The 144,179-nt window shown below is 40.0% G+C and overlaps 1 long non-coding RNA gene across 1 annotated transcript; it reads left to right on the top strand.

Annotated features, from left to right (window-relative positions):
• The first annotated feature begins 36,357 nt into the window (after positions 1 to 36,357).
• Positions 36,358 to 101,919, top strand: LOC134170821 (uncharacterized). The gene is made up of 3 exons (XR_009967389.1): positions 36,358 to 36,592; positions 44,790 to 44,874; positions 101,270 to 101,919. It is a non-coding gene; the product is annotated as an uncharacterized LOC134170821 (long non-coding RNA).
• Positions 101,920 to 144,179: the final 42,260 nt, after the last annotated feature.

Raw genomic sequence — 144,179 nt, 5'->3', positions numbered from 1 at the left:
AGTTTAGGAGACACCAGTGTCTTTCAGCTGGCAGAAAGTGTTTTGCTATGACAGCAGCCAGCCACGATGGAGCCAACAGACAGAGCAGTGTGCATGCATGTTGAAAATTGGCTGATTTAGTTGCCTTCCCACACGTACAAATGAATCCTGGTAGCTCCCTAATTGCCAAGCTGTTAGCTATGCAGTCAGGCAGCTTCAGATTAAGCCAGTCCCTTCAGTTTTGGATGCTTGCTTTCACAGCTGTGAGGAAATCCATGTTGCTTTGTCCACTTTTATTAAGCTATCGGAGATCTGAATGTGGACAGGCATTGTGTAAAACTCCAAATAGATCAGTGCTGCGAGGCAACTGCCTTAGGTACACATGCTATGTGGATGCTCAGAGGCAGCTGTTTATTCTTTGGTGTCTTAGGCAGACTTTATCTGAAACAGGAAAAGCCGTCTGCATTTAACAAGAATCAGAAGCTTTACTTGATGGCTTTTTCTGAGTAGCAGAAAGTTATTAACTTCAGCCAGGATGATCACAAACATGGCAAGTTTTAAAGGCACATCTGCTGCATGTTGCTGAAGGCTGTGTTGGTGGGAAAACTGTCACTGTGACATAGAATCTCTGACATTTGAAGATCAAATGGACTGTTTAGTTACCTTTGGAAATTCTTACTTGGATTTCTCTAAGCTTTGCACTAAGCCGAGATGATTCTTCCAGCTAAGCTGAGAATACCTTTTTGAGAAACTGCTCTTCATAATTAAGGTGAAGGATATAACAAGACTTAGTTTCTGAGCTAAAGCGTTTAACAACCCTAATAAACAGGGCAACCATGGGGGTCTATATCTTCAAGCTACCTGTCTGGCTGGGATAACAGCTTTATACCTTCTGATAAATGTAGATGGATGCCATGTGGGCTCAGCTTCAGTGCTCCCCTTCTGTTCCCACAGAGCTTGTCGCTATGTGCTGTTTGAATGGAACAATCCAATCAAGCTCCCATCTGCAGTGTAGATGCAGTCAGGAACAGCTTACTCACCTATACAGAGGCAAGGAAATAAACCAGTCACTTTACCAGACATTTGATTTTACACAGGGAGGTACACTCAGAATTTTCATGATTGATACTGGTTTTAAAAGTAATGCTAGTGGATGTATCCCAGTCATTCTAACTCAGAGTCTGTTATATCATTCCAGCACATATACTGTGTCTCCATAACATCATCCATTACTCTGGTAATTGATGAAAAGTCCAAATGAGACTTTTGAAGCCAGTGTCATTCTGATTATTCCTACCAAAATCGCAAGATACAAAGCACTTTATATACTTTTGCTTACCAGTAATCTAATGGTAAAAAATACACCCTGGCAAAATTCCTGTTACAGAGACTACAGTAATCCCACTAACACTTTGACACTATTCCTATTGTGGTTTCCAAGAAAGCCAACCCCTTTCTTTAGTGACTACCGCTAGTTTCCATAGCTGAGAAATTACTGCTAGCTGCCAGAAAGTTTTCCTCACTTCCCATTTAGGATTTATTCTTACTTGCAGCTGCAAAAGCTGTCTTTAAGCTCCTATTTTCTATTCTCTGATTTCATTAGTTGATGGGCACACGTAGAGTTTTAGATTTCTTTCTGTTGTGACAATCTTTCATGATATTCTTTCCCTAGCTTCAGACCTTACTGGGGGTGGCAATCACTTGAATCAGACAAGACAATAGTGTCTTAAATTTTATTTGTGTGATGGGAAAATGGCTGCTGCAGTGACTGCATTTGTTGTACCCATAGCAGCCAACATCACACTTGACTGCTTTGGAAACAGTCCCTGATGAACACTGGATTTGCATGAAAGGCTCAATTGTTCATACATACCATCAAATTAAAAAAAAAGAAATTTCCCTTTTTAGTTGCATCTGAAGAAAGACAAAAATAATTGCTGTGGGCCTCATACTGTGAGTCCTCAGTGCTTTGCTGAGCCATAGCAGGGTTTTCCTGTGTATCATTTCAAGGTATCTAAAAATCTTTTGTTTGCCAGATTCCAGGGCTGACATACTCCAGCCTGACTCCTCTCTCAGAGCAGATGAGTTCAACATTGTTCAGCATACCAGTTGTCCTTTCCTTTCTCATTCTTTTGCCTCCTGGTGATGCCAGTGGTACCTGCCCTCTCACCTCCTCAATTATCAGCATTTGGCTGCTTTGACCTGAGGATATTTTTCTGTGTTAAGATGTTCCCTTAGCTGTCTGATGCAGCAAAACCAGAAAGTTTACATATTTTAATGTTTTAAGCTCACAGAGTTAACATTGCCGTTATCTGGTATGAGCTGTCCAATTTTCTAGCCTAGATTTTTAGTCTGGGTATTTTAGTCTAGGTTTAGCATTTTTGGACTTATGGGTTAGCACTGGAAGCTCAGCTCTGGGACCTCTTAATTGCTGCCCACCTGTTGTTGGTTGATGGTGAATTTAGGCAATCCTGGGTTTGGTTGTGGGAGCCTGCAGTTACTGCTCTAGGCAGCAGAATAAAAGCAAGCAGACTCAAACGAACAAGCTTTTAAAGTTTCATTGCAAATTTTCCAAGTGGTTTTAATGGTGCCATCAGGAATAGAAAATGGTGTCATGAAACTTAAAAAGAATCTTTCCGTAGGCTTCTTTAGAATGATGTATAGATCTGTACCTTTTTTGTAGAATTATATGGGATAGTAAAAGTCCCCCAAACTTAAAAAGAGAGGGAAATTGCTCTGGCAGATCTTTTAATGAGTAATTTCTGGACAAACCTACTACATATTTACATAGGCCTATTGACAATTTCATGCTGTTTTACTCCAGCAGTGCTGTCCAAAACCATGAATGTAATAAGGAGGAAACATTGAACATAGTCATCAAATGTGACTTTAGTCAGACTCTTACTGAACTACTCTCATTCCTCTATCTAACTGCCTTTAAGCCTTATTTTCTAACTCCCTGACAATTTATGCTGATCTAAGTCCATATGCTAGCACTGCATTTTCCTCATCCTGTGGTGAGCCAGTTCAGGGAGCAGAAGAGGAAGAAAACTTACAGAGCAAAGCAAGTTTTTTTCAGTTGGTTTGGCTCCCTGAACTCAACTGCCAAAAGGTCAGCAAGCACCAGTGCTAGTGCAAATTTAATGAATACTCTAGGAACAGAGTTATACTTCAAGAGCTGGGTATCCTAAATCTTATCTGATCCTTGGCTTCTGAATGGAGCTTGATAACACAAATCAGGATCCGTTAACTTCCCTACTTTTCTATTTCCCAAACACAGAGTTTGTTGTGACTCATTAGCACTCATCTCGATAAAATAAAATGCCAAACAAATAAATTAAATGACTTAATGAATCTAGGAGTTAATCACATGCCAATAAGAAAATCTAAGTAGAATATTTCAAAATACAAGAAGAGTGTAATTTGTTAACCAGGTCATTTTTGTCATTTTATAGTTCTGCCAAATGAGCAGACAAGGTGAAGTCTCTTAACCCCTCTGGAATCCAAAGGTGTTTTTCATGTCATTGAACTAGGATTTAATTGCAAAGATTCTTCTTTTAAACAGAAAGCAGAAAATCAGTTTACTGTCTCTGCATCTACACTGGCCACTTATTTGAATATGTGAAGATATTTCTTTGTATAAAAGGTAGGTCACAGCTGCAGAAGCACAACATGGATTTAAAACAGAAAAGAGGTGATAAACCCCTAGAATCAAATCAGAAACTTTTGAACTGTCTACATATATTTATAATTGCTATATAAATTCCAAGAAAACAATTGATGTTTAGGAGAAAAAGAGTGTTCTAGTAAGCATTTAATTAATCTAAATGAATTTAAATAAATTTAATTTAATGAATATTAATTTTTCAGTGCAGTGCCTTGATACCTTATGCTGTAATGCAATATCTACAGTTGTGACACCTTAAACCAAGCAGTGTTGTTCTTTACCTGCTATATCAACCATCTGTTTCAGTAGAAGACTTTATCAGGTGATTTGCTGGGATACAGTACAGTACAGGTGAGAAGGTCCAGAAGCTGCATTCCTGTATTCTTACATTTATTTGTTCATAAAGATCACTGAAAGTTTCAAAGATGTGTAAGGAGGTTACAAGACAACAGCACAGATATTGTGGCTGAACGCTTTCTCAGATGGGATGTTGCTAAGGTCAGGCTATTATTCTGACATAGCATTGATTGTTTGGGCAGAGGATAAGCAACCTTTTCAATATAAATGTGTTGATTTGAATACAAGTAATAGTTCTCAACACCTAATCTGGAAAAAGCTCTCAAAGGTCAAACCTATAACCTGAAATAAAATGGCAAGATTCACTGCTACAAGATGGTTTTCAGTTAAGACTGAAAGCCTGAGCACAACTGAGCCTCAGCATACATGTGATTCTACCAAGAAAAAAAAAGGAAATAAAAAAGAAAGATGGAGTGGTGTCCAATGCTGCCTGTACTTAGCAGAGTGTATTGTTGGTCTCCACCCTGTATTAATCAACTACAAAAACTGTACCTGTACACAACACTGCAGTTTTAAAAGGCTCAGTGGTTGGCATATGTTTTTCTTGTACAGTAGTTTCTATGTATAGAATAATGGAGAACATGGATTACATCTTTTTCCCCGTCCACCTGAATGTGTTCCCTTCCTTTCAACATCATTGCAACTTATTTCTCCCAGAAAAGCAAGGGGGTAAAAGGAGAAAGAGAAAGAAAAGGAAAAAGTCAACACATAAAAATGCTATGGACTTAGTTTGTCCTAGAAAGAGACGTCACATGTCTGGCAGCACAATGGCTCTTTCAAGGCCCAAATTATCCCCATATGATGACCCTTGAAACATTCTCCAAAGTTTTCAAGAGACATCACGTCATGGCTTGGAATCTGGACAATGAAGCAGTGATAGCTTCTTTGTAAGGACTCTTTCACCTGCTCTTCTTCAGTCCCTGATGAATTCAGATAAAGTAGATCTGGCAAAAACTGGAACTGACCACCTTTTAGAGACATTGTCCTCCTTGACAGCCATCGTTAGATGTATATGGGATGCAGGGATATGGGAAGATGGGCTGCACTGCAGTCAGCGGAGCTGCCATCCTTTATACCAGTAACGAGAGACAGTGACATCTTTTCCACATCTTTCAGGCAGAAGTGATTCGTGCACTCCCTAGACATGGGAAATACAGATATGACTCCTCCCAGGCCACCATCCTTCTGCGTATTTCTGAATTCCTTCCCCACTGATTAGTGGAAGGAAACACGTTGGCCCATTCACAGAGACAAAAGAACCACAGCATCATCTTTGGAAAAAAACTCTCTTGAGTTCACAAATGAGCTCTATATCAAGTGCTCTCCCTTTGTATCTTTGGCTAAGGTCTTTTTCCTGCCTGGCTATAAAATGTTTGGAGGGTGAATCGCCCTCTTAACCAGCACACTACCATCTCTGTAACACTTTCACAATTGGAGAAATACACGTGGATGAACTCTAATCATCTGTGCTTTCCCTTGTTCACTCAAAGGTATTATCATATTAAATATATGCCTCTCTTTTGTAAGGTCTGAGTTGGTTCTTCAGTTCTCTTTTCTGTGTTGGCAGAGAGCACCTTACTTGTTACTCAGTTGCTGGCTGTTTAGACTCCAGGGATTACATGCACAAAGACTCCATTAACTTTGCACAAAAAGGAGACTGCAACACTGAGATATCAGCCCTTTCTGCTCCTGGAGAAAGGGCTGCCTGCCACTGCAAAGAGCCATGAAAGGGGTGGGCAGAGGTCAGACCCAAACAGGCAAAGGGTACATTCCTCTTGTGGATATGATGTGCTCCTAGTCAAAGGACAAATGCTTCTCAATGAACTGAAAGCTGCCACTTTGTGGTTCCTCTTATGTTTCAGCTACCAGGATATTTATAATAATATGAAAGGATTGCACTGGCCTCGCAGCAGAAGGTAGCTGCTGTGAGGTCCCCAAGGTGCCTACGCCCACATAATGTGTTTGTGCTGTGAAGGCCATTCTCTAGTGCAACAGCCGTGGTGACTGCCTAGCTAAGGATTCTGCTGCACCACTGTGCAGCTGGCTGTGTAGCTGCTGCATCTGAAACACCAAGCAGCATCCTGAAGCAATGGGGTTGATTCTGAACTGGTGACATTATTGTCATAACTGGGCAACATTCCTGGTCTGCACGTAGAATTCAAGACTTACAGAGAAAAAAAGCTCTAAGACATACTAGCTAACTTGCTCGTTTTTCATACTTTTCCCCTTTAGTTTGCTAGAAAGTCCAGAAAGGGCTGTCAAGGGACTTACTATATTAATATCCTATTGAAGAAAGTGAGTGCTTCATGCACTGTGGTGAAATGGATATCAGGAAGCATCTCATTTCAACTCAAAAGTTTTCAGTGATTGGTTAGTATTGATAATTCAAGTTGCACAGAAGTTAGAAGCTATAAAAAGAGATTGACTTGAGACAAGGAAACGAGAAATGTGAATAGGATCTGCATTAAGCTATGAGCATTACAAGCTGCAGTTTCTGTTCACCTTCTCCAGGTTTGGAGGCAGACATGAGATAAGATTTTTAGTTCTATTTTTTCTGGAGAAAAATTTCAAAGAATGTCAAGGGGAAAAGAAGAAAAAAACTCATCCCCTTGACCTTTCTGTCAGCATATGCAACTGTTTCTCCCGAGGAACAAAACAAGTCACAAAGCGCAATAGGAGAAACTTTGTGGAAAGGGGGTAAAATTATTTGGGAGGAAGTTTGAATCAGCAGTTAGCGCATCGGTTTGCACTGCGTTTAGCACATCTAGTGCACATGGTAGCAGCAAGTCCAGCAGCACCCCACATTGGAAATGGAAGTTTACAGTATGAGGATTTTCCTGCATATTCCCAAGCTTGCACATTGTAAGTCCTTCAATATGAGGGTGTTTGAGCACTGGGAGATGTTGCTGGGATAGGTTGCGGAATCTCTGTCCTTGGAGGTACCACAAACTCAACTAGGCATGGCCTTTAGCTGTCTCATCTAACTTTGTAGGTAACCCAGCAATGAGCAAATGTTGGATCAGATGGCCTCCAGAGGTTCCTTCAGGACCTGATTATTCTGTGATTATGTGATTACAGTATTGTCATGAAAGTACGCACCTGAACACATGTACACACAAGGACACACACACACATGGAAAAAGTGTATGGGGAGAGTCCTTGCAATGATGAGATTCAGGGCCTGGCCTTTATTTTAGGAAGCTTAAACAGTAACATGACTGTTAAGTACACAGCAGGGCAGTGACTGTGACAGGTACAGAATGGCAAGAAAGAGTTGCAGACATTGAAATAAATGTTTCCTTCCACTGTTTCTCTTGAAGAGAGGCAGCTGGGCAACAGCTAGTCCTCTTCTGAACAGCAAGGCACTCTTATTTCAGAACATTGCCCACTCAGAGATAATGAATGGGTTTTTTTCATCTGCTGCATTACATGCATGCATTTTGCAATAAGCAGAAGTCTCTGTCACTGATGTGTTACAACACTAAGAAGAGGGACAAAGCCATAGAGATCAGGTTTTAAATTTAAGATTTTATATCCTGGTCATGCTCCTTTTGGTGCAGCCCAGGATACGGTTGGCTTTCTGGGCTGCAAGTTCACACTGAAGCTGGCTCATGTTCATTTTCTCCTCGACCAACACCCCCAAGTCCTTCTCCTCAGGGCTGCTCTGAATCTCTTCTCTGCCCAACCTGTAGCTGTGCCTGGGATTGCTCCGACCCAGGTGTAGGACCTTGCACTTGGCATGGTTAAACTTCATGAGGTTGGCATCAGCCCACCTCACAAGTGTGTCAAGGTCCCTCTGGATGGCATTCCTTCCCTCCAGGGTATCAACCGAACCACACAGCTTGGTGTCATCGGCAAACTTGCTGAGGGCGCACTCAATCCCACTGTCCATGTCAGCCACAAAGATGTTGAACAAGATTGGTCCCAACACGGATCCCTGAGGCACACCACTCATTACTGGTCTCCAGCTGGACACTGAGCCATTGACCACAACTCTTTGCATGTGGCCATCCAGCCAGTTCTTTATCCACCGAGTGGTCCATCCATCAAATTGATGTCTCTCCAATTTAGAGACAAGGATGTCGTGTGGGACATTTCATTATATGAAAGATACTAGGCTGTGTTACGATTAATTTCAAAACCTGACCTGAAATGAGTGTTTGTAGCCACACATCAGTACTCCAGGGAAGAAAAAGAGGTTTGTCTATGTATAAACCTTCATGGAGCTGCCATGTCCTGCTGGACCCCAGGAGGAAAGGCAAAATTTGGCAGAAGGGAAGCCAGCAGAAGAGGGGATGCTTCTCTCATTTTGCAGGACCTCCTGTGGCTTTTGAACACTTGCCATTCAAAGGAAAAATTAAACAGAAACAGTTCAGAGGCTTTCAAGAGTTAAAAGAAACAAACTCTTCCCAAACCTCTTTCCACAAAACCTCTCTCCCTTACTCAAATCAAACAAGCAACAAGTTGCTGATCAGAGCACTCATCTGGGACACCTAGATTTAGGCTCTTTTCCTAGATTTCCCCTTTATTTATCAGGAACTGGAACTTGCTATGGGTTCTCCAAACTGGAAGCAGCAAACTGTGAAGTCTTTCTTCCTCCTCAGCCCCATGCTTATTTAGTGCTTTCTACAGTATGGATCTGCTGCAAGGAGAGAAGGCTCCATAGACAGTAATCACATCCAAGGTCTTACCCAGAATAAGGGACCCGTACTGCTCTTACCCCTTACTGTCTTTAATGTCTCTTTGCTGTTCTTTCCTTGCTCCCAGGAGAGTATTATTCTGTAATGGAGACTTTTCAGAGCTAAAATCCCCTTTTGAATCTTATAAATATTTTCTAACTTATTTTTGTCAAAGCCAGCAAGTCCTTCTATTGCCTAGCTTTTGACAGTGATGTTTTCCCAGCAATGATGGAAACAGCATCATGTCATTAAGAAACTAATTTCAAGTCAGACTTTTATTGAATTGTACTTGCAAATCTGCAGAATATAGCTATTTGTGGAAAAGTTTCCTGATGTCTTTGTTTTTCAAAGACTATAAGGATGAGGAAGTTGTGGCTGTTCATCCTGGAGAAGAGAAGGCTGCGTGGAGACCTCATAGCAGCCTTCCAGTATCTGAAGGGGGCCTATAGGGATGCTGGAGAGGGACTCTTCATTAGAGACTGTAGTGATAGGACAAGGGGTAACAGGTTAAAACTTAAACAGGGGAAGTTTAGGTTGGATATAAGAAGGAAATTCTTTCCTGTTAGGGTGGTGAGGCACAGGAATGGGTTGCCCAGGGAGATTGTGAATGCTCCATCCCTGGCAGTGCTCAGGACCAGGTTGGACGAGGCCTTGGGTGATATGATTTAGCGTAAGGTGTCCGTGCCCACGGCAGGGGGGCTGGAACTAGATGATCTTAAGGTCCTTTCCAACCCTAACTATTCTATGATTCTATGATTCTATGTATGACAAAGAAATGTACAGATGCTTGTCCTAAATATATATGTGGACTAAGAGATTTAGCATCAAAATTATCTCCCCCTAAGCACAAAGTATCCCACTGACATGCAAAGAGAATGGCAACACATTCTACCAATATATGGAGATTCAGTTCATAGAATCATAGAATCATGGAATGGTTTGGGTTGGAAAGGACCTTAAAGATCATCTAATTCCAACCCCCCTTGCATAGGGGTTCCTTGTGTGAGTCATGCTGATAGCTAGATGTCAAGACTTTGCTGCATACAACTAAAGAAATAAAAATGAATATTAATTAAAAAATCCAATGGCTTCTGACAGGAAAAATCTGAAATAAGGATGACCTGCCTAAAAGAAACTACATATGTTATATCCATTAATTTATTTTCTTATGAGTATTGAATGGTGTGTCAGGTAGCATGAAGAATTGATGACATTTTCATGTATGCTTTTTTTTTTTGGTTTCACTTTCCAGTTATGTGATTGAAAGCAACTGCATTTTTATGGGATTTTGCAGGAAGCTGATGGCTAATATTTTGAAAAGCAGAGGTGTCACTGAGGAAACTGAGCAACTCTGAAAGTCAAAGTCTGATAATCACCTACATTGTTTAGGCCAAGACCTTAACCACCAGAATAATTTGGCTGTCTCTTCAAATTCCAGTGACATCTTAAAATACACCATCACCTTCTGCCAAACATACTGCTACTGGGTAGGCTAAAAACCTCCTAAAGGTTAGTACTGCTCTTTGGAGCCGTGCAGAACTCTAGCTAAGCCAGGTTGCATTGAACAGCAGAGCTAAGAATGGCTGTGCCAGACAAGAACCAGTAATTCATCTCCCCCTGTATCCTGTCTCTGACAGTGGCCAAAACCAGGCAAGTTGGAAAGCATACAGGAACAAGGCTCTCACGTAGTAATCCTTTGTGATATTTTCCCAGTCTCCAAAAACTAGTGTTCAACAACCTTCTGAGAGTGTGTTGTCATCTTTGTATCAAATGGGCTTCAATGGATTTTTCTTTCTTGCGTTTTTCTGGTCAAATTTTGAAGTCATCTTAGAATTTTGTTTCCATGGTGCGCTGTGCCAAAGGGCTGCTGCCATCAGCCAGTGACATTTGATGCCTCCTGACTCTGAGAGTATTTCTTCATTAAAAATTTACTTATGCAACTACCTTCCAATCACAAGTGCTGCAAAATCAGCGGGTAATTTTCCGGAGGATATACTCTCTGTTTTAGCTTTCTCTTTGTAAATACAGCCACGTTCCCATAGTATGTAAGGATGCCGCTTATGAATCACCGAAATGCTGGACTAAGCCCATGTAAAAACCCGTTGGGAAAATGAGCAGCTGAACAGCATGCTGTACATAAAACTGAGGCCCAGACACTGAATACTGAGGAGAAAACAAATTATCAATGGGATGCTCATTAAGTGAACACCATCCTCTAGTGTACTGGACAAGAATAGACAAGCTTGTTATCCACTTCTGTAATCAGAAGCAATGTTTTAATAGATATGCAGAAATATGCCAGATTCAGGTGACATACGTTTGACTTCGCAGTCGTAAAAGGTTGTTTCAGTGTAGGTTTTGCATGTGCATGTTCCATGTCAGAAATGACAACCTTCACTTGACGGGAGACAGCTGCTTATTAAAAATGGATATTGTATTTTTCATTTTAAGTTCTAAAACACACAAGTGATTTGGTTTTGAGAACAGCTGAGTTGGCTTTTCTGAGAATTTAATTTCACATCTTATCCATTGCATTATGGATAGGCCAGTGCAAATGTTATTTCTGTAAATGAAAAAGACCACTGATAACTACTGTGACCCATATAGATCCTATGTGTTAGGGTTAACTAAAGTGTTTATGAGACTTATGCTGGTAATGAAAATCAGCTGCTCTTCAGTCATGATGAGTTGTTCATAGCTAGTTCCAATATACAATTAAATTGTGTTTCATATAGGGAAAGGTGTTTGCAAGATGTCCCAGGCTGGTAAATACAGAAGAGATGAATTTAGAAACATCCATGAAAGTAGTATCCTATGACATTTATAATCAAGAAATATTTTTGCAGCTACTGAGGAAAGGGTCAAATACCCATGCCAGATGTCCAGATGTCTTAGCAAAGAGCTGAGAGTGAACAGATCCAGAAGAGGTCTAAATGGGTTTCTAAAGTAAACTCTCCATGTTCTGCCAGCTGTTTTACCTCTGGGCTGGAGCTGACACAAGCTTCCTGATGATGTTTGAGAGATTTCTTTTTTTTTCTCCCCAGATCTTGTTTTCCTATGGGTAAAGCAAAGAATTGCTTTTCCACAGGTCAGTATTCCACAGGACATATCAAAAGAGAAGTAGCTGTGGGAGTTAGTATTGGTGAAGGTGAAAGCCGAATGCATAGATAGATGAAAATTTGGTAGTCCTATGTTCTATAATACATATCTTGTGGCAGCTAACTGAGGCAATATTCCACCATCTTCTGGTGTGATCATACTGAAAATGGATGGGAAATAAAAACTTTTGAGTTTCAAATTAAAAACCAAAACTAAAACCAAAACCAAAACCAAACAAGAGAATACAAAGATGAAAAGTAAATGAATGAATCAAACTCAAGTAAATATAAACTGAGAAAAATTAAGTTGTTCCAAGTTTTCTGCATGTTGGACATAGTTCACAGCACAGGCATAGACAGAGGTGACAGCCATATGTCTAGAATGGCAGAACTGAAGAATAGGAGGTATTGGAATGGTGGTGCTTCTTTGACATTAAATTTACATCAAAGTCAAAGTAGTTACTGTAGTTACTTTTAGACTACAACAAGGAGCTGAAGATGTGGTATAGTTAATTTCTTATTAGTGACAGAAGCTGACCTTCTCTAACAAGGGAAAACATTGAGGAAGACCTTATGTGAACTAAACCAAATTCTCGCAGCTTTGTATTTTTTAGCTGTTGATACAAGTAGCCATTACTCCACATCTCTCTTGCAGGAGGTGTAATCCTCTGCACATGCTGAGGGAGACAGAAGCAAGGTGCAGCATAAAGAGTAAGGCTGTATGTCCATGCTGTGACATTACCAATGCACAGTATTGCAGATCTATGCTGTACATCCAAATGTGCTGTATGATTATACAGAAGGCAAGGGAGGATACATGAAGCTAAAAGGAGAAAACACTACCTGTGTGACTGGGGCACAGTGTGAAAGGGATTCTGCTGTGTGGTTGCTTTGTGGTCCATAGCCTCTGCTTCCCCTTGCCTCTTTGCTCAATTTACCCTGAGACAGCTGAGTGCAAACCACATGTACAGCCCCCAAGTAGGCATCCTCTATAGGGAGGGGCACAGAGGTTTTTAATGTTGATTTCTGAGATGCCTAGATTTCTGTGAGATGTCAGAAAATGGAGACTGTTCCCAATCCCAGATATTAAGTGAGCAAATTTTGGCACCAAAGCATTTAAAACGTTGCCTCCCTCAGCAGTTTCCACTGCTTGGCTCTGACAGCAGCAGTCTGCGAGGCTCTGGTTTTGGCAGCTCATTAGGGCTGATTTTGCTGTGGGTATCTGGAAGTGAAGAAAGGCTGAGGGCTGATGGCAACTGCAGGACTTTGGAATCACCAGTGACTGGTGGCTTCTCCAAATGAGGCTGTAAACCCCCTCCTGGGCTGCCCTAGGGGGTGCACAGACATGATTCGCAACGACAGTCTGGCTTTCTGCAGCAAGTGTTTGAGAGTGAAGCCATGGAGCCAATGCTGGCTGTTGAACATCTGACAGGGACAGATCCTTTGCCTGCTACCCCACAGACAGGAAATGCCTCCCTCTTCACCTGCAATCAGCTTCAGAATAAAATGGTAACTGAGGCAGGGTGTGTGTACTTGTAATTAGAGACCGTGCTTGGCATTGAGACAGAAAATGTCAAAGATGGGTAGTAAGAATAATATCAAAAGAAATTGTGGATGATGCTATTGTCCTTCCAGCAGCTTTGTTATATGATGCTATAGGAGCAGCCTTTGGAAGCTGATTTTTGGGTGTACCTGAGTTGCTAAAAATTGCTCAGGAGTGAACATTCGTGGGCACAAGGTCTATGTGGTGCACTGTGGCAGTCACTGGCAGCATCGTCATCCCCATACAGGGGAATCAAACTCTAGCAAACAGGCGACTAGCTCCCAACATTTGGTAGTTACCAAAGGTTTCACCTGCTCTTCCATCATCAGAGTAATCCTGTCTACCACGTGCTGTGCAAAAAGCTATTTGATATCTCAGTTCTTTTTCATTCATTTTTGGTTATGCATTTATATTAAATGTGAGATCCATGAGAAAACAACAAGAAATGAAAAGCAAGTTCTAGAGGTGCTTTACCAGTGTATTATTTTGTACTGCAACCCACCTGGGTATATGTGATTAACATTTAGATTTAAACAGCATGAAAATCATTTCACATTTCCCCATCTTTCATTTGTTTCTCCTCCTCTCCCTTCCCCAAATACTGAGCACTTAGAAGAGTTATCTAATTAAAAATGAAAGCATATTTACTGACTTTAAAATGCCCGAGTCACTTTTGAATATCAAGGGAGAAGCTGTTGCATGATAAAAAATTTAAATTCAGCATTATTTTATTCACATAGTGAAAAGAAAGGAAGAAATATGAGCTTATTTATTTCCAGGAAACATTACAAATTCCCTGCCCTGCAGTGTGTTTTCTTTTGTTTTATTTTGTTAATGGCTTGTATTCTGATTGCTGTTTGGTAAAGAATAAAAGAGGATTCTTTAGTCATGGGAATGCGGAGATGTTTATTTTCACTTTGGGAGTATAACATACTTTTTCAAAAATGCAGCCGTTTCCAGAGTCAGTTACTGGAGCACCTGGTATCCCACGCTCCACCCAGCATTAGAAAAATGTTTGAAACTGCAGGAAGGCAATACAGCAGTGCAGGCTTATATGGGGACGCGTTGATTTAATTACGTTCAGAAAAAGCAGCCGTACCAACAAATGTGCAGTTGCTCGACAGAGAGATGCCGTTTGCTAAAATGGAGTTTTCCCCCTTAATTGTCTGGTGTCTAGTTAACATTATGGCCTCCCATCATTTCTCTGGCAGTGTGACATAATCGGATTCTGTTCCCTTTAAAATCACATGTTAGATGATTATTTTTCCGAGGTGAAGAAATGACACAGAAAGGAGAAATTCAGATCTGGCTCTTGCTGTTGATATTTGTGGCAGCACAACCTGGTTAAAACAGCCCCAGACAACCAACAAACCCACCAAATTAAATTTTCTACCTTTGTGAGTGACTCTCCTTAGCAATAAATGCAGTCTGTTGTATGAAGACTTTTCTTGCCTTGGTTTACAAGACAGATACATAGTTGCAGGAAAAAGCCCTGGCTGGAGGATACCATACATATAGGGCAAAGAGCAGCGTGTCTTTCAGTGCGTGAGATTCAATTCCTGGCAGGGCTAGATGCATCATCTCCTGTTGGTCCAGCTGGGGAAACTCCAGCAGTCATCCTGGAAACAGGAAAAGTGATACCGTGCATCCTTATCTGTGATACCTCCCCTTAAATGAGGGAGGTCCCTCAGCATTGAGGGATGGTATGGAAAATGGTATCACATGTAAAAATGGGTCTGCCTCTGAAAGACAAAACTGAAATCCAAAAGCAAAGGTATTTGTTACAAGTGACGTATTTCTGCAAAATTTTAGTGTGGGGGATAAATAGGGAATTTTCAGCTTTTCCCAAACTCAAGAATCCCAAACTATTTGGAAAAATAGCCAAAAATATACATGGGAAGCTGTTTGTAATTTTCTAGGTTACGTACTGTATGTGCCAAGTTTCTGACATTTAAGTGTAACAACCATGATCATCTTCATGGCCCTTCTCTGGACTTGCTCCAGCAAGTCTGTGTCCCTCTTGTGTTGGGGACCCTAGAGCTGAATGCAGTACTGCAGGTGGGGTCTCACTAGAGCAGAGTAGAGGGGGAGAATCACCTTTCAAGATCATCAGTTCACTCACTGGTCTTCAGTTTCTCACTTGAAAATCAGCTGATCATTTAGTTGCCTAAAGCATTAGTAGACGGGAAGTTGTTTTCACATTTTTGCTCTGCATCCTGTTTGATTTTGAAATGTTTTTGGCTAAACTCTCTGTGTTTTCACGTGGTAATACTGTATTTGCATATTGTCAAGGGAGGACTCTGAAACTTGAGGAATTTTCTAATTGACATTTTAATGGGCTCCCATTAAAACAGGCAGGTGGGAACCCAAGCTGCAGGCTCAGAGGAGTGAATACCCTGTCCAGTTCCATCCTGGGCTGTGCCAGGACAGCCTCAGCCCCCATGACCAGGTGCGATGCCCATCAGGGTGAGTCAATGCCAGGGCACTTTCAGGACTGAAAGGGCTTAGTGCTTTGCAGCATGTTGGGGAAAAGCATTTCAGGATTGCACAGAGCTTGTTATGGGACTCTTGGGGTAGGAACCAGGGAGGGATTTAGGTGACCTGGAGAGGAACAAGTGTGGGAAAATCAGAAGGATAGGATGATTAACAAAGCTGGTCCACGTTAATAAGTTGCTGGTCCATATGCTTATCTGACCATGCCCTTGCTTTATCATCACAGCCTGTCCTGCCTGCTTCCTAAATTTCTTTCTGACCTTCACCTGAACAAAGGGCTGTCCGTTTGCATGCGTGTGTGCACCTGTGTGTGCATATACATATATGTGCGTGTATATATATTCTTACTTGCAGATCCCCATCCTGCTTATCCAGAGTGGGGAGCAGAGTGAGGCCATTGCTTTTGTCTGTTCTCTGTGTAAGCATGCCTATTGGCAGTACATTTTCAGCCTCACTGCTGTTGGAACTGCGGCATTGATGTGCATCAGCCTGGCATTTCTCAGGCTGTCAGATGTGGCCTAATATTTTATATTTAACATGAAGAACAGAAGAAGAAATGACACTCTGTTAAAAATACCTAGAATTATCTGTAAGGCTAAACTTCTCCTGAAACACATTTGAATCTGAAAGGAGATGTGGCCTTGTAAGTGAAGGCATTAGCATGCAGAAGAGCTCTGCTCAAAATTTCCAACATGACCTTTGCTTGACTCTTAACATGTGGTTTATGGTGATAAAAAGTATCTAATGACAAACTCATAAAGATTAATTGGGTTTTGAAGCATGTAGCATGTAGTCTGATTGATGCAGCTCTAGTCCCAAAATCAGACTTGGTAGGAAAGGCTGAGAGACCTGTATCTTCTTGCAACGTGCCATTACCATCAGCCAAGGTAGCTGCCTTTCCAGGCCATGGGAGGGCCACTGCCTTTCTTCAGCATACAGTGGGTGTATCTAGTTCCCAACAGCCCATAGCTACATATGAACTGTTTATCCAGGTTCTTAGTGAGGTCCAGCCACATGTGTTTAATTGCTAGTTAACACCTCTCATTGCAAGCTGTACCTTCCAGGATAGTGCGAATCTGCCTTATGCATTTCTGAATGCACACTCCTATTGCAGTTGCAATAGTAATAGAAGGACATATGTTACCCGTTTCTCACTTTTAAAGATAGTCACGATAGTTGGGTATTTTTTGGTATTCTCTAGAGAAACACGAAGGGGGGGGGGGGTCATTACTTCATCTAACATGAGTGCTCACAAAGTTGATCCTGAAGTTTTAACCTGGTGTCTCAGGCAGGAGGTAGCAGTTCCTGAGTGACTCTTGACTGCAATGGGGAAAAGCTGATTAGCTTGTCTGGTACCTCAATTTGACAGGTGGTTATGTGAGGTGACAAAACATACAAACCAGACTTGTCAGAGTGTTTCTCCGGAGCTGGATTAGGCTCACCTGTGTTAGGTGTTGAAGAAATGGTTGTCTGATTTAAGCTAGGTCCCTGAGGCTGTTTTTTGTAGGCAGCAGAGTGAGTCAGGCACCTACCTTCAGAGGATGGGTGATTCCCCCTGTCTGAGGCACAGCAGATGAATCATCTTCTGGAAGTGCCTGTTTCTTTCCATTGCCTCTAGAGAGAATCCAGCCTAGTTTTGGGTGGGTGTCTGAGGCATGGATAACTCCAGCTAAGAGCTGGAATCCCACCCATGGCGCACAGCACAATGTGGCTCTGCTCCTAGTTAGCCCTTCTGAGCACCACTGTAATAGAAATCTCTGCACACAAAACCATGACACTGAAATGTGTGCTGTATATTTATTAAGCATTTGATTTCTCTAGAGCTTTCTTTAGCACTCATCACTCAAGAAGCTGGGTTTTTCAGAGTTAATGACTTTATTTTTATAACAAGCTGGGTAGATGGATTAAATCATCTGTAGATGGGAAACAGCTACAGAGGCTGAGATGGAAATATCTGTGATTTTGAGTAGCCAGTCAGAGGTGAATGGTATAAATCTCTCTACCTGATTTTCAGGTGTCCTTACTGGTGGTATTTGCTCTCTAATCCTTCTACAGCAAACATTTTCCTCAGGACACCTTTGCATCATGGTGTTAAGCATTTTCTCCTGCTCTACTTAGACCCAGCAAGGGGACCAATGAAAATATATAAAAATCTGGCTCTCAGGTGGAGTGCCTGGGTGAAACCAAGAGCAATTCAAAAGTACAGTTTCGTGTCTCATTGAGCGGAGTCCAGATATTTTAGTTGCAAAAGTCAGCATGGCTTCTATTGAAGATGCATGAACTCTACTTTTGAAGGGTCTGTAACTTGGCTGAATTTGTTCAGATTTTCACTGTGTGGGAAAAGCACTTATGGACAGACACACTGTGATGTCAGTGCCAGCTATGGAGTGTGTGCTCTAAAGTCTGGGATTTTGAAGAAAAGGTTGGCACCATTTATGAGGACCAGGCGTTACTTGTTTCTGTCTTCGGTCCAGCAAAGACTGAGAGGGATAAAGCCTAAGTCCATACCACCCAGCATGTAAAACTTGTACCTCAGATGGTGATGGTTTGTCAAAGCCATGAAGTGAAATGCAGACTGCAGAACATGAAGTTCTGTAGTCTGGTGACAGACTGGGCTTCTGGCTTGCTGACATAATTTCATTACACACTTCTATTAAGTTATTTTCTTGTATTTTCTGTACTTTACTACATTTATATGCGTTTATGCAAGGAATGTATTTACCTATATACACCTTTCCATGCAAAAGTGATCAGTTTGCATGTACATGCAATGAAGACAGAATTAATAATAATAGATAATTTAGTCTATGTAGTACCACCAAATATATGCTCTTTTTTAACCTTTACAGTTAACTTAAAGTACATTTTGGATGCCACCATCTGCACAGCAGTATGCCTCAGCAAAGCCCACTGTCCCTAAATGGTATTAACTGAAAAACTCTGCCGAATTTGAAGCAAAAACATTCTATGTACTCCCCTTTTTTTCAAATGCTTAAGGAAAAGAAGAAACTAATAGGTGCCATTAAGGTGTTTTTGTTTTATTTTACATAACCATAGCTGTTAATTCTAAAGCTGTGAATTCCTTACACCCCCACAGTTAATGAATAATATAGCTAAAATATAAGTTAGGCATCCATGTAACTCTTTTCTTAATAAGTTTAAGGATGGGCCCAAGAGCATGGCTTTAGGGCAGTCCTTCCACACATGCTTCACAAGCTCCAGCACAGACTCACTGCCTGACCTTTGCTGCAGAGATGTGTAGGCTGGGGCCAGCTTTACAGTGCCCGTGCTCTCTTCAGTTCAAAGGAGATAGATTTAATTACAAGTGCTGTAATTTGAAAAGATTTTGTAATTCAGAAAAAGCTCTTAAAAATCCTTTCTGGCAAACTAAATAAATGATCCTTTATTGCTTTTCTTCGTATTTGCGTGGCTGCAGGGCGTTTAACAAGGACCTCTGCTGTTCGTTTAATTTATTACACCACCTTATGCTTGACATTCCTCTCCTTTTACGAGTTCTTGTTCTGTCGGTCTTTCACAACATTTTTTCATGCCCTTTGTGTGCTTACATGCACCAATTATATGTCACATAAAAAATCGTAAATCCCCCAATACCAGCTGTTGCACTTAATAAATTTATAACTTTACCCTTGTTGAGCTATACCAAATCCCAGTAACATCTGGCATGTTTTAATTTCTGTGCTATTGAGGGTTGAATTTTCTTTTAAGAGCTCCCAGATATAGACCTGTCAAGAATTTCTTTGACCTGTAGCTTCTTTAAGCTGCTTAAACTACATCTGTAAGTGTGAAGATTTTCAACTGATTTTCAATGGACTTTTTTATTTTTTTCATTTATGTTAAGGATTTTTTCCCTCTTTTTCATTTTCTCTCTGTTTTCTTATCTGATGAGTAGCCCAACCAAATGAATAATGGATTGCCATTTCTCTCTGCTGAGCTGATCTTTCTACCTGTGCAACTAACTCTGTACCTACCCCTTCTCCTTGAAAGACAAGGTGGGCAGCTTTGGACAGAGGAAACATGTAAGTGGTGGCAGTTAGATTAAAAATACAGTTTTGTCTCTCCTGCATTGTCATATGAGATTTTTGTAGCAGGCCTTCTTAATATTTTATAATAAGGCTGAATTTATGCCCCATTGCTACTCAACAGTTCTCTCTTTAATACATCTGGATTTCAGTATTTCTTTCCCACCCTTTATACTGAGCTGGACGCACGGGTCAGAATAAAACAGAGGTCTTCCTTGTATCACATTTAGTCTCAAACTTGTGCCCTCCCACCTACTCTCACCCTGCCACCAGCTTCCTTATTTTTTTTAAACAAAAGTCTCATTGATGAAGGCTTGGTGGAGTGTGTCAAAGGGTTTATACATTCCTCTCTCACTGCAGTTTAATGAATCGCCTGTGTCTTCCATATCAGGTCATCTGAGATTACACCAAATGATATATGATCTGTGCAGGCACTTTCAGGCAAATCATACCATTAGCAATGGTTCCACTTCATCCCCTCAGCTGTGTGAAAAAACACATTGAAAACACAGACTAAAGCATGTTGCCGGTTTCACAGAAGGGATGAATGAGGGGAGAGAGAAACAAAACAGAGTGATGCTCAGCTGGAGCCTCACTGTCACCATCTCTTCTTGGTTTAAGGTTATGTGTCTGCACACCAGCTCACATTTAGTTTGTCATGTTTCCTTCTCTTTTGGCTAGATAGATATAACAATTTTAATATGGAAAGAAATCACTTTGCTCGGGGGAGTCAGTGGAAACCCTTTGCTAGGAATGGGTATGACTCTAAATAGGCTTGTAAGAAAACAATAGGTCCAGCAGCAAAGAGCCATTAAAGCAGTTGTTAGTTTGTGCAGACTGGAAGACCTGCTGAAAATAAGCTAGTGAAAATAAACTTTGTGAAAGACTGAGACTGCAGCCTGAGGGCTATATGGCAGCTCTAGAGATGCTTGGCTTCTTGGGTACATCTCTTCTCAATAGGGAAAGGGAGGGTTTTCAGCATGTGTGCGATTTACCATCTGCAGTGTAACTCATACCAAAGCACAGCTTTACTGAGAGAGAGGGACATGACTACGGTAAACTCTGCCTGGGTGTTCCTAGCAGAAGGTGTTGTGGCATATATACAGTCAACATGAAACTTGGAGAGAGTGTATGAGTTACAGGTTGCGCAACACAAGCACATAAATCTTCTTTGTGGGAGCAACTGCGCAACACCATCCAGACAATTAGGTATTTCGTAACTACTATACACATACCATGAACCACCCAATATATCTCGATGACCAGCTGCCCAGTCTAAGCTGTGTATTCCTAGAGCTGCAGGTTGTCAAGAAATCTGAGGCTCATGTATGTCATCTCCTCTGACCTTGCTGAAGGAAATCTGGACATATGGTAATCTCTATGGAGGCCTGGTGTGCTCACTCCCACAGTGCAATAACTCTCTCTCACTGTGTCTGCATGACCCTACGAGTTGAATTAGATTATTTCCCTGTCCACAAACTCTGAAGAAGGACACTGTGGTCTACAAATATAGTTGCTTACTAAAATACCTACAAGTAGGTACTATAAATTAACAGCATCTTTCATTTGTTTGATATTGTGCAGTGAAACACTACCTTTTTCCTGACCATCAAGCTTATTATCAGATGTGGCAGTATTTGGGAATGGCAGTGAACCTGGAGAGGGTTATTTATGAGGCTGAACTCCCCCTGCTGACCTATGCACGCATGTCCCAGCTGTACGAAGGACCAAGAAATGAGACTGAAAAAGGAGAGGAAGGGTATAAAACCACCCACTGTTTGTAACTAGAATTTGAATTTAGAAAATGAATCCCTTTCACCATGCTTAAGTGCTAGCTCACCAGGGTAAGTGCTCATGTACCTAATAGAGGTGACCAGCAACAATGATGCAAAACAATTGATCTTCCACACGGAAACATTTTGGTTGGTTATTCGACTTTGTATCTTACATCAGTCAGAACTTCTCAGACTTTAAAATATTCATTACATAATTCCTAAAGCAAGGGAAATGGTTTCACTCTAATGTCTTTAATTAGGTTATTAACACTAATTACAACTGTGGAAATCACTATTCTGTGATTCAGAATTTGCTACTCTATTGCTCCGTGTTTTTCTTTTTGTCTGCACACAGTGAAGTCTGAATTAGGAACAAACCATGGACCTCTTAAACTTGCAAGCTCCATACAGTTGTGTTTGGACCCTCAGATCATGCATCACTCTTAGGGGCAATGAACACTTAAGAGACTGGTAATGAGCTATGAAGCCTTGTACATTCAGCTTATGAATCTAAAGCCAACTCAGGCTGACAATGGCAGAACAGTCTGTATATGGCTTGCAGAGGGATTTATGTGTGTGACTGTGCAGGCTTGACTACATTTTCCACCTGCTTTGATAGTTCCTCAGTTTCCTGCTGAGGCAGGGAGGCATAGCAGTGGGATGAGCATTGCCCTTTCTGTGTTTGTCCTGTGGACAAAGCATGCACATTAATACCCTAATTGCTGTCAGGGTCCCTCCTATACATGTCGTTTCACATTACCATCTATTGCTTTAAAACCCTTCAGCACTAGTATGATGTGGGTTTGTAGGTGGGAGGAGCACCTCTTCTCTACTAGCATAAGCACGTTGGTGTGGTGCATGCTTCTGTATTGCTAGTGCCAATGGGATGGGAAGAATGCCCTCTGTTTTGGAATGTGCACATTTCACATTCAGCCACCACCCCAGTTCCCTTATGTAAAGGCAGCTTATTGTCATTGAAAGGGTTATTCTTTCCTGTGTTTGCTTCTGTAAAATTCATGTACAACTGAATAGTGTACTACACCTCTATTGTCTTTTGTCAGCGGAGGTCAAATGTTACCATGCCATCATCACTTACAATTCATCAGCTCTGCAGGAGCATCATTTTAGTTCACTAGTAAATTTATATTACATTTTTATATTTTGATGTGTACTCAGGTACACTTAAGTAGTAGCAGAATTCCAGTGTGGTGCTGACTGTGCAATACTGTCCTTCCCTGAACCTTCAGCTGGCACCAGTGTATTACAAATCAAGTACAGAACTATCTGAATCAAGTGGATAACTATATCAGTTTATTCCTATAATCTCTCAGGAATCTTGTATGACACTCTCTGGTTTTGAGGCATAAGAGACTATTATTTGGTACAACATTTGGGGAACAGGAGAAAGCTGTAATGAGGCATTATATTTACAAGCAAATGATGCTTGTGCTTTAGCAACTGCATGGTTTTGTTTCATTTTCAAATTGATGAATTTTCTGTCTCCAAGTAGATGTTAAGTGCTTGTTAAATTACTTAAACTTTTATTTGCATATATGAATGAAATTCCTATCTAAATAGTTTGATCGTATTTGGAGACTCTGTCAAAGGGAAGAGAAAATTACATGGTGAATATAGTTTCCCCATGTACCAGTCACTGAGCCTCAGCATCCCCTTTCATTTTTTCAAATTGTCGCAGTTCCAGAGGGTAGCCAGTCTTGAGCTGAAGACATGAAAGGATGGAAAGCTTTTCCTTAAAGTGTTTTGCGTCTAACAGAAATTTTTATCATCTAACTTCTAGTCATTAATTCTTGCCATTCCTTCCTTTCTGTTGGTTCATAGGGCCCTTCAATATGCTATTTGTCATCATGTAAGTGCTTGCCCCGACCAAGCCACCTCAGTCTTCAGGGGCAATTTTGTTAGCTCCATAGATTCAACTTCTTAGGTTTCTTACTAGAAATAATTTCTTAGTTCTCAGATAATTCTATTAGTTTTTCTTTTTTAGCACCCTCCCTTCTTTTCCAATCCTTTGTAAAATACAGTTACCAGCATTATGTGCAATATTCCTGTACATGCTGTGTGCAAACATAAAGTCACTTAGTATGTTATTCACTGCTGTCTTTACCTAAAGTGATCACAAGAATCACATGCATTCTTCTTGCCAGTTTCACACTGAGAATTCATGTTCTGTTGCTTTTCACAGTCTGGCCTTGAAAAATTTGTATCAGCTTGATAGTTATCCTCCTATTGCCTCCAAAGAGTTTTTTTCCATTTTTCAGGACTTACCCTTTAAGTCAGTCATCTACAATTACACATTTTTTTGGGGGGGTGTTCCCTCATTCTGAAAGATACTCACTATAGGTGGCCTGTTGCATTGTCCTGGAGCCTCTCTTTTTATCCATGAATTTTGAAAGGTGTAAAGATTACTTCATTCAGGTCCCTAAGTATGCCAGAGATGGTGGGAGTGGGACCAGGTGTTTGTGTAACATAGGTAAGTAATCTCTGACTCTTCTTTGTTCTAGCCTGTGCCATTACTACTTTATCACTGATGTTAATTGCATCAGCCATCTGAGCCCAGTTTACTTTCTTAATGAAGATGAAGCAGAAAGACTGAAGAAAAAAAGAAAAAAATTGGACTAAATGAATTGCCCATCCCAAAGCCATCTGCTACCAGATTTCTCTTTCATTTAGTGGGGGACCAGGTCATCCAGGTTGTTCTGACTTATCATATTTAATCCACTGTAACCCTTCCTTTCTCTGCCTCAAATCAGCAAGTATTTTCTGAAAGTGTTGTTTTAATAATTATTGTTCCCTCCACGCTGGGCCATCCTTTTGTCATTGTGAGTAGCCTCTCAAATGATTGACATCTCTGGGTGAAAACTCTTATTTTTGCAGCATAGAGCTTATTTCAGTGAATTATGGTTTATGGTCACTCAGGTGAACTGCCCGCAACAGTGCTTTAGGAATGCAGCCAAACGTCACTCACACAGTGCAAAATGGTCTCATTTGATTTGAATCTGATATTGAATCTTCCTTCTTTATTTTCATCTGATGAAATGCCCTCAAACTCGTGCAATCAAATTACTTCCTCACTAATCAAAATTCCTAATGACCTTTTATAAATGTCTCAATACACCAGTATCTCATTTTTCCTGCAAATCTCACACAAATTCACAAATGCGATTGTTGCCCTTCAGAGAGATTTTAGAGTCTTAATAAAATTTGTTAGAAAGTGACCTCTTAATTTAAAGTCAGCGTTGCCGACTCAGTGAATATCTCAATGCTGCAGCTATCAGCAAATCTGGACAGCCAATGTCAGTGTTAACCCAGCAGGTAAGTGACTAGCTGGCAGTGAGAGTTGGGATGAACCTCTGAGCTATCCCAGTCCAAGCTAACATGGTTGTAATCTTACAAAATAGAATGAGTGGGAACAGTAGCAACATCATATAAACTAAGACCAGTCTCCTTTGAATTATTTTGCAAGAGGTCTAACTCGTCTCTCCTGATTTAATGTCTGGCTGATCTCAGATCAGCCCTAGGTCTCAGTACTCATACTGAAGATCTGCAGTCCTGAATGTAATGCTCCAGAATCATGACTAGTGTTACAGGTACAAACCTCCCAAGCCTCAACAATGAAATTTCCAATGTAATTTTTAAAGTCATCCCCAATTCTATTACTCCTTGAGTTTTGCTCCTGGTTTCAAAGGATATGTGACATGGATTTTACTCTTCAAATCACTGAAGCATAGCTTTGCATGTCTTCTTGGTGTGCTCTCATAGTTTCCTACAGAACTATTTAGATGGGAAGAATAACATAGGAAACAGAGTTTTTGATTAAAAACCCTACAGAAAAGAGGCATTAGAGTGTCAGTACTTGATTGACAGGACTGCCTTGTGGAAGGAAAGATCAACAGTGCCTGCTGTATGTTGTGGTCATGCCCAAACAGTTGGTCATACTGTGAAAATGCCTTGCAGATTGGACCTTGGGGAATAGAAGAACATTGAAAACCCTTCTGAGGTGCAGGTACAAAATATACCTGCAGCATCTAGGTTCAAGTGTATATCCCCCATGAACAAAACTTCAGGGAAATTGTTGATCAGGGAAGGTATTGAGAAGGCAGTTTCAATATCATAGAATCACAGAATGATAGAATAGCTAGGATTGGAAAGACCTAAAGATCATCTAGTTCCAAACCCCATGCCATGGGCAGGGACACTTCACACCATGTCACCCAAGGCTGCGTCCAACCTGGCCTTGAATACTGCCAGGGATGGAGCACTGACAGCTTCTTTGGGCAACCCATTCCAGTGCCTCACCACCCTCACAGTAAAGAATTTCTTCCTTATATATAACCTAAATCTCCCCTATTTAAGTTTTAACCTGTTACCCCTTGTCCTATCACTGAAGTTCCTAATGAAGAATCCCACTTGATTCTTACATTCACTTCACATCTACAATTCACTTAGGCCATAGCTAAGCGTATCTATGAGTTCTTGGATATGGACAACTAAAACACCATTGGGATTTTAATCTGGTTTGTGGATCCTGCCTAAGATCAGGAGAAATAATGTGCATACTTTGCAGAGAGCACAGATCTCCAAACATGGCAAATACTCTTGTGTTTCCACCAGTCTGAAATGCCTGTTAGAAAGTTTGTTATTCTGTTCTTTTCCCCAGAGCTCAGAATTCTTTTAGCAAGGATTTAGTCCCCCTTGAAAAGAGTCTGCAGCGACTTAGCCTTTTTTCCCCAGAAAAAAAAAAAGTGTAAATAAATTAATAAAAATAAATTTCGCAAAATTTGTTTGATTCATTAGCCTCAGTACGGTGCCAGATCTGACATCTACATGAAAACAGCCTTCCAGGGCTCTGACCTGCGCTGCAAATTGTCTGTAATTTAATAGTGAGTGAAGCTTAATGGGAGCAATTTCTTTCAAATGTTTGCTGCCATTAGCTTAGCGGAGAGGAAATTAGAGGAATCCAGAAGTTTTCATTTCCAAGTGAAGAAGTCACACAGCACAGCACAAGACCTTTTTAAATTGCAATATGGCATCATATTAAACAGAAGCCATCTGTGCTTCCTTCGGCTTTCTATCAGCTTGCATTTTTTCTTAGATGTAGTAGTAGCAAATGTCAGAGCTTTTTCACCCTCTCCCATAATGCTAAATTAGAGTATGACTGTCTGTAGGTCTGTATCTCTCAGCTGACCCACTGCTGCAGACTGGAGTTTTGTGAGATGCTCATTTACACAGAAGTACCATCAGTGAACTTAAATGATGCCTCACAATGAATTGTGCTCTAGATCCTGAAAAGTATTAAAAACTTGTTTAATTAGCTTGCTAGAGGGGAGTCGTGAGCTAGAGGGGAGTTTTGAATTAGTTGTGTTTTTTTCAGAAGGAGGACTAAAAGAAGTTGCAGCAGCATGTGTGGTGTCTGAGTATCTTCTAAACTGACATTGCAGTTTTCTACATTGTTGGCTTCCAGGGCAGCTGTGCTAAATCTGGCTGTGACGGTTAAAAATGCTATGGTCCTCAACTGTTTCCCTGCTTCTGCTGGAAGCTGCTGACTCCCTAATAGGATAGGTAGCTATCCTGCTACATGCCAGCTGCTCACCTTTTACTGCAACTGGAGAAAGGCTGGTCTTTGAAAAGCATTGCCTTGAGGCGTAATACCATACTAGTCTGCTGTAACAGCAACAGACACTAGAGAAAGGGAAGGGCAGTCACTGGGAGGTGAGGAATTATTATTTTGCCCTTACATGAGTTGCTGATGCTTGTGAACATTTAAGATCTTTTGTTGCTTCAGGATTTTGCCAGACACTGTGTGTAGTGACTTTATCAAAGGGTTTTACTGCTCTTAATGAAATAAGGGAATAGTAAGGGTGAAATGATGTCTGAAATGATATTAATGTGAAATGATGCCTGAAAATGGATGGAAAGCACTAGCAGATAGTCATATGGTATAGCAAGGTATAAAGCAAGATATACGAATAGACCTTGGTACTGGAGGGGTGTATGTGCCTTGAGAGTGTCATTGTTCCATCTGCACAAGGGAGGAGGCTGGGGCTGTGCTGCCAAGCAGAGATGGGTGCTGCCAGGGACTAAGCTCGTCTGATCCTGCCTTTTTGAAAGAGAAGGGGCAGGTGGTGTCTGCTGAGCTGGCGGCAGGAAGGGAAGTGGTTTTGCTGGGGACAGCATTAACCACCAGTTAGGAAGCAGTCTGCAACTTTAACTTCTGATTCCAAGCACTGGGGATTTCTTATTCTTGGGGGTGAAGGTGTGAGCATTTTGAGAAAAATTACAGGGGAATTCTGACAATGGGCATGTGCTGATGCAAGGGCACCAGTGCTTGAGGACATGTGTGTCTGGAAGCAAGCTCTTCCCATGCAGCCTGTGCCCATCAGCACTGCTATCCTTCATTTCCCTGAGGGCTTATGGCTTCAGGAGCTGGCAGGGAAGCTGCACTTACATGGGCTGTCAAAGCTGCCTGCAGGGGTGACAACAGAATGGGCCTTTGAAACGGACCCTGCGGGGAGCTAGCATGGAGAAATGAGCTCTGGAAATATGAGATTTTGATGATTCCTGCTACTTAATGGACTGCCTATTGGGTTTGCTGTGAGTTGGCCTTTGTTTTGAGGGATTTCACTGCCAGGGAGAGGGGAGGTGAATGACTTTCATAGCCAGGGGTGATATGAATGAAGATGATTTCACTCCTAGCATTACTTTGTGAAGCTTAGCTTGAGTCTGGCAATAAGAAAACCAGGGGAGGGTGTCTGTGGTGTGCAAAATACTGTTTGTGTGTCAGACAGTGATGTCCTGACTGGAGTGGTTCAAGGATTGCTGGCATCCTCTACCAACTCACAGGGTATAGCAAGAAAAAGAGTGCAAGTTTCCAGGTGCCTGGAGTGTCATGGAGTTTACTGAACTGCAGCGACTCATCTCATCCTAAAGCCAGCATGTACATTTGTTCAGGTGAGCTCCTCTCTGGAGCTTTCTTTCAGCTGTCTTTCAGGGTATGCGTCTTAATGACCATCTTGGATGAAGATCTTGGTGTTCTGTGTTTCCAGAGCTAGGGGAGCAAATGACTTTTTGAATCTGTCTGCATCTTGCTGCTGTAGCTGTGTCAAATATGCTGGTGAAATACATCACTGTCTTTTAACAGATTTTTCTCCTCTGTTGAACCCAAGGCTATAGCTTATCATGCACAGGCAAAAAAGTGGTATTTTCGGTATCTTAAAGAGTAACATGGAGGCTGTTGCAGTTGACCCAGTCTGCTAGTGCACTATGTAAACAAACACAGAGACAGATGGGATCACTGGGTTTGTATGGCACTTTCTTCAAGACAAAAGTAGGAGTGGCATTCAGTAAAGGCTCAGCAGTGACTCTGACAAAACCAATCTAAAAACATGGGGAGCCATTTGTGTATTTTCAAAAGTCATTCGGAGCAGTACTTACATACATGTAAGTTTCCATTTTACCTTCATGGAAACTGTGGAACATCAAAAGGCAGAAGAGTTACACTGTTGGCTTTTTTTTTCATGAACTTTCAGCAGTTTTGCTTTTCATAATCTTTTCAGTCACCTTCTGGTCTTTCTAGTTCTGTATTACACATACTTGTGACAATCAGGAGAGCTTTGCACTGATTACAATAAGCCTGTTCAATTAGATTAGATTCTTTTTTAGGGTATACATGTGCAAAAATTGAAATGGATGGAAGGCCAGCTGAAAAATTGCACCTAATCTTTTAACTAAGAGTTTGAACTTATCTAATATTGTATCTTTTCTTTCGAAGCAGCTAAGATTGCTTATAAGGGCTTCTTTCCTGCCCTGTTGAGGCTCCCATAAGCCAAGTAGATGCATGAACTGAACAGCCATGAGAATAAGGCAATCCTTCTGTTTTGTTTTTTTTTTTTAAAACTTATTTTGGAAAGCTTTTCCATTTTCTTGCTCTGCTCCTGGGTCTTAAGGTTTTCTAAAAGTGTAAAGTCCTGTGCATCCTAAAGACATGCAATGAAAGGTTAAGAAAAAATACAAGTGGTGCTTTCCAATATCTACTTAATGATGTAATGTAATGGATATTAATGCCTCTCTTCCAGCTGGTTAACTCTAGTGGAACTCATTCACACTCTCACATGTACATACACAAACTCATGCTTTTTTCTTTTTTTGTGGCCTTAAAAAACCCCAAACCAAAACAAAAAAAAACCAACAAAATCCCTTTCTGTTCACAGAACTAGAAGATCCTGGTCTGTTCTGCTGAAACCACGATTAGTGAAGTACAAAATGGATAGTTTACTTATTGAAAGGCTACTGACGGATTAAAGGCTGATTGAAGTTAACTGTTGTTTACCTGTGAAAGGAGGCACCTGCTTGATTCCTGGTGGGCAGCAATCATTATGAAAGTCTGTGTACTTTTGATGGAGCTGAAGGGCTGGGAGAAGGATTAATGGAGGAGTGCAAATTTTTCCCTGGGATGAAGCAGCCAAATATTTCCTATGCATTATGTCCCAGCTTTTCTATATTAAAAGGTATATAAATGCATTGAGGGTAAGAAGGAGTGGAGAACCCTTGTGGAAGCACTCAATAAATCCTGCATCAGGTAATAAACTGACTGATATCATAGGGCATGTCTGCTCCTTAGAGATAAGCTCTTATGTGGTCTGATACTTATCAAAGACCCATGAGTTTGCAAAATTTAGGTGGAAAATCTTCTGAGTGAAGGCCATGACAAGTCATTTGTGAAAAAAGTGTGATATAGTTCACAACTGTCAAAGCATTAGAGCAGTCTTCCTTGTAGTATCTTAGAATACTTAAATTTCTTGCTGAAGCACAAGAAACTAGGGAAAAGAAGTAATGTTAGCTCAGACATATCCAAAATAAATTTGTGCTGAGAAGATCTGGGAAGCCTTTATGTTGTAATTCAAGATACTGCTTCAACCCCTACAATGTGCTGTGCTCATTCGTACAATCTGTCCCTGTGTACCATGATAGCAGAGGTGTCAGCAGTCACAGCGGGCTTGCACAGTGTGTATCCTGCCTGGCAGCTGCAGGAGATGTGGTCCAGCTTCACCCAAGACAAATCTTGTTGGCAGATTCCCCACCTTGCCTTGGGAGCTGTGTTTAAGGTGGTCCTTTCCTGAACTTCATTACGGCTGTGCCTATATCTGGCCTTGTCTCTTGTTGGCCCAGACCCACAGGCTTGGTGTCTTGACTTGAGCAAGAGTGATGTCTGTCCAGCTGTGTGCTTTATCTCTGGCTTAACTTTGTTTTCTTCTGTTGTAGATACAGCTACATCAAAGAACTGTTTCCCAAGAGCTAAGACCATGTACAAGGAAAATCAATTGCAAGTTAATGCCCTCCCTCTTTGAAACTGTTCTCTAAAAACAGGATCAGCCTGTTCTGATCTATTTTGCAGTCACATTTTACTTTTCCTTCTAGAAACTGCCTTATTTATCCTGATTTTGCTCATGATAAACATATGCTGGCTAATAATAATCAACAATCATGATACCACCAATGTTATAGATTTGAAAGTCTATTTGTAAATATGTCAAGTTGATTCTTTTAAACACATGCTTTGATATTTACCATCCATTTTCTCTGACCATGTCTCTGTAATTCCAGTTGCTTTGTGGTATACATCACTAATATTACAGCATAAAGAGACATGAACATAAACAGGCTAGTCAGTTTGTTTTGTTAGTTTAAAATAACCGAATGAGTATTTTGTGAATTGGTAGCAACTCTTCTGTGAGGTAAAAAGCAGGCTACTCTGTCCATGCTGAGGATGTTTAAAATGAGGCCAGTGACAAAACTTTGAGATGTAGTTCTTGCATACGGCCACAGTTCAGCACCACATCCCCACACAGTAGCATTCCCTGGCATGGTAAGGCTGCAGGAGAGCAGCTGGCTCTGATGTGTGGAAAAAAGACCAGTACTGCTGGGAACTGCCCTGTAGGGTATCATTCCTCACTAACAGGCTTAAGCAGACCCAGTTAGAATGCGAAAGCAATAGGAGGAGAGTTATTTTGTAGAAAAGGTGGTTTTCTTCCTCAGATATGAAACAATTGGATAGCTGGAGAAGGATGATGAGGGTCCAAAGAGAAACAGTTATTTTGTTCTGCACTTTCTTTTGAATGCATAGCAGTGTAACAATGCCCAGCGTCTTGTTTTCTCTGTTGATAGTTTACACTGTCTTAAAGATTTAAATTGTTTCCCTCTGGTTGAATTAAAACCTGGTTGTGAGCTTGCCTCATGCAAGAGGCTGCCTTTACTGAGACATGAACTTCCTCCCTCTTTAAAGGCTGTTCCATATACTGTAGGTAGGCCTGTTAGCTGCATTTATTCTCACCACCTGTAGGCATCTAACTCAACAGTTAGAGCAGGAGCTTTGTGTCTCTCAGATCTTTCTGCATGTGATCTGAGACAATGTGCATCTTCACCCCACTTGAAGTAAGTCGCCCGGTGCGGTTGCCTTTCTCTTTCAATTCATACAAATCAAGTCTGTGGTGACTATGTACAATAGGTCTCTCAGCTAAGAGAGATGAATCTGGACACAAACAAGTGCGTGCAAGGGTGGTATTTGGTGTTGACTTGTAACAGCTATGAGGGAAGCTTATACAGAGGAATTTCCCTCTGTATAATTTACTCCCCCCCCCCTTTTCTTTTTTTTAGCTGACTTCTGGTACAGTATTTGGTATTTCCTACTCTTCTTGGAATTCTTTACCAGATTATTATATTTTTTTTTAAACATACACAATACATTAAACCACTGAAATACAATCTCTGTGGAATCCCTTTGGATTCCTTGTAAATGCTCTAGCTTCCACTCCAGCTTTCTAACTCTCTTATTGTTTCTGTCCTATAACAAGGTCCTTTAATATAGCTCCCAGATCTGTAGTATAGAACCTTACACCTTATAAAAAGGGATTTTGCAATGGATGTAAGGAAATGAAATCAGAAATATCCCTGCAAACAGCTTGCCAATGAGTTAGAGATAGTGTCAAGGCTGGCATGATGCCAGCACTGGATAACCATGGCTTTTGGATATTTTTCTAAAGTTCAGTTAATTCTTCACATGTGTTCTTTTCCCAGCCCCTAAGAAATATTTTTGCAATGCTCTTAAAAAAAAATAAAATAAATGAATGCCAGCTGTTGCGTCCTTAGAAAAAACTTTTAACAACAAGGAATGCAGTGCACACAATGGAGTTAAATACCCTGCATACAAGAAACAGATTTCTTTAAAGATAAAGGTCGTGATCAGCAGTAAATAAGACAAAAGTTTTTCCCACGGAAAAAAAAAAAAGCTTGAAGGGAATGAAAAATCTGGTGTGGATGTATTCTTTTTAGTGCTGAGTCCTACAGATCAAGGCAGAGGTGCCATTACTGCTAGGTTTGGTTACTACTTGGGGTAGAAATAAAGGAGTATTTCATGCGCATTGCAGTCTAGTTTCAGTAAAGCCCCTGGCTGGGGTGTGGTTGCAGTAATGTTTGCATAGATTTCACTGTGTGTAATTTGCTATAAATCTCTGTTGCAAGCACTGCTGTATTACAAGGGAGTTGCTCTTGCCACCAGAGCTCTTTCTCTAGCAAACAAAAACCAAACAGCAAAATATTATTGCAAAAAAAGCCCCAAAGTCAAACATTCTCAACCCGAAAACTCAAAGAAGCAGCCATTCTTCCTCGCAATCTGCATGATTTTAAAGTTGCTTGGACTGCTTGCTGACTCATTGTCTCATCAGGTCAAGTGTTGAAAATCTTCAGGGCTGGAGATTTCTCAGTTTCCCTGAGCACCTGTCTCAGTGCTTAACCACTACCACCGAAAGCTTTCCCTTTTTGCAGCTTGTGTTCTTTGCTTTTGCTGAGCACCTCTAAATCATCTGGCTCCATCTTCTCTACAACCCCGTTTAAGCTGTGGAAAGACTGCAGTTACATCAATTGACAGCTCTCCTTCTCTCTGGGCTTAAGCAGTTCTCTCAGCCACTCCTTGTACATCATATACTCTAATCATCAGAGGCAGCTTGCCTCTTCCTGAATTAAAACCAAACCAACCAAACAAAAAATCCCCAACAGAAAACCACAGAAAAATGCCCCACAAAACCCCCATACCCAGAAAACAACCCTAACAAAAAAATCCCCACTCCATTTTGCTCGCTGTTCTTTAAATTTTCTAAAACCAGTAGTGTTTGCTCCTCCATTACATGTGGAAGAATGGGGCTCTGATGGGAGTGATTATTTACTTTTTCTCATTTTCTGCTTTCTGCTACTGGATAGTCAGGAATACAGTGCTACCTTTAACTGCTTCTCAACCATCTTTTTGAAATTATCTTTCTTGGGCTTCCACTGCACAGAAGGGGACAAAGGAGCTTCAAAGAGTTGTGTCATCCATCCTGCTGACCTAATAAAACATCATCCACTATACCATTGCCATCTCTCTAACCAAGATTTGCATAATGTTTTTGAAGATCTCCAAGGATGGAGGCTCCAGAATTCTCCAGCATTTCAATTTTTTTACTGTCATGAATAATTTTATAGTGTACAATATGAATTTTTCTCATTGAAATTTTATCCCCTTACCTCCTGTTTCCTCCAACATGGGTACAAATTTGTCCCTTCTGAACAGCAATCTTCTAAGTGTGCAGACTGTTCTCATGTTCCTTCTCAGACTTTTTTGCTAGAGGCTGAACAGAACCCCATTTCCTCCCCTCCAGATTGTTTTCCAGATCTCAATAACCAATCTCCTTGGGAATTTTACCACAAATGTAGTATTTGTTTTTTGAAGAGCAGCACCCAGTGCAGTACTCTGGCTGAAGTTTGAGCAGTGCGGTGTAGGATGGAGAGATGATCCTGCCAGTGCTGCAGACTACATTTCTATTTATTCACCTCCGTATGATGCTCCTCTGTTTTGCAGTAGCATGATGTTGTTGACTCATGTTAGGCTTGTGATCTGTAGTGACTGCCAGCTCTCTTTTTTCAGAATTGCTGATTAGTCATCTGCCATCCAGCACCTGTGCAGCTGACTGTCCTTTCCTAACTACAGTGAATTGTGCTTTGAATAATAGCGTATTTCTGTTGGACTGATCCTCTGATTTTTCATGATAATTTTGAATTCTGTATCTATCTTTCAATGTTTTAACATGTCTGCAAAGTGATAAGCCCACTCCGTTCCATCACTCAGAGCAATCATGACAATGCTGTGTTGCAATGGACTCATCTTATGAGACTGTGTATGATACATAGCTCCATTTTGACAATAGCTGCATATAACTCCTCTGGTATGGCTTGCTAGCTAATTTTGCACCTTTGGACAGCAGTTTCATGTAGTTCATATTTCTGTCGGTTAAGTATGAGAATGTCATGTTCCACAATCTAAAAAAAGGAGACATCATAGGATTGCCCACATATGGATATAGGATTTGCACGGAAGAAAAAACCCCACCCCTACTAAGCTATATGCTGGTAAGAATAGCAAATAATTTTAGACTGAAGAAGACTACAGGCAGTGAGGTGCCAAGACATAATGAAAAACTATTAGAAGGAAGCATGAAAGTAAAATAGCCTTAAAATTATCATTTTTTCTGACTTCATATGTTACTGAACATCTGGTTATTCATCCCTAATTGGACGGGTGCTGAAACAACTTTCATCACTTAACCTTTGCTGCCCTAAAGTAAAAATAAGATTGAGGAGTGGTAGAATCAGGCAGAGTGGATAGTGCGAGTATGGAAATTCTGGTTTTCCAGTAGGAATTCTTTTTCTTTGTATATTATTACAATGTTCAGGTAGAGAAAAATACCACAAAGAATTTAAAAAAAAACAAGGGCAGCTACAAATCATGTTATGGAACAGATCCATGATAGTACGCATGGAGAGGATGCAGCACCTGGATGGAAAACAAGCCTGTGTCTTAAATGAACAATCTTACGGCTTTTTCCAAAGGAGATTTACAATCTAATGCAACAAGGTAGCACTGGATTATGCCTTTTCTACCGAAAAAAGAATGTGATGCCATAACTTGTCCTTCTGAAGCTGGCAGGAGTGTTAGCATCTCCTAGGTTTCCTGGAAAAATCTCATGTGTCCTTCACAAAGTCCAGCACCGCACTGAGTCTATGTATTTTCTCACTCTGCAATTGCCATGTAACACTCTGTGGTCTGCCTTTAGCACTGCAAAAGGCCAGTGGCTCCCTTAGATTATCAGTTTGCTGGTTATCTATAAATAGAGTATAGCTATAGCTCTGGGAGATTCTGAGCTGGAATATAAGCAAATGTATTTGATGTGTTTTCTGAGACTCACTCTTGGGGCTTAGCATTAATTTTCATATGAGTAAAGGTGAGCAAGACACTCACATATTCTCCCCAGCATCTTACAACACTGAAGATTGTTCTAGTTTATTTATATATGCTATCACTCATTAATGTGATAATAGAAATCAAATCCTTATTCTCAAAATGAAAAACTAGGGGCAGCCTCCTTCATGTTGCAAAACTTGGGACATTTAGTAGTCATCCATGCCATTTGTATTTGGACATTAGTTTGGATTTGTTCTCCATACGTTTATGTGATGCCTTCTTGAAGCACAAATGAGAGTGACATGCAGTGAGAATTTTGTTTGAAGTTCCATTTTTTTCTGGGTTTGAACATCATGTCGTAGTTTGAGTAGAGACACAGTAGATGGCAGTGCATAACATAGATTACCTCTGCTGCACGCTCCTCTTCCCAGCGGTAATTGTCCAGAATCGGTAAGATTACAGGGCAGGGCACCCCACTGCTCCCTGGCTCCGTGTACAGGAAAGGAGGAGGCTTCTGCAAAGCAGCATACTCTGAAGCATCACTTTTTCTCTGTGGATCAAGACTGCTGAATCAGCAAAGGAAAATGCCCCCTTTTTAAGCAGTTTAATCCCTGGCAGGAGACTGAAGGCCGCCTACCTCCTGACAGACCACGGCTTTTGGCAGAAGCCAGCCCCAGGTTATTTTTGTTTTTGTCTCATGTTTTGACTTATATTTTTGTCTTCCACACCTTGATTCATGTTCTTAATAGCTTTGCTGCTTCAAAATATAGGAAATTTGCATGTCAAATCAATTTTTTGCTATTTATCTTCATAGCTCTGTTTGGGGTAAATGTTAGAGTCCTCATTCTTGGTGCTTTGTGACATTTGAAATAATATCTGGCATGGAAATAAATGAAATTTCCCTTACCAGGTCCTGATGTGTTTCATCAATTTGTTCTGGTGCAAGAGGTCATCTGAAATAAGAGAAAAAAGGAGAATGGAGGGGAAAGAGAGGAAACAGGACTTTAGTAAATCAGTAGGAAACTATTGCATGACTGCTTTGATAACAAAGACTGGTAAAACAGGGAAGGAAGCCTTCAAATTAGAGAGTTTTGAGTGGAAAGCATTGTTTCTGATTGAAACATTTAATTGTGGAGCTACTAGGGAGAGCCCAGTGGAGTGCCAGTAAAGAAGATGAAAGGGCTGGATTGTCTCTCCTATGAGAAGAGGCTGAGACAACTGGGACTGTTCAGCCTGGAGAAGACTCAAAGGGTCAGATTCATCACTGAAAACTGTTAGGAGCATTATTAGATAAAATCAATATCTGAAGTTGCCCTTGGAAAACTGGTGTTAGCCAATGTCCAACATGGTCTCAGTATTCAAACTCCAGAGGATGTGCTGAACCTCTGAAGTTTCTACCTTAGTGTTACTTTCCAAAAGACTTCAAACAAATATGCCAAGTGTTACGTTTTTCAGTATCAAGTTTTTTGAATGGATCATAAAGTGGCAGAAACACAAGGGTAGTACAGAGGTTATTTCTTCTGTTTATTAACAATTTTGCACCTTAGCAAGTGGCAGTCAAGTAACATCATGCTTGTATCACCTGGAATTCAAAGGAAGGAAAGATATTGTTCCCTTTGTTTTGACTGGATTTTCTTTTTCTTCATCCAAGGGAGACAGACTTTTCCTTCTCTTAATGTGGTGAATGTTCTAACTACCCCCAAAAAAGAGAAAATTCTAAAATGTCGAAAAAAATCTCATTACCAAAAGTGTTACTGAGCATAAAAATCTGGGAAAAAATAATAATTTTCACTAAACTGAGATGCTGACAGAATCTTTTAATGAAAATGATTCAAGTGTCTTATTAATCCTTTTGAAAGAGTCACTATAGTTTTAAGTGAAGACATGACTGACATGTAGGAACTTTTGTGTGGAATCATATGGGAATAGCAATTATTTTTGTCAGTGGTCTAATTCAGCATGGACTGTTTACCTTCTAGCCTGGATCATTTTGGACCGGAAGGTGTAGAAAAAGATTTGGATTCTTTCTATTACAAGAGTATTGCTTTGGGAACTTTCTATTAAAGGACAAGAAGATTCATTTAGGATCTGCTTCTTACAGTGTATGATCTCTTTCAGGAATGACTAAATAGGAGGAAAAGCATGTTTTCAAACATGTCTCTACAGCGAGTGCTGATTGGGAAGTAGGTCAAGAATCCTTCCAGGAAGCGATGTGTGCAGCAAAAGCTTACCCTGTGCTCCTTAAAGTGTTGTTGAGACAATGTTCCTGGGGGACAGATGCCCATGTCATGACCATCCACTTAGAAAGTGGCTCTGACTTTCACCTCAGAGAGGCCAGAAGATTGACAAGCAAAAAGACTGTATTTTTCCCTTTCTCTGAATGCCATTCCTCCAGGAGAGGCTTGATTGGCTGGGAATGTCAAAAGCACTGTGGGGACACTTGCACATCTGTGAACTGGTGAAAAAATTTATCACTGAGAGTAGTTGATTTGGGAAACAAGAATACTGCAGCTAATGCTGGTTTCAAATTCTCTTTATAGAGTTAGCTTAGGATTTTATAATGTATAACATTAGCACCTCAGAGACCTTCATCTTTTTTTAGAAACTAAGAGCAAATTTTGACTGTAATCTTTCTACTGCCTGTCTCAGAAGAAAAGCAGCTATTAAATAGCACAACTAAGTTTCAGCAGTTTTCATATCACAAATACTCGCCACCCTTGTGAATTTTCCAGAACATACAATCGTAAGTTCTCATGCTTAAGAAACAAAATGTCATTGAGAAAACTCTGTAAACTCACACGAGCATCCTACATAGAGTTCTTAATTTTCACTGACTTTGTCTGACACAGTTTAATGCCCCTGACACCACTTCTGCAATCTTTGAAACAGCATGCAATTTCTTTTCCGGTAGGATAGGCTGCTTCCTTAAGCTTGTTTGGTAATAGTGTAACCAGAAAAAAAGACCTGGACTGATTGTGCCACAAAACAACATATCGTTTAGTGAGAGAAACTGAACTCTTGAAAGCCTGAAACCTTGCAGTGCAGCTGAGGAACAGTAGGAAATCCAAAATTTTCTCCCACTTAGCTGAGCTGCTACCTTTTCTTTCCTGCCCTGCATCTCTTCGCTTCTGATACAGTCTGCTTTGAGTTTACTGCTCTGTGACCTTCAGGCCAGATAAATTCCTTCAGAGCCCTGGTTTTCCAATGCAGCCTTTGCAGAAAGCTGTGATTTTCCTTCTAGACTGAGCCAAGGAACATATGAAATTCACCTGGTTTTCCTGGAATATGCTGCTATTAGTTGCTATTTGTCTACTAATGGTTTGCTCCTGGACTCTGGGCACTGGTTAATTATTATGACAAATAGTCACTTTGGAGACAAGCAAAACAAAAAGGAAAAAGTGAAGCTCCTATCTCTACTGATTAACTGTAAAGCTGTAAGAGTAGATCTGCTAGCCTGTGTAGGTTACCTTTCCAAGAAAGTCTTGCTTGGTCCTACTGCCTAGTACATGAATAGGTTTAATAAAAGGAAGGGAGGGGGTAATTCTGCACCAAAAGGGACCTGGAGTGGCAGGTTTGACTGACTATTCTTTGCAATTCCTTCTTACACTGACTTATTTACAAACACTGCACCTTTTCTAATTCATGATTTAACACTGCTTTTGTCCTTGGTTTTGTTCTAAGTTTTGAGGGTCCACTCAGGGGAGGAGTGTCACCTAATAACCCACTTACAGATCAGATTTTACTTTCTGGTTTTCATTTAGACTAAGTAATTGCAACTTAAATCACTGGTTTAGTTGTGTGTCTCTGGAGTTTTTCAATCTTTACTATATCTTTTCTGAGCAAGGGCATCCAAAACTGAACAGATGTTTCTCCCACAATCACCTTCGTTCATAATAGGCATTCAGAGAATATTGCTGAAATATTCATAAGCCCTGAAAGATAACAATGCATGAATACTAATGAATAGTAAGTTGTACGGTGCTTTAAAAAATGACTCAGTAAGGCATGTCCAAACTAAAACATCATGTAATTAAACATTTCCTTTCCTTATGTGAAGATTTCACATGCATTGTTTCCTTTAATACTCACAATAAATAGAGAAAACGGCACTTCAGAAAAGTGCATTTCAGTTTGCTTTGCCAATATATTTAATATATCCAATATATTTAGAATCTTTGCCAATATATTTAATATATCTTAAATCAAGGAGTTAATGAGAGATTGTTTAATAACCCCATCACTATGATTATTCTAAATGGACATCTGTAGAATACACTTAGGGCTAATTAGATTTTTTTCTATTTATCTGTTTATTTCAGCTGGATATGATTCAACAACTTATGCTGCATGCATACAATCACTACCAGTTAGAGCTGGAAACTGTGGTTTTGTCATAGACATTTTCAATATCCATTAACTGCCATTTTCCTGTTTTGACATTTTTATCAGAAACACAACTCTTTTGATGACATTTCCGCCCTCGCTAATTTGAATGATGACTATTTTGACCACCTCGATTGGCAAGCTGTTGAACATGAAGGCTGACAGCAAATACTTTCACAATTTAGAAACGGTAGGTTTATGCTGGGCTCAGATTTTACTATTTTGAAGCTGGCCAGTGGGATGTAGCTAAAATTACTTTGGCTTTGCAGCCCATCCTCAACACCTCCAGAGATGGAGCGCAGCAAGATGAGCCTGGAGAAGAGGAAACTGACACCCCAGCCCACCAGCCACTGTCGCTTGCTCTTTGAGGTCTCCGTAGACCTGTGCCTTTGCCCTGCTGGCAGCACATGCTGGCACTACTGTAACATGTAGTGCCACAAGCAATGAAGTCAGTGTCTTCTGCTTTCAAGTCTTTCTGGTGCCCTTTGGCTTTCAGCTGAGAATGTCTGCATTATTCAAATGCTGCATTTTCAGCCCAGTGCATTCTGTGTTCCCCTGAGCTAACAGAAGAACTGCTCTAGCCTAGTGCACTGAGATGAGAATATTCCCTTGAATACTCTACAACTTGTCCCATTTTACATAGTTTTTAAATTACAGAATACATCATTCCACCTCCCTGCTGCCACTGTTTAAAGACTCGTTACCATGGAATTTCACATGAAATAGAAATAATGATGCTGGGAGATGTTAGCTGACACCCTCAGTGACTGATGAGTTCCAGCGCTTATCAAGACAACCCCTCTCACAATGTGATCAAATGCTGGAAATGATGACATTTCACAAGCATGTGTCACCAGGAGATGAGAAGTCTTAAATGTTTTTTAGGGAGGGCTTAGGTAGTCAAAATATCACAAATGATAAAATTTGTGATTTATAGCACAATGGCTAATTCAGAACAATGACTTGTCATGTTTTTATCAGGGAAATCATGTAAGATTGTGTAACGGAAGACATAATGCAAAAAGCAAATGGAAGGTAATTATAAAAGCAAAGGTTAGCTGTCATACTTGTAATAGTGCCTGGTATTAATCTGTTTAGTTGCTACATGAGATTGTTAGTGGGGGAGCACATAGACATGATAGCAAAAGTGGTGGGACCCCCCCACTGGCTTTTTTAGCCCCTGGACTTTCCCTGTGCTTTGCTGCCAGGAAAGGATGAGTCTTGCAAGGACGGTTCCCATGAAACCAGCCTTAGTGGCAACTCGGAGAGAGGTAATTGTGATGACAGAATTGCCTGAACAAAAGCTGTACAAATATAAACTATTTGTTTTTTGCCCTTCGTGGTAAAGTCTTAGAATTTCAATAAAATAACAAGTATTTCCATCATTATGTGCATTTTATGAAGCATTGACTTACCAGTTATATATGTATTATTCACTACCATAGTAAAAGGAAGACGTATTCTGCATTAATCAAAATAATAGTAGTTACTTTCAAATATGTGTTGACTTCCATATATCCAGCCACAGGATATGATCATGTGACTAGTATTACCTTTAGACCTATGCTAGGGTTTGACTAAATATTTGTAAAATCATATTTATTATTGTGCAAGCCATTTTGCATAATAGCTGAAAATCTTATTTACCAGGACAGTCTCCAAGAGCTTCACAGAAATAAGTTTGGAGTTACACATTTTGCAAATCAGACTTTGTAATGTACATCAACCATGATAAAGGTATTAAAAAGGTTTGAACTTTGTTCTTACTATGTATTTCCAAGACTTTTATGTCTCTCGATTTATGATAACTTCCACATTTCATTGCCTTTTCCTCAGTAAGTCATGGCCTCAATTCTACGTTTTAATAGAGGTGTCTTCTAGGAGGGAAATTTATGGAATGAGCTTGATTTCATTTTTCTGCAGCTCTGAAGTGTCTAGGTGTGGTTTTCATTTCTGTCACCTCTCCTGATGAAATGTATCATCTGCTATAACTATATATAGCTCTCTGGGATACCTCAGTAGGTGGAAAAGATAGGAAACAGCAGTTAAAAAAATCAACACCTTGAAAATGTATTTTATCTTAAAAAATCTGCAGTCTCCTTCTTCTCAGGATGAACATTAGCCCTGAGAACTATGTATTAGTTTATAAATGTAGGACAAGGCAGGACCAACTTTTTGCAGTGTGTGATTCATAGATTCCCACTCAAAATGTTACCCAGGAGCAGGTTGTGAAACAAGAACTAGAGTTGCCTCTTCAAGAAGACACATGTACCTGAGCTAAGGAATTGAAGGGCTGGAAAATTTATCGCATTTTCTTTAAGGTATCTAGGACAGATGGTTGGCTTTACTGTTAGTGTTCCCAGAGTGAAAGCTGCTACCTTATCCACTTGTATTTTGAGGACACAGCACATCTGAGAGATTAATAGTCATATTCTGGTACTCTAGAAGTGACCAGATTACATCTGGACTGCGTAGCAACAGCATGCTTCAGCTCACCCTGCTGTCCTGGTGCTCCAAACTGGGTGTATTGCTGAGATATCCATAGCACCTTTCTGATCCAGGTATCCAGGTTCCTGCTACAGAAGCAATTTAGCAGGGATAGCACAAGAGGGAAGAGGATTGATCTCTGCTTGGGTCATTCCCATGCATATGGTCAGTGTGTGGCTGAGGTGTGCACCTCAGCCGGGATCCGCTCTCCAGTCTGCAGGTTTTGATACAGCATCAGAGAGGACATCTTTCCAGATAACTGGCTGGGTACCAGCCAGCTTCCTTGAATATATGCTGGTGATTAACACACAGTGAAGAGCTGCTTGCTTATTGTCTGTATTTGAAGATTGGGCTACTTACACACATATATTTTGAAGTCAGGATGGGAGCTGGTTAACAGCTCCTGAGATGTCAGTAGAATAGGAGAGGCTCCACAGCGGATTCTCCCTCAGCATCCTGGTTTTGGCAGAGCAAGAAGCTTCAGTTAGATGAGAGACCTGCAGGGTAGCCACACATGGTGATCTAACAGGGCTGACATTACTAGATGTGTCAGAATGTTATTATTTTTGCCAGTGGTGTAGTGATCCATTTCAAAATCATAAAATAACAAGACATTGCCCTATCTCATTTCAATCACACTCGTTTGGAGAGCAGCAAATAAACCCACCAGACGCTACACTACTGTACACAGAATTAGGTTAACACTGTTCACCAGTACATAACCTGGCTACCCCACTGACCGTGTCAGGTTGGAACTGACAGCTGAGAGAAAGAGCAAGGAGCAGCCGCATCAGATTCTACTGGCAGCTTCAACAGTGCAAGACAAGTCTTTCCACCCTTGTGGGTTGTCAGGGTGTGAGTGTTGCTCAGCCAGCCTAAACCATCTTCTTGACATCGTTATTTGCCCCCTCATGTCCTTATCTCATGCTTTTGATGACAGACAGAGCCCAGATTGTGCATTTGGGCTACATATATACTGAAAGCACCGAAGTTATGGAAAACTAATCAAAGTCATGTAATGCTGCAGCTGAGTGTTGTGGTGGTTTCAGAGCAGAGCTGGGCAAGGTCTCCAGCTCCAACTCTGCTCTGGCCCATGCAGGGGACCTTACCTCCAGCTACTGCCACCCCAGTATGCAGACTCACAAAGTCTTCTCCACACCATTTCCTCTGCTATGTTTTTGGGTTTGGTGTTACTCCTTCAGTATTTGCTGGAGGAAGTGGGATAAGACAGGAGGGCAGGTTTAAAACTTTTACTAAACTATCTCCAAATGCTGCCCAGAAATGTTGTGTTAATGCGTAGTACTCTATACAATTGCCTTAACAGCTTTTGTTTTAAAAAGACTCCAGTATAAATGTGTAAAAAAGGCAAGTACTTTTTCTCTCAAAATAGCACTAGAGGAACAACAGAATAACTTAATGCTAATAGGTTCTATGAAAACAGTGAATAGAGCTAATGATGCTTGCAATATATGTGCTTTCCCAGACAATAGATGCATGTCAGGTAAATCCAGAAATGTTTTAAAGTGATTATCACGTCTGTTTTGGGGAATAATGAAAGGAATATTTCCTTTTTCTTTTTCATCATCTGTCCTCTTATGTGGGCATAAATGTTTATTCAATAGTGTTAAACTGAACTTCATTACTTTCTTCTCTAGCTGAAAAGAACAGTTTTATGTGAACCATATATTTGTTGCTTCTTAAATCCATAATCAAATTGCATATATCAGAAAGAATTAGGTTGTTTACTCGGTTAGCCTCATTGCAGCCTTGAAATGTGCTCCAGATGCTGGGGACACTAACTTTATTTTAGTTTAAAATTAACATTCTTATAATTTAAGTTTGTTGAATATCATCTTAGTGAGTTAATTAAAATGAAAAATCTTCCGTTCCATTAAACCAGTAGTGCAATTATTTCTTTTAGACATGATACAAATATTTCTTATGAGATTCTATAAAGTATTACTTTTAACTTTTAATAAAACTTTAATACATTTTTCATTACAGGCAGTGGAACATGGCTTTTTAATCCATGTCATAATGTGAACTGCACTCAGTTGGCAGGATTGAGAAGGAAAGCAACTAGCAGTTAGTAAGTAGCAAGAGCTGTGTATAGCCTGTAGTCAAAGCAGTTTACCTATAAATTTGAGTTTCAGACAAAAATTTTGAAAAGACATAAATTCTCCATTTCACTCTTGAAATCTGTGTATGGGTTCTCATACTACTTAAGTGCTTTAAAATTTTTATATTATATAAACCCCAAAATGTTTTTCAGTATTAGGGATCTAAGTAAACAGAATATGATTTAATTATTATTTTTAAAGAAGCAGAATATGTAGAACTCTTAAAGCTCCCAGAGATGTTCTCTCCTACTCATACTATTTCAGCCTTAAAAGAATTGGTTAAATGTTTATAAGTGTTTATAATGTTGACAAAATATATTTGTTGATTTCCATGCCCAAAGGAATTATGGTTTGCAAAGATATTAAACAACCTTTAGGTAGCCCTGTGATTCTAATGCTCAAGATCACACAATATGTTTACTCAAAGCATTTCTAAAATTTTGAGGACTAAAATGCTTGTAGGTTTTGTTTTAGTTTTTGTTTTCATTGTTTTTTTGGTTTTCCTTTTTTTCCTTGTCAAAAGAAGTCTGGAATTTAGTTTAGCTGAATTAGAAATACAGTGTAAACAGTCTCTCCCTTCCCATAATAAACATGTATATGAGCATTAATAAGGCAATTTTATGCACATATTGATAGGAAAAATACAAACACTCCATGTAGAAGCTAACAATCACATGAATGATTAATAATGTTCAAGTTCAGTAGAAACTTTGTGCAAAGGCAGGGGTTGAGAGCTGAGTTAGCTGCTATGCTTGCCCTTGCTTTTTGGCAAACTTTTAAAATAGTGTTTTTTCTTTCAAAACTTGTTGCTAGAAAGTTTATCTGATTAAGTGCTGGCAGCAAAAAAAAATGTTTATGCCTCTATTTCCTTTGTTGAAGATAAACCCCTTTCACTCTATGAGGACCTCTCCCTGTGTTGCATGTGAGCAATATGAAATTCTTTGTTATTGTGATGATCTTATTTATAAGGAATGGGTGTTGGCAAAACATGGCCTTGCATGAAACTTGCTCCTGAAAGAGCAGTCTTTCTTATTAGGTTGTAAAGACAACATACATGGAAAAGAAGAAATGTTACCAGCATTGGGGTGAATATTTCCTTTATCCATTTATAACATGTTTGTTTGTTTGTTTTCCCAAGGGGTGCCAAATCCAGAGCATAAGCAGTTTGTAACTGTTTTGTTGCTATTCAACCAAAAAACAATCAAGCATCCTGATGGCATATTGATATGTTGATGCTGTAGAAATTTGGACCTTTATGCCACTGGACTTTAGTTATCAACAGACTACCACAAACCTCTGGGAAGGACTTAGAAGCAAAAAAATGTTTGGGCTAAATTAGGAGTCGATCGTTCCCTTGGCTGGACATCAGGTGCCCACCAAGGCACTGTATCACTCCCACTCCTCAGCCAGGCAGGGGAGAGAAAGTATAATAAAATGCTCATGGGTCAAGATAAGGATGGGGAGATCACTCACCAATTACCTCATTCCTCCCTTCCAGCTGTGCAGCACTGATTTCCCTTTCTTAAATACATTACCCTAGAGGTGCTACTACCATCTCTGTTGGGCTAGGCCTTGGCCTGCAGTGGGTCCATGTTGGAGCCAGCTGGCATTGGCCTTTGTTGGACACGGGGGAAGCTTCCAGCAGCTTCTTACAGAAGCCAACCCTGTAGCCCCCCCCGTTTACCAAAACCTTGCCACACTAACCCACTACAATCGTTACCAAGGAGAAAGTGCTGTTCGCTTTACTGGCAAATATAGAAGCAACTGAGTCCATAGCAAAATCCGGATGCTTCAGTGTTGCCAAGAAATGGGAGATGTTTTCCTTGACATGCAGCTCCTACTGTGGCTTCTTTTTTCACTTCAGAGAAATAATTAGGGATACATGATGGCAAATATCTGAAAAACAAGGAAGGTTTGACAGGCTACAGGGTCTTATTGAATGTTACCATGCAAAAAATAAAAAATGAACCAAACAAATTACAGGGTTTTGTTCATATTGCATTTGCCCTAATTTTTGCTCTCTGACCCAAGTGCTGGTCAGGTCAATTATAGAGTATTAAGGGACCAACTAAAAGCTGAGATTCCTTTTCTGGGTAGAATACTGCAAAGAAAGATGTATTGTTAAAAGTAGCCATGCTTATTCAGTCAGATACCATGGAGGCACTGCTCAAAATAATTGTGATCCCTTTCTGACCCATTTCAGTTGCCTTTCATCATTCAACAATGTCAAATGTATGTTAAATTATATGCCTCTATCGGTGTGCAAGAAACAAGGAGAGTGAGCTTTTTATGTGTACAAAGTTAAAAGGAATTTTAAATAATGGAAACTTGTTTTTTTGTGTGTGTGTGTAAGGATGAAATAAAACATAAATCACTCTTCAAGGCAATTTCAGTGCACAGTGAAAATACCCATTTTAACAATATTTTTGTCTTCTGATCGACATTCCACTGTGTGTGTGTGGGTGGGGCAGCAGAATTTACACATTTTAATCTTACCCGAGAAAAAAACTTCACGCACTATAATTTTTGAACCTGCAGCTGAAGGTATTAAATGACTCATTTTGCTTGCATGTTATAAACTACAGCCCCTCAGAGACAAGGACTGCAGTCAGGCTGGGATCTCAAATTGGTGCACCTTTACCAGGCTGCAGTGTCTCATCAGCCCAAGCTTTGGACCTGCAGTTCTGCTCAACATCCATCCTAAAAAAACCTTTACATAGGTTCTGATCACTATCCTCTGATAAAGCACGAGCCTTCATGGGAGGACAGAAGGTACCTGTCAAGCTTAAAAATAGGATGCTCAGCCAACAGGAGGACTGGTAGGACAGGAGTAACCGCAGCTTTTTCCTCCTGTGCTTCACCTCCATGTAATGGAAATGACCCTTCCCAGATTTTGGAGCAGCTTAGGGCTGCTTAATGTCTTCATGGATATGGTCCTAAAAGGAAAAAAAAAGGGCTTGCTGTACACCTGTCTGTTCACCTGGATTATGAAGAAATGGGCACCTTCCTCTTACTCTTTTAAATCTGGGCTATGGGTACCCAGAATGGGGGGCTTGATGCTGATCTTTTTTGACTTAACTGAGGGAGATACTGATTGCTTAAAGAGCAGGTCATAACAGCCCTCTGGAGTGGCACATTGGTTCAGGGAGTGTGATTTCATCAGCTTTTTGGGGGATTGATGCACTTTAGCAACTAAATCTCTTTTTATTAACTAACTTCTTAGTACAAGGGTCTTTAATATTTAGAAGACATAGAATCATAGAATAGCGAGGGTTGGAAAGGACCTTAACATGTGGAAATGTTTTTATTTTGGACTGGAATCGTAGAAATGTTTAGCTTGGAAAAGACCTTTAAGATCACCGAGTGCAACTGTTAACCGAGCACTGCCAAGTCTACCCCTAGACCATGTAACAATCCCTTCTAAATCCCTCCAAGGATGGTGACTCAACCACTTCCTGGGGCAACTTGTTCCAGTGCTTGACAACCCTTTTGCTGTAGATTTTTTTCCTAATACCCAATCTAAACCTCCACTGGTGCAACCTGATGCCATTTCTTCTTGTCCAATTGGTTGTTACTTAAGACTAACAATCACCTCATTACAACCACTTTCAGGTAGTTGTAGAGAGCAAGAAGGCCTCCCCCTGAGCCTCCTTTTCTCCAGGCTAAACAGCCCCAGTTCCCTCAGCTTCTCCTCCTAAGACTTGCTCTCTAGACCTGTCACCAGCTTCACTGGTATTCTTGGGACATGCTGCAGCACCTCAATGTCTTTCTTACAGTGAGGAGCCCAAAACTGAACACAAGATTTGAGGTGCATCCTTACCAGTGCTCTTGTTGAACCTCATTCAATTGGCCTTGGCCCACCAGTCCAGCCTGCACAGATCCCTCTGTAGAGCCTTCCTACTCTCCAGTAGATCAACACTCCCACCCATCTTGGTGTTGTCTGCAAATTTACTGAGGGTGCACTCAATCCCCTCATCCAGATCTTTCATAAAAATATTAAACAGAACTGGCCCCAGCACCGAGTCCTAGGGAACTCCTCCCATGACCAGCTGCCAATGGATTTAACTCCATTCACCACCACTCCTTGGGCCTGCCCATTCAGCCAGTCTTTTACCCAGAGAACAGTACGCCTGTCCAAGCCATAAGCAGCCAGTTTCTCTAGAGGAATGCTGTGGTGAATGGTGTCAAAGGCTTTACTAAAGTCTAGGTAGCCAATATCCACAGCCTTCCCTCATCCACTAAGCAAGCCACCTTGTAGAAAATCAGGTTAGTCAAGCAGGACCTGGCTTTCATAAACCCATGCTGACTTGGCCTAATTATGTGGTTGTCCTGTTAATTCTGAGTGATGGCACTCAAGATGATCTGCTTCATAACCTTCCCTGGACCAGAGGTCAGACTCTTGCAGAATCGCTACTGTTGTCATCCTATATGTCCTGTAATGTGATTACTGCCTTCCTAGTTGTGCTGTCATAACTGCTAACCTACTGTCATAGCTTACTGTCATGCTGTCACAGCTATTATGATAGTGCCATCTGTAATTAACAGCTGTCAGCAGCGTACCTTAGCAATTCTTACGTAGAAAATTGCTATTATTTTGGCCAGATGATTTTTTCTTCAAATACATTGACCAAGTCAAATATCTTCTAAGAAGATTTGCTGAAACTGTGAAATCACTAAAACTGATGACAACATCCTATTTCTATAGTATGTCTTACAAAACCTTTCTTTCATTTACATTATGATACTCTGCTATAGCCAATGATATCCTACATGTGCAGAACGAAACAGGTGCTTCAGCTTCTTCATTAAAAACAACTTACTCTTTGCATCCTTTCTGTCTCCTTGAGTTTTCCCCACAACAACCCATCAGACACTCCAGTCCGGTGGGACATTTTCTACAGTGCCAGGAGCAGTGAAAGAAACCTGGATGAATCAGTGTTTTGATTCTCTTTATCATCCAAACTTCAGAAATTTCTCGAGGGTCCACTTTGCGGAGGTAGTTAGGTGCCTAGAAATGCAAAAAGGTCTATGTAGGATTTGCTAAATCCTAAACGGATTATATACTTAACTCCTATTGACCTCCTTTCAAATGATTTTGATTCTTTTGTCTGCAAAACAAGCTGAAAATCTGAAACAATCTGCTTCTGAAAACCCTGTACACTTGCTGATTTTTTTCAAGACAGAACTGACACATGGCAAACCCACCCATGAAATGCAAACACTTCTGTTTGTGATGGTATAGAAGCCAGGAGATGAAGAAAGAAGTGAAGAGGAAGGGGCCCTTCATTCCATTTCTTCCTGCTGCTTTCCCCTCTTTCACCCATGTCATTACCAGTTAAAAAGCCAGTATGTCAGCTAGGAAACATTGGGTTTCTTTCCAGAGACCTAATTCTTGCCTGTACTGGGTTAGAAAGCCAGACCTGATCTTTTTCATTATCCTTCTCAACCACTGGCATGGAACTGATGCTAAACAGGCTGGGACACAGAACAATTACAATTAAAAGAATTACTGAAAACCAGACAAAGTAGCTACACTTGTTACCAATTTCCTCTTGTTTGCATATATTTATTTTAAATTTGAGGTGGCTCAGACAAGGAGAAATGAAGTTCAGCTTGTGGGGTGCCTTCCCACTCCATCTTACTCAAAGGCAGTAGTGTCTATGTTAAAAAATTCCAGGAAGTGGAAATTTAACTGTTAAGGAGATGAAAGTGTGAATCACAAAGATGTCAGGGGATGGTGGCAAGTACTTGTTGTGTTTCTATAGTTGAAACCTTCCCTGATGAAGGTGGTGTGAGAGGAGGAAAACAAATCTCCTGGGACAGCTGGAGTCTTTATCCAGTACCTTGCCATAGCTGCCTTTATCTGCTTACCTCCTGTGGTGCAAAGGTTGTTCTGGGTAGGATAGAAACAAAGCACACAGGAAAAAGGCATGAAAGAAGGGATTTTAAAAATGGCTTAATTTACTCGATTCTTTCAGGCTGAGGGCAGCACATGCCAGTGAGAAATGTGAATCACACTGAGAAAGTGCCAGAAGCCTGTGAGGAAGAAACCTGAGGTTTCTTCCTGCCTAATTGGTATGTTAAGCTGTTAAAAATGAAAGAATCAAAACCTTGGGTATTTCTTGCCTGTGTTTTTTTTGCATACACAGACGTGAAAAGACACATGTGCATGGCTAACATCTGATATAAAACTGCCTTTGCTATGTTTTGCCTTCTGTGTGAGAATGACTTAATTCATTTTATTCTGTGCTTCTGCAGCACCCAGCACAGGAGGATCCTGAGTTGTGCCTACGGTTTCTGGTAAGGAGCATCATTGCTACCACTGCTTGTGAAACATCTAAAACATTATGAGATGTGTCTGCTTAGCTTTTCTCATTGGGAAGTAATGCTGTTGTAGTTATCACATCATTTCTGTGTCCTATATCAGTTAGCTATTATTTTTTAGATTTTAACAGTACTAACTATGATCCATGATTAAAAAGCTCTGAGCAATTAACAGTAAAGAGATAATCCATTAGCAGTAAGTACCTACACAATGTACTGACATAATACCTCATTCATTCTTGGTCTCTTATCTGATATTGCATAAAAATTTGGAATCACAAAACACCTCCCGCCTGCAAAAATGCCAAACCAGCCAAGAAATAAGCCTTTGTCAGAGTTTTAAACATTCCACAGCTCCAAATAAATCTCCTTGGGTTCCCTGTGTATTTGCAGAAATGCCTCTTTCTGAACTATGAACCAAAATGGTACCATTTTTCTGATTTAGTTTAGTTAAGCTTCATGACTGCTGTAAGTCATGTGCTAAGGACACTGTGATTCTAACTGTCCCAGCTCAGAGGATGAAACTGGTTAATACCAGCAGGATTTTATGTGAAAGTTAGAATCCAGTTTCTCATAGTCAAGTAAGTTTCTTTCTCTGTTTTCCAGATTGATACTCTTTTAATACGAGTATGCCTATTTCTGTACTCAAAACTCTCACTTTTGAAAACTGCATCGTGTACTACTTATGATGTCTTGAATCAAAACAGCTATGTGTCTTTCTTCTGTGTACTGTTGTACACAATCTTTATTTTCTCATGGATTTTGTGCGTTAACAACTGTCATTCCTGGTAGTGTGAATGAAAGAAGATAAGTTAAGAGAAGGGGTGTAAAATGCCTAATCCTGTAGTGAAAAATGTGACATTCCGTGTGTTCTTGTGCACAGGATGGGGTCTCTGAGAATGTTCAAAGAGCCAAAAATGACAGAAAAAGCTGCAGCTTGAAAATATTTTAAAGAATTATCTTCTTTTATTTCAGAAAGACTTACATCTTATGGCCTTGTCAAATGATTTATCATCCCCTTTCTAGGGCTGTCCCTGATGTTGTTCTTCAGCATCTGATTTTTATGAGCCTTATTCTTGGTTTCTAGGTCACTGAGCCCAGAGGCAGCTCACAATTGGTTGTTGCCTGGCATGCAGGATGAGGGATATCTTGCTCTTCAACTATTAATGTGCAGTTAATGCAATCAAATGGTAAGACAAATCTGTAGCCTCCTTTTTTTACAAGTATATTTAATGTCTGAAGGCAGTTAGACCTGAATACAGAATAGTAAATAAGATAACCCAACTCAGAGAGGAATCAATAAGTGATACTCTTTTATAAGCTAAGTATTTGATTTTTTTCTTGCAGTGATTTGCTGGAAAAGTGTATTTATTTTTTTTCTCAGTAGGAACTGAATTAACAAGTGCAGAACATCAGTAGATTTCTGACACACGCATTTAAGAATTAACAGTGTATCTTACAGCTCAATGTTGTATTGTTTCAACCTCTAAATGAAGGTTCTGGAGCCCACAGATTTCCAAGTCAATGAGTGACAGTTTGGCTACAGAATAATGTCTTAGAGAGGTTGGTATCTCTATGGGGGCTCCATAGTCAAAAAAGGTCAGTAAAAATAAGACCTGAAAATTTCTTTTTGTGGCCATTACCACTTATATTGATGTTTTCTTTCAGCTTCTGCAATGCATGCAGAAGAATTTTGTGCCCATAGGGCCTATATGTGTTCACACAAACTCTCATTTTACAAGTTGAGGGAAACATAATAAACAAAGAACAGTCATTGTAAAAAGCAAATTCAATTAAAATGTGCTCAGTTCTAGTAATTTATATTCATGCAACGATGGAAGTTGTAGCACAAAGCATTTCTGACAATATTTTTCTGAAAGTAAATGAGAGTTTGTAGGGACTTTGTCTCCACTTGTTTGGTATTTGCTATGTTCAAGCATTTTGTGACTGAATTTTGTGAGCATGAATGATCATACAAAGCAAGTTTTATGCTCCTGTGATCATAGGGAAAATGTGACTTATGTGACTTAGGGAAAATGAGCTTACTTATTAAATGCAGTGTTTCCCGAAACCGATGACTAAATGTGTTTATCTTTGAAATAGGGCTAGACAATTATAGCAAGGCAATGAAGGAGAGATTTCTTCTATATAGGATCAGATATAAGGCGCAAAAGAAATCATTCAATATAACAGATACACTGGAGAAAATGGGGATCTGTGTGGAGAAGCTATGTGAAAAGAGAGATAAAATCGTTAGATATGCTGTACTGTGGGCTTCGTTGTGCTGCAGAGCTGAGTTCCTAAATGCTTTACCATTACAGAATTCAAAGTTAATGATGATGCCTCATTAAAGATTTTTCTTAATGCTCATTTGCCTAAGCCAGCTGTTTACACGTCCTCACTCCTTGGATATTTGTTCAAGAATCTGTCCAAAGGTCCAGGAGATCAATTTCCCCAGACAGGTAGTGACTCAGGGTGCTTTGGGTTGAGACAGTAAAAAGGGAGAGAATTTTCAAGTAACTCAAGCACCTCTCATGTATGTTTTTGCTTGAAAAATGAGGTTGCTGCTGTGGAGATGGGGCCCTCAGTGCCATGTGTTAGTGGTGGACGTGGCAGCGCTGGGGTAACGGTTGGACTTGATCATTTTAAAGGTCTTTTCCAGCCTGGTTGATCCTATGATTTCTATGATCCTATGATATAGAGCTTTGTGTTTCAGGCCATATAGAACACATATATAGTGAGGACCCCTGCATAAGTGCAGTCCCAGAATCTGAGGCAGTTGCAGGTGGGACTGCATCTGGGAGTCAGAGAATCTAAGTCATGAAGTCTCACTAAGATATCACAAGACCAGTTCCTTAACCTTACGCTGCTGCTTATGACTACACTGAGTCTGCTTAAGTGCAAACAGGGTGCCACTCTGTATTTACAGAACTGTATTCCAAATAACCTCTTCTACCCTTGAAGAAATACCGCAGCTCTTTTAAGAGTCAGCTGCTGGATAGTCTCTCCAAATCCCTTTAATTAACCGAGCTATTCTGATTGTTGTCACCCTGCTGCTAATAATCATTTACAACCTTAATGCCTGATGGGATATGAAACCTCAAAGTCATCTCACTTTTCCTGAGACAGAGGCTGGCTGCATGCTGTTGAGAACTGCTACAGCTTATTTATTCCCAGCAGAAAGCTGGACTGACTTGACATGGATGTCACATGAGGAGTGACTACAGATCTGTATTATTTGTGGCATTACGGCTTTCTCAGCCCTACCTAGATGGATCTGAAAGACCAGACACTGTGATGGACGTTGTCACTTCACAAATGTGACTCCAGGTTTCTTCAAAGCATAGGTGAGAGGCATGGGGTGGAGGCAGAGATATTGCTACCCCCCTGGGGCTACCTCCCATCCTGCTTGCTTCATGTTGCCTTATTTGACTTTAGCAAAATCACACGTATATTGAGAAATCTATGCTTGTGATCCTGTTGCAGCGATAGACCAGTAACCATACTTTCTCTCAACATGCCAGAAAGCACTTCTGTATATGATTTTCAAGGCACTCATATCTATAACTTATGAGTAAGAATTAAGTAAATGGAAAGAAACAAAAAGAGTATGTTGGTCAAACTCAAAATCTGCTATGCAGTAGCTTTTGACCTTAGTGCAAGTTTGTAGCTGACCGCTTTGATTGCACATGACTTTACAAGGCAACAAAGAAGAAACCTGCACAGTGAAATCACCATCAAGTCTTGCTTCCCAGATCTCTCAGATTCTGTCTAGATGGGACAGGGCCACAATGGCCTCACATGTAAAGAAAACTTTCCAGGTTTTTGTTTTCAGTAGGCACCTCTCTGCATTCATTCACTGCTCATGAATGCATGGAATATACTGGCTTTTTTTCAGTGGCTATGAGGCAGTGGCCAAGGTCTTTAGCTCCTCAATAAATTTATCTTAAGGAGATATGTTCAGCATATTGATTTTTTTATTTATTTTTTTCCCATGGAGCTAGACTGTGGAGACAGACAGAATATAGATTTACTCATGGAAGCATTTCAAATCTTAGCACACACATTTGTGAGCTTGATTTACCAGCATACATCATGACAGTTATGAATATATTTTAACCAGAGATACACTCTGTCTCTGAAATGTATGCTTTGTCAATTGTGGCTGCAATTTGTATGCAATTTTAGAGTGCTTTCTCTTTTTTTTTTAATTGATTTTGAAGTGATATCACTGGTACAGAAATAGGTACAGATTTCTTTGAAATAGTTGTTAACTCCAGATACGCCATATTTGTCCTGTGATATCTGTAAAAATGATATTTGTAACTTTATATTCCATTCAGGTGCAAGCACAATGATTAGCTGGGATATGCCAGAGCAAATGCAATCGAAGTAAAGTACACAGACAGAAAGAAGGCAAAAAAGGTTTGTTATTTTTGAAGAAGACCCACATTTTGTTATCTGCACATCGATATTTTGTGCACCTATGGGTAGTAAAGAGCATGTGATTATTTTATTAATGATGTTCGTAGCACAGTATCTTAAATATAAGCAGGTTGATCATTGTGCAGTATCTCTGCAAACAGTGAATGCATAAGCAAATTTGAGATGCTTTCATTTCTTACAGTGTGATTCTCAGTGGGCGCAGCACTACTAACCACTGCCCATCCCTGACCAAACTGTAGCTATACTTAGCTGTGACCAGAAAAAAAGGTTCCTGCCATTCAGCCTGCATAAATATCAAATGCTAACTCAGCTTATTAAAAACCTGTTTAAGTGAAAATAGTGCTATAGACTTAGAAGGATATGGTTTCTCCTGGATTAGGTATTCAGTGGAGAGCTGAAGACAGTTAGATGAGTGTTGTCTAGTTTTGGCCTCATCTACTGATAGACACTCACAGCAACTGGATTTTTCTCCTGTTTCAGAGGGAATATGCTTGAATACTCCATGGAAATGTTACTACTTTTACTTCTGGTTTTGTGTCCTACCACCTCTAGGGTATAGTACAGAGTAGAGTGTCTCTTTTCGGCTGAAAATAGAGTTGGAACAATATGGTCTTTTTAGAGGAATGGCAGGAACCCCCATGTTTTGGTAGACACTTTGGTTTACAGTTCGTTATTATTTGCTTTCACAGTGAAAGCAAATACGATGAGGAGACATATGGAGAAGAATGAATGTGCATATTCTCCTTTGAGCTGGCTGGGAGTGCCACATGAATTTGTATAGGACTGTGCTTCTGCTCTGGCAAGGAATATGCAGGATGTACTGAAATGAATGACAGAGGATTAGGAACCAGTGCTAGAAGATGTGAAAGAAGTGGGAGATAAAGATGACACAGGAACCTGCTCTTCACCTTCTGAGCAGCTAATTTCTGCCACTTAGTGGGAAGAGACCCAAGCCATGGGCAAACGAAGCAGAGGTCATGAGAAGACCTGCTTTTTGAATTAGTTCAAGGGCTTGGAGTGTAATAGCAGGTATTTCTTATGAGCCCCATTAGAAGTAATGGAAGGAGTAACTGTTCCCCTCAACAGTTTCATTGGGTTATGTAGGCAAAACTAAGACATCTGCTGAAAAGTATGTGGAAGGATACTGTAGTCAAACCACATATCCAGAGCTCTCAGACATTTTTGGAAGTAAAAATATGAAGAGGTTACATAAAGTATACCTTTAGCTTTGTAAGTTTCATGAACATATTTAGGGGTTGATTAATGTGATTTCTGCCAATTCTGGAAAGCAAATGCATTCAAGTAGATTGTGTGACAGCAGCCCTGTTTGCCACAAACTTCCAATATGCAAGGGCATGTTGGTTCTTAAGAGTGGTTCTTTGTGGGATTTCCTGCCCAGGATCACGCTGTATTAGCTGTATTAGCACAAAATAATGTGTCTCCATCATTATTGGAAGAGAGAGGAGTACAGGACAATACTGTAGTGTTTTTTTCATTACCACAAAGAGGGGAATGCCTCAGACTAGAGGGATGCTGGCATTGATATTTGGCTTGGGAAGTGGCCACTTTTGTGGGTTAAAATGAAAGAGAAAAAGTAAACAACTATTTTGGGATGGGTTTTACCAAAGGCTCAGTTCCATGATCCTACCCAGAAATGTTTGGTCTTGACCCCTTTTAGCCCAAGGGCAGACAGAGGTTGGGCCGAAGCATGTGAGGCAGCAAATTCAAGCTGAGAGATGCCACAGAACCCAAGTCACTGCTTAAAACCCATCAGAATGGTATCTCGAATTCAGTTATGGGAAGACGGCTTTTGGTGTGACCAGTGATGCTTCTTTTTTCCTCCGTTTACTCAAAGCTGACCCTGAATCTGAAAAAAGAGCAATTCATGCTCAAATGAAGAGAATAAATAAAATGAAGATTCTGAATTTATAGAAAGCAGGCTTTACTTTGTAGATTAGCCAAAGGTAAATTAAACACACTGTAGCTCTATGTGCTTACTTGAGTGCTGGCCAGTACACAGAGCAATGCTGAGACAGAACAGCCCATCAATCTAGTTGCTGGAGCTCAGGCTGGATTCATATTTTCTGATTAATTATTAGCCTTTTTGTTTGTTTGTTTGTTTGTCATTGTTTTCCCCACAGAAGATGGGGTAATTCAACTGTGGGTTTTGGGTACTGGGACAGAGGGACTGTGAGGAGCAAAGATACAGCAGCCTAGCTTCTCCAAAACAACTTCTCAGAAAGTCTCAGTTTCAACAATGTGGTTGGTAAGCTGTGTACTGAAACAGAGACATAAATTGAAGCCCCGGTGGATGCAGTGGTCTGCAGATGTCTCTACTCATTGCCAGAGTCCGGCATTTCCTGAGCCCCATCAGGAAAGCCCCATCTCTGCAAAGCTTGGGAAGATTGTTCTTTGAACTTCTGCCCTCTATGTGTAAGAAAAGTACAAACTTGAAAGGCTACTCAGCAGGGAAAATTGCATTATTATTTCAATGTGGTAAGAGTAGGAAAGAGAAGGAGCGAAATATGAGGCAAGGTTCACCATTTAGTCTGTGCTTGCTTCAAGTGGCATGGGATTTGGATCAAAACAATCTTTGCAAAGACAGAGGTGTTTGGTGGGATCGTGTGTAAAATTTTTAGTGCAAAAAATGCCAGCTTAACCTATCATCTGCTGAAATGTAACCAACTGTGTATTTTATTTTTGATTGTTGAAGATTGTTCAAACACACAGAAAAAGCACAACCTCTGCTATAAGGAGCTTTGGTGCTTCCAGGTGCAAGAGCAAAATACACAGGTGAGTAGAAAGGTCTGTGCAGTCACGTGGCTTCTCCCACTGACAGCTGTGAGGAGCTGAACATCACTTGCAGGTGCAAATATGGGGGTTGTTACTCCATTGTTTGTCATAGCAAATCTAAACAGAGGTGGGGATGGCTGTGTGTTGGCAATACCAGATGCTTTTTCTTTCTTAAAAAAAGATATGGCCTCTTATCAAGTCTGAAACTCCATACAATGGAAGGTTTCTGGTCTTGGACCATCCAAGGTAGCTTCAGAAAATTTGCTTCTTTTGGCTGAGGATACACTAATTTGAAAAACCTATAAGATAGGTGTTTTTCCTTCACTTTATCTCTCTTTTTTTTTAACTCTTTTTTTTTCACACAGAAAATAGGAAATATATTTTTCTACTGACCTGCAACAGTTTTTAAATTGGTATTTTTTACTTCAATTTTTTTCTTTGAATAATGAAATATATTTGCTAAAATATGAAAGAAATTTCTGCTTTAGACTGGAAGGGCTGAAAAAAGACTCAATAGGAAAAGTATTTTCATAGCTACAAATAAGAGTATTTCATACAGCTGTGGCAGAAAGCATCTACCAATAAGAAACACATGGAGGCAAATTACAGGTTTGAAGCCAGTAGCATAGTGAAAAGGAAGAGGTAGCTGTTGAGAAAATGAGACGGCAGAGAAAGAGCCTTCTTTGTGATGTATTGAAAGTAACCAGTAATGGAGAAATTGATATTTTGAAGGGAGAAAGCATTTTCAGGAGGATCTGAGCATTGTGCCTCATATGGAATGGAAGATCTAAAGAAAATATCCAGATGAAAAGGCAGAGGAAATTAAGGCTCTGAGATAGACATCAGACTGAACTGAAGAGGTTTCCATTTCTCAAGGTGGGTGACTGTATACAAAGTTTGCCGTTTCACATAGAGCTTGTGAGAGGTTGCACTGGCATGGCTTGATAGAAGAAGAAGAGTCTATAGAGGAAAGAGGCTTTGGTTAACCTCCAAACCAGCATGGTGTGTCAACCCTTGACTTTGAATCTAGTTAGTTATTGATCTTTTAGACCCGATTCACAGGCTGTATCTTGTCACTTCACTTGTACAAGTGAGAAAATGAACCCTGAAAGCACATGTCAGGGCAGAAGTGGAACATAGGTGGGGTTTGCTTTCCTGACGCATTTCAGGCTGGTATCATCTTGTCAGGGAAGATGCAAAGCTGAGATAGCAAATCTGCTTTTCCACAGCAGGACCTGAGTAACAGCACATAGTGATGACAAGCTCAGTAAGAAGCAGTTAATTTACAGTAGTGCAGCTTTTTACACTGCATCATCACTGCCACTGAGGCAGATGTCTTCCAAATGCCTTATTTCTGAGACTGTATGATTTTCAGGTGTGTTATCTGTTAGGAGATACTGCAAAAGAGATTCTTATCAAACTGCACCATGTGAGTGCATGATGAGTACAGAAGCTACCTGCATTTTAGTTTCCATGTGCCAGCCCAAGTTTTCACAGTCTGCCCTGACCTCAGGCAGGCCTCTGCTTGCTTCATGTTTCACTGAAAATAACCCTCCATGCTTAGGTTTGTTTATTGCATTATGCCCTGGCCCCAGAAAATAATAATCTCAGGTCAGGATATTACACTAGCTTTTTACAACAAGGTGGGCATAAGATGCAAAGTTGTTGTTGGAAGTTATGTTTTCCTTCTTGAATTTTGAAAATTGAGTATATGGAAATGCATGTGCCGTGATTCAATGCTGTTTGCATACTGTATGGTGGATACTTAGATATCTGAAGGCAGGTAACCTTATGAATAAACTGTGCTGACTGTCTCCATGCTGGTCCCCCTGGACCTGCCCTGTTGTGGTCTCATTAAAGTATTATTTAGCTTTCATTAGGCAGAAAGCAAATACAAAAGTGACTGTCAATCTAAGTCTATTTTACAATTCCAGGACCAAGTCCTTTTCACCTTACTGAAGCAAGTTATCCCACTGAAACCAGTGAAGTATTTCTGTAAGATTTGCTTGTGATCAAAGCAAAGTGACCTGCTACTGCTACTAATTAAGCTTCTCTCTACTGAACCTCAGCAAAGTTTGACAGATGTGAAGCTGTCTTCTTCCTGAATGGTAAATACACCCTGCTCATTGGAGAACTGCTCAAGTCTCAGATGGGCAAGCCTGTGATGAGGGCTGAACCTATTGATTTGGTTTGCTTTAAAATGAACAGAGGATAATTTCTGAAATCAGACTTGATGATCTCTTACTCTCCCACATGCTCCCATGGGAATACATTCTGGTACACAGTCCTGCACCCAAGCCTTGCTGGAAGCCAGCTGAAGTGTCGTGGAGATCATGATTGAACGGGAAAGCGATTTTACACTGAAGTTCAATACTGCGGAGGAAAACAAATCTATTAAGTAGGCTCCTAGTGAGAAACCAGAGCTGACAGTTACAAAGTATTTCAAGGAGAAGCAAGTAAACCAATACCAAGATGTCTAAGCATTAGCTGATCTAGAACTGTTCTCTCCTTTTGTTTTGTTTGATTTGACAATTAAAGTGGTTAATTATATCACAGAACAGTTTTAACAGAGGAAAATTCTAGTGACAATAGAAACATCATTGAAAAGCATTCAGACCACTTGTGGTAACAAGTTGTATACTGTACTGCAAGGAATAGGGTATTTGGATAAAATGAAACACAATGTGTCACGCATTACACATCATGTGTTTGTGATGGGCATTGCTACTATTCCCCATGAATGAGGAATTCCCAGTAAGTGTAGGGCATAAACTTGCTTTTAATTGCTGTTCCTTGTGCACACCACCCATCACTACTACCCACGGGAGAGTTTAGTTAGGTGCTATATGCATTATGTGTTGCACTGTTCTGTTCAGAGTAGTTATTGTAAATGATTTCTTGTGTGGGTAACCAAGTCCTGATAAGGTCTGGAAACCTTAACACTGAGTGCTGTACAGTAACAGATGAAGAGAGTTCCTTATTCTGAATTGCTTTCAAGCTGAAGATTCATTCTGCAAATGCACCTGTCCAAGGGTGTTTGGGATTCAAACAGAACTCTAAAAATGCTATCAGCACACAACCCATCTCTAAGCAAAAATCAGAAAAAATAAGTGCAGTGAATGACTAAAATACAAAGCAGATGAAAAGGGAGCCAATGATAAAAACATATACTGGTGCATCAGAAATGAGAAATATCATGGGTGAAATTCTAAGTCTGTTGAAGATAATGAAAGCATTGGCACTGACTTAATTAGGACAGAATTTTATCAGCCTCTGCTTTGCTTACCAGAGAATCTTGTTATTCCTGACTGTCATTTTCTGAAATGCATCAGTATAAAAGTGGATATTGATGAGGCCAGATTATATAGATACTTTTAAAGAATATGCTTCATCTATAAAGGGTAACACAGAAAAAAAAAAGATGATTATTATGAATGAAAAAATAGGTGATGGAACTCAGAAGACTCCTCAAAAGGTATATATCTCTTGAAATGTTTATTCTTTCCATTTGTTAAGTGGGCCATTGCACTGAAAAAAAAAATATTTTTTTAATACACTTCAGAAATCACTGGTTTATTGGGGGAAAGGGGACACAACAGCATACTGGTGTGCGCAAAAGCATGTGAGCAGGTGTAAAATACTAGAGAGTGTGAGATATTGTTCTAATTTTAATACCCAGTAACAGCAGTCTGATTTACAATGCAGTGATTTGATTGCTTCATCAAAAGCGTAGCAAGTGGAGCTGAGAAGTAAAATTTGGTTTCAGTGCTACAACATACATATGTGTGTATGTGTATATATATATATATATATACATACACATTCAGAAAATATTGGAAGTTATATACTTTGTTTTATTACTACTATAATCACATGCTCATAGGCCTGAGGCATAGGGCTCAGGGCATTACAAAAGTTGCTCATATCATAACATCACTTCTGGAGGGAGGATGCCAGGATGTTTGGGGCAGATAAGAGGGAATACAGCTCCTGGCTCTGCCCTAACTTATTCTCTCACCTTACAAGCTGTGTTATGCAGGAGGGGTTTGTCTGCCCTTGGAACAGAGTTTCAGGTATGAAACATTTAAAGGTTTTGGACTGCACTGTAACAACCTGTTCTGGTTGTGACCAGTGGATGCTTGATAGGGTGAGTATGTTATGACTATTCTCATGATAAGAGAGTCACTTTCAGATATTTTGCCTCCCTCACATTCCCTTTCCTACAATAGTGTCTGGCACTATTTCAAGGCTCTTCACAGTCATAAACACAGCTCACAGTTCCCATAGACTAATCCACTGGCAGTAACCCCAGTGCAGGTGGCTCCACCTTTGGGACAGCAAAAGAAATTTGGACATGTAAAGAATCTCTTTCCTGTACTGCTTTGGTCAGCATAGTGCTGCTCTGGGACACTGCTGCAGGGAAATTTCTTCAGAAAGGTTTGGCAGCTACACACAATACCTTAGAGTAGGAGCTGTTGACCGCCCACTCCTACTTCTATTTATGTGTTGATGTAGTGCAGCTTTGTATATTAAATTTATTCAGAAGAGCTGAATCTGCCTTTGGGTTGTACAGCACACACAGATGATAAAAGCTGCAGGAATAGGTTTTTCACTAGTGATGAAAATGGGAAGTGAACCTTGCCTCTTACCCTTCCCTCCATTCTTCTGCAAAACAGGAATTGCTGGTGGGTGGTCAGAGTTTAAAGCTGTCACTGTTTTGCATAAGGTAGAATTTGAGAGGTTGTGAAAAATTGTACAGGGCTGGTTTTGCTTCTTTTTCTTCTCCAGTCCCTAAAAGCACAAATTTTTCAGCAGCATTTTCATGTGACTTCTTACAGAAATACTTCAAAATGGGAGTTGTTTGACTGGCATTGTTGCTTTCAGGCCTAAAAGCCCAATATCTGCCTGGGCAGTTTGGCTGTGTCCCATGGAGACAGATGTTTGATGTCCATTTCACGATGTACAAGCAATTTGTGAAAATTCCTGCTGCTGCTATGCGTGTTGCATCCCTCTGCCCAGGCTGCTTATGAGCACAGAGTGCTAGTTTCCAGGACTATCAATCAAGCAGCTTTCACCAGAACTAAATTGACTTGAAAGAATCAAAAGAAAAATACCCCTAATTTTTCAAAAGAGATTATTTGCAGTGTGAACCTGATCATTTCAGATTCAGACATTAATCCAAACCTGGAACCTTTAGCAAAAGCGCAATTTACTTGTTCTTTATTGCCTAAATGAATCTACATACCTTTTTTTTTTTTTTTTAGTGCTAACCCAGAATCTGAATTTCAGATGTTTACTTGAAGCCAGTCATTTCGAATTTAACCGTGAAAAGTAGAAATATAATCTCCCAGTACAGAAAGACTCTTTTTCATTTCCTTTACTGCTTGCAAAACCACTCTACAGCAAGCTGTTTTTAAAGTCTGTGTATTAGTTTTAAAGGCTTCCCTCCCTCCCTTTAAGGACTGTTTGATTGCTCAAACATTTATGAAGTTCAGTGAATATCTGATGAAAATTGAACATGCTTTGAATGGATCCTGTGAAATGGATGAGTTTCACAATAATGTGGTATAGTTGAATAATAGGCAGGTTATTCCTCCTGTAGCTTCCTTACTCCTAGGTGAAAACTGTACACACATAACTGCTCAAGACCATGTTAAGCCTGTCTCACAAAGCACAATGTGCATGCCATGAAAATATACACTGGAAAATCTCATTAAGGATCTGTCTGCACAGGCATTACAATTTGGCCATATCTGCACGTCAGGGCAGGTGTAGGGGTATGTGTCAATAGAGGCTGAGAAAAGGGTAGATGTTTTCTTTGCCTAATAATAATAAAAAAAGAGTAGACGGTGTTTATCTGTGCTGACCTCGAGTTCCCTACTCACAGGTCCTTGACAAGGAAAGCGGAGCAAGCTGTTTTGAGGATCTCGGTCGGAGCAGTGGCAGCTACTGATGCTACAGTGGCTGGTGCAGAGCCAAGTGCCTTACTGACTGTCGTAGTTTAAACCCAGTCAGGTAACTTGTTCACTCACTCCCCCCCTTCTTGCCCTCCCCCTACTCCCGGAGGGACGGAGAGGAGAATCAAAAAGAATGCAACTCCCACAGGTTGAGATAAGAACAGTTTAGTAACTAAGGTATAACACAGATCACTACTGCTACCACCAATGATAATAATGATAAAGGAAATAACAAGGGAAGAGAATACATCATCTCACCACCAACCAACCGATAACTCGCCCCCCCAGCCCGACCAAGCTCCGACCGATACCTCCTCCAACCCTGCAGTCCCTCAGCCCTTCCGGCTAACTCCCAGTTGCATCCTGGGCATGACGTGCTGTGGTATGGAATACCTCTTTGGCTAACTTGGGTCAGGTGTCCTGTCTCTGCTTCCTCCTGGCTCCCCCTCCTCCCTGGCAGAGCATGAGGCTCACAAAGTCCTTGGCCAAACCAAAACATCGCTTGTTATCAGCTCTGTTCCCGAGCTGAAAGTCAAAACACTGCACTGCACCAGCTACCAAGAAGGGGAAAAATGACTGCTACTGCTGAACCCAGGACATTATCCACCCCTTATTCCATACCATTCACGTCATGCTCAGATCCCACATTTTCAATATACCATCACTCTTATCTCAGTGCACTCTTATCTTAGTGCATGGACCAGTCCCTATAAAGCTGCTGAGTCCATCTGGTCCATGATGTCAGGCTCCATCTCTTGTAACAGTCTTCCAGAGCAGGAGAGACTGTGTGCAGTGTTCACACTCGTGAATAACCTGGGCAATAGTATCCATTGCTAAGTCCACCCCTCGATCATGAGGCCATCTCTGTGTTGCATCTCTGCTCTGATGGCCTGAAGTGCCATGGGCCCACCAGGCTTAAAATAATTCACTGTCCCCTTCAGCAGTTTCTGCAGCTTGTTGCTGGGGACTCCATACAGCTGCCTTCCATCTCCGATGCTTCCAAAGCACTGGAGGGGCCCAGTGGACTAGATACTTGCCCATACTGTCCCACACACCCTGCCACTCCTGGCTGTCCAGCCTTGGGGAAAACCTCTTGGTCCCCCCATATCCTTGTCTAACCCCAGACAAGACCCAAACCTGACTCTGCTTAACTTTTGAGATCAGACAAAATGGTCGTGGGTAGAACACAGCCTGTGTGTGTGCCAACATGCTGATCCCCATCACAATCAGCAAGCAGGTCCCAAGGATACCCAAAGGCCATTCAAAACCTTCAGAACTCTCAGACGATGCTGCTGTACTTGTCACTGGGGCTGGTGTAGCTGCTGTGCTTGCCGGCTCTCCCACCACCAGCTTCTCTTTTCCCGAGTCCAGCTCTTCCTCCTCTGCCTTGCTGGGAAATGCTGCGTGGTCTCCTGCATCCTCCTGGGGCTCGGCGGGCGGCTTCCGGGGAATGCTCTCGGCCGTCGCGGGGCTGGGCTCGGCCGCGGGGCTCGGCTCCTCCGCGGGGCTCGGCTCGGCCGCGGGGCTCGGCTCTTCCGCGGGGCTCGGCTCCTCCGCCGCCTTCTCCCGCTGCTCGGCAGCCGCCTCCTTCCTCTCCTCGACCGCCCCGACCTCCTCCACCGGCAGCCGTCCCCTCGCGGCCTCCGGCCCCGCTCCCGCCGCCGCTTGGTCCCCGGGGCCGCTCTCCCGGGCCGGTTCGGCTGCCGCCGGCTCCCGGGGCCGCTCCCCCTCGGCTCCCCGCAGCCTCACGAAGATGGAGAGTAGGGTGAGGGCCAGGACGGTGAAGAGCAGCCGGACGGCCAGGTACAAGTCCACGGCCACTTCCGTCCCGCCCTGCTGCTGGAGCCCGCCCGTGTTACAAGCCATTGCCATAAAGCACAGTGAGACAAGAACCTTAGCCCAAGCCCCACACTTGATAAACACTATCACAGCAAATACCGGCTCTACGTAAGTTACAACATTCTGAAGCTGTGAGATCAAGCAAAACAACTCTGAGAGCCAATAAATCAGCATCGTGACGAGTGACTATTAATCCAGTCAGATCTGTCGTTATCTCAACCCTTCGTGCCCCACGTTGGGCGCCAAAAAGAACTGTCGTAGTTTAAACCCAGTCAGGTAACTTGTTCACTCACTCCCCCCCTTCTTGCCCTCCCCCTACTCCCGGAGGGACGGAGAGGAGAATCAAAAAGAATGCAACTCCCACAGGTTGAGATAAGAACAGTTTAGTAACTAAGGTATAACACAAATCACTACTGCTACCACCAATGATAATAATGATAAAGGAAATAACAAGGGAAGAGAATACATCATCTCACCACCAACCAACTGATAACTCGCCCCCCCCAGCCCGACCAAGCTCCGACCGATACCTCCTCCAACCCTGCAGTCCCTCAGCCCTTCCGGCTAACTCCCAGTTGCATCCTGGGCATGACGTGCTGTGGTATGGAATACCTCTTTGGCTAACTTGGGTCAGGTGTCCTGTCTCTGCTTCCTCCTGGCTCCCCCTCCTCCCTGGCAGAGCATGAGGCTCACAAAGTCCTTGGCCAAACCAAAACATCGCTTGTTATCAGCTCTGTTCCCGAGCTGAAAGTCAAAACACTGCACTGCACCAGCTACCAAGAAGGGGAAAAATGACTGCTACTGCTGAACCCAGGACACTGACACATGCCTGTCAGGATGATAAATCCAAGGAAGTGGTTAAATGTCCCCCTCACTACTGTTTTTTTTTTTCAGAAAAGAAAAATATGCCCAAAGGGACTGTGGCTAGTTTTACAAATTCTTAGAAGTAAATGCTGAACCAGATAAGGGGAGCTGAAAGCAGAGATTTCCTATCTGTCAATCTGGCAGGTGTGGTAGGGCACAGCTGCTGCTGATTGGTGTTATTGTTATTGCACACCAGAGATAAGGTTATGTGGGCATATGAATAGGTTTGCTTACACTCCCACCGCTTTTCATGTCGCCACTTCAACCAGAAAAGTCTATGACTCCTTTCCGACACTTCTCCTGCCTTCTGGTCTTTATTCTCTGCTCTCTCTTCTCCCTTCCTTAATCCTTCAGGAAGGCCCCTTCCTCCAGATTTGTCTGCAAATTATGTGAGAAAAGTCCAAAGCAACACTTCCCCCAAGACAGGCCATTAACTCGTTCGTGTCCTCACCTAGTTCTTCCTTTTAATGCCACTCCACACTGGAATACTTAAAATATTATATAAACACGAAGGGTGTTTATCTTCTGGATGAAGCTGTAATGTTCTCCAGTCAAGGACCTGCAAGTGCTAAAAAGGAAATGTTAAACCAGGTTGTATTATTAAGCCTTGCTCTATAGAAACTGCTGAGTTTAAGTGTGACAAATTATTGTTTGTTTTTTTTCCTGTTTCTTGAAAAACTTTATTAATGGATTGTACACTGGGTAGGAAATCTTGTAGAAAAGAAAAAAAAACATTAATTTGGTGAGCAGTCTGAAGAGTGAAAAGAATGCATAAGCATATCCTATACCAGGTTTCTTCAGGGAAAATTAAATTCAGGAGAGGGAGCTAGAAATAAAAATATGAACAGATTTACTAAACATCTCTAAACTGTTTTATCTTTTTGGTGGCTAAATAACAAAAACAATTTTGCATTAATGGAGACAGATATGAGCTGAGAATCTGAGAATTAGCTTTTGAGCCTTCTCCTCAAAGCCTGATGACTTTGCTAGCCATGGGATCATTTCCAATTATTGTATGCAGAAACCACAAGTCACACAAGATGCCATAAATAGTGCTGAACAAGGTTTATAATCTAATGCAGATTAATGACTTCCAAGAAAGAAAATGGTAAGTAGAGCAATACTACTTAAAAATTATATTTGGATTTTCTGTCTGGAATACAAAAAGTGTCTTGTTAGGTCAATGAATTTTTCTGTGATCTTTGCTGAAATATAAACAAATCCTCAACACACAGGCTAAGTAAACCAGACAAATTTTATGTCAAGGTGATTTAGCAATTCTTTAAAGAAAAGGACCTTTAAGCATTAGTTGTTCTCTTAATTTCCTACTTCTCAGGGCTAAAGAAAACTCCAAAGATGAGAGGAATTTGGAGAGGTTGCCTTCTCCAGCCACTTGTCCCAAGGAAGGACCAGGTGTTACTATTCCCACAATCATTGCTTGCAATCATTTATTCATTTAGCTGCTACAGTATTTTTCCTGAAAATGGAACTGAGTAGGCATGTCTGTAGTTCCCTGATGACTTTTTTCTTTTTGTGTTTGTTTCCTTGATAGTAGATACCATATCTGCTCTCTACTTGTTTTCACACACCTCACCATTTTTTATTACTTTTCAAGCATAATTACTAATGACTTGTAAATTCAATCAACCAGCTCTTTGAAATTCTCTATGATGACATTTAGTCAAGATTGGTCAATTTGAAAAATCTGACTTCTTAAATACATTTAAACCTGTTCTTTCCCTGCAAAAAGCAGATGTGTTTGCTTGTTTAATAGGACTCTCTATCTGATTGCAGCTGACTTTCATACCTTCTTGAGCAATATCAAAAACTTCTCATCTCAGTTACTTAGCAGATCAATCTTTTATTTGCCCTTCCTCTTATCTGTGAACATATTTATAAACTTGAACATTAGTAAAACATTTTTCATGTCCCTATCTGCTAATTTTGTCTCAACACGTAGTTTTAAGCTTGTCCTTAGTAATCTGACCCTATTTCTCCTGCCTGCATACTTTGTTGAGATGTGGAAGATATATGAAGGACACCTCACTTAGCTGAGTTAATTCGTTGCAGTGTTTCATATCTTTCTTTCACAGTGATGTGATTTCTTTTGGTGCCTTTTCCAGGAGCCCCTGCTTTTCTATCCCATTGCTTCTTTACCTATTACCTAACGAGACTTCACATGACAGTTTTATGACTTTCTTTGTTGACTTTGGAGTTTGTCTGTGTACCACAAGTGCTTTTACTTGTCAGTTGCTACAATAATTAGTCCTTCCTATTAATGTGAACTGTGTTAGAACAATGGCATAAAAACTTATTTTTTTTTTCTGAATAACAATCAGAATAACAATCTTGAGTTCAATAAAGAATGAATGCTCTCTTTCATCCGTGCTTAACTAACTATGCACAGGGCTGGAAAGGGCTGAAAATTCAGGAGGCATCCCTGGTTGATGATGTAATTATGTATGTGCTCAGTTGCTGGGCTGAATTGTGCCCAGCCTTTGGCCCAAAATTGTCATGAATGAAATAAATACTGGACTCACACTCATCTTCAATTACTTATTTCCTGTTTTCAGTGATTTATTTAAGCACAAAGGTGGTAGAGAAGTCAGTATTTTCTGCTTCTCCGATAATTTTCTATTCTTTCAGGAGTAACTGCAGTAAAGCTGGGTATCTCTCACCTCTGAGAAACATTCATAAGAGAAAAACAGGAAGCTGGACAAGACAATCTTTTTTTTTCCTTTTGATTTTCCACTTCCCTCTGTTTCTACAATTCCTCCTGTGCCCCAGTGTGCATCCTGTCACGGCTTTTCTGCTGGGATTGTATTTTTATGCCCATAATATCTTCACAGTCTGTTACATCTGCATGTGCCACTGCAATATATTCAGAGAAGTCTATGACAACAGCTACAAGATCTTGTATATTCTCTGGTGAGTTTTTGTTAAATATTTTTTTAATATATTGGAATTGTTTAAAACTATGTTACTTTGTTCAAAGCTGTCTACTACAGAGGTTGCACCAGCCATTTCGGAGCTGGAGCTCCCAACATTCCTTAGCCAGATGTTTCACAGCAAAATATTTTCCCAGCTGGATGGGAAATCAATGAAACTGCAGAAAGCAGTGGTGGGAATAATCAGCCTCAATGATTCGCTTATATTCTGATTTCACATGAGAGAATGGCCCAAAAATCTGAAATATGAATTTCCATCTTACTTCTGATTTACCTTAATAAATTCCAGTTCCAGCATAGCAAATGTAAATTGACAAATATGGACTACATGGAGTGTAAAAATATGGAACATATTCAGAAGTTATTACAGCTCATCCTGCTTCTAATCATACAATTGTTTTACTACAGTAGGGTAAATGAATATTCAGTGTATATTTGCAGTGATAGTTATGAATGTAAAAAAATTGTTGTACTTACTGCAAGGAATTGGTTGAACTGAATTGCATCAGGCCTGAAATAAAGACAAAGAGGTTTGAACTGATTTTAATTGGGTTTAAAAAGGTATTGAAATATGAAAAAAAACTGTAGTCACTTCACTTGGGTGGCTCCTGAGCACTATCAGTATATATTTGTTGCTGAATTCCCTGCCCAAAAAGGTCATCACAGTTAGTATCAATTATCAGTGCATTTAGAGAAAATTGTGAGCTGAAAACTGGAATCCTCTAAAAAAACAGATAAACGTCAAGCAAAAGCTGTGGTGACAAAACAGTACACTTCTCCTATAACCGCTCCCCTGCTCTTTTTTTAGAGGACAGCAGCCTCTGGGCAGTGACAGGGGAGGCAAATGAAGCAGGTTTTTCCATCAAGAAGGATCTTGTGATACTGACTTTCTTGACATGGTGTGTCATGTCTCCTTCAGCAGCATGACCTCCAATTACAGCCTGGTGATAAAGTGCATATATGGAAGTGGGGTTGAGGGAAAAAGCTGCAGGCATCTAAAGGGTAAGTCTGTTTTTTCGGGTAGAGAGTGAGTGGTCTGGCTGGCTGCACCAGAGATGACTGATTTCTTTTGATCTTAAATTTACCATGAAAGAAGTTTCTTTACAGGGAAAAGTTCATCTTTTTGTCTATGTTTGAAAAGACAAAATAAAAAATATTGATGAACCTGTAGACTTCACTCAACTTTTCCCATTCACAATCTTCCACAGTAAATCTGACTTCATTTGTTTCAGCAAGAGCTCAGGGATTAACCTTGTCATGTAACTCAGTTACATGTTTAGGGGTAAAAATGAACTTATTCAACCCATCCCCCTCCCAGAAAGAAGGAAAAAAACCCCAACAACCCTAAACAAATCAAAACAACAAGCAAAAAAAACAACCCCCCAAACCAAACCCCAAAACACCCCCCCAACCCCCAAAATCAAACAACACCGCAAACAAAAACAAAATAGAAAAAAACAAAACAGCCCAAACAAACCCCCCAAAACCTCAAAACTAGTCATAGAATTGTGGAATCATAGAATCGTCTAGGTTGGATAAAACCTTTAAGATCATTGAATCCAACCATAAATATATTTCAACTATTTTTTCAAACTTCTAATGTTTCAACTCAATGTTAGAATCACAAGACCTGACTATGAAACACAATCTGTTTCAGAAAGCAGTAATGTTTTATGGGAAATAACTCCATGCTTTACCCTCACAACAACTTGCACAGAAAAGGATTGTCTGGTATATATGTTCCACTACTTTTGGCAGGGCTACTGCAACTATTGGTAGCCAGTTGATATTAAAATCTTGTAAGGGGAAGTTGCTTGATTTTACAAATACTTTGTTACTGACTGAATGCATACACTGCCATTACAGAGAAGTCTTTTCCTAAAGTTCATCTGAGAAAGCAAGTGTCAATGACTTCCAACAGCCACAGAAGCTGAAAATAGAAGCATTTACCAAAATATTTTTCCTGTGGATCAACACATTCTCTCCATGCATTTCTGATGATATCCTGAAGAAAAGGCATGTGCCTTTTCAATGTCAAGTCCTGAGGCCCATCTTGTTTCACCTGACGGTATTTCCATGACTAATTTCAGACTCACTTAGCTTTCTAGTTATTTCTGACCAGTATTACATGCTACCTGGTACCAAATTCAGAGTATCGTCCCTCTTTCTGAGTGTACCTGTTTCTGCTAATTGTGGCAGTATTTATAAAGGTGTTTCTGAACTGGCACTGTTTTAACGGATTTGAATTCCAGCTATATGCTTGTCAATACATAGAGGGAAATGAGTTTCATTTATGTTCTTAGAGTTCTCATGTAAGTTACAAATGTCTTCTATTTCTGTAAGTCACATTCTCAAAGGCTCTGGGAGTACTGAGGATTTGGATATGAGACACCCATTCAGCATTCCCAGTTTGCCTTCCTGGCCCTTTGGCCTCTCAGCACACATTTTTGTTCTTTTCATTAAATGCTTTCCTTGGGGTTAGACTCAGAATGCCATTTTGTCGGCTCCTTCCTCTTTGTGTCAGTAAAAATCCCTTTCATTACTTCTTCCTTTGGCACCAATTCAGGCTGCTCATGGGCTGGAAAGTCAGTTCATGTGCATGCTGTAATCTTTTCCAAAGCCCTTGTCTTCTCCATTCTTCTCCCTCCTGTCCTTGGGACCCCAGTTCCTGAACAGAGCTCCTGGGAGTGCTGGCTTCTGGTTCAGAGGGAGCTGGCAGCAACCTCCATTCAGGCTTGCTTCACTGTTTCCAGCTCTAAATTACATTAGAAGAAGTTAAACTCCATTAACATTTTCCTAATATTACTTTCCTTTACACTCGGTGCCATTGCCAGAGGGATGTTACGCAATCCCCTTTGGGAAAGAGAGTGATCAGCACTTTTCCAGTTGAGAGTGGAAGGGAAGGAAAGCAGGAGCAACTGCGTGGATGGGTAAGTGGGGGGAGGAGAGAGTGTGGAAATAGGCCAGGAGATGGGCTCCCTTCTGGAGATGGGCTATGAAGATAGTGTCTTGGGATGCTGTACTGTCTTGGTACCTTCCTCCTCTGTCTCTCAAATGCTGGCTGGTATCAGGATTCTGTTGGCTCCTGCAGGTTTCTAAAAGCACACGAACATTTCTGACACCTTCCAGTCCTCCCCAACAAAAAGCCTATTTAAAAACAAAGCGAGCAGGAAAACAGAAATTACCTCATCAAAGCAGATTGTTTGAACAACATGTCATATTCCTGTCCCTGAGCAGATGGCAGTGATGTGTTCAGTGAGTAGATGTGACCTAGCTCATGACAGGGAGAAGTCAGCAGCAACAGGAGCTGGATGCCATTGTCCCTGTCACTCTTTGTGTTGGTGGCTGGGAATAGAAGAGGTTTATTTCCTGCCCCTTTCTGCCACCATGTGCAGACACGGTAAAGGTTGCAGGTTGCTTCAGAGCTGTCCTCAACCTTCTGTCTTCCTTATGTCTCTCCATCCCAGAGGAGAAGGCTCTGCCTGGCTGCTGATGGCACACCTCTCTCTCTCCCCAGGCTACAACAGTGGCAGGAGCTGTGCCGTTGGAGAGCTGGGGCTCCTGTTCGATGGTTGGTTAATCTTTCTTGAGTAAGGATACACTTCCACAGAAGGCATGAGGCAGTCCATCACAATGTTTCATTTTAAGAAGAATAATGGTGGCTATACCTCTGGTTTTATCTCAGTCAGTTTATATTTTACTCAAGCATCACTGTGCAAAGCCTGCTTGCTTCAGTGAAGGGTCAAGACTTGTTACAGAAGCTGAGTAACACATCCTGTGAATGTGCTCTGAAATCCCTAACTATCCTGTATTAACCAACAGTTCGCATATCTCCTTCAAAGCTGCATGTAGACTGTTATGTCTGCTGTTAGCTGGGTACTAGATGAGAAAGTATCATGAGGCTCAGTATTCACTGAAGGTAATTCTGTGCATGACCTTCTAGGATTACTAGGAAATACTGGTATTTTAAAATGAAAGTGTCATCCCATGCAATTTACTGCCCTAATCTCTGGACTGTAGTATGGTGCCACTAATTTTGTTAGCCAAAATTTGACTCACATCCACCTCCCTTTGAAAAGGCATTCAGATCCCTGATGGATATAATGTTAGATTACATCTTAAAAGGGCTCTGACAATGCCTTTAAAGAAAAGAAAACACCACCCTGTACCTCTTTATTGTTGTGGGTTTTAATAAACTATCTCTGCAGAAGCTAATAAACTATGGTAGAGAAGATGCTTTCTTTCACTGCCAAAGCTAAATGGAAAAATGTCTCATCCTACTGATTTCTGTATTTTATTTTTTTAACCTTCCAGCTGTTCTGAACTGTATCTTTCAGTTCAGAGCTGTCTTTGTCTTTGGTTCTTTTGCTGACCTTCAAGAAAACTGATACTGATTTATGTCTGTTGCTTTGACATCTAGCTCCAATATATGCTGAAAGTTTGGCTGTTGCTCACTGCTGTGTCTATCCCTCTTTATCTGAAAGTGCTTATGTGCTTTAACTGAATCAGAAACATTTCAAGAGGAATCTCCAGATTCAGCATCAATGAGCTACTCATTTCAGCAGCAGGAACAAGGAAATCTAGCATCATGGTACAGTAAAACATGCAGAGCTCTAGTTGCGATGAGAGAGCTGAGAAAGAGGTATTTTATTTCTGTAGCTGATCCAATTGTAAATCTCATAATTTCCTTATCTGATTGCTGAAAATGCTCAGGGAGGTGATGTGTGCCCTAATTTATCACTGCATCACCTCAGGCTCTCATATTGCAGCACAGCTAATTATCATGTTTCCAGCATCACAGCATGATCTCACATTTGTTTGTTGGAGGAAATATAAATATGACATTCAAAACAAAATCCTTACATATATATTATGGTATGAAAAAACAATGGATTTGGGTGAAGGAGTGAGGAAGAAAAAGAGAAAGATTCCATTTTTACAAGGTTTATAGTTCCTTAGATTGTGTTGTAAACAGTGAGATAATTTTCTCCTGCCAAATGTGTGACATTTTACACCTAGTAGATTGTGGCATTGGTTGTGCAAAGCCAAAGCAAATCTTCTGTGTTAGGAAATGACCTCAAAGGGATCTTTTTATGACTTCTTGATAACTCAGTGTGTTATGTGATCCTGACCAAATTAAATTTATATAGCGCAACTGCCGCTGCCCTGACTAAACTGCCTTGATTTTGTTACTGCAAGCACATATGTACATCAGGGACACTAGTGCTCTCACAGTTTGTGGCATCCAGAAAGCTTTATGTAATGTTCTAATTTTTATTAGTTTAATTTGTTAGCAGGGAGAGATCCAGTCAAGGTGACAGTGTGGTTATTTTCTCTAGTGTGCTCTTGAGCAGACTGAGCCTAGCAAACATGGCTTGTCATGTACCTCCCCTGGCAGCTTCACCATTCACATGAAACTTGTGTTTCATCTATCCCACTAGAATTGTATCAAACATGCTGTTCTCTAGGAGATAACACACTTATTCTAAAACATACCAGATTATAAATATCTACTGGCACACAGAGGCCTCTGAAACAATAACAGAACAATAATGGCTCAGTCCCGGCAGCTCCCCCTGCATACAAAACTGGACTGCTGTGAGCTCTCAGGGAGGAAGCCTTTTTAATGATAAATCACAGATGATGGGATTGAAAGGATCAAGGCATTACTCGGATCCAGCCCCTTGCATTGAGGAGGGGAGGACCCCATGGTACTCAGTTCATTGTGTGCATCTGACCTTTCCTTAAAGCTACCGAGTGCCCGAGCCATAGCTACCTCATTAGACAAAATGTTCTACCACTTTTACTGACAAAGTTTTCCTATGATGTCAGTGAGATATACCTATTTTTCATCACTAGCCTGCAGCATGTTGCTCTTGTGTAATATGGGATGATAAATTATTTTTATCTCTGTACTAATTTTCCTACCTCTGATAATTTGACTAGATCACAATGGGCTGAATGACAGGAGGTGAGACTGGAAAGGTCACAAAAGAACTGGGGCCAGCAGCACTGAACCCTATAAGGGTTTCTCATTTAATCCACAGAAGCATGATGGCAAATATTATGACTGTTTCTTTTTTCTTTGCCATTTCTCACTCCTAGTAGAGCATCAGTTTTCCAGCAGAGGAACAGAGAGCATGGCCTATGACCAAATAAGCTCCACCATCCCTACTGTGCTGCTGGCTGACAAACATCCACCCAAGCTACTCGGTGAATAGGTATCTTCCTAGTGTACAGCTCCATGTGTCTCAGAAATAACCCGTAAATGATTCATGAACTGAGAAGAATCTCGATTCTGTGGCTTTTTAGTTTTCCTCCATTGTTGGTATCACACTTCCTTTTATGAATATTTTGAGTCTTTGCAATTTTAAACTAACATATGTATTCTATTTCCAATTTATATCTCCTAAAATAAAACTCACAAACACTCTTTTAGAATATCAGTATAGCACATCTACAACCTGGAGTGATTCATGTAACAGGTAGAAACACATAAACCAATGTTTTTATAATATAAAACCAGTGCAGTCTTTCTAAAACCCCCTGCATTTGATAATGCCTTAACAGCCACCCTTAAACTGTGACATCTTTAAGTTTGAAAAGCAGCTTGAGAAATAGAACTTTAGAGGACAAAAAAAACAGACAACATCTTGTAACAGTACCAGTACCTGCATCTACAGAAGTTGTTGGAGCTGAAAGATTTCAGAAGAATAGTTTCTCTTCTGCTTTTTTTCATAGCAAAATTTTTGGTAGTGGAAGAAACAGAAATGCATTAGATAACAACTAAGCTCTTAGTTAAGAGCTAAATTCTAATCTAATGCTAAATTCTTAGAATGTTACTTTCATTTGAGATCATGCATATAAGTTGTTTGAAAAGTGATACTGACATTTAAGTGTTTTTTTTTTGTAAATGTATTGAAGCAACTGTTTGATTGTGAGGTAACCCTTACTCTTTCACTGGCATTTAGGACGCTGAATTTCTTGTGCTACAGACACCTGGGAAAAAGCAAGGAGGGCTTTAATCTTTGGCACCAGTTTCTCAGGCCAGTTGTACTTCATTGCAAATGTCTAATTTTGAGCATGTAGCTTTGGTGCATGCAACAGAAGTTCATACTTTCCAGCAAAAGACCATCTTTAAGAAGGACTCCAGTTTACTAGTGTGTTTACTTGCTTTGTTGAATCAGGATCTATGATTCAGGTAGTGAATCCCTATTTTTCAACAGTGACAATAAAGAATGGTGGTGGTGGAATCATATGAAGATGTTCACAGGGTCATGTAGACTGATGCATTCAGCTTGTTCAATGGAAAATAAAGTCTCTGACTAATAATATCTGCTTATTTCATTTGTCATTGTTTCCCCTCTTTTTCCTTAATAGCAATAGATATGACTAGTACTGGGCTTTTCTTTCATCATTAGCTTTATTAACCAGCAGTGGGAAGGTACTTCATACACAATACGAGGTCACAGTATTTAACCATCTCTGAATAGAATTTAAATCATTAAAAGAAACAAATGTGCCAAAAGAAGCATCAGTATTTATTTTGAATTTTGTAAAAATACAAGAAAAAAAAATGCCATGTTTCCACTCTGTTTTAATCAGCTAAATAACAAAAAGAAAAGTAATCAATCTGTACACTCAACCATAAAACATTTTATAGCTAGCAAAACCTAGAAGCCTGACGCATCTGGCAATTAATACACAGAGACAATTCAAAACTCATTCAATCTTTCTCCCATTACCACCATAAAAAAGTAATTTGCGTAGGTTTGGACAATATATTCCAAATATAATATGAACCTGAGAAATACCACTAGCATGCAGAATTGGAAAAGTCTGTGTTCATTGCGTGCAAATTCAATGTCTTTTTTTGGTGGTGTTTAATTTTTTCTTCAGCTTCCTGTAACTTACAGTGTGACGTCAGACAAAGTAAACATGCATAAACACCACCAACCAAGTCGTAACTGTGCAGGTCTAGGGCACTTTAAAGAGAGTTTCTTTCAGCCTGCCTACTCACCAGTTCCCCCTTCTCTCATGCAAGCCACTCTGACAGAGTATTACAGTTTGAAATTCATAACAAAGCAAGGAAGAGCTGCTGCATGCAAAATAGTCATGTCTGTTTGCATATTGCTAATGCCCATAGAATTCCCCTGCAACTCATCTGAATTCTCCCTTGTTCTGCTGCTTGCTTTAAAATGCCTTCACATATACCCTCTAGAAACCTGGTCCCACCTCTTGTCCGCCTTAAGGTAGCTGGAATTCTCTACATTCTGAAGAACAGAACTAAGGTACATTTGAAAATACATGATGGCTTCATGTGATAATTATATTCTGTAACTACCTATATTCTACAATGCAAACAATGGAATACCTCAGACTGTGTAATGTGTGCTGTCACAAGGTGACACCAGAGAAAGGTGTCTAGGATCTAAAAGCCACAGCTCCTACAAAAATGGGCTAAAAAAGAGGGGGTAAAAAGGATTGTGAGTTCTGAGATGGGCTTGGTAGAAAGCCTAGATGCTGCTGAAGTCTGGAGAAAGGCCCAAGATAACTTTCTGTAGGTTTCAAAAAAGGCTACTGCAATTCTAACTCTGACAAATGACTTTTTAATTTTTTGTACAGGTTCTGTCTAAGAGCAGGTGTGAAAGACACCTATTCACAGCCAAGTCAAGATATATTCCTTATAGGAAATAAAGTAAGATTTACTCAGATTCATCATGCTTCAGACTGTGTAAGAACCTTTCATTACTTCTGCAGCATTGATAGCCAGACAAGGAACATACATTTTGTTAGATTTTATGGATATAAATATAGTATATATTTAAGCACAGAGATAGCTCATTTCTTCTTGAATTTAGGTTGAATTTTTGGTAAAAAATAACTTGTGTATCACTTCTAGTTTATAATTATAGGATGTCTGAATAAGTGTTTCTAGCTGCTTAGGAGTGTAGTTGAAAGGATTCTGGAATTATACCTCTCACAAGGGCATTTTTTCACTCTGATCATATAGTGAGAACAAAGAGAAATTATATCTATCATATTTAAATGATGATCAAAATAGTGTGAAGGAAATAAGTATGAATTTGGAAGGGAAGCAATTTAGCTGCAAACCTACTATGTAAAATCACCTATAATTTTTCAGAAGGCATAAGATTGCTGCAGTTGTGTGCAAGAATCTGTTTTGTGCATTTGTGAAAGTATTGTACATTGATGACTCAGAAAGCTTGAAGACAATGAAGAATTCACAGCTAAACTAACTACTGTCACAGGGCATCAGTCACAGGGAGGAGCAATGTTTTCCAGTTTTCATAGACTGTGGACTTTGATTTTGTTTGGACTGGCTAAGGGCAGCAGTGCTATCCACCCTATTTGCCAATGTTATACCCACCTATTTGCCAATGTTATACCTGTGATTTGATTTCAGTTCCCCTGTTTCAGAACCTTGTAGGGTTTAGAAACAACCAGGAAAAAGCTCTTGCATGCTAGTGAAATCCAGAGGAGATGAACAAAAGTAAGTTTGAAGCTAGTTTAAGGAAGAACTCCTCGGATATTTTTACTAATATAAAACAGAAAAGCACCAAAAAATTTCAAGTGTTCATTCAAAACCAGCCAAGATTTGATCTCTTTCTGTCTGTGAAATACTGTGACATAACAGCTTCATACATATTCTTGATGTGATGAATTACCTCATTACTGTAATTTTTTACTTCATTTCCAATACTAACCTGTCTACTGGAATTTTAATTCAACATTTCACAAAACACACAGGAGCAACACTTCTTTGACCTTGGACTATTGGTGGCCCAGTACTTTTTATTTTATTTTAACCTGTGCATTGGACACCAAAACTATGTTGGTAACACCTATGTAACTGTGGCTATGGAATGCCAAACAGTCAGAGCCAGCACCAGAACTGTGTGTGACAGTCTTGGGGCTAGCACAGGTCTGCTCCCATTAGCGAAGCATCTCTCCAATCTGCCATGTTCCTCACTTTGTCATCTCCAGGGGAATTCTAACTCAGACATGCATGCTTAACAACAGATGGAAACGAAGGTGAAGAGGAGGGTAAAGAGTCAAACGAAGTTAAAAATATTGCAAACTGACACAGAAGGATTGTGTTGCTAACATTAAGAGACAACGCAATCTGAATAACAGAACCTGAGCAGCATTAGCACTGCCTGAAGGGGAATTCACTCTGTCTCCTTCCCAGACATGCATAGTGCACGTCTGTTGATTTTTTAATTTGAATTCGTCATTTTCTCTCCCTTGTACTCCATTGGAAGAGCAAGAAATAATTATAAGATTTGTGCCATGTAGCTAACAATATCAACTGTTAATAGCTTAACTTATCTTTTGTTAGGTCTTTATGCCCCAACACCATGTAGGATGCTCTTCATGTTCATCCATGTGGGATGTAATTATGGATTAAAAATTTGCATGCCAAGGGCTCAGGTAACTAACTCTGTAAGGTTTGAATATGCCCTGATATCATGACTTACTATTACTTTACTATATCTTACTATTACCTATATTAATTAGTAATATTAATAAGTCATTATGCTGCCATTTCTGTGGCAGTTTTCAGCTGATGATAGTGCAAAGTGTACAAGTGTGCTACCTTCTACTTCAGTCTCAAGCAGGGAGGCCTGCTTTAGTATATCAGTATGCAGGTACTGTCCATGGAATAACCATGTTTATATCAGTGAAACAGATTTAGTGAGAAAATATGAAATAATTTAAAAACTTTTGTTTTAAAAAAGTTTTAAAAACTTTTAAAAACTAGTTCTTTTGACTAGATGATGTTAAAATTAAAAAGCTACTCCAATATTTGTGCAAGTACCAGGAGCAGCTTACAAAATCAAGAGCTGTGCTTTCAAATCTAGTGGACAGCCTAAGAAGTTTGTGAAGCGCGCAGTCCAGAAGCTGGATTTGTTCTGTGAGCCAAATGGCCACTTGAAGACTTTCTCTGGTATTTTTCAAACCCTGTGCTCTCATAACCCTTTCCAGAAATGTTATGCAAAGTCTTTGCTCTACAATATGAGGTCCACACAGGCTGTTGTTGGGTTTGTTATAGCAAATAGGTAGAGGGCTGCATCTGTAATTTTGAATGAAGAGGATTTAGATGTTTAAACATCTTGGGAGATCTGGGCTGCATCACTTGAGTTAAACTATAGACATAACTGTCACAAGATTGTCAGATATAAACACTGTCTCCAACTCCAAATGTCAACCTCTGAAGTGGTGATTATTCAAATACTTCACCTATTGACTATATTTTTTCTTCACTGGCCCTGCATCTGCTCAGTCACAGCAACGTATCCAGTGCTGCCTGGCATGGAGCTGAAAAAGGAGAGCAATGAATTCTATAGTTGTCACTAATTATCTTCTCAAGAGACAACACAGAGCTTTCATTCTCCTTTTCAGACTATGTGGATATAGCAGTCGCCATAATAGTTAATAAACCTTTGACAACTTGCCTATAGCATCAGATATTTTTTCACTCATGTTACTCAGGCAAGCTCTTTCTTTGTGGCTTGAAAAGCCAGAAGCAGCCTCTCCTCTCTGCTTTTCCCCTGCAATATATGGCGGCTAGCTAACACAGCCATGCCTTCATGGTGTCTCAGCCTGCAATCATGCATTGCTTCCCTGTCCTCTCCTTCTCTTCCCTGCCCTCTTGTAGTGGCATTAATCTGGTTTTCTTGCCATGAATTTGCATAACTTGTTAAAAATTAAAGCGCATGTTCAAGCGCAGTGAGATGACTGAGCCCAGAAAGTGTTTGCTATGAACGACAAAAGCTCTCCTGTTCCTTTCTTTACAATTTCATTATTTTTATATTGGTATTCTTAGTAAAGAATGTATATATAGAGATGCAAGACTTTAAATATGGCAGTGCTTGGTCTCAAGTACTGTTTTGTTGTTTGGTTTTTGTTTTGTTTTTTTTTTTTTGTTGTTGTTTTTTTTTGTTTGTGTTTTCTTTTTGTTGTTGTTAGTTTTCTTTTTCCCTAAGGAAAACCTGGCTTCCAAAGGGCGAATCTGCTCATTACAATAAATCAAAACATACTCATACCAGACCTAACATGAGGCATGTGTACAACCATCCAGTGCAATACAGAGAGATGTTATCTCGATCCAAAATACAAAACAGTTGTTTCTGCCTACCACTCTGCCTTGGCTAACAAGCCCTGCTTTTTTCATGAAGAAAATTATTTGTCTGTATTTCCATCCATCGTGCAGGGTTTTACAGTGCATAAATAAATAAGGAATTCCAAATGGAACCAAATGTTAGATTGACAGATAGTGACCGTGCAGTAATTTTTAAACCGTCATGTGATGCAGTGCCATTTCTCAGTCAGGCATATATCACCAAGCCTTTAGCTAGAGGAAATCAGTACAACTTTATTGATGGAAGTTATGAGGCTCTTCAGCTCAGGCAGGTTTATCATTATTTTTTGTTTACTAAATATAAAAGTGTACTTAGTAGGTAACTAAAGTTATCAGCTAGTTTGTAAATAACTTTTCTATTCAGGTGGAGCAGGTTCTGGGGGGCAGTTGAGCAGGGGGAAGGAGGTATATCTCATCATCTCATCTCTTTAGTGTCAGAAGTCTGATCAGAGACAATGAGTTCAGCTTCAACAGTCAGATTAGCAACCTCCAAAGAGTGATTGATGTCACTTGCAACAGACCTCCACTTTAGGGTGATGTGAGGCATCCTCTGATGGTGCCTGTCATTCTCCACTCATTATAAAAGAAACCTAGGAAAACAACTTCAGATTAGATATCACCGTTTGGGGCAGCCTAAATTAGGCAAAAGGAAGAGAGCTCAGAGCATTCTCTAGCCCTGGTTGTGCAGGCACAGAGCTCCAGCTGCTCCTGCTGGAAGCTGCAAGCTATAGAGCCACACTCAAACCCTTTTCTCAGGAGACTGGCTTAAGTCACAGCCCTCTGGCTTGCTGATTATAACACAGGTGTAGCAGCGGGTTCTCAGCCACACACAGTCTTCCCAGGATAAAGCTGCAGTAATTATGTTAATAGGGTTTTGAATTGCATGAGGGGGCACAAAAAGTGCCAGAGAAATGGTGATAGAGAGGTGAAAGAATAATGCAAACATCTTAAAGTGAGAGCTTCACAAAGCCAGTGCAGACTTCTTGCATTGGTCTTAATTCTTTGGATGGAAACCCCAAAATGGGCGTGATCCTTTATATTATACTTCAGTCTGCACTGGCTTTGTGAAGCTCTCACTTTAAGATGTTATGTCCCTAAAGATGTTTTCAATTTACGTCATGGAGACCTGTACAGGATGCCTTACTCTTTTTGATCATGATGGTTCAATGAGATTTAGCTGCTACCCAGGAGATGCTTGTAGTGTTTGTATTTCCCTGCACTGGCATGCCTAATTTAAACAAAAGTAATTCCACATGGTGTAATGGTATTTCTAAAGAGAGACTGTGATGAAGCTAAAAATATTTCTGCATTTCCCACAGAATAAGGTGTTTGTACTAGAAACATCTTAAACTTGTCTCATTGTACACCTGATTTATAGGATCAGAAAGAGATATGGCATACTGATTAATGGGAAAAAGAGATAATAATTCATTTTTTAAAGAAGAGATGTTCAGAAATTTTTAGATTTCATTACTATATCCATCTGTTTTCTTTTATACCCTACAATAAAAAGCCTGCCAGAAACTGTAGTGTGATATATTTTGTCTGGGATGTTATCTCATCTGATGTCTTGAAGCTGAGGTCATTTATTTAGACACTGGGAATTAGCATCAAGCTAATCTCATTTACTTAATCCACTGCCCACCGGTGCAACCATATTATGTGGATCTAGAAGCTCTGCAGGTAATGTACGTTAGTAATGCTGAACAAACCGACGCGAGCTATAACCCTACATGTCAAATAGCACCCGACAAATAAGCATTTGCAATAAATATGTCAATTTCCATAATTCTGTAATTTTAAAGAGTCATTCACACCTGTGTCCCCAGACAGCACTTTCATGTTTTATCAAGTACACTTGCTCATACTCAAAGCATTTTTGGTATATTTGCACAAGTTTTTTTCCTTTTATTCTTAAACAGAGATGACAGAGATCTAGACAATGTAGATTAGCATAATTTAAGGACTGTGGTCAAAGCCACTTGCTGATATTTAGTAGGTCTGTCTGTTTTTCTCTCTACCCAAGTTTCTATTTTCCATGTATTATCTAATGAAATATTTCCCTTGCTTTCCACAGAAATGCATGGTAAAACAAAATTTTGGAAAAAGCCTGATTTAAGGCTTGCCAGGTGGTTAGCCTTGTCCCCCTGTATTGTACTGGCAAACCTCATGTTGAGCAAACATTGCTTAAATTAAATTCTTCACTGTGTTATAAACACATTAATCAATTAAAACTGAAGTGATGGGCATCATTATTACTCTGGATGTAGTAAGGAAGAAAAGGCTCAATGTGAAATAAAATTTGTTCCACGCTGGCAGGATGAAAAGAAGGTTTGAAAGCTAAACCTGCGGTAATGGAGAGCTTACCCTAGCTTTTTTGCTGTTATCCAAGGACATGCAGAGTAGTGACTGTTGGGTGTCTGAGCATTGTGTATGACTGCAGGTATCAAGGTTCTCACTCTTTCTTTCTATGCTGTCATTCTTACAGTCAGCAGGAGCATTGCACTACATTTGTAGCTGCAGTGAAAGGCAGTTTCTGCCCAGACTCTGTCACTCCAGTTTGACTGGTAGATGGAAAGGAATGCAGAAGGGCAGCTGTCTGCATATAATGTTCCTGGGAGGGAGACAGGGACAGAGGGAGGGAGGAAGAGAGGGAAGGATGGGGAGGGTGAGATGGCTCCAGGCCCAATCTGTATGAGCATAGTGAAAAAAAACAGTTCTTATATGATGGTTGCACTGACTTTTATGGAAAAGATTAGCCCATGACCAAATCATGTCTCTGTTAAGGCAAATAAATCTCTCTTAAAATTTTTGGAGGACTGATTACCTCCATTCTGCTTGATGGTTTCTGCTAGGATTCCTGGGAGCTCTGCTTAAGACACCATACAATGCTGGAGCAAAGATGTCAGACTGGCTGATATGGAGAATGTGGGATAACTTGCTTTGCTGAGCTGTACATGTCCTGCATGTTCTGTGTGTATCTGTCCATTTCTGGAGATTTCTTTTGCCCAGTCTGCCCTTGAGCTCCTGTAAACTTTGAACATCTTTTGATAGAGCAATTCATTGCTCTCCTGTTCCTTGATTTCTCTTTTCACTGATCCTACTAAGATAATCTGATGCTCCCTAGTTCTTAAATTGGTCATGCCGACTTCAATTTTGGTTCCCCTGGTTTTAGCTGTAACAGTTATGTTTTTCTCCTTCCTAGTAGCTGGTACATTTCTGTGTTTTGGAATACACCTGTAGATCCAGATGAGGTTGAATGTACACGACCCATGTGGCAGAAATTTACACAGGCTAAACCATGCTTAAACCATGACAGTGATATGTCCAAAACAGAGGATTACATTGTTCCAGCAGTATTCCAGAGAGGTCCATGCTGGCAGTGAGCCTTGCTTTGGTGAGCTCATGGTTATAGACCCCTGTGTGTGTGTGTGGGGGGGGGGGGGTGAAGAGGGCAGGGGGAGGGGGGGAGGGTTGCAGACCTTTGCATTATTTGAAGTGCATGTCCCTGGTCACACACTGACACAGCCTCTTGTCTCCCTCAGCAGCTCCCAGTGCTGCAAACAAGTCTGCAGACATTTTGTTTGGAGGATCAGTGATCTGTTGATCATTGTCTCTGCTTTTAGAGAAGATGCAACAAAAATATAGTGGTCTTACTTGAGTGCAGAAAACAATGCCTAGATTGATCCCTGAGGTGATAAAAAGCAACATAAAGAAAGAGTCAAGCTTTTTCCTGTTTCCTTTTGTATGGTATTGCGTTTGGTTTGAACGTGTTGACCTTTCTTGCCTGTACATTTGCCTGCTGATCTTGCCTGCTGCTCTTGCCTGCTGCTTTAGCTTACTGCTCCTTTTGTTTTCGTCATTCTCCTTCAGGGAAACCATTCACTCCCTAAAGCTATTTTTTGCCCCATTTTCTTGCAGAGTTTCATTACATTTCCAATGAGGAATAATGATTTACCACTGAAGTTGTGACTATGTGATATGGAAGTCCTCTTATAAATCAGATGCAAGAGTACTTCTGTTCCTGCAGATGTTCAAAGGATGGGCTCTGGAAAGGGAACAGGGTAATAGTGTTCTCTGTATAGTGTTCAGCCATTTAAAGTATTTGCTTTGCTAATAACTTCCGCGTTACGCAGTGCTACTAAAACATAAGCTGCTCATGTAGGCAACACCTGCAATGGTCAGAGCCTACACGAGGTGGCAGTACTGGTATCCCATTAGTTTTTTTGGGCTTGCTGGTTTCTAGAAAATCTCCCTGTAAATTAATTGATTTATGTCAGAAGTGGGCAAGCTTGCAAACAAGTCCATCTGGTAAGCAGCTTACTATATTTTATATAAATAAAGAAGATCATCCAACTTTTCGAGGGTCACTCCGCCTCTCAGATCACGAGAAAGTCTGTTTTCAATGTGGAAAAATTCAGATCTGTACAATGCTCCAAATGCATAGATGAGCACATCCTGCCTGGCCAGACAATGACAAGCAACTGCAATGCCTGACGACTCAAGGCAGAGTGAATCAGGCCTTTTACTAAACCGAGCACAGACTTGCTAGGCAATGTAGATAGAGTATTTCAGCTTCATGGAGATATGGGTAAGACTTACCTCTGTTAGATGGTTTCATAAGAACAGAGCCTTAGGATGGGACTCAACTGTTTTTTTTCTGTGTTTAAACTACCAAAAAAAATTAATTTCATCTTGCGTATGGCCCTGTTTTTATAAGACGTTTTAGCTATGTGGATAAAAACCTATGTATCAGAATCAGATATTGTTATTGCACTCAATAAAATCAATAGAGAAAAATCAAAGAAGTGGCTTGGTGCATTTTCTTCTGCCTCTTTCTGCTTTCTAAGATGTAAAATTTCTTTTCTCAGATGAGTTTGTCACTGCTACTTTTTAAGCAAATTAACCATTGACAGTGTGGCCCATCTTCAGGGCGACTGAAGGCTGGAGCAGGTCTGGGCACATGAGAATTGAAGGGTTGCAAGGGAAGTATGACAGCTGGGGGGTCACCTGGCAGAGACATGTGAGGTGGCTCATCCCTAGCAGCTCTGAAAATGGGTAACAACCCCTGCTCTGTGAGCCCCAGCTCCAAAGTGCAGGAGGTCAGTGCATCATAACTCCACTGTGTTGTTGCAGAGAGAAGCTGTGTGACTGTGCTGTGTGTGTGAGGTACAGGTCTACCTGCAGGGCACTTAGGATGAGACTCAACCACATGAGTTTTACAAACATTGCCTGCAACTAAGCCTATCTGCTCCACTTGGTTTCTCTGAGACTTTCTACTCCACCTCCATTCTCTCTGTTCTTCCTGGGGTATTCAAGGTTGGAGAAGGACATTGCTATGGAGAACAGATGCTGCTTATGGACTATTCAATTCAGGTCACTGTAGACAGCCTCTTGGCTACTCTGGGAATTAACAACAGGAAAGCTCAGCAGCCAGTAACTCACCAAAACCCCTTCCCAGGCTGCGTTTCTGCAGCTGCAAACAAAGTCAGCCAGCAGAAGTATGGTTCTCAGAGGAGATGCTTGGGAACTAGATCATAAGCAGGGACGTGCAGACAGGCCAGGGACAGTGCTGAGGCTCTGTGGTTTGAGGATATGGTGCATTCTCTCAGATGCCTGTGCTTCCCACCTCCTGAATATGCTCCAAGGTTTTGTGCTGCTTTTCCTCTCTTCAGAGCAGCTTTAGGGTAGAAGCATGAAGATATAAAGAGGTTGTGCAGAAAAAGCCCCCAAAACACTGGAGTTATCTGGTGTCTGAACTTCCACTGAAGTCAGTGAGATATGATCTTTTACATCCCTTTCACAGTTTGGGTGTAAGGATTTTTTACATTGAAGGAGTATTGAATGAATTGAAGTAGAATCCAAACCAGGAAAAAGAAAAGCTTTCCCAACTGTTATGAAAGGTGGAGAAAAACCTAGTAATTTTAAAATAATTAGGTGTAATCTTTATAATTTAAGACTTCTTGGTGGGTGCAGAGAAAACAAATGAAGCAATATAAGAGCAGAGAGTTGATGCTCTGCAACTCACCAAAGGAGAGGGGACAGCATTGGGCTAGGCAAGGGCAGGTATCCATGCCTTTGCTTCAAGAGAGGTTCTTACCAGCCCTATCAGCCTAAAAGGTGAGGACCAAATAAACAGTGAGACCCTCTCCTGCCCCTTGCCATATTTTCCTTCTAAATCCAAGCCCTTTCCTTGAGGATAGTAACTAATTACTTTAAAATCTCTGCTCTTAATTATGACCTGTATTTAGTGGATCACAATGCTGTACTTTAATTACAAAGAAAAAATGTCCAGAGATCTAAACTGGCAGTCAGGGATTTGAACATGCTTTCATACATTATGTGTTTTTGCAGAACCTGTGACTACTTGCATATTTTGCAGTTAGGCAGTTTGCAGTCCCAAAGCCCTTTGCTAACCAGGGATGCAAACAGGCCTTGTCTGCAGCCCTGGGTGCTGAGGCCCTGGCTGTGTGGCAAAACAAGTTTATGTCACACTCCCTCACACCTGCCGCTCTTATGGGGGAATATTTCAATTCAGTGTGATTTAATTGCAAAACTGTGGTTTTCTGGGGAACTATGTACTTAGAAAAGATGCTGAAAGGACTAGTGAAATGGCTTACAATTGCTTTTCCTTTATGATTTGGTGACCACTTCCTTCCTTATCCAAGCAAAGAGGAGCAACAACTTGTTTGTTTAGGTTTATATAATAATAATAAGAGCTGAAATAGCAGCTCCAAAAGGGATGCTGCATTATTCATGCATCTATTTAATCTTTTCTTTGTTGCTCAGCCTTTGAGGTGATCAGTGATTCAACCAGACTGTTTCCAGTACTGCTTTTGACAGTAGGAAAATTCCTTGAGTTTGCAGTGCACAGAGGAATTCTGCCTGTAGTGAAAACAGCATGGGTGGGAAATAAAAACTACTAATCTGTTATCATTTACTCTGAAAGAGATCTTCCCCACCTTAGAGCATACACTTTTGGTAGCTGTTCTGAGTAGATCCTGTCCTCGAACCAATTATCTCATCCCTAGTTCTCGTCTCTGTGATGCCAAAATATGGAGCTGACAAACACAGTAAATCAAAACATCCTCCTTTGCTAAATTAATGGCTCACACAGGGCTGCACGTGTTGCTGATCCACAGGTGCCACTGAGCTTGTGACTATTCTCCTGGGGAAAAATTTGGGCAGGCTTCCAGCTGTGACTCCACTGCTGACATTACCCTTATCAGGATGTCAGCAGGCACACAGCGTTTCTCCTCAGCATGTTACCTTGCAGAATATAGCACAGTAATACTCTTTTTATTTTCTCTGAAAAACTATATTAATTCTTAATTATGTCTCTGTCTTTAAAAGTTCACTTTGAAAGCATCAGCAGATGCAAATTGGTCAGGATCAATATGAGAACCAGCCAACCACTTTGTTATTAGGGCATGTAACAGGCAAATCTGAGCCTAGGACAGTGTTCAGACTCAGCCATGCAAGCTAACAGGAAAGTGCAAAATGTACACTGCTGAATCGTGAAATCAGATTCAGCTTTATCACTGGGAGAGTATGTGATTTTTGAAGTTTGCTTTTTTGGAGGAAGAACTGCCTGAACTGATAGCATGTCTTTTTGTATGCAAGCAGCAAAATGACTCTGCGTGTAAGGGAAATTTCTTATTCCCTGATCTTGGATGATGCATCTCTATTGCAGAGATGCAACAGAGAGATTACTGCAATGGGAATTCACATCTCCTTACAGAGGTGTGCTACACAGCCTCTGTGGTCAGCTGGGCCTCTCATGCGTTGGGGATTGCTTCCACCAGGAACAGCTCTGCCAAAGTGGGACGTGTGTTTCCAGGTGGTGTAGGGACAGTGCATTTCTGACCCCTGTTAGTGCATTAGCTACACCAAATCCTAACTGGTAAATTTGATAAACAGTTTGAATGGACTGATTTGGACTGAGTTTTTCTTGTTTTAAAAGAGAACTTTCTAAGGTTGAGAAGGAATTTTAATGCAAGAAAATATTCAATATGAAAACATCAACAACTTTATAGACTAATGTAAACAAAGTGTTCAGAAAATATTTCATTTTCTCTCTGAAATGAATATGGTTCTTTTCCCTGAGGCATAGTAAGACTGCTCAGATGTGGAATAACTAGTAATCCAGAATAGAGCAGTAGTGGGATAAGTTCAGCTGTGACAAGATGATTGCCTTTTGCCTGTGTGTTGAAATAGGTAAACATAAGTCAAGGTATGAAGCTGGTTGATCACTGAAAAACATGTAAAAATATCTGAAATTGTTTTTCCACTTAGAGCGTAAGGTGCAGTTTTTGCAGAGCTGAAGCGGTCTCTACTTCTGCTATGTACTTTCAGTGTCATCAGCTGACCAAATGATTACAACTTCTTGTTAGAGTTATGACAAAATTCATACATCTGCATTAACAGCCAGGATTCTGCTCCAGGTTAAGACTGCTAAATATTGGTATTTTCATACAGGTGTCAATCTATATGTTCTGGTTCCCCTGCCCTCTCTGTCCCTTCCCTAACCTTTCCACTTCCACTTCCACTTCCACTTCTGGAAATGCATTCTATTTCCAGGATGTTTTTTTTTTTTTTATTATTATTTTCACAATTTATGCATGGAATCATATTAATACCTCTTGCAACTATTTTCTTGTGAAAATAATCCTCTCCTGCCAGCCCAAAGTTCACCTGTGCCCTAATGATCTCTTTTGGTTCCAGTGTGAATAAATGAGGAATGTCACTTACTGCTTCAGGAGCATTGACTTTGGCAGCTAAGTTTACTTCCAGTAGTAAGCTTTAATTACTTTAACAATTATAATGTAATTGACTAAATCTCCACTGACTGCACACAACGCCTATCCTGGTGGGACTGTACATCCCCTCTGGTCTCTGCCCAGTGCTCCCCAGAACATGGTAACAGCTGTATTCCATTAGTAAGCAAGTAGACATTCTCCAGATTTATGCCAGTAGAAGAAGTAGCTCTTGCCTTTGTTGTTGAGTGGATATTGAGACATTCTGGATCTTGCTTTGTTTCTCACCTAATGTAATGGTTTAATCATTCAATATAAATAATTGCCTCGCTACATGTCTTTGGGTTTGTATGAGAGGATCTGTCAATGCTGCTTTCTAAGCAGAGGTCTCTGGACCAAAGTTTATTGATGTTTTTGGGTATAGTGTGTCAAAAGGCCTTCCTTCAAGTGGCTGCCCCATAAAGTGAGTGGTACAGCAGGAACCTAGTCTGAGATGTGTTTTCTCATTGAATTACATGTGATTGTCAATAGTTTGGGAGTTAGAAAGTTGAAGCTTGCTGTAAGATGTAGTTATGTTGTCTTCTTAAATATGCTGTTTTAAACTGTGACAGGAGATACTTTCAAAAAAATAAAATCCACCAGTGTTGCTATTTGCAACCATTTTCTTTGTGTACATGAACTAGATATAAGGATGAATAGTTTTCAGAACCATGCACTCAAACAGAACAGAAGCTGCTTGTTCAGCTTTGTGCCTCTGGAGACATCTCCCCCCCCCCCCCCCTTATTCTTCAGTCTCTAGGTCTAGGTGTGTGCCTGCCGTCTATGATTGCTGGTCTTCTACAACCTGAACCACATCTCTTGGATCATCTTCTTCAGCATCTCTGGGAAGCACTGAACCCACAAGGAGTAGCACCACGTTCCCTACCCCGTGCTTGCATGCTATGCTCCTAGACAGTCCTTGGCCAGCATGAGAGCAATTATAAATCAGTCCTACCTAGTCACAAGCTAAGAGTGCTGATAATGAGCTCTGCAGGAATGTGGCTTGCATTGCCAGGCTAGGCCAGCTCTGCATGCTTGGTGTGAAACAAGCTCTTTTAGAAGGGATTTCTTGGATAAAGATTCACTGAGATTTTCCAGGCTGATTCTGCCCTTGTAGGAATTGTGGGAAGGTGCATGCATAGCTTTGAGATCTTCAGGAGCAACACTGATTCCTGAAGTACACCAGTGTTGTGCTTTATGCAGCTGAAATTCCTCTGCCTGAACCAGTTTGGGTAATGGGAACAGTCTTGATGGAAAATGAGATATACCAGTCCTTTTGTAGAGAAGACTCATTTCAGAGGTAGGGAGACAGGAATGAGACTGGGAAGGAGCACAGAAAGCAGAGTTTTGCTTTGGCATCCAGAATCCAGTATAGGAACATGGAAAATTAATAACTTCTGGCTTCTATGCCGTCTCCAACAGTTCAGAAAATCAACAGATCACAAAAATTACTTTGAGGTGATTAAAGATTAAATGAAAGAATAAACAGACTGACTGTAAACCTGTCTCTTCCTTTCCTTCCCCACTCTCTGCACATAACCAGTCAGTCCTAGGTGAATGCCAGAAGGGCCAGGTGTCCTCCCTTTCCCTCCTGCTACTACCATGAAGTTTCAGGATACCTTTCAGTGCTTTCCTGGAGCTTTGCAGCTGTGCATTATGGCTTTCAAGGGGGATTGGCTAGATAACATGCTTTGGCTCCTCAGACAGTAATTACTTCAATGGAATTGCTAGGACAAAGAAACATTTCTCAGGTGAATGGATACAGCACAAACATGCAGGTTGTATTTCTGCAAACTGCAAATAGAGCCCAATCATTCATGCAATTCCTCCTTCCAATGCCAGCCTCTCCTCCCCTACTTTCTGGAGAGAGGTGATAGGGAATAGTTTGTGCTTATAAATAAATTTGCACAGAAGAGTTAATGAGCTGTGGAAACTGTCACAGAGGTAGCCAAAGACATTTTTCAGAGAAGGGATCACACATCTTTTTGGTACTACAAACAAGGCTATTTCTGTAGTAACTGAAGCAAAAAAAACCAAAACAAAACAAAAAAAAGGAAAAAATCTTCATTTAAGACTGACCAGAAGGTACCTAATTTAGAAAAAAGGGAAATCCCACCCCAAACCAGCTGAAACTGCCTTTTTTATTATTATTGTTTTAATCATTATAAATATGAAAAGAATATCCTGGAGTCAGTTCAGAAAGCTTCTGGAGAAAAGCATGTATCCTCCCCTGCATCTCTTGGAAATCTCATCTGTGATGGGAGAGATCTGGGTCCCAATCAGATCTTCCACTTTTTTTTACCTGAGGCTATGATTTGACATAACAGTAGGCTACCCTACGTGTTCCCACCCCTTCAACTGTTCCATGACAATTTGTACAGTTACTCTGAATTAAGTAAGACTCTGGCAGAAAAATGACTTGGCAAAAGAATGTACCTGTTTTTTTATTCCCTAACACAGACGGGTTTATTACAGTGGTTCATGGCACCCCTGGTGAAGAGACAGCAAGAAGATTGAATGTATTTTATTGCTAATTAATACTTTATAGTGTCAACACCAATCAAAAGTGCCTTTATCTCTATTGACTTATTATTTTCTATTCCAAGAAGGGCTTATGTAAATTAAAATCATGCATTGTTTTCAGGCACAGAGAACCTTATATTCACGGCAGGAATAGTAATTGAAATAATGATTTCCTACTACCTCATATTTACTTAGAATTTCATACAAAATCAGCAGAAAACCAGCACACCATTATTGCATAAAAGCAGTCTTTTGGACCAAAAGATTCTTTAAAGGCAAAAAAATTGCCTTTTTTTGATTTTTATAAGAAAATCCTGCAAACTTCTATTACTGAAGTGGCTCATCTCAACAGCAAAATGACTTCCTTCTCAAGGACTCCTGAGCAGCAACCTGCATGCTGTACCAAAACCCATGCTGGGTAATGCTGTCCTGTTCTGTAGCCCAGAGGGACTGCAGTTTAAAATGAAAGATGACAGGGCTGAAGCTTAAGCTACCAGCTATTCAAATATTTATAAAAGGACAAGGGAGCTGAAGTTTTTGAGAGATTTCTATCAGAAGAGTATGAAAGAATAACAGTAGCTATGAGATTTAAGACATCTTTAATCCTATAGCTGTCCAAACCAGGACTGAAGTGCTTTTGAAATGTGTCTTTGCATTTCCTCTCTTCTTTTCCAAATGGTCACAGATCACCAAAAGGCTTAAAGCCATTTACATTTAGTCTCAAGACTCCCAATAGTTCAGTGTGAGTGTAAGAATTTCACTGATTGATTTGACATGAACTTGGGAGGCACTCTTAAATTCAACCAATGCCCAAAATTTTCACAGTTGTTATGGAACAGGAATCTGGAGAAACAGAACAAAACATGTTCTGGAATGGAAAATAGAAATATTGTTTGTTTTCATTCTGATGATTAAAGGTGGGTTTACTCTTTGTAGTTTGCCTTCTAAATAAAAAAAAAAAATTGTAATCTTAAAAAATAGCTCTGGTACTAGGTATTTTAATTAAATAATGTCAAAACTTTTTTTTTTCGTCAGAGAAATTTGTAAATGCACATTAGGGGAAATTTATGCTGCCCATGGTTATGCAAGAGAGGATTTGAATACGAATTAGTTAAGATCAGCAAATTATACAAAATTCTCTGAAATGTTTTAACTTCTGAACTGTTGTTCCATGTTTAGTTAGCATTCAATTGCATGGCTGGTAGTCAAAGAGAGAATATAGAGATAATTGATCTTCCATATGTATCCTCTACAGTAACAGGAACAGAGTGCATTCCTTTGGCTTATGCAGAAGACATCCAAATAAGAAATCACTTTTTTTTTTTGTCTAATAATTTCTTCTCCAACTTTATTTTTGCAGTGTATTTTGTATTCTGTGCTCAGAGTGATTTTACTTTGAAAGAATTACATCTGAGCTACATGGGTGTGATTTACTGTGAATGAAGCCCGTTATAGATAATTAACTGTAGTGTATTATTGTAATTCTTCTTTTTTTTATTTAAGAGAAGTTTTTCCTCTCTTTCCCTAGGGTGTGTTCCATCTGCTTCAGGATAGGAGGTAGAAAGGGAAGCTATTTATTTTTCATGTTTTTAAAGGCACAGAGAGCGTTAGCTGGGTTCTACTGTTGTAAGACATTTTTTCCTGTACATTTCTCCCTGATATTGCTGAGGCATAATTGTTGTGGCCAAGGACAAGGTCACCCGGGAGATCAACAAGCCATTATAAAAGGCTGAGGATCATGAGAATGGGCTAGAGAATTACCTGAGGCATGGACATCATTCCCCCAAAATCCCTTTTGAGACTACTGGCTGCTAGTGGGCAACCTGGAGCAGCATGTAGCCTTTCCTCTCCAAGCTCCATCCTCCCCTTTCTTTGGTATGACCAACTTGGAAGTATGCAAGTCATGGGTGACCTCTGAAACTTTGGAGCACTGCAAAAAGGGAGTGTGTTGAAGCATCTTTCTCAGAGGAGGGCTCTGCCTGCTGACTTGAGGGGATTGCTGAGAAAACTGCAAGGCTTTTGCCTTTGCCTCAATAACAAACATCAGCTTCACTGAGTATGTTTTTAAGTGCATTGGTCTGAACAGAATTGGAAGGCCCTGGAAGACACAGCCCTGAGAGCTAATTTTGATACACTTTTCATACATTAGAAGCAGATATAAAACATTCCAAAATCTCTCTGGTGTGTTGGTTTCCTGCAGTTGATTTACAGGCTGTGACAGAAAATCCATTTCTGTTCCTGTAGATGCTAAATTCATTACCTTGCCACAGAATTCAGATTCTCCACTTCTCCTTGAACTTCAGCTTGTTGCTATGACGACCAGTGCCAGACAATATATTTTTTCTTCCCACTATTTTCCATTGGCACAGTTGCATATTGCAGTAAAAATAGTATCCTTTTGCAATATTAAAACAAAACCTTGAAAACACAAAAATCACTGCGTTTTATTACATGGGTTCCCCCTATACTGTGACTTGAGGCCATGCATATGCAGAATAAATCTGATTAATCACAATACAATAAAAATCTCTATAAACTAACAGGACACATTTTGTCATAGCTGTACACAAAAAGCCTTTTTTTTTTTTTTTTTCCTTCTTTCAAGCCTTTCCACAGCTGGACATTTTGGGTTACACTAAAATGCTTTTGAAACAGCCACAAAGATTGCATTTTTCTTCAATAAATAACTGGTTATTCTTCCCTGTTTCAGATGTTGACTCCACTTACAGCTGTCAGAAGTATTCAGGGATTAACTTGCCGATAAATGTCCATGCAGTTTTAAGCTCATCTCTCTCTTTAAGTCTTGTTAAAATTCCAAACTGGTTTCTGAGGAGGGGGGTATCTGGTCTTTCCTGCAAGAAATCTAAGGAATGTCAGGAGGATGGAATTTTAATCAGTCAGTCAATAAATGGCCCTTGCTCTCCTGAGCAAGATAGAAGGCTGACAAAGTAAGGAGGTTGGCAAGTACTGCGAGGCAGGCATTCAAAACTGTTGCCTTGACATAAAGTGGGAGACCAGTCAGTGGATGAACTTAATTTTGGTATTATGCTGGTTGGCAGTGCCCTGGCCAAAACCAGAAGGAATTGTACAGACAATTACACTGCAAAATGCCAATGTAAGAGAAATGTTAAACTTGCATTTTATTTTTTTTTTCTCATCACATAGAGCGTGGAATAATATTATCCTGCATTTACCTTTCCATATGTCTTCCATGACTGTTTAATCTTTCAGTTGGTTTTACTGCACCGTTCTTACTACAGTGTATAAGGGAGATAGAACTGCTAATAAATTGATTTTCTTGACATCTCTCTGAGATGAAAGCATACTGCTATCCAGGCTTGTGAGAGCTACATAAGTGACATGAAAGTTAATGCTCAAACTGTATAGGACTAGTCATACAGTCTGAGAAGCCCATGGACTGATTTACAGAGTCCTTAGCTTTTCATGATCCAGGGGACAGACATTCCTTGACTGCAGTTACAGCTGTGAGTTCTCTAATACTAAAGATCTAACCTTTAGAGATTTAACCCTTTAAACCTAATTAAGAGCACAGCCCTGATTCATTCTCAGAATCATAGAATCATAGAATCAGTTAGGTTGGAAAAGATCTTTAAGATCATCATGTCCATCAAGGAATCCTGTAGGAAAATTGCAAGGTGATCATGCATTCAAAGTTCATACTAAAATGCATTAATAAAAGGAATGAATTGATGTCAGTGTATGCTGTTTAGTTCTAGGGTTTCCTATTTTTTTGAATATTTAAATATGGATCTGTAATATTACTCTAAGGTTTTGTTAATGGTTATCTCATTTTTATTTATTCAGGTAGTGTATTTAATCTGACTTACTCAGCATTGCTGAGCATTCTCATTTCAATAGTTATGCTATATCAGTTCTGTGCTTTCTGCAGAGATCTGTGCCCTATGTTTTGGTATCCTCCATCCAAGGAAACACTGGAGAAGACTTCTGTCTCTGCATGATCCTAGGTCCTGTTAGACATGCACTGGACTTTTTCCCTGCACATTTTCTTCACCTACTTAGCACTTTCTATTACAGTCAAACAACTTGCTTCTCTGTGGTGGGATGATGGGATATTTCTCACCTACTACTTGGTGTCCAAAAGCTAGACCTTTAAAGCTGAAACATGCCCACCCTTGGCAGTAGATGGGGAGAAATGCTGTCCTTCAGGATGACTTTTGTCTGAGATCTGAGGTAGAGTGAAACAAGGGTGAGGTCTCAGCTTTACATTTATCATTTTGTGTTTGCCAACAGCACCACTTTTTTTTTTCCCTATGAGGTACAAGAGACCTCATTCTTTAGGGCACATTTAATGCTTCATAGATCCAGGCCCAGAATCTTTCATCTTGACCCTCTGTTACTTTTTATTACTCTATACAGATGCAAATGAGTGTTTTTGTCATTTTTGCTCAGTCATTTGTGTACAAAGTTTGCATATGAAATGAAAATTATAAACTTTCCTGAAAAGACACAGCTTCTAAGGCCTTTGCAGCACTTACATTTCACTATCAGTTATATTGCTCATTTTTACTCTATCATTACCCTGAAATTGGATGTGCCAGATTTTGACACTACACAGATAAATGCCAGACAGCACAGAACATCTGGTTTCAATAACAACAGCAATAATTTCCAGTATTTGTTTTCATAACGAAGGACCAGATTCCAGGAGCATTACTGGTGAGAAGAGCACTGAAAGTGAGAAGGGCATATAACTTATTACATATACAAAAACTATGTTAAAAGAACATTATTAAGGTTGTAAAGTCAAACACTTGAGGCTTAGGAAATGCCAGAATTAAGGTGGTCTGTGCAACTTTAATTTGACCTCGTCAATGTATGCCTCAAGACAGTCTTTAGTTACACGAATGTATATGATTTCTCTCCCAGACACCCACTTTGGTCAGTGCGTAGAAAGTGTAAGTTGCCCATTTAAGGAACAGCTATGCAATACTTATTTTCCTTCTCATGTCTGGCATGTGATGCTTTTACTCTGCCTTGTACAAACTTTGCTCTGAATGAAAATTGGTTAATTTCCTCCCAGGCAGTTTTCTCTTGCTCAGCACTGCTGCAACTGAGAACTTTGTAGCATCATTTCTGAAGAAATCTGTGTTAATAAGTGTCAAGGCCCAGCAGGACTGCTTCTGCTGCTTGGAAGAGTGGGTGCCGAGGGCCTGACACTCATACTGAGGGTGTTTTGCTGCATCCCTGAAGCATATTTTGAATACCCATGAACCATTGGAGTGCATTAGGTGGAGGCACCTGCAGAACAACTTCCAGTTTAATCATACCCAAAGAAATCCAACCTCCATACCCCAGAAGGGCTCAAGAATGAAAACTGAAGCACGGTGAGTGAAGGTGTCTAGGAGATTTGCTTCAAGAACACACTGCAGATCAGAACTAAGAGGCTATGGTAGGCATACCCTGTGAGATGAACATCTGTTTTGCAGATGTAGGAACCACACACACAGAGGTTAAAGCAAAAAGCATCCACTGATTTTGAGTGCTGAATATGAGATACCAGGAATTTAGTCCCTTCAGACTTACCACTTCCAGCAGTTGCTGCTCTAATCCTCTCTCTGACAACGCCTTGCTGCAGTCACAGACCCTGTGGACCTGATATTTTCCTGTTTTAGCATTTCATCCCTGCTGTAATTCAAGCTGACCCTTCACTACACACTAGACTCAGTAAATCAGATAATCTACTTCTATATTAGAAAACTACACACAGCCAGGGCAAGGGTCATAGCGCAGCTTGTTTCCACATGGCTGAATTTTCTCCCTCCCTTGCAGCATTCCCAAAAAGCTGCATCTATATTGCTTGTTGGGTATATAGTTTTGCCCATGCGTCCTCCAAGCTGTGACTGGACAGCTATTCGTGTGTGGAGTATTTTCTCGTCTTTAGCCTGGATAATCATGCAGTTGCCATAGAACAGGGACTATAACTCTGTTTTCTTCCCTTACCAACATCACATTTCCCATATGTGGAGTGTGAGCTCATATTTTTTTTCCATGTCCACAGAACTTGAAATAAATCCAGCTGTATATAGCCAGGAAATTCCAGCACTTGGTATTTCCATTTCCTTAAAACATTCTATTTGTTTTATCTGCATTTAATTTCAGCTGGAGGTTGGGGCTGACAAGTTGCTGATCTGTAAACTTTGCTTGGTTTCATCCCCAGAGCACCATGAACTTTCTGTATGAAGGACAGGCACACGCTCATAAATACCAATTCAGCTTGCTCCTTCACATGATGTGGGAATGTGGATTTTCTTGTCCAACCCTCTTACACATATCGCACTAGCACCCATGAAAGTAGAAGAAAATTACTTCTTTATAACTTAATCAGTGTTTTTTTCTGCCACATTGCCCCAGAACAGTAAGACATCTGATACTACTTTGAGTTTGGACTTGACACTGGCCAATCAGTCAAATTTTCCAAATGTCCGGTATGAGGTATGCTGGTGTTTAACAGGCAGACGAAAATACCTATCCTAAAACAAATGAGTAGCACATATTATTAAATTACATTACTTCAGCTGTACTGAGCTGCTTTCTTAATCAAGTATCATAATGCCAAAATAATGACTAATAGGCGATTGTTAGAAACACTTTCTTGTAGTGAACATGATGGAAGACATAAAGTCAATGAAAATCTTGCTGGTGTAGAAACCACAGCAATAAACCACAGCTGTATGTGTTTTTCATAGCGGATCATCATGCCATATGGATTTTTAATATATGACCTAGTTAGTCCAAACCTTGTCTATTGCTGTTATATATCATTTGTTATAAAGACACCAGACATCTTTGATTTCCCTTGTTGGGTTGAATCTGTTTCTGTCTTTAGGTTATTGCTGCTTCAGTATCTATCTCATCCACCACCTTCCTGATAGTTTTTAATTTTCTTTCATTCTCTTTCTCAATATGCAATTCTCCAAGTGTTTTGAATTGTTTTATGTTGATGGCAATATATCTTGCTGAGGGCACATTTATTGAAACATACTACTTAAGAGCTAATTATAGGGTAGATTATATTTTTCTTTATAGCAAATGCACTTGACTATTTTAATTTCTTGGCAGAAAGAAATAATCAACAACCAACTTAAACACCATACTGTGTATATATTTGTGAACTTGGTGAATGGATGCTAAGGTTCATGACCTTGCTTTAGTATCTCTTAGATAAGGAAAGGCCTTTAATCACTGTAGAAAAAAGAGCTTGCATATATGGTAACAGTAACAAGGAAGTAGCAGATTATTCAGAACTGTATTGTAAGAAAGATGTATATGAAAGAGTCTGTATAAGAGTTTAAAAACTTGGGCTAGTTCCCAATCTGATGTGAGTCTGTGTGTTATTATTGACTTACTTGGTCAGAATTTACTAAGATTTACTTCAGGAAATATGACCCAGATTGCATTGTTTCCTCATGTTGTTCTTATTTGTCTGCTCATTTTCCAGCTGATTATATGGGTGGGCTTTTCCAAGAAGGCAGACCTGCTAGAGACCAGGCAGGAGAAAAAGCAATACATTAACACCCCAGCTGAGAGCACTTGGAAGTTATTCCACAGGTTGAGACAAAGGTGTATGGCAAATGCAGACCCCTAACACAGAGATTGGGGAAGACTTAACATCTTGTTTTCTGGTGGTTTACTCTAAGATTTACTTCTTTGCTTTTTTCATTATATAGGAAAGGAATCCCTCTTTTCTTGCCTGGACAACTTCATAAAGAAGATCCAGACATTCCCCTTGACTGCTATTCAGCCCATCCTTGGCAGCAGAAGGAGGTCTCAGCTCCACATAGGCAAAGAGCAGGAAGGCTAATAGTGAGAACATTCTGGACCTATAAGTGCCAGCATATTTTTACACAAACCAAACAGCTGGTACCCCATACTGTGGGTTTAATGTTTGCTATTTTCAACTTTCTCCATTTTGTTACAATGAAATAAGCGTCCCTACTATTTTTGGTCTATCTGGCTTTAATTTTCTCATAATCCTGTTTTCAAGAAATATGTAAGAAAAAAGGAAACCTGAAATTTTTCACCACAGTGTTTGTCTTTTAGGATTAGATTCAGACAACTTGTTTCAGGTATTAAGTTTAGATGTCTTAATGCCTGAAAAGGAGGCATCCAGCCTTGATGTATTAAGTTCAGTATACTTCCAATGGAGGCGTGTGCTCACCAGAGGGATAGGATAAGGTAGTGTCAGGGTAGCTGCACCTCTCTGAAGCTCATGAAATTGAATCAGAGCTGTGCATTGCATGATTCCCATCAAATGTGATGAAGAGCACCAAATTTCATGGAAGGGTAGGTGTTTGCCTGCTGTGCTTCTGTTTCTTTTAAGTGGTTATGGGAAAAGCACAGGTTCCCCATGCCATGTCAATCAGTCTCGAGAAAAACACAAGATCCCTCCATGCCACATCACTCAGTCATGAGAAAACTTTGGCAGGAGTGAGGCAACCTAACGACTCAGACAAGGCTGCTTTTATGCACTTGCAGGTGTCTAAGCTGAGGTATGCAGAGAATTTCATAGACTTAGCCTGGATCTTGTTTTCAGTCACATATCAAAATGTTAGCTGTGCCTAGTTAGCACATATCATATCAAAACCATGCCAAACATGGAAGCAATGGGAGTCCAAATAGGAGAATATCACCTCTTAAAACACATTAATAAAGTTTTCAAAAATAAAAATAAGTGGAATTCATTAGTCTAAAGTACAGCCTTTAATCTTTTAAAGGCTAGCATAAGCCTATAACCATCAGAGTTCTTAGATGTATCGTATAATATCAAAATGTTTAAATGGGCACTCATACAACTAAATTTTAGACCTGTTGTTCTGTTCAGTATGATCTAATGGCTGGTGCACAGAAGCTGTTGCTAGGACTCCTGGGCTCTGTTTCCCTTTTCTGCCAAGATCTACAGCTAATGAGATGCTATTTTCTGCACTCCTTGGCTAATGCAAAACTGTATTTATTAGGGGTTGTTCTTATGATCTAAGATTTACAATTTCTAATGATCATATGCAAAGTAAACCTTTTATTTACTTAACCACCATGGAAAACTGCGTGTAACAAAATCAGCATGGAATTCTCGCTGCAAAAACGTCATTGCTTTACAGCCACTGTGATTTTTTAGACTCTAAGAATCAAATCATGACATCTGCTCTTGTGCTGAGCAGAATCTTTGCAAGCAGCCCCGTGGAGCAGATTTTAATTTTCATTAATGATTTCCTAAGACTTTGGTGCCGCAGCAGCAGTCTGAAAACTGATAAAAGTGGAATGAATATCGCTTTCCATGCCTGGGAGCAAAGTGGTCTATTGTATGCAGGTATGTTGAATTCAGTCTGGTTACTTGAAAAGAGAATTGCAATTCAGAGTATCAGAATCTGACCAGAGTAAGCAATCTTTTTCATAGCAAAGCTGTAAAAAAACCCATTATATGCCCAAATTTGCACAATTTACAGTAACTCAGAAGATAGTGATAACTAAAAGAAAAAAACCTAAAATGAGTGCTGTTTCTAAATTTCGATGATAATTCTGTAAATTCACTTCCTTTCCCTTTACACTTGTATCAGTTAGTAAGAAAGACTGTGGCTTGCTGTTTGGAAATTTGTGCAATGATTTCAGGTCACATGTATACATAAGATGTTATGCTTGTTATATTAGTATTTTGAACAGATTTGACATGAGTGAAGGGATGATTTTTTGGTAAATTGCTCAGGCTGCTATTAATAGATTAAGCTCGTGTTGTTTCCACAATCTTCAGCCTTTTGGCTTGTGGTCTCAACTTTAGAGTAATGCATGCTTAGGTCTTTGCATATCTCTTTGAGCAGATCAACCAGAAAAAAAGGGCAGGAAAACCTCTGAGACATTGTTCCTGTAACACTAGACTTATAGTGCATATTAATATCCAAGATAACAATGCAGTATGGGCAGTGCCATCACTACAGTGACTAACAACTACTACCCCAATGTGTTACAACATTGTAGAGACTTGAATATTTTTATTCTAAGGTTCAAGTCTCCTAGGTTTTTGTTTCATTAATAATACAGTTTGATCTAAGCATATCTGAAACACTTGTGGTTCTACATTCTGATTGATTGTGCATAGGAAGAAAGTAATTTTCTGCACCTGGACCTTTTCCAACTATTGCATTTTGACTGTCATACTCTCCTTGATACTGTAAGTACCTCTAATGAAGATGCAGTGGAACTATTTTTTGATACAGGTTTAAAAGACCATTTGGTCTCAACTGTAATATGGTCCCTTTACAAACAGCAGGTACAAGTAACTCAGCTGGCCATTTGCCATAACCCAAGGCTGTTGCTATGGATTCTGTAAAATCCACCTTGCCACTGTATTTGCTTCCCGGTATACCATAAACCAATAAACAGGATTATTCAGTAGTTGAGTTTTCAGATGATGTTGTGAGTCTTACAAGAAAGACTCTGTTTAATGTACTACACCTGCTACATACAAGTATTTCAGTTTGTCTTAATCAAACTTGGGTAGTCACTACTGTCCTAACACCTGGCTTTGAGCTTATCCCACAGCCACAGATACTCTAATGAAAGGAAGAGCATCTCCACCAGGTAGAGCATATGGGTGTCCAGCTTTGCTTGGTTCACAGAGGGCAATCAAGTGAACATGTATGGGAACATCACAGTTATGTGTATGTGTTAAATTTTCTGAAAGGGTGAGATGGTCACTTAAGACCATAAAGGGACAGCAACAGTGAGTTTTGTGAATTTCTGCGCAGGAGCAGGCTAAGACCTGAGTGTACGTATCGTCAGTGCTATCTTCACTGAAGAAGCACAAATGATGGGAGTGTTATTGGAACTATTATATATCCTGCTGGTCACCTTGCAGAGAAATAAGGCAAGTGACAACAAAAATAAACTCAACAAAATGTGTATAAAAATGTGACATACCTTGTGCTACTGCTGCTTTTGCGTGCCCATGTCTTTCCACAATCTAATTTAACAGCTTCTTCCAGCAAAGACCAGTGTTTGCTCACTGGTGCTGAGAATACAGCTTGTTTGATGAAGCTTTGTACAACAGTTAGTGAAGTTTGCAGCCACAGTTTATAAGGCCAAACCAACCAAACAAATATTGCTACTTCAGGCAGCTATTACTCCATTATAATTTATGCACATGTTCAAAGGTATGTTCTGTTCAAAATCTCTACTTAGGACTGATTTAAGGTGTGTTTAATCTACAGTCACAGAATTTGCTACAGTACAGTGTAGTGGTTTCTGAACTAGATTTAAACTAGGTAAGCTAAAACCAGGCAACCTTTATAGCATAAAGCTTGGGCAAGAAGTTGAATTGAGACTACCTTGTGTATCTGGACTTCATACAGCTGTCACTCCATTAATGCTATGTAGTCATTTTCTTAGTTGTTTGGTCACCCTTTACACTAAAATAATCCATATTCTCCATAAGTACAAAAGCACATTAGTGTTGCCTCCATGTTGACAAGACCTGACTTTTAAGCTGGAATTCCTGATAAATTTATCATAAAGAGGTTAAAAAATAACAACAAATGGTCATGTTGGTAGGGCTGCACCATGAGCAGAATGGTACAACCGTACTATTAAATACTTATAGCCAGATGGAAGTTTTCTCCCTCGCATAACTTGCTGAGTAGGAAAGCAGACTTATTACATAGCAAATTACAACAAGAGGGCAAGCTAACATGCAGAATGAAGACAGGAGATTTGGTAAAAATGTGCATGGGCTACAAATGAAAGCATTCATATGACAGAAAAGAGCAAGTTTGCTGAGCAGTGAAGGGGGAGCAGGGTATGCATTCGTTAATGTGGGTTATTAAGATTCAACATCTGGGGCCTAAGTCATTGCAGAAGCAAGAAAAATGTTGGATTGGTGACTGTCTAGTTTCCATTGGCAAGTGAGAAGTGTACTAAGGTAGCATGATACCCAAGTCCTGGAGCACATAGCAAGTGGAGTCAGGCCCACTAGGACACCTGGAAAGAACTGGAGGTCATCTGAGAAAGTCAGGATCACTGTTAAAATTCAGGGCATGTTACAACCCTGCCAGTTCTCGACACAGGGATAACTACCAGGTGAGAGCAGGAAGAATATAAGCACATGGAGAATCTCAAATTCAACTTCATTGGCCTCCTGGCTTGGTGACATGTCTTGATTCTTCTGCAGTATTTTAGATTACTACAGCTTTATATTTTTAGAGTTTGTCACACGAGTTCTGGAGAACCCAGCAGTAAGGTCCTCAGTAGCCACACTGGGAGGCTCTGTCTATATTGCCTGGGGCATACTCGATTTTCTCTTTTCATGTGTTTTGTTTAGTTGTTGTTTTTTTGTTTGTTTGTTGTTTTTTGGGGGGAGAGAGGAAGGGAGAGTTTGGTGGTTTTTTTTTTTTGTTTGTTTTGTTTTGTTTTGTTTTTGTTTGTGTTTGTGTTTTTGTTTTGTTTAGTGTCATGCCCCGTTTTGCTCTGGCAATAGCAAGGATATTTGCTAATTAGATGCCAGCCTGGTGTGATCCAAATGAATTTCCAAGGTCAGTAATAATAGAAATATTAGCTTTGAGACGTGCAGGGAACCATTTTATCTTTCAGAAAAAATATCAAGCTGAGGTATAATTAAAGAAAATTAATGACTAACAAGGTGCTTTTGGCTTGTTGGAGAAGTTTGGGAAACTGGGTGAAGTATGATTTTTCTCTAATGCGAACAGCATGATCTTCATGCAGGGGAGATTGAAAATGTCTTTCTTAAAATATACTTTTACTCTGAAAGTGATAGTGGAACTGCCTGTGATTTTCAAAAGGGACAGTGTTGTGATTTCCAAATGAGCTAGGAAGTATATTGGCATTACAGTTCCCTAGCACACAAACACCTTTTACAAACACGACTGTTTTACACAACATGCCTGTACCTGACAACAAACAGGCTGAGCCTTTGTGGGCAGCCAGTGTCTGAAATACATCCTTTGTTTTTCTGGATTCCAAGTTTCCTGGGGAGGTCCCCGAGGCAAGGTCCTTGCTCACTATATGCCCTCTCCACATCCTCCTGCAAGTGAATAGCAGCAATTTCCACATGTAGGGAAGGAGAGAGGATGGCCGTGTGGCTCGTAAGAAGAAAGCCACTTTCTGCTTCTGGGGCTCCCTTTGACTGCTGGTTGCTGGGGGGGGGGGGCGAAGGGGAGGGCTGCAGACGAGACAGAGGGAAAGGATCCGAGAGAGGAAGGAAAGATTTATGTGCCATTTATGTCTCTGCAAGTGCTGGTCCCAGATGATGTGCTGCTTCTTGTAAAGATGCAAAATGGATGTAGATCCTCCTCACTTTCAGTAGCCATCTTTTCTGGGTGAAAATCCTCTCTCACCACACCCCAGAATGTAATCTAGCAAGCCTGGGAAAATTTAACACATTGTGTCACTCAAAATATCCATGAGAACAACACATATCTTTCAAAACCTGCTTTGCTCACCATGCACTGCCAAGCATATTTTGCCTTCATGCTTGCAAAAATGAGGCTTTTGAGTGTAATTGGGAATTCTCCTCCTTTCCTGATTTTATGGATGCAGGATTTCGCTTGCAGTGACGGCTCATCCTCTGCATAGGAGCCTCCGTCACATTTTTGCTCTGTGCCAATCCATCCCCCATGGAGTGAGTTTATAGCAACCAACAATGAACGGAGAGGATTGAAGCAGATGTAAATAAAAGGCTAGTGAACATTTTTAGCTCAAAACAATGGGCTGTGATCGCTTGGTTTCTAAGCAGGCTGAATGGCAGATCTTAGCGGGTATATATAGTATGCTTGTTGTACAACAGCCTCTGACTAATTCCTGTCTTCTTGGTCATCCCTAATAAAATTAAATTCAATTAAAATGCTTTTATTGCCAAAATGAAATACCTCACCCACAAATAATGCTAGGTGCTTCTTGCTGTTCCTTGAGTTACTTTGTATGCTGATTTTCTGTGTTTCAAATATTTCAGACGAATACTATATTTCATAAATTATATGTACTCAGATATGTTTAATATATCAGATATAGCAAAGGTGTCTATAAGTGATGCATTCTATATGATAATGCAAATATTAAAGTCTTTTATAGTTTCATGTTTTATTTCCATTGTGTAGGATGATGTATTATTTATTCACCTGCTGATTATTACATACATGTGTGCAGAAGCAAATTTGCATGTTGTCTGTCTCATATAGTAACAAGCTTGCACAAACACATGATTTAAGTAAAAATGGATAGATATTAAACATTTTTAAATATTCTGTTAGCAACAACCTTTGGCTATTGATCACATCACAAATGTGAAACACTTATTCAGCATAAAATGTCTCTTTGCTTTCTGCAGAAGCTGCCATTTTTTTTGTCTTCTTTCTTCAAATCCTCTGACCTCCCTTGGGAAGGCTTTTATGCACATTCAGTATGCTCACACAACTATTTCTACCAGCACTGTTACCATAGAAACCAAGTGATTTTTATTTTTTTTTTTCTTTCCCCTCCTCCCCTGTCAGGGTTTGGACCTAGTGCCAGACCTCTCTACAGGTAGCAATAATATTTTTTCAATATTTGGACAGATCTTTTAGAAATAAATATCTGTTGTTTGCATTTTCAAGGTGGGGTACTTTATTTCAGGATACAAATTTTCAGGTATTAACATCAACCAAGTGATATGCATACTTCAGAGAGCCAGACATCTCTTTCTTTTGCAACATTTAGACCATGACAGTTTGTGAGGAAGATGCCAGAATTGGTTATTAATTGTAGACTGCAACTCAGAATGTGAATGAAGGGATTTATGTTACAGGTCAGTGGACTGTGTCTCACATTTTCATTTTTTTTAGTGCTCATTTTCAAAACATCTCTTTAGCATACATAGAAATGGCTCGATCACGCCTAACCACAAAGAAAGGCATGTAATTAATTAGTATATAATTTACAAGTTATTGATTGGCATAATTTGCAGTGCTGACATTAACAGCTTCCTCATATAAATTTTTAAGTATTTTGATTCTCTGCCTACATATCATATTGATTTTTTAAATGAATCTACGCTTAGTTAGATGCATAACATTATATACTAATTTTATAACTGTTCTGTTTGGGCTGAATAGATTATTTCAACTAACATGACATAGAGAACATAGCTTTTCATTTAATCATCTGACATTTTAAGTATAATTTGACTTAAAACACACATAAACATTATGTCGTATCCACACTGCAACACAAATATATGTCTGATAATTTTTAGCCACTGTTTATGCAAAATACTATGCTGAAAAGCAGAATCACAATCACACATTTTCCATAAATTCTGTCTGCTTCTAGCACACACTTTAGCTTTTGAATGCAAATATATTGCACCAGCAAAATGCAGAAGAAGGCACAGCTAAGATGATTTGAAAGTGCATTTTTTGTCTTGCTGTCAGGCAATCATTGGTCTTGTGAACTCTTCTCCAAAACAACCATATCTCCTATAATGTAATTATCAAGTGCAAGGCCACCAGAGTGGGCTTTGGTCATCTTTCCCCCTGTAATACCTGCTCGGCATAAGAGGAAATTATAATCTTGCAAACATGAAAAATAAATTGTAGCACGTTTCAAATGAATTTTTTCTGCAGTGACAGAAGAGGGAGCAGTTCTTCCTTCTCACTGGGAGATACATTTGGCCCCCATCCCCCTGCCTATGCCCCTCTTGCCAAATGCAAAAATGCTCGATCATAATCCAGACACTGCTGGGTTTTACTGTGGGGGCAAGCAGCAAGACATTTCGGGGTCGAGGGTGGAGGGGGGACAGACCACCCACTTTGTCTCTGGAGAAACAAAGCTGTAATTCTTTCTGGGTTGCCACTTTCCCTAAGGATATAGTTAGATATCAGCATCTTTTGTGCCCTACTATATATTTTTTTTTTTTGTAACAATGCTTTTTTTTTTGTTTAATTATTATTTTTTTTAACTCGCCTCATGATGGCACAAAGAAGCCGTGGTGGTGTGTAGTCAACTGGAGTGAATGTGTACATTCACCGGGCTTCAATTTTGTGAGACTTTGTCCCACTGTTGTTCCCACTCTGAGCTGAGCAGAAACCATGCACTTCTGAATAACGGGGCCCTTTCTGCCTGTTGTAATCCCGGATTGTTACAGTCTAGGGGCCAGCCATGCTGTCACCGTCACAAATTGATTTAACCATCAATCGCAGTGGTCATTAAAACTGCTAGAAGTCCCAGCCAAGCTGATGAATTGCAGCTGAATGTGAAATGAGCCTCCAAGACCGTTTCCCACCATCTCATATCAAAGCCTATTGTGTCCCTCCAAAGTAAAGGGTCGGAGGTTCAGCCTGGAGTTCAACAATGGGCTCAGTCAGAAGATAGAGCCCCCTTCGCCCTGGCATTCCCAATTACAGTTTTCTTTCCATACCTTATTGTGCAGTATTTGCATCCAACTAATACATTGAATTATTGACATGCCCCAGTGTCAATGGAGCTTTTGAAAGATTTATCCACCAAAGATATGGAATCCCAAGCATCTGGTAGCTCCTCAGTAATGACAATGAAACGATTCCCTGGTTTTCCTCCTCCGACAGCATAGTCGACTGATCTGAGCTGAATGGCTATCTTTACTCAGCAGAGATTAGCTGCTTCCAGGCCTAACACAAAAAACTGAGTTTGCTTCTGGAAGTCCTTTTCCTTCAGATGTATTGTTCTCTGGACTTTCCTTGCTACTCGTTTTTATATAGCACTTAAACCTGCTAGTCTTTTGTTCAGTGGCTGTAAGTAACAGGGGAAAAAGAATAATAATAATAAAGAAAATCTAATGGATTCCACTCTCTTTTTTCTCCCCCCCCCCCCCCCCCGCTGTGTCTGCATGATTGATACAGTCTTCTTGCATTTTTGGATTGTTATTAAGCCACACACAGTAGGTGCTGCCAGATGAAAACGCATTCCTTCTGTTTGGGGGGGGGGGGAGGGGTAGAGTTTTCATGCAGGGCACACACAAGCTGGTTTTGCTCACATGCTTTGTCTTGTTGAAGGGCGCTGTCCTGTCCCTATGGGAGAGGGACCCTGAGTCACAGGCAGTGAAAGGAGCTCAAGGTGAGACACTGGGGCTGTTATTGAGTATGTGTAAAGTCCAGGAAGGCTCCCTCAGTGTGCATAGCTGTGGGAGGGAGGAAGGAAGATTCAATAAAGAAGTCACAGGTCCAGACTATTCCCAATGTATTAATAATGAGCCAATAGACAGTTCTAGGACTGTATTTCCCTATAGATTGAATGTCTCCGCTAAATATGTGTGGAGATGCTGCTAGCCAAGAAGACTGCCACTGCTGGCCTGTGGTCCTCAGTGGCTCCCATGGAGGTCACCAGACATCTGGTCTTGAAAGCTTTGCTGTTCTAAGACAGAATGAGCCAATGAATAAATAAAGACATGCACTTTTTATTTAAAAGGTTCTTTAAGTCTGACTGTGTTGTGATTTTCTTGTGTTTTGAGCAGTGATTTTGTTGAACTCTCGGATGTTTCTGACCTTTGGACTTTTTCACTGGATCTAGCAATGAACTTTCCTTCATGGAAAGTAATACCATTGCTGATATTTATTTTTTATTTTACTTTTTTTTTTTTTTTGCCTTACGTGTTCCGAGTGAAACATCTGCAAAAGTCCATCAATACATTCTAGCACCAAGTTACTTCCACAAATCTGGACTGAATGATTAAGAGATTAAAAAACAGTGGTACTCTGTTCAATGAATGCCCCCTGGTAGTGATTTCATATCCCCTGAGAATATGGGATTAAAAAAAAAGAAATATATATATATGTGCACATTCTCCACTGTGACAAGCCCCAAAATTTTCACAGTTCTTTCTTTTAAAAAAGAAGTATCAGCCCCAAATATACAATTAGATGGCAAGAGGAGACTCTCCTGATTTGAAGACACCCATGTTCAAAATCTTTCCATTTTTTTTTCCAACAGCACATATAACTATGCCATCCGTGTGAGAATGTGAAACTATTTAATCATAATTCTCAAGTTTGTCTCTCTCAAGCTCTTTCCTGAACAAGTAAATACTCATTGGGCCAGAGGTACAAACCTGAAGCTCTCACAAACTCACTAGGCAAGAAAGCAAGGCACAATTTTTGGCCAAATAAATACAGGGGCAACCTCAGCCTCCCTGTGCAACGTGACTGTCAACATTCAGGAAAGGATAATATAGAAGGTAAAAAGTGCATCTGACAACTCCTAATCATGCTGTTCTCTATGCATGTTTAAAGTGTTCAACTGCTGCAATGTGAGGCCTGAATAAGTGGAAGAGATTACAGGCCACCTACCCATTTTATCCAAGCCACAGTAATACTGAAAGGTCAAATCATCCAGCCTGTAACTACAGCTAGTTATATACTTCTGAGACAAATTTGTACTCTGAGACCATCCTTGCTTCTCTGTTGATCTACTGCAAACATTTTTCTGGCTGGTTTCTACTGAGAAGAAATCAGTAGTATTGGAACTCTGGTCATGTAACTTTCTCAGTTTATACAGGCCCTGACAAGTGATGGTCAGGGTTTATCTAAACAATATTAGCACATTATCACTGTCTAGCTCTAAGGGAGCAAGGATGCATTGAGATAGAACTTTAAGAGGAATAAAGTTCCCTACAGCTTGACTGTCAAAGTTGTCTCTGTGTAAACTCCTGCACAAATCAAAACTAAGAACACAAATTCCCTAGACTCAAAGCCTGCTCATTTTCTCAGGACTTGGAATGCTGTTCCTTGTATGGTTACCTGGTAGATCCTCATACTGCAACATTAGAATCATAGAATCATAGAACAGATAGGGTTGGAAAGGACCTTAAGATCATCTAGTTCCAACCCCCCTGCCACGGACAGGGACACCTCACACTAAACCATGTCACCCAAGGCTTCGTCCAACCTGGCCTTGATCACCGCCAGGGATGGGGCATTCACAACTTCCCTGGGCAACCCATTCCAGTCCCTCACCACCCTAACAGGAAAGAATTTCTTCCTTATATCCAATCTAAACTTCCCCTAAGTTTTAACCCATTGCTCCTTGTCCCATCACTACAGCCCCTAATGAAGAGTCCCTCCCCAGCATCCCTATAGGCCCCCTTCAGATACTGGAAAGCTGCTATGAGGTTTTCACACATCCTTCTCTTCTCCAGACTGAACAGCCACAACTTTCTCAGCCTGTCTTCATACGGGAGGTGCTCCAGTCACTTGATCATTCTCGTGGCCCATCTCTGGACTTGTTCCAATAGTTCCATGTCCTTTTTATGTTGAGGACACCAGAACTGCACACAATACTCCAGGTGAGGTCTCACAAGAGCAGAGTAGAGGGGCAGGACCCCCCCTTTGACCTGCTGGTTGCGCTCCTTTTGATGCAGCCCAGGATACAGTTGATTTCTGGGCTGCGAGCACACACTGAAGACGGCTCATGTTAAGTTTCTCATTGACCAACACCCTCAAGTCCTTCTCCCCAGGGCTGCTCTGAATCTCTTCTCTGCCCAACCTGTAGCTGTGCCTGGATTGCTCCGACCCAGGTGTAGGACCTTGCACTTGGCATGGTTAAACTTCATAAGGCTGGCATCAGCCCACCTCACAAGTGTGTCAAGGTCCCTCTGGATGGCATTCCTTCCCTCCAGCGTATCAACCGAACCACACAGTTTGGTGTCATCGTCAAACTTGCTGAATGACTGAATAGATGCTGAATAGAATCCCACTGCCCATGTCACCGACAAAGATGTTGAACAAGACCGGTCCCAACACCGATCCCTGAGGGACACCACTCATTACTGGTCTCCAGCCGGACATTGAGCCATTGACCACAACTCTTTGTGTGCGGCCATCCAGCCAGTTCTTTATCCACCGAGTGGTCCATCCATCAAATTGATGTCTCTCCAATTTAGAGACAAGGATGTCGTGTGGGACAGTATCGAATGTTTTGCACAAGTCCAGGTAGATGACGTCAACTGCTCTACCCCTGTCCACCAGTTCCATAACCCCATCATAGAAGGCCACCAAATTGGTCAGGCAGGATTTCCCCTTAGTGAAGCCGTGCTGGCTGTCACCAAGCACCTTGTTGTTTTTCATGTGCCTTAGCATGCCTTCCAGGAGAATCTACTCCAAGATTTTGCCAGGCACAGAGGTGAGACTGACTGGTCTGTAATTCCCCGTGTCATCCATTTTCCCCTTCTTGAAAATGGGGGTTATATTTCCCTTTTTCCAGGCTTCGGGGACTTCACCTGGCTGCCATGATTTTTCAAATATGATGGACAGCGGCTTAGCAACTCCATTCTCCAGCTCCTTCAGGACCTGTGGGTGGATTTCATCAGGTCTCATGGACTAGTGCACATTCAGGTTATTAAGATGGTCTCGAACCAGACCCTCTCCTACAGTGGGCCCAAGGTCTTCATTCTCACTGTCCCGGCGTCTGCCTTCCAAGACTTGGGTGGTTTGGTCAGAGCCTTTGCCAGTGAAGACCAAGGCAAGGAAGTCATTCAGAACCTCAGCTTTCTCCAAATCCAGGGTAGCCAGTTCTCCTGATAGCTCCCAGAGGGGGCCTACGTTGTCCCTGTTCTGTCTTTTATTCGCTGCATACCTATAGAATCCCTTCCTGTTATCTTACACATCCCTAGCCAAGCTTAATTCTAGCTGGGCCTTAGCATTCTTAACCTGGTCCGTAGCTTCTCGGACAACATTCCTGTACTCTTCCCAGGCCACCTGTCCTTGCTTCCACTTTTTATAAGCCTCTTTTTTTCCTTCAGATTTTCCTCAGCAGCTCCTTATCCATCCAAGGAGGTCTCCTGTCCCTCCTGCTGCACTTCCTTCTAGTTGGGATGCAACACTCCTGAGCTTGTAGTAGGTCATCCTTGAATATCAACCAAGAGTCTTGGGCCCCCTGCCCTCTAAGGCTATATCCCATGGAACCTTCCAAAGCAGGTTCCTGAAGAGGCCAAAGTCTGCTCTCTTGAAGTCCAGGGCAGTGAGCTTGCTGCACGCTCTTCTCACTGTCCTGAGGATCTCAAATTCGAGCATCTCATGATCACTGCATCCAAGGCTGCCCTGGAGCGTCACATTTCCAATGAGCCCTTCCCTGTTGGTGAGCACGAGGTCAAGCCTGGCACCTCTCCTTGTCAGCTCCTCTATTACTTGCAGAAGGAAGTTGTCTTCCACACAATCGAGGAACCTCATGGATTGCTTGTGCCAGGCTGTACTGTCGCTCCAACAGATATCAGGGTTCTGAAAGATATCACGCTCTTGAAAAAGTGATTCTTTCCTGTGAGCTGTTGAGACCAAAACAAATCAAGAAAGCTTCTACTTTGGTGGAGAATTAAGATGTTTATGTTACACACTTACTTTCTGCTGAAAGAAATCTTGTCCTAGCAAAATTTATATTCAGAAATACAAATTCCTGTTAAATCTTGGGAACATTGGTTTCACTAATAGATGAAGATACCTTTTGCCCTACATGAATGGGTCCTCGAAGGCCACTGAGGACACAGATTTTATTTGCAGTATTCAGCTACTGCAAGGAACAGTCTAAGCTGCTCACAGAAAACAATGTTTTCCCTTAAGCTCTCGAGTGGCAGAAATTCTTTTTCCTGCAGGTTAATGTCCTGGTGCCTCTAAGACTCCCCTTCATAGCATAAACCCAGCTCTTCCCAATGCCTTTAATGGTACTTCCACCTATGATTCAGCGGGAGTGCAGGCAGACACCTATGCATGTCCTACTTGGCTATCTAATATGCACACACTGTCTTATGGGCATGTAGTGACAGCCCTCACCTGAGCTATCCCTTCTCCTGGCTAGTAGCTTTCACAGCACTTCAACAAGCCTGAAGACTTCTCCCCTTCCACATGTGATTGAAACGAGTTGAAATGGGCACAAACCAAAACATAGGGGGTTCCTTCTAAAGATGATAGAATGCTTTTGAACTGTGAAAGTGACCAAGAACTGGTACAGATTGCCCAGAGAGGCAATAGAGTCTCCATCCTTGGAGATCTTCAACAGCCATCTGGACACAGTCCTGGGCAATCCTCTCTAGGTGACCCTGCTTGAGTAGGCAGTTGGACCAGATGACCTCCAGAGGTCCCTTCTTTGAGGACCCTTCTGTGATTCTGTAAAAGCTTCAAAAGTTATTAGCAGGATAGACTCACAGGCAGACACACTGTTCATCTCAACAGTGATATGTCTTGCTGTCTTGTGACAAGCGGGGTAAAAACTCAGAAGTCTTTTTTAGAAGAGATGTTGGGGTACAAAAGGTAGTTTCAGAAGTACTGAAATGTAGAGATACTGAATTTGTGTTTGCAAGGAAAGATGTTTTGATAGTGCTTGTTTTTAGCTGTATGAGACCGGAGACAGGTTTTCCTTAAGGCAGACAATTACTCTGCAAGTGCAACTCAAATTAGTGCTTACTCTGCATTGTTAACTTCTATATGATTATCATACTAACTTTGGTAGTAAACCTTTTCTGACCTATATTGACTTGGTACTCTGGAGTTCATGGGTAATTGTACAAAATAATATATTAGCCATTTGTGATTTTGTGATCAACAAATGCAAATAAGATATTAGTAATAGTAATAGTAATATCCCATTAAAGAGCAGAAATCTATTTTACATATGTACTGTTGAAGGAATACATAGATTTATTTCACTTTACGAGAAATGGTCTTACTTTTCATTTTTTCCACATGGAAAAGAAATAACATTGTAAAAGCATCCTTTAATCAGCTGCAACTAGTAGAGTCTTGTGTCAGGGATGTCACAAGAAATCTAGATCCTGGAAGGATTTCTTAATTTTGAGGTGTTAAAATAAGAAGAAAAGCCTTTTGACGTTAATTGTAGGTGAAACTAATCTTTGAACTATTCACAATTCACTCAGTGAAATAATATACAGCAAGTGGCAGTTGCAGATTTCCCCTGTCTTCCCAAGTATGATAATCTGTTGGTGGTAGATGAAACATTTGCAAGAATTTTTTTTATTTTCATTTGTGTATTGTTAGGTTTTCTCCTCAAACTGGGAGACAGCTCAGTAGCTTTCAAAACCTACTCACAATGCAAAAAAAATGATAATTGGTGTTGCAAAAATTTTGCAAAAAAAGTTTTTGTTGCAGTGTTCACATTTTGCTTTAAAACATAGGCTTTAGTATTATTGCTTATCTAGAATAAGCATGTTCTCTGTGGTTCTCTGACCACCTGAACTTATCTACACGGCTTTAAGGGATGTATCTGAACAGGTTGCTAAGGTTCTTAGATTCTTTTCCTTATTAAGTGCTTGTGGCTGTAGAAGTGCATGATGTCTGACAAACAAGACGAACCTCACCCAGTATGATTCTATGCACTGGAATTCTCAAAGACCCTGCAGCATGGATGTGTCCCCTGGTCAGTGACAGCAGATGACAATATTTTTCTCCAGCACATGCTCTTTTGTGTGTGTGGGAGACTTGCCTCATCCTGCACATAAAAGCATCTGGGAAGTAAAGAACCTTGTTAACTTTGACAAAAAATAAGTAATCTATGTGGCTGTTTTTGTTTTGTGCCTGGCTGATGCATTGCTAGTAGAGGCTCAACCACCACTATGCTTCAATGCCTACCTTTTTTAATTATATTTGTTTAAGATGAGTTTTAGTCATATAGTTTTTCTGTGGCAAAACTGACTTGTAACAAAGAATCATATAATCATAGAATAGTTTGAGTTGGAAGAGACCTTAAAGACCATCTAGTTACAATCCCTCTGCCATGGTCACTAGACCAAGTTGCTTAAAGCCCTGTTCAACCCGGGCTTGAATACTTCCAGGGATGGGGAAGCTATAGCTTCTCTAGCAACCTGTTCCAGTGCAACATATTATCACATATAACACTGGGGGTCATGTGTTTTTAATTTCTTTTATTTTTTTTTTTCCCTACTCCTAGCTATAGAAGCAGAATGCGAATTGCTTCAGTGGGAAGACAAAATTATTTCAGTTTGGAATCTAGAAATAAATGAAACAAAAGTTGTGGTTAAATCACTGTAAGCAGAATATAAATAAAAGTCAAGGTCAGTACAGCCCTGGCAGCCCATTTGCTACTAAGTAAAAGGCGTATTTCTGGGGGCAAGCATCAAGGCCTGCAGAAATCTGCTACTTCTGTTCATGGCCAAATTAAGTCTTACTATGTTAGGGTTCTTCTCCAGGAGAAATTACAGAAGGCATTCATACTTGAGTTCATGAAAGGCAAAAATACACTGATTTCTGTTACTGCCCTTTAAAAAAACAGAATGATGCTGGGCTCTTTCAGCCTCTCTTTCAGTTTTTCTGTTCCAGATGTGCAGTCAGGTGCTGTTTTCTTTCGGGTGGATTCCAAAGGAAAGGTGGAGAAGATTTCCCAGACTACCACAATGCAGAAGGCTGGCGCTCACTCCCCATCCCCAAACATGCACTCAGAGAAGTCTTGTTTTCCATGTTGTGTTGTATTTCATGTGAACCCCAGGTAGCCATGGAAAGGTTTTTCCAAATGTATGCTCTTGCTACAAGTGCGATCCAAAGCCTATGGAAAGCCATGAAAACATTCCCATTGATACTCAGGGTCCTGTGCCATCTACAGTGTCTGAGGAGCCATCCATGCTCACTGCTGCTGTGTTTCCAGGAAATACTGAAGTCATTTAGCACTTTATTAGGGAGCATCGCATGTAAATGAAATGGTGTAGCTAAGTTGCCAAAAACATATTACATGGCTGTCTCTAAAAGTAGGTGACAGCACAGCAAACAGGATTACTGTGTTCCAGTTTTGCCATTTTTCCATGCCTCTCCAAGGAAACCAAAATTAGGTTTTAATACATTAATATGATCTGTAATTAAAGATCAAACTCAGCTGGCTCTTGAAGATATTACTTGCCTAGGGTTTAGTGATGTGCTGACTGACATCATTCTGTCTTTTGAATGTAGAGGCTGCAGGTGTTTGATGTTCCTGTTAACTACCGAACAAGGGGTCATTATTTTGAGTTTCAGAACCCATTTACTGATTTTCAGTGAGACTCCAACTCCTAAGGTATTGGATGTTTCTGAAAAAATCACATACCCTCTTCCTTTGGGAAAGGAAAAAGCCCCAAGCATGTTTTATAGGAATACAGCTAATTAAATTACATGGTAATGAAAACAAATAAATAAAACTTAACCCAGAGTTAGACTAAACAGAACTGATGGGATTGAGTTTCTCTCTGGAATAAAACTCTGCTGTCATGACTCGTCTTAGAGCAAGAGTGAATCTATCCCACGTTTTCTGTTTAGCCTACAAAACCAGGAGAGACATGAAAACACACAAGAGAAACTGCCAGAGAGGCCACTGTAGACTTCTAATGAAATAAATGTCCCTGACATTTCCTGATAGCCCACTGGGAAAGCAAGATTTCTCCAGAGGGTGATTCAGAGTGGGTACAGTAGGATATAGTGTTTTTCCTGGAGAATTCTCTTTTTTTCACAGGAACTGTAGGAGGAGAGCATAGAGAACGAAAGCTGCCTTTGGAAATGCCCACTAAAAAGTAGAGGCAAGGAACTGATACAAGATCAATCAAAACACAAGGCCAACCATTTCAAAACATTAGCTCTGAAGAAAAATCAAACCACAGTAGACCTCAGCTGAGCCATGGTGCTGTACCCAAAGCTGTCTGAGCAGACCAGCGGTCTCTCTGTAGCTCCTCTTTAACTGGCCTCACTCAATTGGCAGATATTCTCCTAATGGAAATCCCAGGGAACTCTATGTGATTCTCACTTGCTAAATCAAGAGTTAGCATTTCCAAAATAGATTCTCTGCCAGAATTAATTTTTAAAGCTTCCCTGCATGAAGCAGTGAAGGTAGGCAGCCTTTAGTCCCAGTGGCTTCTCCTCAGTTATCTCACTTCTCTGTGAGATAACTTAACTACCCCCACCTCTGACTAGCTATCATCTCCCTTTGAGCATTTGCTTTGCCTTTGCCTGCTCAAAAGGTTCTTCTGTATTATTTTGGTAAAAGGAAGAGTATAAATTATATAATCAGGCTTTTCTGGAAGCTTGCAGGATTGCACAGTTGGTCCCCTTCCGTCTGTTTTCCAGAGCTCTACCAGGCTTAGATAACAAGCCATGAAAATACAATGGTGTGGCAACTACCACCAGGGGCCTCTTGTATCTTCTGCTCCATCTCAGCAAGAGGTTAAATTATGCAATATAGTGCTATATAACATAATAGGATTTTTTTCCATTTTAGGCTATGACATCAGTATTCTTGAGATCATAAAAACAAATCAAAACCAAGTTTTCCTCTCTTCTCATTAAGACATGCACTGCATATTTAAGATTGTCTCTTGAGAAAATTTTACAGACAAATATTACAGAGCATGCAGCAGATGTTTACAATCTCTAATTCCAAGTAAGTTCCAGCCTGGAAACTTAATTCCGGAACATTTACACTGATTTCAAGGAAGTTTTGCCCAGATGAGGATTGCCAGTTGCAATACGTTTTTTTCCTGGACTCTTTAACATTTACACTAAGTACAGATAGACTTGAACAGAATTCAAATCTAAATTAAATCAGAGGTTGGTTTACCTGACTTCAAGTGTCAGGCTTTTCTTACATCTAAAAAGAAAGCAGTAGATCATGAGGTTAATATATTTTAGAGGTGCTGAGCACTGTCTCCATTTTTACTAGATGTTCCTGGGGCTGACTTTTTTTTTGTAAGGATGACATTCTTTTAATCCAATTTGTGCCTAAATGGGGCCACACAGTAGAGGTTCCTTTATTGCCCAGAAAGAGAAACTTAAACCCCAAAATTCCTACATTCTGCTTATACGCCTGGTCAGCAGAGGGGAAAAAGAGCAGCCTTTCGAAACTTCAGACACACTCAGAGTTAAAATACTTGTCTGACAACTCTTCTCTGTGGGTAGATGGTTATAGTACAAAAGGATGTGGTTTAGATTTCTGCACCAACATAAGTGGTTTTCCATTTCCATGTAAAAATTTTGTAGATTCTTTCCTGCACATATAACAAATATAACAGCACATCTATCTTACAGAAATGAGGGGCTTTCTGTACAATTCATATTGTGAAATGATCTCAGCATCCAAGTGACATTCCAGAATGAGACAGAAATAATGAAAACAGAAGCAACAGTTTATTTACCTTTTCCAGAAGCCCTCCCATTGGCAGCTGCAAATCAGAACTTAAAAAAAAAGCAAAAAACAACAGCCTCATGTGAAAGTAATACAAGGTCAACAATTGAATTTCTGTCATTTGATCCAATTTACAAAATTATTTTATTTTTCCTCACTAAAATGTAAATATTACTTCTAGAAATTTCCTAACACGAATGACCTATTTAACTCTCTCATATATGTATTGCTTTTCCTAAAATGTATTTTCCAACTAGTGGTGTCAAATCTTTTCTCTGATGATTGGAGTTACAGAAGACTGTGTATCTGTGGAGGATTCATTTTGCTTTTTCAACTAGTTCTGTAGGCATGTGGCATTCATGAATAGTCTACCTCAAACAACACAGGAGTCAGCAGATATCTTTAAAAGTAGTAAGCCTTAGATCAGTTCTGGACTAAGAAGGTAGAAAATCCATGGAAGGATGCAGCTTGTACTGTGCAATTAATTATATGGAGGAAGGGATATAGATAGAATCCTTTACATTTGTGATATTCTCTATTTTTGCTAAGGGGTATACTAGAGCTCTGACATGCAACTTCCCATCTATAAGTTTCTTAAAAAAAAAATCCTAAACCAGTAATTCTTTTTGTAAAACATTTCTGGTAAAAATATGGGTAAACATCAACATGAGAAGAGCCACACTGGATCATAACTGAAGTTCATTAAGCTCATTATCCTGTGTTAACAGTTGTCAGTGGATTGCTTAGGGAGCAAGTAAAAAAAAATTAGGAAATCATAAGACAAATATGCTGTTGCTCATGGCAGATGAGCAGAGGAAGAAGCTGCCTACAAAGGGCTGGATGAGGAGAAGAAGAATTAGAGTTGTGATCCTGTAATTCAAGAGGGGACATTTTAGGAGTGAGGTAGGCTGGATGTATTTCCTGTTGATCCAGGCATTTAGGGAATAATGAAAGAGAGAGCAAGAGATGGAGGTATCCCCTAGCCTTGCATGTAGCCTCATGATACCTATAATCCCCTGCAATATCCTGATCTCCGCTGGCCTCCTTCCTGAAACAGAACTCCTCCAGGTCTCACTCATCCTCAATCTTTCTTTTCTTTCCAAAACTTCCCATCTCCAAAACTCCTGCTCTTTGTTCCAACCCTCCCTTCTTACTTCCTCGATGTGTCTCTGAAATTCACTCTGCTGTCACCACAAAATTCAGCTTTGTGCCCCGGAGATACAGGTAAGAGGTTTCTTTTTTTTTTTTTTTTTTTTTTGTTTGGGTTTGGGTTTTCATTTTAACCTTCAGGACAAGAAAATGTAATGCTGTGTATTGATAAACTGTAAACCAGAAAATGTAATGCTTGTGCTGATGATAAACACGAACCCATTCTGAGAACAAAGATATGTGTGCAGCAAACCTTCCCCTGATTACTTTCCTTGCTAATGGTTTTTCAGTACCGTCTCATGAGCATGAACTGGAACAGGCCGGAAGGTGACAGAAGAGGAAGAAAAGTCACCTTTTCCAATCACACGTCTGCTGAAATTTCCATTCACCCTCCAAGCAAAAAGATGTGACCAGTCCAGACTGGTGATCATGTTCTCCAGCTACTATGGTTTGGGGGTTTACATCAGCTGGTGCAGCTTTCAAACTGTTTCATGTGTAGTACAGTAGAAAACATTTCTTTTCCTCCTTCTCAGAATGGTGCACTAAAATCCAGGAGCATTTTGGGAATAAGGGTGGATAAGAAGTGATTGAGGTATTTAATGGTAATTTTACTGAATTAATAGTCACAAAAATAATTTGCTGCAATTTCATAAATTTGCTGATATATTGGATGACAGGAGATAATGAAGATGTCCCATATCCTAGCAATGAAAACTTAAGAAACATTCTTTCAATCGATATTTTACCTAATAGGTAATTTTGTAGGAGATGCTGTCACTGATTCCAGTGGCAATGGCTGTTTCACTCTGTTGGGTTGAAGCCTGAAATGATTGATAAACACTTTAGGGACATGTTATGATTTTATGCTTGCTACAGTCACAAAATCACAGAATGGCTGACTTTGGAAAGGATCGTCTGGTTCAACTCCCCTGCTCAAGCAGGGACACCTAAAGACAGCTTCCTAGCACCATGTCCATCTGAGTTTTGAAGATCTCCAAGGATGGAGAATCCACCACCTCTCTGAGCAAACTTTTGCCAGGGCTTGGTCATCCTCACAATAAACAAAGTGTTTCCTAATCATCAGAGGAAGCCTCCTGTGTATCAGTTTGCTCTGGTCCTGTCACTGGGCACCACAGAAAAGAGTCTGTCTCCATCCTCTTTGCATCTTGCCTTCAGGTATTTACATACATAGATAAGATTCTCCCCAAAACTTCTCCTCTCCAGGCTGAGCAGGCCCAGCTCTCTCAGGCTTTCCTCATAGAATAGATGCCCCAGTCCTTCCCTTATCTCTGTGGTCCTTTGTAAAGGATTCTCTCTTGTATGTCCATGTCTGTCTTGTACCAAGGAGCCCCGAAACAGTGTGTGGCCTCACCAGTGCTTAATAGCAGTTGCCTCCACATGCTGGGGGGAATACTTTTCCTGATGCAGCCCAGGATACCATTGGCCTTGTTTGCTTCAATGGTACATTGTTGACTTATCTTCAACTCGTTGTTCACCAGGACACACAGTTCCTTTTCTGCTAAGCTGCTTTCCCTAGATTATACTGGTGCATGGTTTTCCTCCGCAGGTGCAGGACTTTGCAATTCAACTTGTAGAACCTCAAGAGATTCCTGCCAGTGCATTTCCCCAGCCTTTTGGTGTCTCTCTGGATAGCAGTATGACCTTTGGTGTATCAATCACTTCTCCCAGTTGCATGTCATCAGTAAACTTTCTGAGAATACACCAAACCCCATAGGCCAGATCATTAATGAAAATGTTTAACAGGACTGAATTGAATATTTACCCCTGGGGTACACTGCTAGTTGTTAGTGTCTGACCAGACTGCGTGTCACTTTGCACCATGCTCTGTGCCTGGCTGTTCAGCCACATTTCAATCCTTGCTGCCTGCTTATCCAGCCCATAGTTCAACAGCTTTTCTATGAGGATCTTATGGGAGATAGTCTCAAAAGTCTTATTTAAGTCAAGGCAGACAATATCCACTGCTCTCCTCATCTACCAAGGCAGTCATTTCATCATCTAATGTTATCAGACTGGTCAAGCATGACTTCGGCTAGGTGAAACCATGCTGACAACTCCTGATGACTTGTCTTTCATGTGCCTGGAAATGGTTTCCAGGATTAGCTGCTCATGCCTTCCATTGAGGTGATACAAACTGTTCCCTCGGTCTTCCTTCTTGATTTTCTTGAAGATAGGAGTGACATTTGCTTCCCTCTACTATTCTGGCATCCTTAAAACAATGCAAATGAGGCCTTTCTCACTACTGTTGTTTTATATACGTGTAAGAAGTAACCACAATAAAAAGCAACTCTTCCCACAGGGTTTTAGCCAATAACTAGGTTGCCGGCACCAGAGCAGAACTGGAAGAAGCCGGAAGACATCGTTTACATTGAAATAAAACTATTTGCACAGCCTCAGATTTCTGCTGGTCTGCAATGTGGGGCTTTTTTTTTTTTTTTTTTTCATACATATATAAGTATCTTCTTAAATCTGCTGGGGTGGAAACTGTTTTTTAATCTATGGGTTAGACAGTCTACTGGGAGAACTCTGACAGATGATTCATTCTTTAGAAAACTAACACTAACATTAATTTTGTTAAGAAATATGAGGGGAAGCAGGACCATGATAGAAGACAAAATATGTACACATTTTATTAAAATGTTATGAATGCTTAAATCAGCAATTACTGTAGAATTTCCTCCAAACTGGGAAGATTTATCATAGGTACAACTGTAATGCATACAGTCCCTCCACTTCCTACATGAGGTAAAATGTGATTTTTTTGTGGAAAGGATTGGAGTGACACTTCTTTGTGTGCTGGATTTTTGTTTCAATTGAAAGTGCCAAATGTAATAGACAACAGAGGAGTTCTTGCCTTTTCTTTAAGGAGGCACTGATCTCTCCTCCAGTTGCTATGTTTACAAATTATTTTACATAAACAATTGCCTGCGGGATTTCTAACCATTTGGAGATTTGGTTGAATTTAAACAAAAGTGTTCTGATATTAAAGGGGATTCCCAGGTTGACTGGTAAAGTAATCCCCTAAACCCATTTTCCACATGGATAAAATCAGGCTACACCAACCCTTTTATTATTTATTTTGTTATTTTTTAAATGTTTTAATTTCTTAGGTTAAGGTTATATTAATTTAAATATCTTCAGAACAATAGGATTATTGTACAAATAGGACCCAAAGTTGTTATTAATCCTAAACGCATAACCTGAACCTGTGCATGAATAAGTCAATAGCTGCATGCTTGTGCATGCACACTCTTATTCTTCCCTTCTTTTTAGGATTCATTCTCTTGAAACCAATTGGTTTATGTTGTTTCAATATTTTAGTTGATTGTTATAGAGAAGGCTGTAAATACACACAATGGGCTGCCAGGTACAACAAATACATGCATGCTTATTTTCTAAGGCAGTAAATGTTTTCTGGAAAGTCCTAGTAGCCAAATTACACAAGCCAACAACATAAATGCAAAGTGATGTGCTTTTTACTGCTGTCTTTTTGAGGAAAATGTGGATCCCATTTATTTATTTATTTATTCATTTATTAATACAGTATCTGCAAACCACCTGCAATGGCAGCCTCTTCTGCAGACTGACTGGCAGCCTGGTTTCTATGGCAACCAAAAAAAAAAGTGAAGTGAAATGAAAGCAGTGAATGCCTCAGCTTTACTGGTAGCAGGGAAAAAAAGGAGGCCTCATTTACATTCTGGTGCATAAACCAGCTAAGTGATGTTTCCTGAATAATTTCTGGTGGCTTAAAACTGCACATTCATGTGGAGTTTAAATTCTCTTATTAGGACAGAATTAAAATTCCCCATAGCAATTTATCTGTACAGATTTGAAGTGGGGGAAAAAAGCAAACAACTGAAATTTTTAGTTAATTGTTCTGCCTGCTTTAAAAAGAAATAAAATGGATTATTAAATTATAATTACTAAGACAAGGGAGTTGGTTGGAAAGATTTCTTCATCTGTGACACAAATATGTTGTGTTGAGGAAACATCTGCTAAGCTAAATGACCCATTTTTAAACAAACCACTTAAGAAAAGAGAGAAATCCAAATGCAAACAAAGCTCCTTTTAATATCTTAGACAATTCCTTTGACAATAATGCATTCCAAGGGGATGTGTGTATACTCTGATTGTAGCACTTCTGCCTTTTGATTTATTATTGTCCTCAATACAAGCAGGGCCTTAAACCTGAGGCTTTGAAGTTCTACGATGACAAAGGTGAATAATAACGAATATATAAATAAAAGTTGCTTACAAATAACAATAAAAATGTATTTTTTAATACAGAATTCATGAATTTCATGAATGCCTTTGTTCCTAAAGTCATTTATAGAAGAATTATCTTGTATTAAGAGAAGTATCTTAACTTTGGGATATAGCTATCAGTTTGTGAGAAATCACCTTAAAAGATTAAAAAAAAAAAAAAAATAACTGATATGCTCAAAACAACTTTCTGGCTTTAATTTTAGTCAGCCCATTAAACACGTACCCAAGTCCAGTCAGAAGTCCAGAACTGTTTACTTGTCCACTTTTCTCATCCTTTCAGGATGAAATTTTGGTCTTGCAGTGTGTGTCCAATCTTGTTGTAGCATAGATGAAGCTATGGGTACAAGACCTAAAGGGCACCTCAGCTACTTCCAAGGCCAGGGTGACTTCTTGGAGCCTAAAATGCAGCCAGGCTGCAGGAAAGAGATCAAGTTCAGGTGGGCTGCAGAGTCCAAGACTTCACCTTCAATAGAAGTGACCTCTTTTAGGAGCACTTTTGCCAGGGCTTTTTAGTAATAGACCTTTAATTCTGATTTTTCCTCTATGTGCTGAACTCACCAAGACCAATTCCAATGATTACTGTAGAAAACATGTCAAGATTTTATTTTTTTAATATTAAGCAAGATGATTTCACTTGAAATCTGTGATTTTTTTTTTAAACCCAATCAACTGGAATAATGAGATTGCATGAAAGTTTTTGTTTTACTTTTTTTAAAGAAAATTTAAAGATCTTGGTTTGAAAATATGAAACCTGAAGACCTCAAATCCTTAATGTAAATAACAGGAGAACAAAATTAAGAATTAATGTGTCGTGACTTTTGAGATAAGCTCATGAGGTTTATTGAAGGCATTCTGAGTCCATCCGATCATGCATGGCTGCAGAGGATTAACTTATTGAGGAATAAATACTGGACTGTTCGTTTTAGGAGACTTTATAATTTTATTTTTTTTGTGTGAATGTATGTAGAATATAAAAAATATGTACTTATATTTTTTTTTTCTCAAGACATGCTTAATTACATCACTGTTGTACAGCAGTATGAAGCCTGTTGCTTTATTTTTAAGATATCTTTCATTTTAGGTATATAAATGGTCTGAGAGATACCAGCAAAGAGCAGATAGCTTCACAAGAAACATTTGAAAGCTGTTTCCCTCCTGCCAGAAGCTTTTCAAGCTCTCACTTTGTCTGGCTTCAGTGGGATTCCTCTGTGGGAGAGCTCTCTCTATGCCCCACCGTTTGTAGTACAGTTACATGACCAGTTCTGTGCTGATTAATGCATTTCCTCAACACCAGTGGCTACAGCCCTTTAAGAGAACTAAATCCATGCATCCACTTCTGGAAGGGTGTATATTCAGAGCATTCAAGTTGGGTATGTGGTTAGACTGTATATTGACAGTGCATGAGCTCTAGGGGATAGCTTTCAGAAAATAGCTGGAGATCTGTAAGTCCAAGGGGGAAGCCTGAAGTCACTGATGTGGTGCCAGTGCTAGAGCAGAACAGTCACACAGAAAAAGCTGGAGGTTGTTTGGTGTGACTATTGTTGTGAGTGGATTTTTAGCAGGTCAGCTCAGGTCCAGTCCAAGTCCAATCTGGTCTTGTCTACTTCAAATGAACTGCTGCAGAGTAGTCTGAGATAGTAGAGATCTCATGATACCTCTTCCAGTTAGAGGATCTTCCTTGGTTGTGACACTGGGCACTTATATAAACACTAGAGTCTAGAAAATGCAATCATACAAAAACCCCCCAAAACTTGGAGGGTTCTTTGTTCCTAGTCATTTTGTGTCGTAAGAAACTGCCAAAACCAGCTTTAGCCTCGTTCATTAGATTATTTTTGGGCCAACAAAATTGTGTTTTTATCTACTAGTTTTGTAAACATGGACTTCTTCAAAGGTTTTTCATTTTTATGTTGCAATGTTTCAAGTATTACAAGGCATAATATCATCATTATTTTTGATGGATGAGTTAGCTTTTCATAAATTTTGCAGTTGCAAAATTTTGGTTTCAGTGGGTGAGCACTATGGATCAACTGTCCTATTTGACAAATAATCACAACAATGTTCAGACAGTTTATCATTTGACCAACTCTTCTATTCCTACAACAATAGGGAACCGTATAATACCAGTACTGATGGACAAATTGGATGACTTTTCTGTATCAGGAAAGAAGGATATTTTCTAGCAAGATATGACTAGTAGAAGGAATTCATTATTCTCTTGCATATTGTAAAAGATACATCTGCCTACTCCTGCCTGCCATATCTTTGGAAAGAAAATTTTAAGTGACAAGATTTACCTACTTGGTCCTCTTTCTCTTATTTTTTTATAATGTGGCACCAGGAACTAGTTCTGCTAGAACTAGTACCTTATCAAATCCCTGAATAGCTTCAAACAGCTACAAATTATGCTCTAAGAAAGGAGAGAGGAAAACCCTTTTTCTTTCCTTAAAACAAGGAGATTTTTTCCCTTAGACTGAGTTTATGGAAGTAACAAGGATTTAGGGAATCCTCCATGTATTTTTAAACTGACACAAAAATATAATGACACTGTGATCATCCATATGTTGCAAGATGGACCCTCTCAATAAAGTCACCTGGAGCCAAAATTCTCTGTTTCAAAAGGTCTGCAAAGTCTAAACAGGTATGAAGCCCATATTGACAAGATATATGCATGCCATATTTAAAATACATAGTCTTTTCTCCCATTAGATGCATAAGATCATGTACATGCTGGTCCTTAATACGGAAAGAAAGGTTTTATTTTGTATCTCTGCCAAAAAGTAGTGGTGAATTTTTGTTCTTGGAATGTGATTTGCATTACTTTTTTATCATCATTATTCAAGATCTAAAATGATTCCATATATCATTTGTTTGATGTGATTTTGTTGCTCAAGAGAAATTTATAGAATGGCAAACTTGAATTACACACTTGAAAGCTGTAACATTGGAAATCTGAAATTGAGATTGCTCTGAGTTTGACCTACTATCCACATGTTGCCCTTCAGATTGTCAACAATATTTAGGCAAATCTTGGGAGTAGCCATGGAATATCTATGTCATTAATAGACAAGTGACTAGTCAAAGGAAAAACCTAGTAGAAAGCATAAGAATAATTTAATGTTTTTATTTCTTCTACTCAATTGCCCTTCTTGCAAATGAAAAACCAGTTCAGCCTCAAACAAGACTGTAAAGTATTCTTGAATAAAACTTCCTCTCCATGACAGGAGAAAATGTCCTTATTTTCTAAGATTGCAAACTAGATTTGATCTGATTTGCAATTACAGATGAGCCTTTAAATATGAGGCAGCTTTTGGTTGTGTTCTGGGTCACAAGCATGAGGCACCTCAGTTTCCACATGAAAGACTTCACCTTCATTGCTCAGACCCAGCAGACTGTGCCCAGCAGGCAGACGCTATAGATGATGATTTCATCAATGAGGTTGCTTCCCTGCTTTGCAGCTGGCAGAAATTTGGGAGCTCCTTTCTCTCTGCCTTACTTTCTTGTAAGCAAGTAGTAATGCATACATTATTACCGGTAAGTCCAGCTGCTTGAAGTCTGTGGAGCTTACTCTGCTCTTTCTCCTCCTAGTAAAAGTGAGCTGCTCCCAGAGCACGTTGCCTTCTGTCACCTACATTTTTAACTAATTTCTCCCACTTATCAAGAATCAAATATAGAAAATAGTCCTACATAACTGCTCTTCCAGTCTTCTGAAAAGAAAAAAGAAAAAAGAGAAAAGAGAAAAGAGAAAAGAGAAAAGAGAGAAAAGAGAAGAGAGAAAAGAAAAAAATAAATCTGCAATGCATTCTGAGAAGTTGCTGGACTGACTGTGTCCTGCTAAATTTCTTTCCAAGGTTTTCAGTAGAACTGTGAGTATTACCTTCCATCCTACATATTAAAGTTTTCTGTTAATAAATAACTGTACTCAACAACAACAAAAATAATCAGTTTAGTGTGACCTTATACTTCTTTTAATCTTTCTACCACAGTACAGTGCTGTTAACAGCTTTGTCTCCCACTCAGTGCTAAACCTCAGGCAAGGGCTGCTTAATTGCAGGTCCTGATGAACACATCAGATCTAATGGATTTTTTGGGATATCCATCTCCTTCTTTCTCCCATTTATAGTACACAACTGGTCTGAGTATAAGCAAAATAGGTAGCTGTATGGAGCATCAAGCTGTAAGGAATTAGACTGCTGCTCTTGCCCTCAAGCTTGTGCTGCATTTGCCAGATATCTGGAAATCCTCCAGTTTGCTGGGGGTGCTGCCCTTCAGGGAGTGTGTAGTGGATCCTGCACCAGTTATAGCAAAATCAGTGAGCTTTAATTCTTGGCTCTGACCTCCATAGCACACATTGACCAGAACTGAAGTTTATTTTTGCTCACAATACTGACATCTCTTCTGTCTTCCCTGACAAAAATCAATAGCTGTAGTCTGTCTTGGGACTGTATTAAAACTTCCCTACGTTGTGCTAAGTAGGTCAGCATTTTGATTGGTTTTGAAAGCTTCATTTTTCATCTGTTTATTCACCATATTTCATTATCCCCAAAACAACGAAGAAAGATCCCTGTAGCAAAAGCCACAACATTTTTTGCAAATAAAGGAACTTGAGACAGATCCTCAGTTTGAAAAACTTGTCTATGTGTAGATGTGATTTTGACAGTATTTCAAAACTTGGCAATATTACAATTCTAGGATACTCCTAATTCTGACATTTATATTGGTGTGAATGGTTTTGTATAAACATACCTACATACATGCATACATAGACACATGATAATTTAAACAGAATGATGGCAAATGGAGAGAAAGAATGCTTTCACAAACAGCTGTAAGTGTGGAAATATGATTCTTGAGGAATAACAGCATTACAGATTCTTGTAAAACTGCAGTTGGAGCTGAGCAAAATGCCATAGATTCTTCTCTTTCCTTTAAGCTGGTAATTTTTATATGAGATTACAAGATCAGATTCAGTTGGTAGTATCCTATACTGTTAAGACTGACTCTATGATGAAGTAGGGGAGCCAAGAAAATATGATCTTTACAGATGTAATTAGAAGTATTATTTCTGCAGTGTATCCTGATCAGAGTATTTCAACCCCAACTTTGGGTTGTTCATGGGATTGTGGAACATTCTTTTTTTCTGATTTGCGCCCTAGTATAAAAATTGTAAAATCTCAGTGTACAGTTGATTAAAAAAGTATCCAAGCTGCTCCATTCTTTTGTGGGAAAAATCTAATAAAATAACATCTCTACCCCTATTTATGGTGAAATTCCACAGTAATAATGTGTTATACTGGTGATAATTTACATTTAATTTCAGTTCTAGGGACTCAGTTAACTGTTAAGCTGCTTCCTTAAACCATTACAATCCATCAGACTGTTTGCAATTTCAAATACTTTCAGTACCAGATTAGACATATATATACAGTTTTCAACAGGGAGTGACAGCAGAATTTTAAAACAAATAGATCCAAGTGAGTTGTTAATATGCTTCTAGAACACCTCTGATTTTTTTTTTTTTTTTTTTTTGTGAAAGGGTATTGCATGTTTACCAGCTGCGCAACTACATCCTGTCCTGATACAGAATTAGGCTACAAGCATCTGTAGGGGGCTGTGATTATTGAAATGAGCAGATTAAGTGCAGTTAACCAGAGAAACATTTGGGGTATTCATTTAAGAAGTCTGAGAGGAAGTTTTAATGATGCTTGTGGGTGGAATGTGACATTGTGTTGCAGGTTTTAGAAGAATAATTGTGGAATGTCATTTTGGATGCATGACCTCTTTGCTGGATTAAATGAAGACTGAGTATAACTGTAATATGGCATATTCCCTGCAATTTCTGCTTAGAGTTGTCTATAAACTGTGCAGACCACTGGAAGAGTGAGAAATGTCAGAGATTATTATATTAGAAAAGGCCATGACACATGGCTAGATTGTCTCCTAACCATTATCTTTTTTGTCAGCTCAGACAACAAGGTGGCAATCACAGGTTTTTTGAAAAGGAATGTGTTGCATGTTGCATATATTTTTAGAAGGCTGGTTATCTACAGTTTATGAAAAATAAATTATTCTTTCTGTTTGAGATAATTCTTTTCATTAATATTGGGCTAGGTCCATTAGTATTTTTCTTGAGTTGGAATGTCCTTTTTTGAGGCCAGATGTAAAAAATATTTTTCTACATTAGAGATGGATGAAAATGTAACTTGGGCTACAGATGTCCCTCATTTAGAATGGTACTTTCTACTGTGGAGAACTGCAGTTGTCTGTTTCATGCACTACTCTTACTTGAAAGTTCTTTCTGTACTATCTTTAGCTTAATACTAAGTTGGTAGATGAAATCATGTTGGGATTATGTTTAATACTGTACTTTTTTTTTTTAATACTGAACTTTTCTGACTAAACTACTTTTTTTTTTTAGTACTGGAGGAAAATACTGCTGGTACAGAAACTTTCAAGCAAACAAGTCTTTTAAAATACTGTGCTAGGAAGAAATATTCTTAATACTCTGCAGTATGTGGATACAGTCTTTAAAAAATGCTAACACTGCAGTGAAGCATAAGGCAAACTTCTTAAAATGTGTTGCAAAAGGTCATTTGAAAACATCATCTCTCTTACCCTTTAAAATATGTGAGCAATGGAATTCCCCTGTTTCACTGCCAGCTCTCTTGAGTCATAAGAAATAAAGAAGAGTGAAGAAAATATTCTGTTAATAACAATGTTTCCATTGAAAATGCTATCAACAGTATCAACAGCAGTGCCAACAACTCGAAGTGTAACCTTCCCGCATGGTTGCCTGTATGCAGCAAGAATGCATCCCTCTCCCCACGTCTGCCCAGATGCTCATTACAACATGATGAGCCCTCCACAAGGATCCATTGTACCATAATGAGCATGATGACACTCCTGCAGAGAAAATGCATCAGATGAGGGTGTGGGATAACTGCGAACAGCATTATAACTGTGACTGTTTGTACTAGGTGCTAGCAATGCTACTGAGACTATTTTGCAGAATGAAGGAGCAGCTACGTAAGAGTGGTTATGCTATGAGCTCATTAAGCTTTCCAAGACATTAAACTGTTTTTGTAATATTTTTTAAATACCCATATGGAACCATATCTCTGTGGAACTCTTTTGTTTGGTTCAGAAATAGAGGGCTACGACAAAAACTTCATTGTGTAAAAATACCAAATTTAGACTTGGAATGAATTTATATTTATTGAAGATGCCAGCTGGATTTCTATCAGGCCATCCCAAAGATGCTGTAGCTCAAATATGTTTTCTGTATCCTCATGTAGGCTTTTCCAAGTTTACTTACCTGCTCTCTGTGTAAATGCCTCATCTACACTGTCTTTGCAGATTACAGAAGAGAGAACTTTGGGCCTTACATTTACCAATATTTTTGAAAGAGACATATTTGAGAAATTCTCTGTAGGTGTCTAAGTAGAGAGGGTAGTTTGCTGGCCCCCTCTGGTATCTACTGGCCGCATTCACATCATCCTTTTTTAAGGGTCATGAAGCACAGCGTGGTCATTAGCTTTTAATAACTGTATGTTTGCCTTTTCAGTTCAAAATATGTAAACCAATGAAACGTGTTGCAATGCACCAAAGCTGTGTGGATCTTTTTTCAGGAAATTTTTCACATGTCCTGAGGTACCTACCATTAGGACAAGTTCAGATGTCTGAGGCACAGATCTCTCCAGGAAACTGCCTGGGGCTGTCATGGAATGACAGTCACAAATTGAGACAGTCCCTATCTATGTTTCCTGTCCAGAGTAGTTCCTATTAGTTGAGGCTAGTCTCTCTCTCAAAGACAAGGAGCTGACTAAACTCAGAAGGTGCCCAGAAGAGATCTAGAAGTTCAACAGGGGTGGTAGGCAGACAGACTGGAGGCACATGAAAGGTTAGGCCACGTGGCTGGGTTTACTCAGACTGGTATCTTTCAGTTTCAGTGGAAAGCAGGCACTCTCTTGAAGTCCTGTATGATTGCGTATAGAAGCTGAAGTTGTGCAGAAAAATGAATCCAAATTAAATCTTGCAATAAGGATGTGCTGGTACAGAAAAGACTGTAGTAGGCTTGGCTTCTTTCAACCGTGGCTGCAATAGGTCCGTCAGAAAAGATGAACTGTGCTCAAAAAAAATGATTGCTAGGAGCCACAGGTCCCACTAATTCCCTATCAGCCAAAAGAAAGATGCAAAAGGTGTTTTAGTGGACCAGTGAGCATCACTGCTGTTAACGTGATCCTTACTGCTCATGTACAGAGGTGTGTAACTCTGACATCAGTTTACCTTCTGGAGGTTTCTTCTGCTGTTAAGCAATAATTGCTGCTTGGTCAGTGTAATGATCTCACACCTCTTTTTTGGTGGCCCATCATAGACTTATCTGCCAATGTTATGTAAATAGAGGGTGATTTGATTTGTTAGCCAGTAATCAATAGCTGGATAATGCAGTAGATGCTCTTTCTTAAGCACATAGTGTTGAATGGGGTTGAGCTAAGAAACCACATAACTCCAGTCACTTTTCCAAAGTATTAATCTATAGTAAAACCACCACACAGCAGAAATCAAACAGCATGAAATAGGATGTTCCATTGTATTGAATAATTTCTCAGTAGAGCATCAACGACATTTAGGATAGTGAAAAGATTTTTATGAGTGTAGCAAAAAGGAAAATTCTTATGCTCCTTTGGCCTGCACTCACCACACCTGACAATCTCTATATATCCTTTTCTGCACTCTGTTGACTTCCTAAAGAAATAGCAATATATGAAGTACTGACAATGGGCAAACAAACAAAAGCAGTTATTTATTAGTATCTATTTAAAGATAATTGAACATTAAACTAAATCCAAATTGCTTTTATTCATCAGCACTTTTGTGTTCATTTCTCATACTAAAGATTTAAGCTGTTTTACTAAAAACACCTGTGAAGAGCAGACTTCAAGAATCCATTGAAAGCAGGCATCAAATTGTTCATTTACAATCATGATGTAAGTCAACAATCAACGTGCTATGCTGATTATTTAGGAAAGCCTGAGACATACAGGGTAGCTGATTTCTTGGGTAGATGAGGAGGCTGGAGGATGTTGTGAGGACCAAAATATGTCATATTAAGTAGAATTCATTGCATGGTGCTATGGCTGATCTACAGGAACCCTAGCTCCCTGGTACATGTATTCAAGCATATTAAATTGGGCTGGCAGTCAGGTCAGAAGTGGTTTAATATTGGTTTGATGACTAACCTGCTCTTTGACCTTGCATGACTCTACATTTCTTTTATAGGTGTTTATTGCTTTGGTTTGTAGAAAAGACCTTGTGTTGGATTCAGGAAAGGCCTCAGCTCCCAGAGAGGAGCCCCTGGGAGCATCCAGCCTTCACTGGAGAAAGCACAAGGTTAGTCTCAGAAAAAGATGGAAACTCACGATGATACTTTTGAGTTCCTGCTTGGCTCCCAGAGCCCACACATTTTGATTTATTTCTCATGCATTAGTCCAGGAACAAACATAGCTCCTGCTGGATCAGGGTCTGCCAGGTTTGCCTGCAGCCCAGGGTAAGAAAGAGCCCAGTCTCAACAGAGACCTTATGGTAAGACAGGAACACAGAGGTGAAGAAACAGTAAGATTATTCTGGTCCTTCAAGGGATTTAGTAGGAGCTATGTGTCTGACAGATGCTGATCCTGGGCAATTTTTAGTCATTTTGGATATGGAGGCAAGGAGCATAATGGATGTAAAACCCTCTAGGGAAAGAACTAGGACAATAATTTTGGATAGTGAACTTTTATTTGGATCTAGATGTTCCTTCTGGGGACCTGGCTGTCAATTCACTTCAGGTATCTCCTAGACTAACTAGTTTATCTTGTCTCAATTTTAATTTAAATTCTCAGTCATCTTTGATTTCAGTTCTATGTTTTATTTTTTTGTTTAAAGACACTGATTCATAGCTATATCTTGTGTACTACAGTTCTCCTGTAGTGATTAGAATATAGTATGCTCTTTCAGTAAAACCCTGTGGTAGCTGCTGACCCAGTTGTAACAACAAACTAAACAATCTATCAGCAAATATTGATTTTCTCCTTGTTTAAGATTTTTGTTCTTTCAGAGTATATATATCATGGAGCTGAGAGACTTGGAAATGGACTACTTGCTGTAAGCCTGAGGAAGCTTAATGAGCCTCCCATTCCTCTTCATCAGGATGCGCAAGCAATGTAGAAGTCATTGTCGAGATGCCGCCAAAGAGCTGCAATGGGGTTACTCCTTTGAAAGCCCTGAGCTTAGTAATTGTCAGGCTGAGATCAGTGGCAGTCTGAATTTCAGCTTTTTTTCTGTTTCTCCTGGGGCAAGAAAGTTGGATCTATCCATGTTTTCTTGTTAACTTCTACCAGGCAGAAAATGTGGGAAATTTGTGTGATCTTCCTTTTTCATAAGTAGCTGTAAACTCTCCTTCAGAGACTTTCTGCCTACATCTCAGGAGCAGCAGCTACCTTCTGTTGTATTTCCCTTCAAAGCTCACCTCTGTGCAGAAAATGATTTAAATACCTGACTCATTGGGATTAGAAAGGAAGCTGCCAAAGGGATTCATGCTGGAGAAAAAATGACGGAAGTGGGATAACTGCAGACAATGTAGGTAGAAAGAGGGAATTAATAGATCTGATAGTATGTGTGTAAATTGTTTGGCTTTGCTTTGCTTGTAATTGTTTGTAACAGCATCACAGAGAACTGGATCTGAGGTTCCTGCAGGCAAAGCTGGTTCACCTGACACACTTGTCATCACCAAGATTAGCCTCTTCAGATAAAAGAAGCAAGGTGCTACACTTGCTTCCCTGTGTTGATCACACCTCTAGAGAGCTCCAGATTTCAGGCTCCATACAAAGCTGAGCACCTCCTTGGCAATGGGGCTGCTGGGTGAGCCTGCCCTGCACTGTGGCAGTACACACATATCCTGGGTATCCTCCATATGTGTCCAAGGCAGTGCTGCTGAGAGTCCCTGAGTGTTGCAGGAAGGAGTGTGGGTTTGCAGTGGATCTCACCATCTCATTGGGTTGACAGCTGAGAGCTGTCTGGCAGAATCAGGATAAAACTGTTGCTCAGATAAGCTGCATATTAATCTGCATTGTTTTGTCTGATAGACTTCAATAGATTACTCATCTCTTGAAGAAAAAGAATAAGCAAGACTTCCTGTTATTTGTTTTTATTTTATATTCCCTTTGTGTTTTTTTTTTCCCTTTCTATGTTTTCTTATTCTTCCCTATGCTTCTTAAAGGTGTTCCATTAGAAAATGGCTGCCATGTCATAATTACTTTTTTTTACTGTTTTCTACCAGAGTTTTTTCTAAACAATTCCCTGTGCTGATCCTCCTCCACCCCAAGGCCCAGCTTTTGTCAGAAAACTCTCCTTTTAAGATTTTTGTATTAATAAAATTATTATATTCCAGAATAACAACTGAAAGAAAGCAAAATCAATAATAGGATAAAGAGTAATCTTAGACAAAATTGCAGTCAATGAGATGATTACTTTCTCTAGTCAGGAAGAATGAAGCTTCATTAGGATAGGAAAATATATCCAGTTTCATATTTCATTTTCTGTTCTTAACTGTCATTGTACTTCCTTTATACTTCCCTTTCAAGGCAGAGCGCAATGATTGTATCAGGTTTCTTGCACAAGACCCTTGCCTTTCCTCCATGTGACCCCTTGAGGTGCACTTCTGCTCTAAGATATAGAAGAAACTAGGCCAAAACAGGAGTGGTTACAGTGTAAAATGTAAATGGTGGTTCTGACAAAACTTCCAGTTGAAGAAAGACCTCTTTTATTTCTACAGAAGGTGCCTACTGGGGTGACGTCAGGCAGAGATTCCATTTCGAATGCCATCATAAACGTGTGGTGGGAATTTTGCCCACCACAGCTCCCAAGCTGGTTGTTACCTCCTGGGACAGAGAAGACTCTTAAGTCCCTGTGTCCATTCTGGTTCTTTCTCTCTCGTTCGTCAGTGACTCCTGACACCAGCAGAAACCTCCCAGCTTTCACAAGCCCAGCTCCTGAATGTGCTTTTCTGAACGTGCATGTGGATCAGAGGCTGCCTATTATGTTTCGTTTGAGCAGCACCTAGCATATAGAGGACTGCTGGCGTTAAAGAAGTACAGTTTAACATTGGTGTAAAATAGAGACTTTCCCACCTGAAAAAGCTTTTTAAAAACGTTGATGCTAACATCCTATTAGGAAATATTTCAGTAGCTGGACTGATCTGAGTCTGTGATTTTAAATTCTGTATTTCTGAGGATCTAAACATTTCTCATCCCTGTATGAAGGATTTTTACATTTGTTTTGCATGGGTATTTCTCACAGCATCTGAAGGATGGATTTCCACCTTTCTGTCCATTTTTTACAGTAGAGAAAAAAAAGTATAAGGCAAAGGAAGATAGAGTAATTAGCTGTATGTTCTCCAGGGACTATCATATCACTTTGCTATCACAGCAAATGCCTGTGTGGAAATGAATTTCCTGCCAAGCATCAAACACTATCTACTCTACCTAATAATTTATACAGATTTTACGCCTGCATATATGCATGTTTTAAGTATTCTTTTCTTCAGTAGTTAGTGCTATCAGAATGTACCTTTCACTAGAATTTGGTGGTCAATGATACCTAACTACCTTGCCTTACATTCTAGAAGTTACAAGCTTTCAATTGTCGTTTTACAATATCAAGAAAAGAATATATTCATTACTAACATGTCTTAATGAACTAAGATACTAATACAAACATCAATCAGATTGCTGAACAAAAATGTTGTCACTGAAGAATGCTAAAGAGAAGAAGGAAAGTAACTCGAAAAATATGTCAGTGCTCATTAATGAAAATAAGCGTGAGAAGCACCTGTTTAATTTTATAGTATCTCTGTAAAGACAGTCAAAAGTATCAACAAAGAAACATTAATAATACAGAAAGAGGCTTGGGAACAATCCTGTCTGGCCCAGTTACCTAATTAGCACTTTTATCTGCAAATAGCTGTAAAAATCTCTGCTAGGTAAGATGGCTGTATCAGTTGCTACTTTTATTACTAAGCTGCAACAAAAGAGGTTACACTCTGCTTCTTTCATCTGTCTTTTCTATCCCCTCTTTTTTTATATAATTTCCGAGTCAGAGGCTCTGACAATAGCTGATATGGCTTATCTACAGCTACTTCCCATTTTAGCTTCTTGGTAAAACCAGTTCAGTTCAGTCAAAAGATCTATCTTGATTGTGTTTTTCACAATGAATGAAATTCTTTTTCATGGTCTTTATCACATATCAAGAGGTTTTGGAATTAAATACCACCCTATCCTCCCCATCCCCCTCCCATGTACTGTGTTTTACAGCTGGTGACCATACCATGGTGAGGTCCAAGTTCAAGTATTTGTGAGCAGAGCACCTTGGTTAGCTTTAGCTCCTCTCAGTGCTTAAAGTGACAGCTGAAGACATTTGGTTTCCTGCACTAGCTAAGCTCTGTTAGAAATATCAGATTGAAAACTTCACTAAAAATGAATGCAGTACACAATTCTTCTTTGTAAAGCTTGGTTTAGATGAATCCATACCTTAGGTTTGGGTGAAAATGGTGATTAAGTTATGAATTAACCTATCCCAGTTCTGCTGATCTCTTTGGGTAGCAGGAGGACCGTGAGTGTTTCCTACAAAATTAGACTATTTTTATAGGTAATTTCATCTCAGTACAGACTTCATATATTGTAGGTACAGATGTTGAAATGCAGTCCATCTGGGGAATATATAACAGTGCTTTGCAGGTTGCTAACATTAGTTCTAAGGGGATACTAAAATTCCCAGTGTTCATCAGGTGATTAGCCTGCACTTTTGCCTTTACAGACACTGCTTTACTATTCAGTGTCTGAATAGCTGATCAGCAAGGTAGTAGCATACCACAAACATGCTGCTTTAAAAGATACTTCAAATAATAAAAGGAAACTACCTAGAAACATGAAATGTGTTTCTTCTCTGGTCACCCTTTTCTCCTTGCAATAACATCGAAGAAGATGAAAATCTTGCTTTCCAACCTATATGGTGATGAGGCTTTTCTGAGTTGCTCAAAACTGATATTAATTGCAATAACACAGTTCCCTCCCCTCACATTAAACAAAGAACTATCCTCCTCTTTCATGCATAGAGTCCTTTTTATTTCCGCTGGCATTTGATTCAGACAGGACTTGTATGAAATTGTTGATGAGATTCCTAGGGAAGCAGTGAAAATACTCTGTAGTTTTTCATTTCAACTGAACTCAGTGCGTGAATATTTTTCTTTTGATGTACATAATATGGTTTAGTTTAATATGTTGCCAGCCTTGCAGCATCATTCTTCCTTTCCCATAAATCTGTAGAGAGTCCTCTGTACTATTGGAGTTGAGCTGTCAAGGTGTGAAGAGCTATGTCTAAAGACAGGAATTAAACTGGAGGTAGGGTTGAACAGAGAAGGTACTCCATGCAAGTTGTGGAGCTCATTGCCCAAAGGATACCACTGCAAATGAAGTGTATCAGAGAAGAGTAGGTGAGCTCAAGCAAGATAAAACTATTTTGAGTCAAGGAGCTGTAAAGCAGCCTTAAAGCCTTAAAGAGGCAGGTCTTTGGAGAGCATTTGCAATACACATGAAGCTTTGGGTGAACAGAAAATTTCTGTTCTCCTAAGGCATTCATGTTCTTTGGCACTTATAGGTTGCTGTAGAGATTGATGGAAAATAGGATTTCATATGGGTTCACAATGGTGTCACCCCTGCATATTTATTGTTTTATTTGAAAATCATAGTGGTCCCCAAAAAACTTTGGAGTATCTATATCCAGGGGAATTAAAAAAATGCTTTAGTTAGATTTTTAACCTTCTGTCTGGAGCTGTGATGATTGCTCCTTAGCTGTAGCTCAGTGACAAGGGTTTAAAATTACTTTCTGCTTCTAGGGTAGCTCCCATGAAGATAGAGTACACAACATTGTTAATGGCATGTTGCCATACCTATGGAAGAAATGCAAAACTTGAGCATGCATTTAAGCACTTCTCTGGACTGTGGCCTGAACAGTCAGCAATTTACATGTGTAATGACCAAGTTCTTTAGGAGTGCACAGTCAGAGCTTCCTTCTGTGATCAAAGAAAATAAAAACAGCACTGAAAACAAATATCTCAATACTTCAGGTCTTGTAAGTTATCACTGTGAACTCAAAAGCTAATGTTCTCAGAAGATAAAAATTTTCCTACTAAAATTTTTTACATATGGGCCATGTTGAAGTTGTTGGTCAGCTCACAGCCACAGGGCTGGGTATAATGTATAAGACTTTTCTTTCCAGCTTGTCTCTTTTGGCTGAGGGGATGAGGTCTCTATATCCAGTGTAATATTCCCCATCCCTGAGTTGCTGTCCCAGAGACTCTAGTATGTCTGAAATTGCAGGAGGTGTCTAGGTGTCTCAGTTCCCCAGTTTGCACTACTGCAGTAGTACCCTGACTCTCCAATCTCCATTGACTGTGACAGATACAGTACGAAATTACTTTACACAGACACCTATATTTGAGTCCAGACATGGAGCTGAATCCTACTCAGACTGCCTCTCAAAGAACAGACACACAGTCAGTCCTGCAAAGTTACTAAAGAGGAGGTTAACAGCTCCCACTGAGTCAGAAGAACTTGGTGTTGCTACTGTTTCAAGACAAATATCACTAATCCATCTATGTCCATGTATTACAATACAAGATAAAATTCATTAGGGCTCTAGCCTGTTTGTGCTGTAAGAGAAGTTCCACACAACTTGCTGTAGTGAGTATTCTTAACACCTAAGCCATGGGTGGTTGTAATACGAACAGGTCTCTGGGGTCTGCTGCTGCTTTTTATATGGTCTTTCATTTTGTAAAGGAAGGAAGTGCATAGTGAGAAGGTGGTTAATGAACTAATCTGAAGCTATACAGTAGTAAAACCCTAGAAGGTATGTCAAATTATGTTAATATGCATAAGATGCATATCTAACAAGGGAAGATGTAGAATATATGCCCTCTGTAGTATGTCCTCCTCAATTATAAACACAGTCTTCACATTTAGATTGATAAAGCTTAAAAGCCTTGTCCAGTTCTTTGCAATTATTTTTGTTATTCCCCAACTTTTGCAGAAATCACTTGAAAGTTTAGAGGATTTTTTATACAGCCACTCCAGCATTAATGGAAAGCGCATGGAAAGTGCATGGAAAGCACATGGAAAGAACTAATAAGTGGAAGTATGTACTGAATTCTTACTTATTTTTTATTCAATCAAATTTCCACAGTTGCAATTCAAAGCTTAAGGACAGAATGGGTGTAAAAGCTTTCAGTCAAAAGTTCAAAATATTGCTAAGACTAAGTAATACAAAATAGCTTCCCTTTTTTTCTTAGATTGTGATATCATAAACCATGATGCATGGAGTTTTTTAGGATTATTCTACATAAAAAGATGCATCATGGTGCAGTGATGTTCAGATTGATGCCTAGTAGAAGATTTGGTTCATGGTGGTGCTAGAAAAAACATTTGTACTGGTAATGGGACACTAACTAGTATCTCTACCTGTGTCTGCACCATGCCATGGAGACCTATGAAGTTTTTTGGAGACAGCTTGGTGAGGTCTCACTCTTCCATGTGTTTGATGGACACACGCTTTCTTTTCCTTCTTTTCTTTCTTTCTTCTTTTTAAAAATACTGTGTATTGTAACAACACTAACAAATGCCTTTTTTCTGTTCCCTCATTAATATGGTTTTCAGATTCAAACACCTAAATGTGTTTACCGTCTAGGGCACTATGTAGTGACAAGATGTCTAAGCCTGCTTTTGGAGTTAGTGGAGGTCTACAGCATCTGTTGCCATCTGAGAGCTGGGTTATCCCATGTGGCTTCTAAATGCCACTTCAAAAGGTTGCCTGTAGGTCCTACTGTGTGGTCCACCATACAGTCATTGTGGCTGTCCCCAGGTGTCTCAAAAGTATACTCCAATGCTCCGGCAAGTGAATTGAATCCACTATCATGGAAGTTTGGTTACTTTGTTCAGAGTAGACAACTCCATCATAGACATCTGCATTTGGGTGGGTGAATCTAGAACTCGATTCCACCCTCTGAATCCCATTTGTCTCCAGCTACCTCAGCTCTGTCATACTTGGGAATGTGGCAGGAGGAGAGGGATGTGCCAGAGGACTTCCTGAGTATGCCCAGTCGTTGGCTTTGGCAGGCCAGACCTGATGCCTCTCCTGTGCCCTCTTCAAAACTAAAGCAGCATAGGAAATAAATGCATGGCAGAATGCAAGCTTTCCAAAATAATTAGACAGTTTGAAAACAGTGATTAGCTGTGTAAATAAAGACAGCAGTATTGAAAGGAAAAGACAAGCACTGTGACCCACATTAACTGCAAAATTGAAGCCAGTCAGGCTGACAGCGGTGGTTTAAAAAGAAGATAATCCCCTTCAGTTAGACAGACAGCCAATCGTATTCGTTATTGCAATAATTTTTCTCTGCAAACTTTTAAGGGGAATGGAGTCACACCTAGTAAGAAACAGTTTGTAAGGATTACTGAAATGATTCTATCTGATGTTCTTTTCTGAAGTTCTGTGCAAAGTAGCCATATAGACTACAACTAATTATGTAAGTCAGTTTTTTTTTCTTCTAATAGATGGCCTACAGCATCACTGCACATGGGTGATAGTTAAAAAAAAAACAAAACCAAAACACAGAAAAGACAAAAAAAAACCACTAACCTAAAACCACCTTCAGAACCAATTTGCAGTAGAATGACACTTCTGCACTGAAGCTGTAAACAAGATTCCCAGTAAATTAACACCTTCCATCTTCAGCCTCTGCAACTGAAGTACAGCTTAAAAGGATGGGCTGCTGAAAAAGCAAGATTAAGGGTATAGGGTGAATGGTTGTCACTCCTTTGTCACTTGCTAAAAAAAACAAGTTAAGCTTTACAAAGCGCACACTGAGCAGCACATGAGATTGCTGCACATGCCTCAGAGAAGCTCGCATGTCTGACTTACTAGGGGAATGACTACCTGGAGGCTACTGCACCC

This window comes from Pezoporus occidentalis, unplaced genomic scaffold, assembly GCF_034315485.1.
Source record: "Pezoporus occidentalis ecotype Australia unplaced genomic scaffold, CSIRO_AGI_Poc_V1 ctg39, whole genome shotgun sequence".
NCBI lineage: Eukaryota > Metazoa > Chordata > Aves > Psittaciformes > Psittacidae > Pezoporus > Pezoporus occidentalis.
This window is presented reverse-complemented; position numbering and strand designations above follow the sequence as displayed.